Below are 113,070 nucleotides of genomic sequence, written 5' to 3'. Positions count from 1 at the left end.
TCAGCGGCACAGGGTGGGCAGCGCAGGCTGAAGCCTGGACCTCGCTGTCAACAGCAGTTCTTCAGGCCACAGCTTCCTCCTGTATGGCATGGAGGCAAAGCTGTCTGTGGGACTAGGGGCTCCAGCTACTCTCTCCTCCAGCCAGTCCTGGCTGCTCCAGCCCTGCAGCACAAAGCAGGGAGATCCTGGAGGGGGAGACTGTTTTCAAACACCCCTTTCCCCCCAGCTGTGTGGGTCTAGCCTTGTGAGCTTAGGCAGTCACCAAGCTGCTCTGAGCCTCGTTTGCCCATTTGGAAAATGGGGATTACACCACTCACCTCGTGGAGAGGTGAGGACGGAGAGGGAGAACAGGGGCAACACACCAACACACCGTTAACCTCCTGATGCAGCTAGTCCTCCTGGGTTGAGTCCACCTACCAAACCCCTTGTTCCTCACCTGGAGATACTGACGGGGAGGGATGACCTTCTCAAAGGGTACCCCATTTCTCAGTGTTCCGGGCTGCCTCAAGAGTAGGGTGGGGCGACAGGTCAACCGGGCTGATGGGAGATCCTGGTATTGACAGAGATGGAGCAAGGACGTGGAGGCCCTTCTGTGCTGCCCCGCTGGCCCCTGCCTAGGCGGCAGGTGAGTGGTTTTCCTAGTGATTCCCACCTGGTATTGAGGAAAAGTGGCTTGACTGGGGAGGGAGAGCAGGGTTTGCCCTGGGTAGGCATCAGAAGTGAAAAGGTCAGGGAGGGACCAGGAGTCTGGAGGAGGGTCAGTGCCCTCAGGTGACTTCTCCACTTGGCCCCCTTAGGCAGCAAACCCATTATCCTCCAACCTAAACCTTTCCTGAGCGCCCCCACCCAACTAGAAGCCATCCTCTCTGATCTCTGCTGCCCCTGCCCTCCCCTGGGCTCCCGCACCCGGAGACCACCGGGATGCCCTCTTCCTCCCTGAGGCTCCACTTTGTCTCTCTGCACAGCCTGCCCTGTGGCCAACCCTGGCTATTCTGGTTCTGCTGAGCAGTGTCGCTGAGGCCTCTCTGGGCCTCGCACCCCGCAGCCCTGCCACTCGTGAAGGCCCCGCACCAGCCCCGGCGCCCCCCGTGGGCCACCTGCCAGGTAAGTGAGAGGGCAAAGGGACTGGGTGTCACGAGGCTGGGCCGGGACCCAGCGTATACCTCCATCTCATTCTAGGTGGCCGCCCTTTCCGTTCCTGCAGCGGAAGGCGGCCGGCCCCTCAACCTCCCCGGCCAGCGCCCCCTCCATCTGCACCCGCTCCGGTTCCTTCCCGTGGGGGCCGCGCAGCGCGGGCTTGGGGCCGAAGTGGCAGTGCGCGGGCCGTGGGGGCGCGGAGCTGCCGCCTGCGCTCGCAGTTGGTTCCTGTGCACGCACTCGGCCTGGGCCACAGCTCCGACGAACTAGTGCATTTCCGCTTCTGCAGCGGCTCTTGCCGCAGGGAGCGCTCCGCGCACGACCTCAGCTTGGCCAAGCTGCTGGGTGCTGGGGCCTTACGGTTGCTCGCGGGCTCTCAGCCGGTCAGCCAGCCCTGCTGCCGACCCACGCGTTATGAGGCTGTCTCCTTTATGGATGTCAACAGCACCTGGAGGACTGTGGACCGGCTCTCAGCCACTGCCTGCGGCTGCCTGGGCTGAAAACTCTCTCCAAGGACTTGCAGATGGTACCCTTACTCGGGAATCTTCCTGACTGGAAGGGGCCAGGGGCCTCAACCAGAGATGGACATCACAGGCCTCAGCTGAGCAAGTGATGAGCATGAGCCCTGGAAAGATGGGGGATGACTGACCACAGTCCTCATCCTGCGAGTCCCAGCCCTGCAGACCCCAGAGACCTGGCTACAGAGACCTGGGACCCGGCTCACAGACGCTGGCAGGGGCTGGGCCCAAGACCCACGACTCCTCCTCTGGAGAAGCTAGCCATCTCTGAGGTCTACGCCTCAGCCCAGGCCCCGGGGACAGAATTGGAGGAGAAGCATTGCAATCACATTGCTGAAGTGAGCAGCCTGGTACTCACTCCTGGGAACTGGACCCCTATTTATTATTTCTAAGTTATTTATTTACTTCTGTGGTTTGTCAGATCCTTTCCTGGGCAGTGGGGACTGGATGGGGAGACTCACTGGCGAGAGATCACGCCCTGACCATCCTACTCACAACTGCAGGCTGACTCAGCAGTTGCAGGCCTGTCCTGGATTGCCAACTGCCTCCTCCACCTAGCAGCTCAGGGACTTTGGGTCAGTGGAGGGGGGCAGGCATGGAACACAGAGTGGGGGCAAAGGTTTGTTCACCAATCCTGGCAGGCCAGCTTACAGCCCCCTGCATAGTCTCCAGCACTTGGAGCTTGGGGTTTCTGGTGGAGAAAGCCCTGCCCTTGGGGCCTCGGGCATCCTGGGGATCTCGCTTAATGGGTGAAAAGCACAGACTGCTCCACGCCAGTCATCGATTGGCGTATTCACTGCCTCCGCTTGCAGATGGCCCAGTATGGGGAGCTCACTACCCACAGAGCATGAAGCAGCTCAGGACAAGAGAGCATCTGAAAAGGCCAGTGGGAGGTTGGCTTGGTGCAGGGGCGGGGGAGGCGGAACACAGAGCAGGAAAGGGCTGAGAAGGCAGGGAAAGGTTGAGGGCCCCGAGAGGGACCTGCTTCTGGGGTGATGACCAAGAATATGCATTTATGCATTCAACACTTATTTACTTAATACCTCTTATATGTCAGATAGTGGGTAGACCTCAGGAATACAGAAGTGAAGGGACATGGTCTCTGCCCTTAACATTAAACTAGGAGAAACGGACATTAAATAATTACATAAGTAACTTTAAATTCAACTTGGCACATGGTACAAAAAAGGACGAAAGGCCAACAGTCACACACACTCGTCTGGGAGGGAGAAGAGGCTGGTGCTGACCCTGGCTTCCCACACTGCCCGCGTCGCCTCCCGAAGGTCAGCGCTGGCTCTGCCAGCGTTTCCGCAGGGACCCTGAATGAAGCCTTATGTCCTGGGTCCTGTGAATGTGCCCTACACGCTTTTCTTCTGTGGATGTTCTTCCGTGTTTGGAAAGAATGCCGAGTCTGAAAACCACAAGGCACCCAGAGGGTCTCCCTGGAGGCAGTGGGACATGCTGGCCTGGAGCTGGGGAGGGCAGTTTGGGCTGGAGAAGCATTTGGCTTCTCCCCGCCTGGGCAGAGTCAGCAGCTGCAGCCGGGGTGCATGAGAGCACCGTGAGAGGGAGGTGGGGTCAGGAGGGGCCTTTCGGGCATGTGACACTGCTGCCCAGGGTTCCCCCAAAACCGCCAAAGTGCCTGCCTGCTTTGGCACATACGCCCCTTTGGCACAGGCCAGCGTGAGGGGCTGGCAAGAGTCCTCTGAGGGCTGTGTTCGCTCTGGGTCCAAGAGGAGAAACAAGCCTGTGCTTCCCCTCTTCAGGGTTCACTGCCTCGATTCTAGGTGCTCCCCAAACTCTGGTGCTCTCCTGCTCCCCTCGAACACCCCTTTGGCTCCTCTCTCTGCCTCCGAACTGATGCAGGGCCCCCGGTCTCCAATCACCCCCACCCTCCGCAAAGAAAACGGTACCAGTGCGGCACAGTTCGCACACACCTCAGAAAGGCCTGGCCTGGCCCTGGTCGAAGGTAAAAGGAGACAGAACCTGTTAATCCCAGGGCCTCTGGAGCCAGGGAGCCCCTGCTGGGAAGTCTTGGTAGCAGCCTAGTTCCTGAACCTTCCAACCCCCACCCCTCAGTGGTATTTCTGCTCTCAGAACCTCTCAAGGCACCAGAGGGAAGCCATGTCAGTGCTCACAGCCAGAGAGGCGGGTCGGGCCTCCAGTCAAAGGTTCTGGCTCTCAACCCCCCCCCCAAACTGCCAGTTTTTCAGGGGGTAGGTCCCTGCAACTCAAGGCCACATTCTGGGCCCTAGGGAGCCGGTGGCCAACATCTCACAGAGCCCCAGCTGCCTGGCAGTTTCTACAGGAACCAGTCCAGGCCACAGCTCACAAAAACCAAGTCCCTCTTAAAATAATAATAATAATAATAATAATAAAGCAATTTTCCCCAAAGGAAACAAGAGCTGAACTTCCCTGCCTACAACTTAGCAGAGATCACCCAGCCAGGACCTGGTCAGGCAGAGCGCCTTCACCTCTGGGGCCGCAGTGGCTCCGGAATCTGTACTGACGATTGCGGCCTCTGTTTCACATTTACAAGCCCACGCTGCCTACCCGAGTGCTCTTCCCCGAACAGTGGCCTGGTCTGCGCCAAAGGGGCGTCCAACCACCACCTTTTGTAAGCCAGAAAACTACAGGTGGCTTTGAATTGGCCGTTTTTCCACTTCAGAGAGTGCCCAAAACTTTCCTCCACGTTCGTTTCATCCAAGAATCAAGGCACAGGGTCCCATGGGCTCCTGCTGCCCTTCCGACCGCTTTCCTCCTCTCTCGTCCAGGGATTTCCACATTTCCCTTCACTGAGCCCCTGTGATGCCTCGTGTGCGGACAGGCCAAGTGAGGTCTCACCTCGAAAAGGATAGGATGGGTGGAGAGCGGGGAGACCAGAGAAGAGCTCTAGGGGGGTCGAGCCGTATGGGATCATCTTTCCCGCTCACGGGAGTGCTTCTGAACCTGTGTGGAGTTGGAGAGTTCTTAGAGAGCATGACGAAAGCCAGGGATACTTGCCGACAGCCCCCCTGCCCCTGCGCAAAAGAAAAGCTTGAAAACCACTGATATGTAAATGTGGTAAACAACTGTAGGGGGTTCACAGACACTGAAGCTTGTTCAGATTCCTTTGGAGTCCATGACCCCCAGGTACAGTGCCCCGTTTTAGATGCTATTATTCATGCCCACCTGTAGCTAGATTAACTCCGCTGTCTGTTCTCAGGACTCCATGGCAGGGCTCTGGGTCTCAGCTATTTACACGCCTCCCCATTCTTCAGCCTTTTTAAAAACTGAGTATCTCCCTTCCCTCTGCATTTACACTTGATCAAATATTTTGTTTACAGCATTAAACAAAATTGACACTGTGGATACAAATAGACGTGCGTGTGTGTGTGTGTGTGTGTGTGTGTGTATTTCCTCCCACCTCTTCTCCTTCACCAAAACAGCTCTTGCCGAGGTCACCAGCGACATCGTCATTACTAAACCCAAAGGCCACTTCTCAGCCTTGACCTTTGAACTCTCAGGAGCACTCAGACTTGTCAGCCCCCCTTGAAAGCCTGTCTTCCAGTCACTATCCTGACCCCACACTTTCTTGCGTTTCCTCCCCCAGCTGCCCATTCTCAGACTACTTCGTTTCCACTCCGCCTCTCCACTGTTCCTCAAGGCGCTGACACAGGCCTTCTCCCCCTCCCACTCTGCTCTCCTCCAGCGAGGCAGGCTATCCCACAGTTTCAGCTACCACTTCCGTGCCTGTGATGGTCACATTGTATCTCCAGACTGGAGCTTTCTCCTGAGCTGAAGCGCTCAGTGTATTTCCAGTACTTCTCTCTGAATACACTCTGCAACCTCAAACTCAACATATCCATCCTGGCGACCTTCTGTTTGCTCCTTCATCCAGTCTCCATGCCTCTTCGTCCTGCTCTGAGACTCATCAATCATCTTCCCTGATCTCTAGTTTCCAAACCTCCTCCCTCCAGTGCTCCCCCGTGTGAAGGGCGTCAACCTCCACCCAGGAACACAAGCCAGACACGTGGGCAACATCCTGGGCTCCTTGAGCTCGGTCACTTCCCTTATCCATTGGTCTTCAGAGCTTTAGCTCTTTCAAGTCCACCCCCTATTCCGTTGCAGCCTTTATGTTTTGGGGGATGGTTTATTGCTTATTCTCCTGGCCGCTCTCTTCGTCTCCGGTCTCAGCGCCCCCCAGTCCTTCTCAACCCTGCAGCCAGAGAAGTCACTATTCTCTCAACACCGACTGAGCGCCAACAGGAAGGCATCGGGCTAGTTATGGGAATTCGGAGCTCAGCTGGAAACACTTCCCACCATCAAGGAGACCAGAGTTGCCAGTGGAGGTGGGGGAAGGGTGCCAGGTTTAGCAAATAAAAAGATAGGACATCCAGTTAAACTTGGATTTTAGACAAACAATACATACTTTTTAAAGTAAGCGTGCCTCATGCAATAATTGGGCAGTGTTCAAGTTCAAACAGGACACCAATACCGGGTGTCCTGTGTTTTGTCGGGCAACCCTAGGTGGGGGTAAACAAGTAAACAGAAACGCAATTTGCCACCTGAGACCCCAGCGGAAGTATGACTGGGACACGGTGGTGTATGTCGGGGTCGGGGAGGGTTTTACACACAAAGGGAGAGGAATCCATCCCACCTGAGTGGAAGGCGAAGAAGAGCCACTTGAACGAAGCCTTGAAAAATGAAAAATTTGCACAGGGTGGATGAGGGGCAGTGGGCCCGTTCTGGTTTTCCTTTACCACCTTCGCCACCTTTCAGTTCTAAATTCACCCTTTTCACTGACCACCCCCTATCCGCCCAGGTCTGTGTCTCAGCCGCGGGCAGGGATGGTGGGCGAGGGCCTCTTCCTGGGCTTTTCCATCTCAGCCCTAGGTCGCTGCTGCTCCTCAATTCATTAGCATTCTCTTCACGTCTCACCAGCCAATCCGTCTTCACTTCAGCCCCCTAATTTGGAATTAGTTCCAAACTCTTGTGTCACACACCGTGTGACCCACAGTGACCCTGGTGTGCCCACTGTGCCGCTCCTCCTGAGGGGCCCCAGCTGGACACACAGTCTGCTCAGTAGTGGCAGTAACATGAACAAAGGCAGGGGGGGAAGTATGAAGCAGCCTGGGGTGTCCCAGGAGAGCCAGCAACTTTACAGAATCGGGGCAGGGGTCTCAGCAACACAAAGGCGAGATGATGAATGTCCTTGAATCCTATACAAAGGAGCTTGGACTTTGTCCTGGGAGAGCCTCAGGACAAAGAGCTTTAAGTGGGATTGGCTAGGGATGCATTTCAATGGGTCACTAGCTGCAGAGTCTGATTTGGACTAGAAGGGGCAAGGCAGCGGGCACAGTTAGGGCCGCTGCAATTAGGACTATTTAGGCAACAAATGCTCATCTCGACCCAGCGCAGAAGCGGTGTGTAAGGACAGAAACAGACGTGTGACAATAAACGGGACTCGGTGATGAGCTGGTTTTGAGGACTTAATGAAAGGGAGTGTTTCCGAGGCTCTGGCTTGGGCGACTGGTGAGGACTAGAGGGGTGTAACATGTGATGGAGGTCAAGTGTCGGGGAGTTGTGAGGTCTGCCCAGACATTCACGAGAAAACGTCCAGCCATTGTTAGTACAACGAGGATGGTTTGCATGATGTCGACGTAAGCTGGCAGCCAAGGGGAGCAGACTGGAATGTGCTTGTGGGAACAATGACAACCTTACTGTACTAGTCAGTGGGGGCAGTAGACACCACTGAGTGACATGTGTACTGTGTGGCCATCACATTCAAAATGACTGAGTAGAACAATGAATCTGCATCAAATGTTGCATTAAGCTTGAACATTCCCCCACAGAAATTACTCAGATGATTCAGAAGTCTTTCAGGGACGATGCAATGAGTGCAGGATAAATAAAAGTGCGGCACAAATGCTTCAAAGATGGTCGAGAATCTGTTGAAAGTGACCCACATTCTGGAAGGCCTGCACCAAGCAGAACACCTGAGAATGGTGAACGTGTACAGGCCGCAGCAGTCAACAAAGATCAGTGACTTTGACCAACAAAGATGGTGTGAGATCTAGAAGCTGATCTGGGGATTCCAAAAACCACTGTGTCCGAGACTTTGACAAGGATTATCGAGACTGTCGATGAGATTCAGGAAAATGTGACGGTGCAGCTGCTGGCGATCCCTGCAGGGCTTGCAGAGTGTTTGGAGCAGTGAAAGAGACATGGGGGGAAGCGTGTGAGGTCCCGAGGTGCCCACTTTGAAGAGGACTGAGGTGTCATTGTCCTGTGTACAATGTTTCTTATACCTTCTTCAATTAATGCCTCTATTTTTCATATTACTTTCTGGACAGTAATAGTACTTTCTGGCTGGATACTTTCTTGACAGACCTCGTACATTTCAACATGAGGTGCCTCTGAAACCTGCAGAGGGCAAGGAACCTGGTGGCAGCTGAATGGGAGGGTCTGGAACTCAGAACAGTCTGGGCATCGTAGCTCAAGGCCACAGGAGTGACGGGATGCTGAGGAATAAGAGGAGAAGCAGAGGATAAGACCTGCAGGCCAACATCTGAGGAACACGGAGAGGAAGAGGGCAAGCCTGCGAAGGAGACTGAAGCAGGTGGTCAGAGTAGCAGAGAAAAACAAAACAGAACAGGGGGAGGGAGTGGCCAGCAGGGCCAAATGCGGCAGAAAAATCAAGTCACATAAGGACTGAAACTGCCCATTGGGCTTTCTTGCAACATGGGGGCCTACAGACTTATGCTAACCTTCTTTCTGACAGCTATTAAAGATACTAGACAAAATATATAGTTTTAAAAAGTAGATGCATCCTTGAGCTGGCAAAGACCTAAGAGATATCCAGGCCCCCAAAAGTAAGTCAAAGCAGGAAGCTACAAAGGTAAGCTTAGTAGTTGGTGGCTTTCACCTTGGAGGGCATTTTTCTTGCCTGGCGAACCTGAGCACTGCGTTGTGACGGCTCCTGAGCTTGTGGTTTAGAGGCCATTCAGAAACTTCTTTGCAGGCTGGGACCCCAAAGGCCATGCCCATACTCAAGGATGAACTAGAATAAACCTGCTCTTCTTCTACCCAAACCGTCTCCCTCAAACCAGAGAACCATAGAGAACAGCGCCTGCATTTCACCTTGGTGCCAAGTGGAAGCGGGGGAACCTTCCCTGAGAATGTTTAACTTCAAGCAGCTGTCATTTGGTTTTGTGGACCAAATTCACACTATTTTGGAAGGCTGAAAAACTTCAAACTGAGAAGTTAATTTGTTGCAGATAGAGGTTGCTAGTGGTTGCGGGTGACCAATGGAAGTTCCCCATTCTGCTCTCCTGAATCCGAGGACCCATCCCAGGGCGGTCACAGGTTCTGGCCCTTACATGTCCTACTCTCGTCCCTCGGAGGAGGGAAGAGCCCCTCTGCAACTGGCTCCCAAAGATTCGTTCCCTACTTGGCTCTAAGTTTATCCTGGGTTTCTATCCACATCTTGGGTGTCCTTTTTGGTCTAGCACCAAAAAATGTCCCCAACCTCCCCAGGCCTATTTCACTCCATCGGTCCTGGGGGTGTTTGGGAAACACATTCTGGAGCCATTGTTGGTGAGACTTGGTTCTTTCTCTACCCGTGGAACTGCCAGTGGTGAAAAGCAGCCCTGGGTTAGAAGTGGGAAGAAAACTCACATTCACTAAGTTGTAGCCTCTGTGCACAGCCCTGTTCATAAATGATCTCAGTTTGCCCATCACTGAAGGAATTACTGTTCTCATTTTTTTTAAATGTTTTATTTATTTACTTTTAGAAAGAGGGGAAGGGAGGGAGAAGGAGAGAGAAACATCAATGTGCAAGAGATACATTGATGAGTTGCCTCTCGCATGCCCCCCCACATGCCCACCTGGCCCACAGCCCAGGCATGTGCTCTGACTGGCAATCGAACCAGGCTTGCACCCAATCCACTGAGCCACATCTGCCAGGGCTATTCTCATTTTTAAAAAGTGAGTTGCAGAACTCAAGGTCTTAAGGCTAGAAAGAGGCCAAGATGGGTTTTGAACACAGGCCCATTTCTTAACATTGCACCCCTGCCCCTGGTCCTTCCACAGTGAAATCTCCAGTCAGCACCAGAGCCAGGGCACATCACAGCCCTAGGCACAGACCTAGAACCGGTTACTTTATTTTAGCTTCCTGTTTCCTCTTTCCAAATCTCCCTTGCCTCTACTTGTTCCTCCTTCAATTTATCCCACGTGTTACAGGTAGACTTTTCTAAAATGCAAACCCAGTCATCGGCACCCACTGGAAACCCCATCACGGTTTCGTATTGCACTTAGAATAAAGTCTAAACTCTCCAAGAGTCTGCTGATCTCAACGTGTCTTTCCGGCCTCACCTGTTACTCATCTCTTCCCCCTTCCTCACACCACCTATATCCCCTTAGACTGAACACAGATTGCTAGCTGTACTTCAAACACTTTCTGAATAAAGATTTGTTGAGTGACTGGATTCCCACTGGACTTTGCTTACCAGCTAATCGAGTTTCCTCCCTCCCTCCCTTCCTTCCAGTCTTTCCATTCTTCAAGTTTTTCCTCCTCCAGGAAGCCTTCATCTGCCTTCTCAGGTCTCCAGTGGTTGTTGCCAACGCCCCTTTCGTCCACTGAACGCAAGGACACAGGTTCCGCCTCCCGCCCACCGCCCCGCTGGCTGGCGTAGCTGGCAAGAGTTAATAAAAGGATGAGTGGTAAGGGGAAGGGACTGCTGGGGTCTGCCGCCAGCGTATCTGCGATCTCTGCTACCCTAGCCGAGGGACAAGATAGTTCAACTTTCCCCAACTTGTTTCCTTGTCTGAAAATGATGAATAAAAGCCCCGCCTTAGAGTTGTTGAGAATTGATGCGTAATGTATGCAAAACACTGTTCGTAGTCACTTAGGTGTGAGCTAGTCCTACTCTAATTACACGTAAAGAGAAGTTGCTTCCAAGAACCTTATGAAATTCTCCGAGCACTGTCCATGGTATGAGGTTTCCTGGTTGCGCACAGGGTGGTTCCCACAGCCGTCCTTTCTCATTCCTGAGGCAGCCAAGCCCCCTTTCTCCTCAAAGTGGCGCCAACGCCTTACCAGGTCCCTTTCCTGGGACCCAGGATGCAGGCGAAGCGGAGCAGTAATGTGACCTGTCCCAACGCGCCCCGCCCCCCCCCACATACGCCCTCCAGCACACACACGCACGCACACACACACGCACACTCACCCCTTTTCCTCCAGCCTGGCACTCCCACCTCCATCCACCAACCCCTTGAGAGTCACAGTCTCAGGGAACTGCTCTGCAGCTCCCCTGCCGGTTTCACTGGCGGTACCTTTCGGCCCTAGTAAACCCGGGGCTCGCGGGGGTCCACAAGTCCCCAAGCGCACGTGTTCCCGGACCCGCCGCGAGGCACCGCCCTCCCGCTAGGCGCAATCGGACTACATTTCCCAGAGTGCCGAGCGGCGGGCCCTCGGCTCGGCGAGGTCCTCGCGCGGCACGCCGCTCCGTCGCCTGCTCGGTGGCGGGCGGACTGGCGCGAGGACAGGACTAAAGACCCGGAATGAGTTTCTACACGGTCCCGCTGACCGTGCTGGGCTGTGCCTGGCCGGGCCGAGTCAGGGCAGATGAGGGGAAGGGGCGAAGCCTGGGTTGATGGTGTCAGGAACTGGCGCTCAGGGCAGCCTGCGCCTCGCTAAGGTCCCCGCCCCGTCCAGGCCGGGCGGCTCGCCTGTCAGTCACTGGGGCGGAGGCAGTGGTGGTAGCGGGGCCACAGCCGGGCGTTGAGAAGAGCGCGGGCCAGGCCGAGCGGAGAGGACCTGCCACAGCCCCTCAACTTTACGGACTCTTCGCTCCAGACGGTCGAAGCTGCACCCTGCGCTTCGTTGAATCGCCTTCCGTAACCCGCGAAGGGCTCTCTCCCCCGTGACCTCCCACCCCAGTGACCTCCTCTTTGGACCCAGGAGTGCACGCAGTCGAGGGTGTTGTGGGTATAGGCCATCGCCCCTTTGACCCCTCACGGGCCAAGGGCTCGGTTTTCCCCACAGGCCTCCCTCCCCTATGACGCCCTCCTCACAGATTCTGGAAATAGAGCCGTGACCTGCCACTGGGACCCCGGCCTGAGAACTCGCAGACGGCTCCCTCCTCGGAGTCCCCCTCACCCCCAACCTAAGATTTCCTCCTAAGAGCACCCTTCTTGGGTTCTGGCAAGCCTCCCCCCACCCCCAGCAGAGGTGGGGAGGCCTCGGCAGCCATGCCAACCCTGGGTCCCCTGTCACCACATCACTTCCTGGGCACCCAAGCCAGGGTCTAGCAAGGGGGGCCAGCAGCCAAGGGGCTGGGGCAGGAGAAGGTCAGGGTCCCCCTCCCTGCCGGGGAGGGAGCAAAGATGGACCGGCGGGAGGAGCAGCCTGGGGCTGCAGGGGCTGGAGCAGCACCAGCCTTGGACTTCACTGTGGAGAACGTGGAGAAGGTATGAGGGCCCTGGGGTGGGCACTCCAGTGACAGAGCAGAAGTTCTGGGCGCTGACATTAATGCCAGAGCCCAGACCTGGGCTGGGTGCCCGCTGGGATGGTGCCCCCAGGACATCTGGCATTCGCTGTCTCTCGGGACAAGCAGGACAGCAGTGTTCCAGTGCCCTCATGGGCTATATTTGGCTTTCCTTAGACATGGGTTCTCTGTGCACAGATACTCTAGGGTCTTGGGATGGTCCCACCAGAGTGCTGACAGCTTATACCTCCAGCCAGATTGGCTGTTCTCCAGCTCCGTGGGAACTGCATGAGCAGTGCAGCAGGAACCCAGGAACCCAGTAGACTTGCAGCTCAGTCCCCAGCAGTCGTAGTTATGCCTTACCATCCTGGGCCCTTTTTGTTGAAACCAGGGGCTCAGAAAATAATCTGGGACTAAATTAATATGGGTTATATTTTCACTCTTTCTTGGTGAAGGGTCCTTTATTGTATGAAGCCAGGCAGGAGTATGGCTGGTCCCCTTTGTTTTGTGCTGGGTCCAAGGGGCCTGGTTTTGTTGGCAGCCTCAGGGTTCTTCTCTCCTCGTCTGCCCATATAGCTTTCTGCCACAGCCCTCCCAGACTCCCTCACTGCCCAGTCCGTCTTTTTTGAAAACTGCCTCTCTGGTTCTCTTCTGGGTTCTGCCCCCAGAGGCCTGGAATGCAGAAATGCATCCCTGCTCCCAGGATGAGTGAGGCTACCTTGATGGAAAATAGGGAAGAGTTGCAGATACTCATTTGTTATTCTTGAGCCCTGTTCGCCATACCAAATGGTGAGAATGTTTCCCTGCTGCTGCATTTTCCTGTTTGCCTCTGCATCCCTGAGCAGCCAAACAGGGACAGTGGCTGTAACTGGCTGTCAGAGGGACAGATACAGGCAAGCCTACTTGGATGGAGACTGCTTAGGGGGTCAGAGTCTTAGTCTCACTCTTCCATCCCCTGGGGCTTTGCAGTATTGGCATGGTGGCGCACTGTCCCATGTGCTACCAAGGAGATAAATCTGTTTTCTTACTGTGTGAAGTCCCAGTGGAATTGGGACCCTGAGGAATTCAGCCAGTTGAGAGCTCCAGGCTAGGCATTTGTCAGGGCTACAGGCTAAGCCTTCTCTGGACAAGCTTTTTGGACCCTCTCCTGCACTCTCTGAGGGGTTTTCTTACCCCCTTCTCCAGTATGGGCTGCTTGGCAAAGTCTTAGTCCTTCTCACATTTCACACTGGCTTTGGTACTAGCATCTGGAGTGACCTAGGGATGATCCTGGGGGAGCTGATGGAGCTTGCCTTTACCTCACATGCCTCCCCTTTGGTGAGCTCAGTCTCCTCTTTTGGGGCGTGTGTATGCTTTCTTGTGGAGGTTCACTCTTTGGACCCATAATGTTTTGCTGTAAGGAGAAGAGGATATGATAGAGCATGGACGAAGTTCAGGCTCTCAAGATACCGGCAGGACCCCAGGCCCAGGAAACTGCAGAGCCTTGAGCTCTTCCTTTCTGCTCAGCCCCTCAGTCAGAGAGAGCAGTCTTGCAGGACCAAGTCACGCCTTCTTTCCTGGGCTCTGGCAGGACCCAGAGTGGCCAGCACCTGTTCAATTCTGTGCTATCCTGCAGGCGCTGCACCAGCTCTACTATGACCCCAACATTGAGAATAAGAACCTGGCTCAGAAGTGGCTGATGCAGGCCCAGGTCTCTCCACAGGCCTGGCACTTCAGTTGGCAGCTATTGCAGCCGGACAAGGTACCTGAGATCCAGTACTTTGGGGCCAGTGCTCTGCACATCAAGATCTCTCGCTACTGGAGTGACATCCCTGCTGACCAGTATGAAAGTCTAAAGGCACAGCTCTTCACTCAGATCACCTGCTTTGCCAGTGGTTCGAAGATTGTGCTGACTCGGCTATGTGTGGCACTGGCCTCACTGGCTCTCAGCATGATGCCTGATGCTTGGCCCTGTGCTGTGGCAGATATGGTACGACTCTTCCAGGCTGAGGACTCACCAGTGGATGGCCAGGGTCGCTGTCTGGCTCTGCTAGAGCTACTGACAGTGCTGCCTGAGGAATTTCAGACCAGTCGCCTGCCCCAGTATCGCAAAGGCCTGGTGCGGACCAGCCTGGCAATGGAGTGTGGATCTGTCTTTCCATTGCTGGAGCAGCTGCTACAGCAGCCCAACTCACCCAGCTGTGTGCGTCAGAAGGTGCTCAAGTGCTTTTCCAGCTGGGTGCAGCTGGAGGTGCCGCTGCAGGACTGCGAGGCACTCATTCAAGCTGCCTTCACTGCTCTGCAGGACTCGGAGCTCTTCGATAGCAGTGTGGAGGCCATTGTCAATGCCATCTCACAGCCCGATGCCCAGAGGTGAGCTGGTCCCCACCTTTCCAGAGAGGGACAGTCTGCTCCACCAGCCACACATCCATCCATCCATCCATCCATCCATCCATCTGTTCAATAAACTCTAGTTTAGTGCCTACCGAGTGTGTGGTCCTATGCTGGAGGTACAGCAAGGAACCAATCAAGACATGGCCCCTGTCCTGTGGTTCAGAGAGGGAGACAGACATTAAATGACTAACCATCTAATGAATTATTCAGTTAACATAGTTGACTCTCCTCTTTCTCTTAGCCACATTCTGGCTATTCTGACCCTTACCATATTGCAAATCTGTCTGTTGCATTTCCACTGCCACCACTGTAGTCCAAGCTGTTGTCACCTCCCAGATTACTGTAGAATTTTCTCACCAGTCCCCTGATTTTGCCCCTTATACCCTTCATTGTCTACCCAGCTGCCAGAGTGATCTTTTGAGAATGAGTTTCTACTCTTCCCTTCTGAAGAACCCTTCAGTGGCTTCAGTGGCTACTCTTCCCTTCTGCTCAGAACCCTTCAGTGGCTTCACACTGCTCTTAGGATGAAGTTCAGAATCACTGTGATTCCCAGAGATGCTGCACAGTACAGCATCTCCAGCCTCATCTCATGCCACGCTCCTTGCTCTCCTCTCTCACAGTCTTTTCAATTCCTTGAGTGTCTCACGCTCCTCCTAGGCTCCGAACCATCACAGGTACTTGGCATATCACCTCTGCCTCAGCTGAAACTTCATGTCCTCAATGATTTTTAAGACTAAGTTTGGTCTTCTCTATTATTTTATCTCAGAGCTCCCAGTGTTTTTCCTTCTTAGCCTATAACACGGTTTCATTATAAATTAATGTATGTCCCCCATTAGTTTTTCAGCTTTGGGAGGATAAGCACTCTGTCATTTTATTTTGTCACACTGTGCCTGGCAGCACTTGGTGGCATTCAGTACTTTTTGAACGGATGAAAAGTAGGAGTTTCCTGAGTGATGAGGGGTAGGAACAGGGGTAGGAGTGGGGGTGGCAGCGGGGGTGGCGGAGGGAGCATTGCAGGCTTCAGAAACGACAGCGGGTACAAAGGCCTGTGGTGGGCAGCACCATGGTGCATTTAAGGACTCAAAAGAAGGTGAGCGAGTGTAGTAAGGTATTTGTTCAGCAAATGTCTATTTGCACCACCTGTTTCTGTGTTGGGCCCTGTGCTGAGCACTAGGAGCATGAAGATGAATGGGTTGATTTCTGCAAGTTAGGAGCTCATAACCTAGTAGATACACAAATGGGCAAGTATAGTCAATGTGATAAATACTCTAATGGAGAGAGCAGGGCTCTCCAGTAAGAGCCTAGAAGAGGCTCTTACCCACAGTCTGTGGGTTGTGAAAGGTTTCCCCGAGGAGGTGACAACTGAGCCGTGCTTTGAGGGCCGTGTAAGAGTTAGTCAGATGGAGGTGATGGATGTGGTGAGGACACTTCAGACAAATGAAAGAGCCCAGGCAAGGGTATGAGAGAGCCTGGTGAGCCGGTGTGATTAGACAGCAGGGTTTAAGGGCCAGTTGTAGGAGATCTGGGCCCAGATCATGTAGGACCTTGTCAGCCAGCTTAAGATTTCAGTCTTCATCCTGAGGATGATACAGAGATTTCAAGCGGAGAAAATGGCACGATGGAATTTTTGGAATAAGGTGGACTGGCCTGGGCAAGACTGGAGGCCTGACATTCACATTTCAGACGTGGGGCTTTGGGAGCCCTGGGCAGAGTCGGAGGGGAAAATGGCACTGAAAGAGAAAGCATAAGGAAGTGGTTAATGGCGCTAGCCTTGGCGTTACCCACATCTGAGTTGGAATCTTAAATGGTCCATTTATTAGATCCGAGACCTTGGGTGAGCCACTTTTAAGCCTCAGTTTCCTCATCAGTAAAATGGGTGTGATCATATCGACCTCACAGAGTTTTAGATTTAAATAGGGTAGTGTGCACAGGGCCTGTTTCTGGTATTTTATAAAGGCTATTTTGTAAGGGGGATAATCAAACCATGCCTGTGGAAGGTTTAGCATGGTTCCTGTGCACTCCATAAACTGCGGTTGCTAGTATTTTATATCATTATTACATTGGCAGTTAGTATGATGCTTTTCCCTGGTTTCCCAGGTTTTCCAACTTAATTGGGTACCAAGTCCCAGGTCAAGGCCTTTCTTGGCAGCCTGAAGCTCAAGTGCAGGTTTGGCTCAGACAGTTAGGTAAGAGGAATTGGCCAGGGCCAGTGTGGGGGTGATGTGGGATGTCCTTGGATACACCCAGGTTTACCCAGCCAGTCTTCAGGGCTTTGGCAGGTAATTGATGCCTCTTCTCTGAACGAATGAGCAAGCAAGAAGCCAGTGAGGGAACCCACAGCCTCCTGAGCGCCTATAGGCTGCAGCTCCCTTTGTTGCTTAGCAACTCTCCCCATTTTCAGCTCTGCTCCTGGATCTCTAATTGCAGGTCTGGGCTGAGCTCAATGTGAGTGGCAGCTAAGGAGTCCCAGCAGCCATGCCCCAGCAGTTCGAGCTTAGTGACTGGAATCAGCCCTCTCGAACTAGTCTCAGCCACAGCCCTAAAGACATTATCTCTTATCTCCTTCCCCCAAACATAGAAACTTCTGGGGACTTCAAGTTTTTTCCTGTCTACTCACAGGTCTCAGGCATAGGTGCCCAGGTGTAGAAAATCTATGCAAGAGTTTTCCCAGTGAGTGGGCTACACCCAGCCCAGAGTCAGATTTTGAACCTTGCTCTATTCTTGTCTAGTTCCCTAGCACTGGCTTGAGAACGTCACCCTCAGTGGTTTTGACTCCTGGGCCATCCAGCCACTGCCTTGCCCAGGCTTCCTGACATCGCCCTCCCCTTGGCTAAGGCTGCATGTGCTCCATTCACCCTGTTCCCTCTCCTCCACCTGCTGCTGCCTGCCTGGCTCTCTCTCCTTTGAAGTGTTTTCCCCCCTGTAATATGTTTTTAATTCTGGAAAAACTTTTCACTGCTGGCTGGGGGAGGAGAGAAGGTGAATTAGACAGGCTTGTGGATGCCCCAATCAGTTAGGACTTGAGGTGTGGGCTGAGATCCACACAGATCCTTTGGGGAAATTCCAGTTGGGCCCTGAAAGAGAAGCAGACCTGCAGCAGTGCAAGGGCCTTTTTCTGGAACCTATCTCTAAGTTTTTGTATGACTTTGAGTAATAATCTGAGTCTTTCTGAGCTATATTGTCCTTGACTTATTATCAGGCTCAGCTGAGACAATTAAGAACCTTCACTGAGGACCTACTGAGTACATAGATTTTGGCAGATGTGAGGGAGCTTTGAAATACAGTACTTTGAGGGTAGGGCACTACCTCCTGCTTTCCATCTCAGCTGCTGGGGAACTTACGGATCATGGCCTTGGCTGTTTCCCTGCTCTTTGTGCCCAGGGCTGGCCTGAAGGTGCCCATTGTCTGATGGTCCAGCCGGTGTCAGGATCATGAGACTAAAGCCTTCCCAGCTGTCTCTAGGCAGCGGTCTCTGGGGCCGTCTCTGGGCTGGCATGTGCTGGCATGGACGTCTTATCTCACCAGAACTGGGGTGTGGAGGGCAGCATACTGGACTGGTTGCCTCTGTCCACATCTTATGCCTAAAGTTTTGAGGCTACCTGCCTAGCAACCTGCTTGGGGTAAGTTCAGACAGACTTCTGGGACACTCAGTATTCCCTGCTCCCACCTCTGCACAGATTGGTATGGTGACACGGTGATTGACAGCAGAGGGGTCCTAAGCATCTGATCCCTCCTGAGAGTGTCACTTCCTCTGCTTAATCTGATCTCCATAGAGCAAGCTACTGGGAAGGAGTCCCGTGGACGGGCCAGCCTCCTCTCTGTCTCTGTCTCTTTCTCGCACCGCACCGTGCAGCCCCTGGGGATTACTGAGCCTCAGAGCTCTGAGCTGGGCTGTCTTCTTTTTTCTCATTCAGCACTGTCTTCCTGAGCAGTTCCCCAGCTGTTCTCTGATGACTCCAAAATCTGTCTCTTCCTCTAACCCTACTGTTGGGTTACATGGTTTTATGTCCAATTCTCTGCACACTTCTCCCTGCATATCTCACCAAGTACCTTGGACTAAACATGCATAACACTGAGCATGCCACTGTCCAGCCTCCCATTACATTTGCTGCTGTCCTCCTCCAGTCAGCCCTCCAGGTCTCAGTACACAGCCCCACCATCTACCTGGTTGGTTAGCCAGTAACCTGAGACTTGTCCCTGTCTCTTTCCCACCTTCACGTCAAGTCCTGTTCATTTTGCCTCTTAGCTCTGAGTTCATCATCTACTTTCCCTTCCTGCTGTCGCCAGAGTACATAGGATTTAGGGTTTGGTAGTGGGTGGGTGGAAGGCAGGATTGATGGTCTCAGGAGCTGTTGTGTTGCTGCCTTTTAAAGCCTTTAACAGGGTTCCCGAGCCTGTGTTAACTCTTCTCTCTCCCATCTTGTTCAGTCTCCTTGAACAGTGTCTGTATTAGTTTTCTGGTGCTGCTGACTTAAAGGACCAGACACTGGGCAGCTTCAAAGAGCAGAGATTCACTGTCTCTGTTGTGGAGGCTGGCAGTCTGACACCAAGGTGTCAGCTGCCCCTGAAATCTGGAGGAGAACCCTTCCTCGCCTCCTCCCAGCTTCTGGTGGTTTGCCAGCCCTCTTTGCTGTTCCTTGGCATGCGGCTGCATAACTCTGCTCTCTGCCTCTGTCACGTGTCATTCTCCCTGCAGGTGTCTGTCTTCACATGGATGTATTTTGGATGTATTTTTATACAGACACCAGTCATATTGCATTAGGGTTAGGGCCACCCCCCCCCCCGCCATGACCTTATCTGTAATGACCCTATTTCCAAATAACATCACATTCTGAGGTACTAGAAGTTAAGACTTCAACTTTTTTGGAGGAGGGAACAATTTTTAAAAAAATATTTTTAAAATTGTCTATTTATTTACTTCTAGAGAGAGGGGCAAGGAGGGAGAAAGAGAGGGAGAGAAATATCCACGTGTGACCACCTCCCATGTGGTCCCCACTGGGGACCTGGCCCACAACCCAGGCACGGGCCCTGACTAGGAACTGAACTGGTGACCCTCCGGTTCGCAGCCCACGCCCAATCCACTGAGCTACACCAGCCAGGGCTGGAGGAGGGAACAATTTAACCCCTAACAATCTGCCCTCTGGCCCCCTAAAATTTATGTCCTTCCCACATGCAAAATACATTGACCTCATCCTAAACTCCTCCAAACTCTTAATGCATCCAGCACCAATTCTAAGTCTACTAGGAAGCACAATCGAACCCATAATTCTGACCTTACACGTCCTTTCCAGCATTGCCCTGGAGGTCTCTGACCTAAGCTTCTTCCCGACAGAGGCAGCTTCAAAGCTGTCATGTGGGCTCTGACCTCTTTTCTCTTTGGATTTGGTATGGGGAGCAGGCTTTAATGGAAGGCAGGGAGAATGTACCTTTTTTCAAACTGGGTGAGGGCGAGGCAGACGGCTCTGATGGGTCTCCTGCGCTCGTGCCTCCAGGTATGTGAACACACTCCTGAAACTCATCCCACTGGTGCTGGGACTGCAGGACCAGCTGCGACAGGCCGTGCAGAATGGGGACATGGAGGCCTCCCATGGCATCTGCCGCATTGCTGTGGCCCTGGGCGAGAACCACTCTCGGTGAGGAGTGGGGCCACTGCACGGTGGAATTTAGGGTACCCTAAGGGGGGAGGGGGTCATGGAGGCCTCCTGGGGTCAGTGGAGTACCCTTACTCTATCTTCTCCCTCCCAGGGCTTTGCTGGACCAAGTGGACCACTGGCAGAGCTTCCTGGCCCTTGTCAACATGATCATGTTCTGCACGGGTATCCCTGGCCACTATCCTGTCAATGAGACCACCAGCTCCCTGACCCTCACCTTCTGGTATACACTGCAGGTTTGTCTGTGTGACCTCCAGTAGGAGGCGGTCATGATGAAAGAAAGTGGGCTTTGGTGGCTGCTGGTGAGGTGGCTAATGGTCTTCCCTGGCTCTCTCAGGATGACATTCTGTCTTTTGAGGCAGAGAAGCAGGCTGTGTACCAGCAGGTGTACCGGCCGGTCTACTTCCAGCTGGTGGACGTGCTTCTGCACAAGGCCCAGTTCCCTTCTGATGAGGAGTATGGATTTTGGTCCTCAGATGAGAAGGAGCAGTTCCGAATTTACAGGTGATGGTGGCAGGCCGATGCTAGCCCTAAATGGAGTCCTGAAATAATGAAGGCAATGAGGGGAGGGGTGCAAGGCCAGGCCTTCTGAACCCCGGGACCCCTTTCTCTATTCTCTAAGCACTTTTACAGGGTTTTGAGGGGACCAGGGTGGGCTCCTGGGCTTGGGGGCAGGATCCAGGCTGTATACAAGGCCTTCGTCTGCTTCTCAGGGTGGACATCTCAGACACGCTCATGTATGTTTATGAAATGCTGGGGGCCGAGCTGCTCAGCAACCTTTATGACAAGCTGGGTCGTTTGCTCACCAGCTCAGAGGAGCCCTACTCCTGGCAGGTACCCCCCAAGCCTGATTCCCTCAGCCCTCCCAGATCTGTCGCACCCTGCCCTTCAGCCAAGCCAGTGGCTCCCTCTTTCCCCAGCACACAGAGGCCCTGCTCTATGGCTTCCAATCCATCGCAGAGACCATCGACGTCAACTATTCTGACGTGGTGCCTGGGCTCATCGGCCTCATTCCGAGGATCAGCATCAGCAACGTGCAGCTGGCCGACACCGTCATGTTCACCATTGGTGAGACCTGGCACACACCCAGGAGCACATTCTCAAAGGCATAGTCATCCATCCCAGCTACAGCCGGCCTGCTGGGTCCTGTCCAAAATGGGGGAGACGCAGACGCTCACACGTGCAGTTGGCGTTGCAGCCAACTGACTGGCCTGGCACATCTCGGGGTCCTTCCTCCTGAGTGTGTTGAGCTGCAGTTCAGCGAGGCTAGTGCACTGTCAGTGGGGTAGCAGTGCTGGGCCTCTCCTGAGGAACTCCTTCCTGCTTCTCCGCTTTAAGGGTGTTTGGTCACGCACACACACATTCAGCCCTTTGAATGAGCACTGCTCTATACGGGGCTGCAGCTTGACCCTGTTTGGGAGCTCTGTCTGCCTCAGCTGCCCGGCCCCTCCCTTCTTCCTCCAGGAGCTCTGTCTGAATGGCTGGCTGACCACCCTGTCATGATCAACAGCGTTCTGCCCCTCGTGCTGCATGCCCTAGGCAACCCTGAGCTCTCTGTCTCTTCCGTGTCCACCCTCAAGAAGATCTGCCGAGAATGCAAGTATGACCTGCCACCCTATGCTGCCAACATTGTAGCTGTCTCCCAGGTATGCATGGGTCCTGGGTGGAGCTGGGCCTCGGGGCACACCACTGCTCTGATGCCATATTTCTTATTTTTACCCCCAGGATGTGCTAATGAAACAGATCCACAAGGTGAGCTGCAAAGTTTCTAGGGGGTTCCCCAGGGACATTGCCAGAACCCACAGAAATACTGTCCACTGCGTGGTTCCTTATTCTCTGTTCTTGGAAGCTTCCCCAGTCAGTTCATTCTTCCCACCCACAACCAGGTGTGTCCAGGACTGACCCTCCATGTTCTGTCCCACAGACGAGTCAGTGCATGTGGCTGATGCAGGCTCTGGGCTTCCTGCTGTCAGCCCTGCAGGTGGAGGAGATCCTTAAGAACCTGCACCTGCTCATCTCACCCTACATCCAGCAGCTGGAGAAGCTGGCAGAGGAGATAGTGAGTGAGCGTGGGTGGGGTATGTGTGGCAGGGAAGGGGCAGGGTGGGATTCTGGGGCTTCTGTGGGTGTGGGCTGTGCTGCAGAGGGGTGGGGTTGGAGCTGGCAGTCAGAACTGGGGTCAGGGCTCCAAGCTGGGCTGGGAGATCCAGAACTTGGCTTGCTTCTCTCCACAGCCCAATCCCTCCAACAAGCTGGCCATTGTCCACATCTTGGGGCTCCTCTCCAACCTCTTCACCACGCTGGACGTCAGTCATCATGAGGATGATCATGAAGGCTCTGAACTCCGGAAGTTGGCAGTGCCACAGGGACCCAACCCCGTGGGTGATGTTGTCATTGCCATTGCCCTCACCCCCCACCCCTGTGGGAAAGTCATTGTCACCTCCAACTCCATGGGTAATATTGTCATTGTTCCCCGGGGCATGATGCATTTGGTCTCCTGACCCTGTGAATGATCTTATCTTTGCCCCTATCTCCACAGGGAGTGAGGTCATTGTCCCACCCTGTGGGTGGTGTCTTTGTCTCCAACCCAACTCTGGTGTTGTCGTGGTTCCTCCACACCATAGGGGACACTGACATTGTCCTTCGTGATATAATTATAGACCCCTGTTTAGCCCCCAACTCTGGGACCTTCTACTGAAGTAGAAGCATTCACTGTCCCCTGTGGGCACCAAGGATGCTTATGTGTCCCACACGTAATCGTTCTTTCCTTTGAGTTGCTCCCAGTCAGAGGAAATACATGTGAACAGATGGTCCCAAAGCACTGGGACAAGTGCTGGAGTAAGCTCAAGCACAGGGCGTTGGGTGACCACTTATAAGCTGTTTGATCTGGGGCAAGCCTCAGCTTCCCACTCAAAACTATGACTCTCAGAATATTGGTTTGCTCATCTCATACAACTTCCAGGTAGCAGATGTGGTCTTGAGTGGAAGTACTTTGCATACTGTAAAGTTTTGTGCAGATGTGAGGGATTGCTTTGATCATTGTTCCCAGTACCCCCTTCACTTTTCTCCTGGGGCACCAAAAAGCAAGAAGAGGAAGAAAAGGAAGCCACAATATCCTGGCCACTCCACTCAACCCCCCACCCAAGTTTCAGTTAGCCTTTGGCCCCAGACTAAGTCTCTCCCACAGAGCCCCTTCTCCTGTGGTAGCGTCATCCTGCCTTCCCTCCCCTCCCAGGGTCTCCTCCTGCTCTGCTCCCGCACCTCTGCATCCCTTGGTGCTGTCTCACCTCGGCCTATCTGGGTGAAACTGTGTCTCCGAGTCAGGGGCTAGCCCACGGGCTTTTGACACTGAGTTTTACTGAGCAGAAGTGTATAGAAAGTGATTTCTGTAAAGTTACAATGTTTTAATAATCTTATGAAGCACTCGTAATATCCCTGCTGTGCAATTTGAGGCTTCTTCTAAGAGGACCCCTAGAATTCAAATAATCCTCTTTCATTCGCGGGGCTTTGAGCAAACACTGCTTCTGCCAGGGTTTCATGAGCTGTCTTCAGTATGCAGCCTAGGGGTGAAAGGTTTGAATTTGAACTCCTGGCCTACTTCCTACTACCCCGTCCTTCTCAGGGTGGTGACAGTGTTGATGGCGGCATCTGACTTCTTCCCGTGTCTCCAGGTGGTAGTGGTGCTGCAGCAGGTCTTCCAGCTTATCCAGAAGGTGCTGAGCAAATGGCTGAATGATGCGCAGGTGGTGGAGGTGAGCCCAGACCCTTGCTGTCTGTCCCAAGGTGACTTTTCTCAGAGGAAGAGCAGGAGGAACGTGTTGCTGCCCCACTTAAGCTTGTGATGGTCTTGAGGAAATAAAGGAGGTGAATCCTGTCCCATAGATATAAGGAATCTTTTGGGAAGACATTCAAAACTTTCTAATATCAGAAGAAGTGCTCAACCAAAGGACTGTGATGTTGTGGCCCAGTGACAGTCAAGGATCCACTTTAGCATCAGAGCCCAACCTTTGGTCGTTTTCAGTTGAGGATTTTGTTGCTGTTGCTGCTCCCAGAGAGGAAATGGTGGAGATGTAAGTAGGCAGGGTTGAGTTACAAAGTTCTGGCCTGTGTCCCTCTGAAAAGGGCCTTTCTGCCTCCTGCCTTTCAGGATGAGGGTCAGGCTTGTTTGCCTGGCTGGGTTCGAAAAGCCAGGCAGGGCTTGTGGGTAAGGGGCCCTTCTCAGGCCTCTGCTGTGCTGGACCTCCACTCTGTTCCAGGTGATGGGGACTTGCCGACCAGGGCTGCTTTCCCTTTTTCTTTCCAATTGAAATATATTTGGCATACAACAATGTATAAATTTAAGGTACACAACATGGTCGTTTGATACATTTGTATATTATAACAGGATACAATTACCACTTAGTGATAATTAACACCTCTATCAGGTCGCATACTCAGGATTTCTTTTCAGGGGTTAGAATAGTTAAGATCTAGTTTCTTAGCAAACTTGATGATTATAATACAATCATGTTTTCTGTTTCACGGGCCCCTTTGCTTCCTCCCAAGGCCGTGTGTGCAATTTTCGAGAAGTCCGTTAAGACGCTGTTGGATGACTTTGCCCCCATGGTGCCACAGCTGTGTGAGATGCTGGGTCGGATGTACAGCACCATCCCCCAGGCCTCTGCTCTTGACCTCACTCGACAGGTGGGCCTTCTAATTGGGACAGCCGTGTTCTAGATTTCATCCCAGTCAGAGATCTGTCTGACCCAGGATGGGGTCAGTGGGTAGAGGGGGTTGCACGGTTGCCGCGGCAGGGGCCCTCACCTGCACCCCAGGGAGGCTGGCCAGTCCTGCGAGGCAGGGCCTAGCTGACTGGCGTTCCCTGCTTTGTTGTAGCTGGTCCACATCTTTGCGCACGAGCCCGCCCACTTCCCCCCAATCGAGGCCCTCTTCCTGCTCGTCACCTCCGTCACGCTCACTCTCTTCCAGCAAGGTAGGTCCTGCCCAGGGTCCGTGCTGCTGCCGCCACTGCCACTGCCTCTGCTTCCCCGACTGGGGGGCCAAAGCTGCCTGCCCACTCTGTTCTCCTCTGTCCCCTGAGTTGCACTTGCAACTTGATGGGAAACTTATGGGATGAATAACTGTCACCTTACAAATAGCTGACACCTTAGGCCGAAGTGGATAAGAGAGTGAATGATGTCTTCTGGCATGCTGGGCTCAGGGCCAGTCTGGATGATGGGGAAGGTGGGGCCAGAAGCTCTGAGGGGTTTGGGGTGCCAGGCTGGCTCCTTTTCTTTGGGGTATAATTAAAAGTAGAAAGTGCATGGGCTTTGAAAGCAGGTAAACCTAGATTCTAAGTTCATCACCACCAACTAGTTGTGTGACCTTGGGCAAGTCACTTACCTTTGCGAAGCCTTTGTTTCCGTATCTGCAAAATGGAAACATCTTATACTTCATAGGATTGTTGTAGGCATTAAAGTAGCATCTTTTGGGCCCTTGGCATGAGGTTTTTGCACAAAACTACTCAGTGAATGTGGATTCCTTTTCCTGCATCAAGGCTTATTCCCTTCCAGGCCAAAAGCCTATGGCTGTGGTCCTACCCACCACCCCCATTCACTGTGGCCTTAGCCTGAGAAAGTTGGGAAAAGGGGACTCGAGGCTTCCCCTGGTGTCTAACCAGGCTTCTAACTTGGGAATGAAACAGCACTGCTTTCTGCCAGCCTCACAAATCTTACCTGGATGCATGCCCGCAGGTTTGAGGCTCACCAGGGGTCTCAGGTGGAGCCAGAGTGTTCTCTGCTTATGCCCCCAGTGTCTGGTCACACGATGCTGGCCTCTGCTCTGGTGGGCTGTGGGGAGGTCCAAGGTGGGGGCACAGCTGAGCCAGAAACCCAGATGTGGTCATCCTCAACCTTACTTCTCTCATTCCTCATACCCAGCTAGGGACAAGTCCCCGCGGTCCTGGCTCCTCATTACCCACAGTCTGCCCACTGCTCCCCACCTTCCTTGGTCAAAGTCTCAGCACAGTGTCTGCATCACCTCGACACCTTTCTAACTGGTTTTCCTGACATCTGCCCTTCTCTCCAGTCCATCCGGCATGTTGCAGCTGCCACGTTCTTTATAAAACACAATCTAAGCATTTTCCCCACCTGGCTTAAAACCCTCTCGTTGCTCCCCAGTGCCCTCAGGTTGCCATCCTGTCCCTGCCCACCTGGTGTAGCTCCTGCACGCCTCTCTGCGTCCTCTCCTGCCAGCCTCCCCATGACTCCAGCAGTCCAGCCACCTTGACTCTTCCCTTGCTGTGTCCCAGTTGGTCCCTGTGCCTTGCTCCTCTGACTGGAATGCCCAAAGCCCTTAATTGGGTGAACTCTCTCTCCTTCATGCCTTACCTGTGCATCATTCTTCAGAAGCTTCTGTGAGGCTGAATCAGGTGCCTCTGACTCTGTGCTGAGCCTGCATCATGTACACACTGCTGATAAAGCACCAGTTACACTCAGTAATCAGCCTTCACGTCTGTCTCTGTCCCTAGACTAAGCCCCTCAAGGGCAGGCTGGGTCTCCTCTCTCTGCATCCCATGTCGAGAATGAGGCCAGCACAGAGTGGACACCAGACACTGTTGGAGAAAGGAGGTTGAGGGCTCCCCGCCCTGGGACCTTTCTTCCTTGCTGTCTGGCTCACCACTGTCAGGGCGGCCTTTGCAGGTCAACCTATTGTCTGCCCTGGATCTGAGGAATGGGGCACATCGGGCCTCACCTTCCAGGACTTGAGTAACTCAGGGCTCAGATGTGACAGGGGGAGGTTTTATCAGTGACTCCTCATAGCCTAGGGAAGAAAGCAGGAAGAGATTGTTATCTGCTTTACAGTGAGGAAACCGAGTGTGGCTTGCGCAAGATCACACAGCTCCTTAGTGGTGTCGCAGGCCGGCATCCCTGCAATGCCTCCCCTGCAGAGCAGAGTGGCCCGGGCAGCAGCTCCGGGGGCACGCCTTGTCCTTGCCACAGATGTCATCAGAACTGGGGGCAGAATATTGTCCAGTCTCCTATTTGTTGGGCTTGTTGGTTGTCTGGAAGGAAGGGTGGTCCCCTTACCTGTATGCTGTCCCAGTCTTGCCATCCCTTCCTCGGGCTCTGCCCTTCCACTGCACCCGGAGGTGATACATTAGCTGGGTTCCCCCTTTCTTCATGGGGGACAATGGTGGGAGCTGGTCTGCAGCCCTGAGCCTGGCTCTCTGCTGAGTCCGTGTCCGTGTGGAGGGGCTTTGCTGAGTGGGACTTTCATTTTTGGCCTCAAGATGCAGTTTCCTTCCCTTAGCCCTGCCAGGGGCTTGCCTGGCCATCCCCGCAGCATATTGGGCACTGCCCTACCCAAGAAGGAGTCCTCTGGTTTAAGTGGACCCCATAGATTCCTTTCTGTGGCCACACCAAGAGCCCTAAGGCCATCAAAGTGAGAGGGTACCTGCTCAGGTCCAGACATCCTGGCCATTTCAGGGTCTTTACCCAGGCCCCCAAAGGAGGTACCAGGAACCAACCAGCCCTGCCCTCCAGTTCAATGGCTAGTGATGGGGAGGTATGTGCTAGGAAGCAGTGGAGGGCCGCCCCAGCCTGCCGGAGGCCGAAGCAAGAGTGCGGAGCTGTTCCTTCAGCCATGTGGAGGCCAGCATTGCCCGAGCACCGAAGAGTCACTTGGGGGCCCTGGGAGGCCGGCCTGGGAGGCACGGGAAGTAGGCGGAAGCCCCGGGAGGGAGCTGGGGCAGGCCCGTCCTTCACTTTGCCGTCTCTTTCTGTTGGGCTCTCCCAGTTCATGGTTTCGTGTGTTTTGTTTCTTTATCTTGCTTCCTGCTGCTCATGCGCCCCCACGCTGTCTCCCTGCAGGCTCTCAGTCCCACACAACTATATGAGGTTGAGTTGCTGTTTGTATAATTTTTTCTTAAGTTCCATCTTTATTATATTTTAGGGCCCAGGGATCATCCTGATATTGTTGATTCATTTATGCAACTCCTGGCACAGGTGTGTTTTAGTTTTATTCATTCACGTTCTGTTCTCTCTCTTTCTCTTTCTCTTATGTTGAAATTCAATTTAAGCCTATTTTTAGCTTTCTGTTGACAAATTTTTTTTCTGTTCAGTTGAATAGAGTTTCTTCATCTGTTTCCGTGGAAGTTGACAACCCAGCATTCCCCTTTAGTGCCCCTCTGCCTCAGCTAGCTCAGTCTCCTACACAGTCCAGGGCGAGGCCGACCCCAGAGGGAGGGAGTGGGCTGGCCTGGTCTGGGTGGGCACGGGAGGGGTGATACCTGTGCCCAGCAGCTCCTGTGCGGCCGGGGTGCCCAAGAAGTTCCGGGATAGGACTGGAGTTCAAGGGCCTGGGGCTCACTGTCCCCGTGCTCCTGCCGGGAACTGCCTGCCTCGGTGCCCCCAGCCTGCTCCTGAGAGGCAGCTGGGAGGAGCTCCGAAGGGAGGAGCGAGATGAGTGTGCTTCAGGGGAGTGGGGCTGTGGAGGGTCGTGCTGCTGCTGGGAGGTGGGCGCTGGCTCCACCGCGAGACCGTGTGGGCTGTGTTCGAATGCGGTGTGTGCCGGACCCTACCTCCTATGTCTGGAGTTTGGTTTGGCAGGAGCAGAAACTGCTGTAAGGAGTATGAGCGCTACGTTGGGCATGTAATTGGAGTGTGGACATGTGCATCAATGCCTGTTTCATGTTGACATGCTGTGGACATTGATGGGTTTTGAATGTTGATGTGTGTGGGAAGCACTGTGTACTATGGAGGATTGCATGTATGTTGTGGTGTTGGTATGTCTGTATTGGGTATGTGTGCGGAGAGAGTGTGTTAGGCCTGGGGAATGTGGGCTTAGCATACAGGAGTTCTGTGTTATTGGGTTCCTGCGGATTGGGGGAGTCCTGTGGGCTAATTTAAATAATGGGGTTTTTTGCTCAATCATTCCACAAACATTTCCTGAGGGTATATTACATGCTCAGTACTCTGCTAGGCGCTGAGGGTGTAATGGTGAGCAACAGTGGGTTTGGTTCTCACTCTCTTGTAACTCATCATTTATTGGGGGGCAGGTGAGGGGAGTGGGGAACAGGGAGTGTTTTCTGGGCCTGGATGAGCATGGGGGCAGCTTTGGGGCTGAGGGCGTGTGAGCGTATCTGTGGGCGGCTGTGTTAGGTGCGTGTCTGTGCCGGACGGAAGACTGGGTAGGTGAGGGTGTGGGTGTGGACGTGGTTGGGGATGTTGGGGACTGGGTGTGTGAGTATGTAGTGAGGGTGTGTTGCAAATGTGGAACTGTGGGAGAGTGTGTGCCTGTGTAAGGGATGTGACAGAAGTGTGTTTGAGGGTCTGCAGGGTGTTTCAGTGAGGGTGCTTGCGGGGGCGTCTGCATGTGCGTGAGTGCGGCAGACTGGAAGGCGTGTGGGGGCTGGAGGGGTCGGGTCTGTGTGCTATGCGTTGGGAGGCTTCGGGGACCAGCAGCGTCTGACGACCGCGGGAGCTGCGCAGAGCACCTCCTGTGACCTGAGGATGTGTCAGTCGTGTCCCAGTACCACTTGGGGTGGGCTATCTGCCCCCAGTGCTCCCTCCGCTGCCCGCCCCATGGCAACACGGCCCCCGGGCTGGCCATGGCTGAGAAGGGCCTGGACACAGGGCACCCTGGGGGAAAGGTGGGGCTGTGGCTCCAAGGCTCCTGCCCTCCTTTTCCTCTTCCTGATTTGAAGGGTGTCTGCTCAATGGCAGGACACAGGAGGGGGCTGTTGGGCTGTGTTCCCCATCCAGCTGTCATCTCTCCTTCCTGCTGTCCTGTTAAACAAAGGGGGCCTCAGCTACCTCTTTGAGTCAAAGCCACATCACTGCTGGCTACCTGGAGCCTGCAGGAACCTGGCCCTGATGGAGGGGAGAGGGGAAGGTGTTTGTTTAGGGAGTAACTTGGGACCCAAGCTATCTGCATTATGAACCCCACCCTCTCTGATATATGCCAGCGTATTCATGTACATGTACATGTACATGTACCTAGCACTCCTTGGCTGCTTCTCTCCTGGCCTACTGAACTCTGGGATGGTCTGGGTGCCCCAGAGATGGCTGGGTAGCTAGTGTCCGCAGCCTCTGCCTATGGTGTGTGACGTTGGGCCCTGGGGTGGCAGGTGAGTGGGGGGAGATGGTCCTTGGAGCTGGCTGGGGCTGGCCTTACCAGCTCCACCTCCTGCAGGCTCTGAAGCGGAAGCCGGATTTGTTCCTGTGCGAACGGTTGGATGTCAAAGCTGTGTTCCAGTGTGGTGAGTACGGCCAGGTGCACAGGTGGGCATGGGGCCCCCTTGAGAGGATCTGTAGGCCCCATCTGATCTGCCTCTGCCTCTCCCACAGCTGTGCTGGCCCTCAAGTTCCCTGAGGCACCTACTGTCAAGGCCTCCTGTGGCTTCTTTGTGAGTGCCAGGCTGACCCCTGAGCCCCCCACCCCTACACCCAGCCTACCCTGCCCAGGCCTCCAGAGGGTAGGGGTGTGGTGTACAGGTCTTGTCTCCAGGATGAGGGGCCAAGGAGCTGGGGCTGACAGTCCTCTCCATCCTCTGCAGACAGAGCTCCTGCCTCGATGTGGGGAAGTAGAACCCGTGGGAAAGGTGGTACAGGAGGACGGCCGCGTGCTGCTCATAGCAGTGCTGGAGGTGAGGTGGAGCAGGTGGGGGCCTCGCTGGGGGTGTGGTGGCCCTTGCTGCTGTGGCAGCTGCCCTTTTGGGAACCTTGAGCCTTGGGTCCTCTAAACTCTCTGATTCTGTTTCTTCCTTATTTGAATGCCTGAAAGTTGCAAGAGTTGCTGGGACGACCAGCTGGCTCTCAAAAAGCAGCATTCGCTTCTCATAAGCAGTGTGGCTGAGGAACTGTGTGAGGGGGTGGAGCATGGCGCGGCACCTCTGCTGAAGAGGGGGCAAGGCCTGGTATACTGAGAACCCGTCTTCCTCAGGCCATTGGGGGCCAGGCCTCCCGCAGCCTCATGGACTGCTTTGCTGACATCCTGTTTGCTCTGAACAAACACTGCTTCAGCCTCCTGAGCATGTGGATCAAGGAGGCCTTGCGACCGCCTGGTTTTCCCTCTGCCCGCCTCAGTCCTGAACAGAAGGACACCTTCAGCCAGCAGATCCTTCGGTGAGCAGAGCTGGTGGGGCCTGGGCTCAGGTCTGGAAGAGACAGTAGTGGTGGATGGTGCTAACCTGCTCTCCCTTCTCTCCTTTAGCGAGCGAGTGAACAAGAGGCGGGTGAAGGAGATGGTGAAGGAGTTCACACTGCTGTGCCGGGGCCTGCATGGCACAGATTACACAGCTGACTACTGAGGGGTGTTCCCGCCCCACCCACACCTGCTCACTCCTCCCTGTACCCAAAGAGTAAACCTGGACCCTCACTGCCCTGTCGTCTCTGCTTCCTTTCTCCTGCCACTGCTACCTAACGGTGGCCCCAGAAGGCCTAGGGGAAGGAGGGAAGGATGCTTGGACCCAGGCCTTGGTAGGGAGTGGTGGAGCCAACCTCTTGCTCCTGGGGTGGGAGGGGTACTGCCAGAGTCAGCTGCTCCTAGGCTGGAGCCATTCAGAGCACTGCCATCGCCCTTGGGGTGGGCTGGGGATCACAGCAGTATCAGCACCCACGCCCCTTTAAATTAGTTCCATTGTTCATGAACACATAATCGACAGTGTTGAGTGCTGGGTTCCTAGTTCTGCCTTGCCTTGTTCTGCTTAAACAAAGGCTGATCTAGTCCACAGCTGCCATGCCAAGCTAGGAGAATGGGACCAATGAGGGAAGGCTGCATGGAGGAAGCTTCATCTCTGATGGGAATGGGAGGCTTCTGAGATAGAGGACTTGGGACTCAGGCTAGAGGCCAGGGGAGGCTGGGTCCAATTGGGAGGGAAGAATGGAGAATGGCTTTGCGTTCCAGGATAGGTTTCTGGTGTGGGGTTATGGAGGCACTCAAATTTGCACATGGTTGGGGAGAGGTGTAGAAAGTGGAACTGAGCAAGCGTGAGAGGAGGTATTGCAGATCCCAGAGGAGGAGGAAGGCAGGAGCTGGTATTCTCTGTGTACCTGAAACTCCCCCACTCTGTGGTACTTGACCAGCCCGCCTTGGTCGGGCTTGGTCAGCACCAGGGACAGCTCCCGCCCTGTCTCTCTCCTCTCTGTGTAGGGTTCCTTCCCTTATTGTCAGTCACAGTGCCCCCGGGGCTGCCTCTCAGGCACCCAAGCCATCTCGGTAAGACCTGAGGAACACGTCTGGGCTCTCCCCACTCCTTTCCCTGAGCCTGAGTCTCCTTAGAAGTGATAGAGCTGGTTACTTTTAGATTCATCCCTTTCCCCTGCTCTTTTCTCAAACTTTACACAAATTCTGTGTCCATTCTTCATCTCGCTCAATCTCCTCCCATGCCAGCCTTTCATGTGCCATCCCCTGAGGCCACTCTGTCCCCCATACCCCATTCTTACCTCACTCTTGATTTCTAACTTAGTTCTCTTCCCCTACAACATGCTCTCTGGTGTCTTCTCCCTCCTCTTCTCCCCTCCCCCCTGACCAGTGGAGCATAGTAAGCTAGGAAAATGAGAAGTCAAAAAGCCTAGCTTCTGAAATCAGACCTAGGTTTGTACCACTGATTTGCTGTGTCTTATCGGACACGTGGTTAGCTTCTTTGAACCTTAGTTTTCTCACCTGTAAATTGGGACAGTTCTTACTCTGAAGACTGTAAACTCTAAGAATGTAGTGCCTGGTGAACAGTAAGTGCTCAATGTTTGTCTGATTGACCGACTGGGAGGATAATAGCAATGCTTTTAGTGCACGTAATATTCGAAGGACTACTTTGGAAGGTTTTATCTCTAAATTGTTTTGACTCAAAAATCCAATTAGGAATACTAATTGGATTCTACAAGCCCCATTCTGCAGGTAAGGAAACAGCGATGGAGACATTAGAGCTGCTGAAACCGAAGTAGTTATTTTCGGGGAGTGGGTATTTCAGAGGGCGCTCAGCGTCCTGAACCTGAAAACTCCCAGCTTCTGGGGAGGAGGGCCAAAGGAACTGCAACACCCATAAGGCTCTGCGCCTCATGAAGGACTTCCGATTAGCCCTGGGCTCTGAGGTCAGCCATTGGTTGTTGGGTGGTGGATTGAAGGGCGGGAGCCGTGCTGGTTGACGATTGGTACAATTACTATCAGGCCCGCCTTACAAACCCGGAAATAGTAGCTGTGGTTCAGTTCCCTCGTGAGGCTGGTCCACGGGTTGTGGTCTCACGGATCCTTAACTCCTCGCCCTCACCAAACGTCTCTGACCCATTATGGGCTGGTTTTGAGGACGCGGGGACCGAGGGAGCTCCCCGCTGCCTGCTGCCCTCTAAGCTGTGCCTCATGGAGTCCACATTCAGCAGCCCTGCAGAGGCTGCGCTGCAGCGGGAGGTGGGGGCCGCGGGGCTACTCACTCCTCTTTCGGACCTGGACCGAGTATACGAACTGCAGCGAGTTGTGGGATTTGTCCGCGACCTGGGGTGTCAACGGGTGAGGGCAGGTTAGGGAGGGGTGGCTCACTTCTCTGGGGGTGGATCTCCCAGAAGATCCCGATCTTGGAGTAATTTTGTGAGGGTGGCGGAGTGGGGACGGTGCTCCTCTGGGACGAGGGTCTTTGAAGGTTGGTTGGGTAGGGACTCCGGGAAGGTTTTCCCTGAAGAAACCGTGGGAAAGGAGATGCCGTTTCTGACTCCGTGATTTGTGCTTACAGGTGGCCTTGCAGTTCCCTGACCAGCTATTGGGAGATGCTGGGGTTGTGGCTGCACGACTGGAGGAGACCTCGGGGTCGAAGATGTTCATTCTGGGGGACACGGCCTATGGCAGGTGTGAACTTGAGCTTCAGGATGGAGTGTAGGGTAGACCTAGGGGCGCAGGGCTTGTGGTATTTCCCTTTTATGACAAGGCACATGCCCCTAATGGCTGTGTTTCTCTTAGATGATGATTGATGACCACCTTCCTGAGACTAGGTCCTCTCAGTGATGGTGTCTTTTTGTAAACATCACCTTCTTCACTGAGCACATCTCCCATTGATGATAGCAGCTCTTCCTGATGACACCCCTCTCACTAATGGCTTTCCCCCACAGCTGCTGTGTGGATGTGCTGGGTGCTGAGCAGGCTGGAGCTCAGGCCCTCGTACATTTTGGTCCTGCCTGCTTAAGCCCTCCAGCCCGCCTGCTGCCGGTGGCCTTTGTCTTTGGTCAGCGTTCTGTGGCCTTGGAGCTCTGCGCCAAAGCCTTCGAGGCTCAGAACCTAGACCCAACAGCTCCAGTGGTGCTGCTGAGTGAGCCAGCCTGCGCCCATGCCCTGGGTGAGGAGTTTAGCCTGTGCATGCAGGGAGGGCGGGTCAACTACATGGTGCCTTATTTCCCCATTACAGTACACTCCCACAGAGTTCCCATTATGGCCTTGACCCCAGCTTTTGTTTTTTTAATTGTATTTTGTTGCCTTTGGTGTGGGGTCCCACTTGGTCTTCTGAGGAGTAGGGGAGCTCTTGCCTTGCCAGGCCCCAACCCCGCACCACCTTCTTCTTCCAGAGGCATTGGCCACTCTGCTGCGCCCACGGTACCTGGACCTTCTCGTCTCCAGCCCAGCTCTCCCCCTGCCGGTGGGCTCCCTCAATTCAGAGCCTGAGCCCCTGGAGCGTTTTGGGCGTCGCTTTCCCCTTGCACCAGGGAGGTGTCTGGAAGAGTATGGTGCTTTCTATGTGGGAGGCTCTGAGGCCAGCTCTGACCCTGACCCTGACCTTGACCCTGACCTGAGCAGGCTGCTCTTGGGTTGGGCGCCAGAACAGCCCTTCTTCTCCTGCTGCCCAGACACTGGGAGGACTCGTGATGAAAGTGCCCGGGCTGGGCGGCTAAGGGCACGTAGACAATACCTGGTAGAGAGGGCCAGAGATGCTCACGTGGTGGGGCTGCTGGTGGGCACCCTGGGGGTGGCCCGACACCTGGAGGCACTGGCGCACTTGCGGAACCTGACACGGGCTGCCGGCAAGCGCAGCTACGTGTTAGCTCTGGGGCGGCCCACACCTCCCAAGCTTGCTAACTTCCCTGAGGTGGACGTCTTTGTGCTGTTGGCCTGTCCTCTTGGTCCCCTGGCTCCCCAGCCTTCTGGTTGTTTCTTCCGGCCTGTATTGTCACCATGTGAGCTGGAGGCCGCCTGCAACCCTGCCTGGCCATCTCCGAGACTGGCTCCCCACCTCACGCACTATGCAGACTTACTGCCTGGTGAGTGGTGGGGCACTGCCTGAGCTGGAAACACTTGGGGCATGGAATCAAGAGCCGGTATGAATCATCTTTCTCTCTCCTAGGCTCTCCCTTCCACGTGCCTCTCCCACCACCTGAATCGGAACTGTGGGACACCCCAGATGTGTCACTCATTACTGGGGAGCTCCGACCCCCACCTGTCTGGAAGTCATCAAATGATCCTGCATGCTCCACCCTGACCCCGCGACCTCAGCTGGAGCTGGTTGAGAGCAGCCCAGCAGGTAAGTGTGCTGAGTCTCCACTCCATCTGAACTCTGCCCCCAGATTCAGCCCACTCAGCTTCAGTCCTCTCCCTTTGCAGCCTCGTTCCTTTGTTCCCGGAGCTGGCAAGGGCTGCAGCCTCAACTGGGTCAGACACCAGTGACAGGAGCCGTGAGTGGAAGACGAGGTATTGCCATAGCCTATGAGGATGAGGGAAGCAGCTGATGATACCATGTCCATCAGAGACACAGATGGACTTAAGGACCATTGCTAACTGTTTCAGTCCTGGGCACTTAGGAGCTGTGGGCTGGGGTGCAAATATGGCCAAATCTAGGAACCACACCGTGTACAACCAGTCCCGAAAGCAGCACAGAAATGCCATCAAGAAACCCTGATCATAAAGCTAGGAATCTTTTTTTTTTTAATGTTTAAAGCTATTTTAATTTTGTTCTCTGTACACCACTTCCTAAACTTTTATTTTTTATTTTTTAATTAATTTATTTTTTATTGATTATGCCATTACAGTTGTTCTATTCCCCCCTTTATTCCCCTCCACCCTACCTCCCCATCCCCATTACCCCCCCTTTAGTTTATGACCATGTGTCTCAAGTCCTTTAGATTCTATATTTCCCATACTATTCTTGCCCCCCCATCTATTTTCTATCTACTGTCTATGCTACTTATTTTCTGTACCTTCTCCCCCCCTTCTCCTCCTCCCACTCTCCTGTTGCTAACCCTCCATGTGATCTTCATTTCTATGGTTCTGCTCCTGATCTAGCTGTCCTCTTAGTTTGCTTTTGTTTTAGGTGTGGTTGTTAATAACTGTGAGTTTGCTGTCCTTTCACTGTTCATGTTTTTTTAACTTCTTTCTCTTAGATAAGTCCCTTTAACATTTCATATAATAAGGGCTTGGTGATGATGAACTCCTTGAATTTGATCTTATCTGAGAAGCACTTTATCTGTCCTTCCATTCTAAATGAAAGTTTTGCTGGATAGAGCAGTCTTGGTTGTAGGTCCTTAGATTTCATGACTTGGAATACCTCTTTCCAGTCCCTTCTTGCCTGTAAGGTCTCTTTTGAGAAATCCGCTGACAGTCTGATGGGAACTCCTTTGTAGGTGACTGTCCCCTTAGCTCTTGCTGCTTCTAGGATTCTCTCCTTCATTTTAATCTTGGCTAATGTAATTACGATGTGCCTTGGTGTGTTTCTTCTTGAGTCCAACTTCTTTGGGATTCTCTGAGCTTCCTGGATTTCCTGGAAGTCTATTTCCTTTGCCAGATTGGGGAAATTCTCCTTTATTATTTGTTCAAATAAGTTTTCCACTGGTGGCTGTTCCTTTCCCCCTTCTGGTACCCCTATAATTCAGATGTTGGAGCATTTAAAGATGTCCTGGAGGTTCCTAAGACTCTCCTCATTTCTTTGAATTCTTGCTTCTTCACTCTTTTCTGTTTGGCCATTATTTGCTATCTTCTGGTCCACTCCATTGATTTGCGTCCCAGTTTCCTTTACATCGCTATTGGTTTCCTGTGCAATTCCATTCATTTCAATTAGTTTCGCCTTCATATGTTTGTCTAATTTGTGGCTATAATCAACCAGTTCTGTGAGGATCCTGGTCACCAGTGTTTTAAACTGTGCATCTGAGAGTTTTGCTATTTCTTTGTTGCTTAGATTTATAGGCTCTGGGGCTTTGAGATCTTCTTGAGCCATTTTTGGTCTGTTCACGCCCTTTAAGTGTGAGGAATGGAGCCTTGGACTCCCAGGTCACTGGGTTGTGACACTGTATGTGGGGGCGTGGTCAGAGCAGGGAAATGGCGACCCCCTCTGCTGTTTCGCACCGCTGGGTGAGGAGCAGAGCCTTAGGTGGTTCTCCAGGGCCGGGCCACTCAGAGTTGCTTGGTTATGACGCTGTATGTGGAGGTGGGATCAGAGTGGGGAAATGGCAGCGGAGGGCTCCGCTGCCGCTTGCCGCGGGGACCTGCTGGGGCCCGGTCCAATTGCCCACTCCCTCGCTTGTCTATCCACGCACCAATGCGCGACCACAGTCAACCCACAGCCCTGCTCCCTCACTGTTTCCCCATGGTCGCTTGCTCAGTCGCTTGCTCAGTCTCTCACTAGGTCCAACCCTGCGCCTGGATTCCGCGCCCCTGAGTCCGTCAGACCGAGTTTTCCTGTGCAACCCCGCTCCACCAGCTGCTGGTTTCGCCCCTTACCGGTCAGGCTGAAGAATTTGTTGTTAACAGACTTCCGAAAAGTTCAATTTTCTGTGTTCTGGTTGTGTTTTCTGTTGCTAATATTTAGTTGTCTCTAAACTTGGTTGTGTGAGAAGGCACCGCGTCTGCACCTATGCCTCCATCTTGGTGGAAGTCCAGCTATGAATCTCTTGGGAGTAAACCCCAAGTTCCGGATGAACATGCACTTTGCCAAGAAGCACAAGAAGAAGGGCCTGAAGATGGTGCAGGTCAACAGTGTCAACCTTGTAAAGCCCAAGGAGGTCAAGCCCACGATCCCCAAAAATGATAATCACACGCTAAGTCGACTTACCTATGTCGCTCACTCCAAGCATGGGAAACATGCTAGTGCCTCATTGCCAAGGGTCTCAGGCTCTGCTGGCCAACATCCAAGGCCAAGGCTCAAACCAAGCCTCAGGTTGTGGCTACAGCTGCAGCTCAGGCTCCTAAAGGTCCCCAAACCCCTACGGAGGCTCCAGTCACAGTAGAGGCCTCTGTCTGCCTATGTGAGGATGGAAAGGCCGGAGTGACCCCTTGGCTTTTGTCTGCGTGGAGCTGGTGTCCTTCCATGCTTTGTACAAATAAACCTGAGGCAGGATCTGTCCAAAAGAAGAATCATTGCTAAGACCTTTCAGTGCTCCCTGTAGCAAACCTTGCCCCTCTACCAGGATCTTTGAAAGAGCCTGGCTATGGGGAGGGCAGACAGCCCCTCACTGGGGATAGGATCTGGTTCTGTCTTGTCCTGGCATAAGGCTCAGCACATATTGGCTTAGTGAATGTCTGTTGGTTGAGGCTTTCCTGAAGCCTCTAGGCTGTAGATGGTCTAGACAAGGGTTTCTCAACCTTGGTACGACTGACATTTGGGGCCAGATAAATCTTTGTTGTGAGGGGCTGTTCGTACATTGTAACATCATCCCTGGTCTCTGCCCACTAGATGCCAGTGGCACACCAATTGTGATAACCAAAAATGTCTCCTGGCATTGACAGATATGCCTTGTGGGGGCATATCTGTCCCCCACGCTGAGAAGCACTGGTCCACACTTGTGCTGTCCTGTATGCCAGCCACTAGATACACGTGGCTAATAAATGTAATTTAACTAAGATTAAAAACTCATTTTCCCAATCACACTAGTCATATCTCACTGCTCAGATAGCCGTATGAGAGGACAGCACAGCTGTAGACATTTCTGTCATCACAGAAAGTCCTGTTAACCACTGCTGGTTGTGACCGACTCTGATTTGTTTCTCAGGGAGCCCACGGCAACTTGAATAAACCCGATGCTTCTGTTTCATTGTCTTCGCCAAACACTGCAGCTCCCACACAGGTCCTGTGACTGGAGATTTGAGTTGTTTTTGATTGGATTCCTGTCCTCACAATGTAATTTGAAGGAGAGGTGGTTAAATAGGCAATTACCACACAGTGAAACGTTACTCTCTGTGAGGAGGGAAGCCCAACAGGGGCAGCTGGAGCCCAAAAGAACCTTCCCAGAGGGGTGGTGCCTAAGCTGAACCTCTAGAGAGAGAAAAAAAAATACCAGATTGGGCTGGGGTTGGGGGGGGAAGGCAAAAAACTGTACTTGAACAGCAATAAAAAAAAACGATGAGGAGAGAAGGCGTGGCAAGGCCGTTGGGACAGAGGCAGCGTGCTGCTTGGACACTGGCGCGGACCAGCATGGTGGCTGCTTCAAGCAGAGTGAGAACTGAAGTAAAGCAACTCATTTCTTTTTCTTAAATTTTTTATTTATTGACTTTAAAGAGAGAAAGGAAGGGAGAGAGAAACAGCAATGTATTGTTCCCTTCTCTATGCATTCACTGGTTGCTTCTTTTACATGCCCTGACTGAAAATGAAACCTGCAACCTCGGCATATTGGGATGATGGTGCTCTAACCAACTGAGCTTTGACCAGGGCCTACAACTTCTTTGTTGTCCATCTTTTTTGAGAATCTTGGCATACTGGCATTGTTCAGGGTGTTGAAGGAGGAAATGGACAAGGGGTCATGGCCCCTACCCTCGGGGAGTGCCCCGTCTACTGGTAGAAAAAGACCTGTGAACCTGACCATGGTAGCCATGACAAGGTGGGCACCAGATAGATATTCTACAGACTTTTCTTACAACTGAAATAGGAAATCTTCATTAAAATGCAAGACACACGCACCATAAATACCTGAAGAAAACAAGATACAACTTTCAATATATTAAAATGTATATTACTCTATAGCAAACCCATACATCAAAATTGAAAGGGATGCCTCGGCTGATGTGGCACAGTGGATTGAGTGCCAGCCCAAAAACTGAAAGGTCACTGGTTCAATTCCCAGTCAGGGCACATGCCTGGGCTAGGGCCAGATCCCCAGTAGGGGGTGTGCCAGAGGCAAGGGGTAGCTGACCAATGCATCTGTCGCAGATCAATGTTTTTTGTTTTAAATATTTTATTTACTTATTTTTAGACAAAGGGGAAAGGAAAGAGAAAGAGGGAGAGAAACATCAATGTGTGGTTGCCTTTCATGTGTCCTCTACTGGGGACCTGGCTTGCAACCCAGGCATGTGCCCTGACTGGGACTTGAACCGGCGACCGTTTGCTTCACAGGCTCAATCCACTGAGCTACACCAGCCAGGGCTAGATCAATGTTTCTCTTCCTCTCTCTCTCCCTTCCCCTCTCTAAAAATAAATATAACCCTTTTAAAAAATTGAAAGGGATCAACCAATCGAGAAGATACATATTGCAAATAGTGTAAGCATCTTTAAAATATATGTATAGATGTTTATACATCTGAGAAAAGTTAAACATTGAGTGCAAAAAGCAACAGAGATGAACAAAGATATTTAGAAAATGGTAAATTGTGTAAATATATATTTGTAAATTCAAATATGCTAAATAAGATGTGTATAAGTAGTAAACATGTAGAATATACACACTTTGTAGATGAAAATTTTGTCAACTGGAAAGAATTTAAAAGAATAGAAATAATATTGCTGATGAGTATGTTATTTTGTGTAAATCTAATAACTTAAAACATCAAAAACATTTTAACATGTAATAATAAAACAACTTTTTTGCTTACAGCTTACACTCACTGTTTTGTGTCAGTTTCGGGTGTACCGCGTGGTAGTCAGACAATCACATGCTTTGCCAAATGGGCTGCCATACTTCCGGTACCCACTTGGCATCATACATAGTTATTACAGTCCTATTGACTGTAGTCCCTGTGCTGTATTTTATCTCCCGTTGACTACTTTGTAACTCAATTACAAACATGTATCGAACACCCACTGTGTGCCAGGCATTGGGAATACAACAGTGAGGTCAACAGAAATCTCATGGGTGGGGAAGAGATGGATAGCAGAAACATACAGCATGCCAAATGGCGGTAAGTGTTATGGAGAAATATAAAGCTGGGAAAGGAGTGTTAGGGAGGGGGGCTGCAACATTAAACAGGATGATCAGGGAAAGCCTTTTGAAGAAGGTGAAAGAGGACGGAAAGGAAGTTCCAGAGTGAGCCACGTGGATAATCAGGAGAAGCAGAGCCAATGCCGGGGCGGGGGTGGGGGGGTGGGGGTGGGTAGCATATCCTTGCTATGTTCGAGGATAGCAAGGACGCCAGCACAGCCAGGGGAGTTAGTAGGGGAATAATAGAGGTGAATTCCGGCCGTTGGTAGAGGCCTAGTTAAGCCATTAAAAGGACAATGGCTTTGAGGGTGAAATGGTAGCGACGAGTTCATTTCAAACACGAGAGTGACATGGTCTTGCAGAAGTTTCATGAGGATCACCAGGGCAGAGGGGGATCCTAGAGCAGGCACACTAGGTGGTCTCGGGGTTAAGGAAGGCATCCTGGGAGAATGGTTTCGGAGGATCGGTAAACGGTTAGCCAGGCCTTAGAGTAAGAGAAGCACTACGGAGCGTGCGTCCGCTTCGGGCAGAAGATTGAGTACTAGAGCCGACACCCCAGCGGAACCGGGAAGGAAGGCGAAGGCCTGTAGGGTCCCCGGTGGCTTGGGGGCTAAGCTGGGGAGGCTCACGCGCAGGCTGGGGTGTAAAACAGGGTGGAGTGTCGGGGATGAGAAGACTCGGCCTTGGAGACGCAAGGGGAACCGGGGAGAGGCCGCAGGACCCAGAAGGCCGCAGGAGCCTCTCCCGAAGCGCGAGACTACAATAACCACAAGCCTCTGCACCTGGACTTCCTGAGTCGCGGGTACCAGGGTCGCTGGGCCGGGCCCGGGGTCACGTGGTGCCGGCGCGTCACGTGGGCGAGTCAGGTGACGGTGCGGGGCGGACAGACCGACTGCGGGGCGGACGCAGGGACGTGATTTTTGCTCTGTCCCCACCGACCCGCGCCCCGCCGTCGTTGCCGCCATGACGGGGCTGGCGCTCCTCTACTCCGGGGTCTTCGTGGCCTTCTGGGCCTGCATGATCGTCGTGGGTGAGGCCGGGCCCTGGCGGGCGGGGCCGGCTTCGGGGCCGAGCTGGCCGGTCTGGAGCCCATCGGGGGGCGTGGGGTCCCGGCAATACTGAGCTCCATTGCGGGCTCTGTACCCCGGGTTCCGGGACTTGCCTCACGCCTCCTGGGGCCTCTGACCCCGACAGAGGAGACCCGGATCTCCAGCTGCTAGAGGAAGGGCGCGGGCGGGGGTAGGTGGGGGCCGCGGAAGCAGCCCTGGTCGCTTTCTGTCGTCCCGCCTCGCTCCCGTCTCGCGGCTGTCGTCCCTCTCTTGCTCCGTAGCCGGCCCCTCCAGTTCCTCTTTTTCCCCCTTGTCCTTCAGCTCCCCCCGGCCCCGCCCCCAACTTGTTGGGTAAACAGCGGCGCAGACTAGGCTGGCGGGATCCGGTGCAGTCCGGCCAGAGCTCCCCTCCTCGCCCTTCCTCCTGGGTGCTCAGTTCTGTGCGTGGTGCCTGGGAAACGCCCCAGTCCGGGAAGGGTGTCCCTGAGTGAGACGTTATCGAGGGAGTGGCAGGCCGTGGAGGCCTGAGCAGAGGCTTCTGTGTAGGCCGCGGTGCCTTCTTGGCGGGGAGCAGTAGCGGGCAGCCTGACAACTGCCTCAGGACTTAAGTACAGGCAGACCTTTGAGGAGGTAGCCCATCATCAGTTGGGCTGCAGCCTCACATCTCATTTGGGAGGTTCTCTCTAGAGAACAGCCCCTAACGCCTTTTTTTCTCACTGCTGCAGGGATCTGCTACACCATTTTTGGCTTGGGCTTCCGCTTTGATGTGGCATGGTAAGGGAGGGCAGGGAGAGGATTCCCAGGAGCTGCCTCTCTGCAGCCTTCCTTCTCTGATTTGAGCCCCCTCCTCCACCCACCCACCCCCAGCAGCCTGGGGTGTGGACCTTTGGAAGACATGAAGTCCCTTGTTTGAGCAACCAGCACCATTGGGGTCGCAGGTGTGGGGAGATGAGTCCATCAAAGGTTGAATTGCTTTTGTCCCTGTCTCCACGCCAGGTTCTTGACAGAGACTTCCCCCTTCATGTGGTCAAACCTGGGTATCGGCCTGGCTATCTCCCTGTCTGTGGTTGGGGCAGCGTGGTGAGTGTTGGGGTGGTGTGATTGGGGGGGGGGGGTGAGTCATGGAAGGCGGTGTCATCAGGCCCTTAGTCACCCTGAGGGCACTGACAAGGTTGGACTTTGCTCACTAGTTTTTTGTCCTTCCAGGGGCATCTATATTACTGGCTCTTCCATCATTGGGGGAGGGGTGAAGGCCCCCAGGATCAAGACCAAGAACTTGGTCAGGTAAGGTAGGGGCCCGCTGTCAGCACCCGCCACATTGGGAGCAGCCTGTTTGTTTGACCTGGCAGTCTCTTCCTGGCCAGCCTCCTGATGGGGTGGGGTGCTAGCTGGTGGGGTGCTATTCCTCTGAGGAGGAATGTTGGTTTCTTTCTCATCTCCTCTCCACCCCCTTTGCCACCTGCACCAGCATCATCTTCTGCGAGGCCGTGGCTATCTATGGCATCATCATGGCCATTGTCATCAGCAACATGGCCGAGGTACGGAGGAGGACCAGGGGCTGGGCGTCTTTTCCAGTGTGGTAGGACATTGCTGGGGGAAGGCGGTGGGTTCTCATTGCTTCTCTGCCTCCCTCAGCCTTTCAGTGCCACGGACCCCAAAGCCATTGGCCATCGAAACTATCATGCAGGTAGGTTGGTGTGTAAAGGCCAAAAGCTAGGGTGTCTGCTTTCCCCCTCCCGCCCCCAGTTTAGATGCCTGCTTTTGATGCATTTGTTGTCACCCTACTTTGGCCTGCTTTGCACCATTGGCTGGTATTGGCCTCAATGCTCCCTTTCCCTCCCCCCAGGCTACTCCATGTTTGGAGCCGGCCTCACAGTGGGCCTGTCGAACCTCTTCTGTGGAGTCTGTGTGGGCATTGTGGGCAGTGGAGCCGCCCTCGCTGATGCGCAGAACCCCAGCCTCTTCGTGAAGATCCTCATTGTGGAGATCTTTGGCAGTGCCATCGGGCTCTTTGGGGTCATCGTGGCCATCCTTCAGGTGCTGAATTCGGGGGGGGGGGCTCTGTCCACATCCCTCACCCAGCTTCCCCCCCCCCCCAGAGGAGTTGCTGCGGTGCTCCCTTCTCTGCCTGCAACCAAGGAGCCCCTGAATGGCCTCACCACCTCATTCCATGGCCTGGTTTCCCCCTTTCGAAGCTTTCGATTTAATTTTGTCTCTAATCTCGAAACACACTGTCCTGTTTTTCTTTGTTGCTTTGTGTCTATGTTTAATTTAGTTTCTCATTCTTTTACTTTGTCTCCTTGGGTTGGGATCTTGTCTGTTCACATCAGTTTGTCCTAGTGTGTTTGATGGTGGGCCTGCGTGTGCCCGTGAAGACGACAGCATGTCTGAGTTGTGTGTCTCATCTGTCTGACAGTGTGCGAGTTTGCGACCAAGGACCAGCCTGAGGGTCTGAGGGTGACTGTGGGTACCTGGCTGGGTTGACTCTTGGTGACTGGTACTGTCCATATGTCCATCTCTCTGTTCCACAGCCTAACTGTGGTTGTCTGGCTGTCCCTGCCCATCTGTGTGTCTGTCACAGCATACCCTTCTGGTTCAGTCACCCATCTGTTGTCATCTGTCCATCCCACCATGATTTGTTACTTCTGGTCCTCTGTCAGTTGTCACTGTTTTACCTGCTCCTCTGTCCCTGCCTGATATCTCCTGTTCTTTCTTTTGCAGACCTCCAGAGTGAAGATGGGTGACTAGACGATCTGCGTGGGTGGGGCCGTGCCCCACTCTTATTTATTTGTGGTTTTCCTGGGACAGCTGGGGCTGTGTCCCTTTAACAGGGCTTGGTGTTCTGAGCCCTCCCTTGCACTCACTTCTCGCTGCCTGTTGACTTGGAGGCACTGCCTGACTGGATCCTCAGTGTGGGGAGTGGGCTGCTGATGACCGTGCAGCTGCGCGCCCGTGCCCCACCTCCACTCCAACTTGTCTTTGCAGTGTTTGTGAAATAAATGTGGTATTTGTCTGGGATAGTGTCAGTTCTGTTGCCCTCCTTCACCACCTTTTGCCTAAGGGTAAACAGGCTTATAGGCCTCACCTGGTGCCAGCCTCTTGCCACTCATACATACTGTCTCTGCTCTGGACAGAGCTGGCTGGGGTGGGAAGGGTGCAGGGCTGAGGACTCTACCTCTGAATGTCTGTGTTGAAGGGCATGAGGGAGTGGGGGGCGTGTAGGTATGGCCCCAGGTGTTTATGTCCGGGGAGGGGGAGAGTGTTCTCCCAGTCCCGTGTCCTTGGAGCTCTGTCTGCAAAACCCAAACTGGCCACATCTCCTTATCTAGGCCTACCCTCGGGCTTCTGCCACTCGACCCTAGTGGGGCTTGAAGCTCATTTGCTTCTGCCTGTCTCAGAAACATCCCCCTCCAGTGACTAGGCCGTTGTCCCCAGGGCCTTCCTTGTCCATCCACTGCCGCTCCTGTCCATGGCCAATATAACCCAACCTCCTGTTACCCTATAAGCCCCAGCCACAAACTTGTCCACACCTTTGAGTGTCCTGTCCGACCAGCGCCCGTTCTGCTGGCTCCTGGCAGATCTTACGATAAGAGACGCCAAATCCCTAACCTCCCTGCCCTAGTCACCCGGCTCTTTGGCGGAGTTTGAGGTCCAGCCCAGACCCCGCTCCTCCGTGATGAGCTTGATCTGTCCATGCGCTCTCCGGTTCGGACCTCGAATCCAACCCTTTGGATAAGTCCGACCCATTGCTTCCGCCCCTCCCGGTTCTGTGCCATCTCCGTTCCCTTGCTCTGCCGCGCTCGGCCGCGGGCAGGGGCGGACGTCGGAGGCGCGCGGCGGATACGGGCGCGCAGGAGGCGGGGGCCCCGGGGGCGCGCGCGCGGGCGCGCCAGGCTGGCCTGCCTCTCCGAGGCACCGTAGAGCGGGAGGGAGGTGGCAGCACTGTGGTCCGTCGGCCCGCGGGTCCGTGGGTCTGCCCGGCCGCCCGGCCCCGCCCTGCCTCCCGGGGCGGCTCCGCACCATGGCCCGCCGCGGCGGCGAGAGGCGGCCCGGGGGCCGCGGGGGCCGCGGGGACCGCTGACCGGGTGGCGGGAGGCGGCGGGGCCGGGCCATGGGGGAAGGAGCCGTCTGCAGACGCCGGAGCCGGGAAGCCAGCCCCAGCTGGAGCGGCGCCCCGTGTTGAGCGCCGGGTGAGAGGAGGGCACGTGTGGCCCCCAGCCCAGAACCCCGAGATCCCAGAACCCGCCCGCGATCCCCGCCCAGCACCCGGTGAGAGGCGATAGCGGCCAGACCCTGGCCTGGCATTACCCCACCCCACCCCCATCCCTCGGCTCCCCCCGGGCTCCTCTGCCCGCCCCCGGCCGGCCTCCTTTATTGTTCCTGCTCGCCCGGGCCTCCAGGCGCGGGGAGGCGCTCCCTCACGTTTCTTCTGCCCTCGGCCCCTATCTCACATCCACTCCCCCAATCCACGCCCCCCACCCTCAGGCTCCACACCCTCCTGGTCTTTGCTGTCCCCCCTGATCTCGGGATGCCACGTGTCCAGGCGGCTCAGCCTTCCAGTCCTGCCCAAACCTACCTCACTGCCCGGGTGGTCAGCCCGACCCATAACCCCCAACCCGAGGAGGGGTGAGAGTGTTTGCACGTGCAGCGGGTGTTGTGAGATGCTTGGGAGACTGTAGGTATGGCTGTGTAAGTGCAGGTCCAGCGGCTTTGTTTGTGAGTCTGGAACTCGTGTGTGTTACTGTTATGGCTATCTGGGTGTGTCTGTAGGTAGTTCTCTGTTTCCGGGTACAGGTAACTATAGCTGGGCCCGAGAGTGTCTGTATGGCCCTGCGGTACTGTGCGTCTGGGAGACTCCCTCTGCTCCCTGAAGCTCTGCTGAAAGTGGCCGCAGAAGTGTTGCTGCTCCCTTGGACCCACAGCTGGAGCTGTGGCCCAGGCGGGACCCTTCCTTCCATCTGAGTGCCGCACCTCTGTCCCCAGTGCTCAGGCCTCTCTGCTCTGGGAGTCAGGACCAGCAGTGCTGGGCAGGCCCCAGAGAGTTCCTTGAGGTGTTTGGGGAGGGGCGTCTTGTGCCCCACCCCCTATTTTGACCTCTTGCTCCAGAGGAAAGGGATCCCATAAACACTTTGCCCATATTGGGCCACATGGGTGCTGAGGGCCACTTCCCAGCCTGGCTCTCACTGGCCTGGCCTGCTTGCCCCTGGGGCCCGTTTGACCAAACACTGCGCAGCAAGCTCCTGGGAGGACTGAGTGAGGTCCTGAGAACAGAGCTCCGTGGATGGTGCCCCTGCCCTGGACCACAAGTCCTGGGGTGAGGCTGCTGCCCTGTGTGGTATCTGTTCTCTGGGGCACAGGTACATATGTGGGTCTGTAGGTACATGTGTTTCCATGTTTAGTAGGCACCAGTGTGGTCAAAGGTCATGTGTCCATGTTCCTGGGAGTACATGATGTGTGTGTGCATAAAGTCATGCAATAAAGGCATGTACCTGAGTGTGAGGGTGTGTGTCAGTGAGGTAAGTACTCAGGTGTGTGAGTAGTTAGTTGCCAGAGACTGTGTGTGTGCGTCTATTTGCAGGTAGCATGTGAGTCCATGAGTATCAGAGGTGTGAGCAGGTAAGTGTGCGGAGGCAGGGCCATGGGCGTGTGCAGCGGGCAGGAGGCGGGTGGGTGGCCTTGCCCGTCTGGCCCTGACCTGCCGTGTCGGTTTCTTTCCTGCCTCCCTCAGGCCAGCAGCCGGATGCCCGGGCCCATTGGTTGGGCCAGAGGCCACCTGCGGGATGAGCAGACTGCTGGGGGGGACGCTGGAGCGCGTCTGCAAAGCCGTGCTCCTTCTCTGCCTGCTGCACTTTCTCGTGGCTGTCATCCTCTACTTTGACGTCTACGCCCAGCATCTGGCCTTCTTCAGCCGCTTCAGTGCCCGAGGCCCTGCCCGAGTCCTTCACCCAGCTGCCAGCAGCAGCACCAATTGCTCTCGGCCCAACACCACGGCCCCCAGCTCCGGGCTCCCCGAGGCCCCCAGTGTCCGGCCTGGCCCCACGGCTCCCATCCTGCCACCCTGTCCTGACTCGCCACCTGGTCTTGGTGAGCCTGCAGGGTAGGGTCTGCCTCTAGGGGTGGGCAGAGGACCTAACCATTTTGACTGGGGGAACAGAGTCTTGACCAGTGGGGGCACCAAGGGTGCAGGTCTGTCTTAGGAGGGCTGTTCCTCGGGTTCCCTCGCCCACCCCCCAAGGGGAGGACTGGTGACTCTGACTCCGATGAAGGCCTGATTCCTGCCACCGTCCTGCCTGCAGTGGGCCGACTGCTGATTGAGTTCACCTCGCCCATGCCCCTGGAGCGGGTGCAGAGGGAGAACCCCGGGGTGCTCCTGGGTGGCCGCTACGCGCCGCCCGACTGCGCCCCGGCCCAGACGGTGGCAGTCATCATCCCCTTCCGGCACCGGGAGCACCACCTGCGCTACTGGCTCCACTACCTGCACCCCATCCTGAGGCGACAGCGACTGCGCTACGGCATCTACGTCATCAACCAGGTGTGCAGTCTCTGACCCCCAGGCCAGGCACTGGCCGCCGGGGGACCCACAAGCGTGTGTGGGTGTGGGTGTGGGTGCTGTGGCCTGTGGGTGCACGTGGGGGTTTGGGTGTTCATGGGTGCTTGTCTGCCTGTGTTCGTGTGGGCGTGTGCATTACCTGTGGGGGTGTGAATATGTATGCCAGTGTGCACATAGGACGGTTTGTGAGTGTTTGGAGGAGAGCACGTGTGTGTGTTGGCACGCACTCTGGCAGGGGTGTGCATGGCCCTAGTCTGTGTTCGGTGGGTGCCACCCGTGATGCTAGAGGCCTGGGGTTTGCTGGTGCTGAGGCGATGTGGGGGCCCGAGGAGGGGAAGAGGTGTCCCTGGGGAGAGGGGTGAAGGCTGCCTCCGGGCCTGGCGCTGGCCACAGCTGAAGGCCAGGAACCCAGCTCACTGTCCAAGCTCTGCCACGGGCCTGGCCAGGGCTGGCTGCTGGGCCCCAGGGGCGATCGGGTTCGGGCCCACGTCCCCACAGAGAACTCCCAGACTTGGGTGTGGGCCACTGTAGACTCCGGGGGGGATGGCGGGGGGGATGGCGTGTGACTGGAGTTAGAACAGGGGGCTGTGGGAGCACTAACAGACCTGGTCCGGCCCTGGGCTTGGAAGTGACGGTTGAGATGGGTACTGAGGGATGGATAGGCATCAGCTGGTGGAGGGCCTGCAGGCCGCGGGCCCCAGCAAGAGAGTGTCTTCAGGAATTGCTGGCGGAGGTGTGGGGTCCAAAATGAACAGTGGGTGACAGAGAGGAAGCTGGGGGAGCTGATGGGGCCAATCCAGAAGGGTCTTAGGAGGCATGCTAGGCACTTGAAATTTAGTGCGAAGGTGGGGGGCACACTGTAAAGTTCTAAGGGGGCAATAGAGTGCATGTTTGCTTATAGAAAGGTTGTTCTGATTGCCCGTGGATAATGCAATGGGAGGAGGAGGCCAGAGGCAAGGTGACCAATGGGGCGGGTCTGGGATGCTGAGGAAGAAATGGTGAGCGTGCGTGTGAGTTGGACGGTGGCTGTGGGTTTCAGGGAAGGATGTGGCACGGGCCCTGGGGAGTCAGGAGAGGGAGACGCTGGGGCGGCGCGAGGGCTCCTCTCTTGGCCTTTCGCTGTGCCGATGGCTGCGCCTGTGAGCAAGATGGAGACAGGAGCTGGACCGGACTCTGAGTCCCTTTCTGCAAGTGATGAGTCTGAGTGCCTGGGGGAAGTGTGAGAGGAACGATTAGCTGGCAGCTGGACCAACGAGTCAACTGAGGAGTGAGGTGCGAGCTGGAGAGAGGGGTCTGGCAGCCACAGGTGTGCAGACAGTCGCTAAACCGACACCTGCCAACCTGCCGGGGAGCGTGGGCCCTGAGGGGGGAAAGCCAGCGTGCAAGGGATGGGTGGAGAAGGAGAGGGCTTGCCACGGAGGCTGCCAGGGTTGGCGAGAGAGGTTTGAGGAGACCCAGGAGAGTGCGGTGCCCTGGAAGCCCAGGAATAAGTGTCGGGAGGAGGCGTGGCAAGCATGTGAGCGCTGCTGGGGGAGTAAGGGAGGATGTGGCCCAAGAAGCGTCCAGTGGATTTAGCAACAAGGTGGGCCCAGCAAGAGCCATTTCAGGGGCATAGTGGGGGCGGGAGCAGATTGCAGTGGGTTGAAGAAGGAATCAGATTTGAGAAATGGAAATAGGCAGTTGGAGACGACTCCTAAAAAAAAAGCAAAGCTCGTTTACAAGGGGTGGTGAAAGGTAGGGTGGTGGCTGGAGGGAGGTCCAGAGGGGAGAAGACTGAGCTGCTTATGGGCCATGGGGAGAGCCCTGGGCTCCTGGCTGGTCAGAGGTTCTGACGAGCCAGGAATTAATGGGCAATCGCTCCAAGGGCTGGTGGGAGAGAAGATGCAGGGGAAGGAGGAAAGAGAACGGGGAGGGCTGGGCAGCGCAGGTTCCAGGGGAGCAGCTGCCGCCCTGTCCGGCCCAGGCTGGCTGGTGGAGGGGAAGGGTCTTGTTCCTTCTCTCCTCCTGGAAGGGCCACTTGAAGGCGCCCTCTACAGCAGCCTCTCTGGCTTCAGCCCGGGACCATAGGTTGAGGCCCCAGGCTCCCTGGACCATTGCTGTCTGTAGTACCTGTGGCTGTCATTTTGTTGGGGACAAGTAAGCCTAGCTTGGTCATAACCCCTTGCCCCGGTCTCAGAGGCCCCACCGGGAGTCGGATATAGATCCAAATGAGCCAGAGGGGACAGATGGCTGGGGCTCGGTAGCTCAGTCCCCATGGTGTCTGCATCTCAGACACCGACCTTTTGGGGCCTTCACTGTTCGTCTGACTTTGGAACCGTGCTCGGCAGGGAGGCGGTGCTTGGGGCTGCTCATCCCCAGGATTCCCAGTGGCACAGAGGAGACACCTGGCACAAAGGACAGGGATGCGGGGCACACTTGAGCAATGAGTGATGGAAGAGGGAGCTCTAAATCAGTTTCAGTGGGCGCTGTGTGCAGGAAACCACGGGTGGAGTGGGTAATGGCTCTGTGGCAGGAGGTTTGGTCCAGGAGGCCTTCCGGACATGGGTTTGACAAGTGAAGGGGAGCATCCCGAGCAGGGTCAACTGCGGACAGCAAGGCCAAGGCAAGAAAGAGCCTGGCGCGTGCTGGGGCCGCTGAGGAGTGCAGTGGAGCCGGGCCTCGGTGTGGAGGGCAGCGGCCAGAGAGGAGGCTAGAGCCAGGTCGTGGAAGGACTTGGAAGGCCTGGTCCAGCGTGAGGAGCTGGACTTGATCCCAGGGACTGGCAGGAGCCACGCAGGGGCCGGGGGATGGGCAGTGCTTGCCGGCGGGAGCTGCTCTGGGCAGTGGTAAAGTGGCAGATGCGTGCCGGTCACAGGCCCAGAGCTGACCTGTCCTCCCCACCCACCCCAGCATGGTGAGGACACCTTCAACCGGGCCAAGCTGCTCAACGTGGGCTTCCTGGAGGCACTGAAGGAGGACGCCACCTACGACTGCTTCATTTTCAGTGACGTGGACCTGGTCCCCATGGATGACCGCAACCTGTACCGCTGCGGCGACCAGCCCCGCCACTTCGCCATTGCCATGGACAAGTTCGGCTTCCGGTGAGAGTTTCCTTTTCAGCCGGACCCCTGCCCCCACCTTCCCCACCCACCCAGGCCCTGACTCCCAGCCCCAGTGGCCCCTGCTCCTGGCCCTGGGCACACTCCCCCCACCCCACCTCCGTCTCTGTCCGGAGCCCCCTCCAGCCCCTCACTGACGCTTGTCCTCCTGCCCAACAGACTGCCCTATGCCGGCTACTTTGGAGGCGTGTCGGGCCTGAGCAAAGCCCAGTTTCTGAGAATCAATGGCTTCCCCAACGAGTACTGGGGCTGGGGAGGTGAGGATGACGACATCTTCAACCGGTGAGTGGGGACAGGTAGGGAGTAGACCGGGTACACGAGAGGGGACAGCGCAGACAGGGTGGGGCACCTGGCCCTTCCTGGTGCCTGCTCCAGGCCGTCTGTCCCCATCCCCAGGATCTCCCTGACTGGGATGAAGATCTCCCGGCCGGACGTCCGCATAGGCCGCTACCGCATGATCAAACACGACCGGGACAAGCATAACGAGCCCAACCCTCAGAGGTGACTGCGAGGGCCCCTAACCCCTCACTCCCTCGAGTGACCCCCAGTGCTGTGGGTCCCCAGAGGTGACCATGACCACAAGACCCCTGACCCTAGACTTGTAGAGATGAATCAGCAGCCGTGATCCCCGTTCCCCACCCGCCGGCTCAGCCCCACACCAAAGAGCGCTCACCCCGGCCTGGTTCCTAGAGGTGACGAAAATAAGTCACCTCTAAAGGGCTCACGTCGTCACCAAGTAGGTTGCATTCCCATCGGTGTCCTTGCAGGTCTCACTTGTGCCAGGGCAGATAGGTTGAGAGACAGCAGGCACTGGGCTCAGCTCTTGGACCCGAGCCCAGGAAAGGTGGCCTGAGCCCTGGGCATGTAGGCGGGGATTGGACGGACAGTGTCAACCCCTCTGAGACTGGAGTAGGCAGCTCCATTCCCAAGGATGTTCCAGTGTCTGGTGCTGGCAGAAGCGCCCGTGGGCGTGTGCATTGGGGCGAAGAGCATTCCTGGCATTTACAGGGGCTGGAGGGTGCAGGCCTTGTGGGTGAGGAGGGCCCAGAGCTGGATGTCCCACATGAAGGATGTCCCATCCTTAGGAGGGAGTTAAGCCATTGCAGTACAGGGGGTCTGGGCAAGGTGCTGTCCTGGTGGAGGACAGTGGGAAGCTTCCTGGAGGGTGCAATAGTCAACTGGAGTTTGACAAGAGTTGTTCATTCAACAAATATTTGTCACACACCTACCTTGGGCATAGTGCTGTATTCACCAGGCCAATGGAGGTGGTCCGTTGGATAAAAGGAAATAATATATGCAGGAGTTGGGGAAATGAACATGCATGGGTTATGCTGAGAGTCCAGAACTTGTGGGTATTGAAACCTCTGAGGGCTGAGACTGACAGGAGAGAGGGTCAGTGCTGGGCATTCAGGGCCTCACATCCCGGCGTGGGACTGTCCCAGGGCACTGGAGAGTCATGGAAGGGCTTTAAGCAGGGATGGGGCAAGATCAGAATTGGTCTTGGAAGGATCCCCTTGGAGCTTGAAGAAGGTGAAGGGCTGGCAGAGCTGCTGGGTGGAGCTGGAGGGGGGCGGGAAGGAAGCTGACCGGCACGAAGGAATCGGCGGGGCCCAGGGCCATGCTGGGTGTGAGGCTGCTGCATCCTAGCTGGAACAGCAGGGTGCCCTGAACCCAGGGTGTGAGAGTGGGAGAGAGCCGCGCTGACAGGGTGGGGCAGGGTGGGGGGGTTGCTCTGAAGCAGGAGCACAAAGCACCGTGTGTCCAGGGAGCTGATGAAAAAGCATTCAGATAAAAATTGTGGTGAGCAGGGAAGGGACAAAAGACTGGTACAAGAAGCCTCAGGGCATCTGAGAGAGAGTGCTCGGTTGGGTGGCCGCAGAGAGGGATCTGAGCCAGCTCAGAAGGACCGGGAGGATCAAACAGTTGGGATGCACGTGGGGTGGGGCCCCGCTAGAAGCACTGGCCAGAAGCTTGGTTCTGTTTCAGGAAGAGCCGTCATCAATTAGTGATGTCTGCTTTGGGTGGGGAAACGGCAAGACAGCGAGACATTCTGATTAAAGGTACTCTGTGGGTGGTGGTTTCATCCGCTTGGCTGCTTTTGCCTCAGATCTAGTTCTGCTTTCCTCTTCCCCTCAGCCCATACATCCCAACCACCAGCAAGTCGTATCAGTGCCAGCCCCCAAACGTATCTGAGCCCACCCACTTTCCCCTTTACTACCCCTTCCTGTGCTCGGACTCCTGAAGTGACTTCTCAGCAGTCTCCCTGCCCCCCTCACCCTTCTGTAGTTCATGTCTCATGTCCTTCCCGCCCCCCAAACTGGGCTAAACATCCCTCGGTATCTTCTTGCTCACAGAATCGAAAAAACCGCTGCCTCTGACTTACAGAGCCCTGCCTGTACGTGCTGTAACCTGCAAGCCAATCTTACCTGTTTCTTTCCTTGGCCTGTTAGCCGCTAGCCACTCAGCTGTGCAAATGCTCGTTCCCAGTTTGGATCAGCAGGTGCTGTCACCTCTGCCTGGAGTGCTCTCCCTCCTGCTCGCAGCTTGTCGCATACTCACCCCTTCCCTGTGTCTTCTTGGTCTCCCTCTCCTATGTCTCTTAGCATTCTCATGTGTTCTTTGTGAGTTACCTGTCTCCCCTAGTGGCATAGACTTGCCATGAGAGGAAGGACCTTGTGTCCTGGTCATGGCTGTGTCCCTGCTGCTCAGACTAGAGCCTGGCACGTGGGGACTGCTCAATCAATAGGCGGTGTAGGAGCGGTGGCAGGATGAGCAGAGACCATGGGTTTGGGGAGTAAAGGTGGTACAGCCGATGCATGGCACAGTGCGTTTCGGGTGCCTCCGAGATGCCCTATGCCTGGGTCCAAAGCTTAGAAGGAAGGTCTGAGATGAAGATTGGTGAGGATGTCGCAATTCTGGACTCAAGGGGGTGAGATCTCTGTTTTGAGGGCAGATGCAAGCTCAAAAGGGCTCTGGGCTGGTGGAGGGGTGGCAAGGAGAACCGAGTCACCCCCAGCAGAAGCCAGAATAGCTTGATCCTTGGCCCCAGAGACACTGGGCTTGGTGGTCAGCCCTGATCTGGACTGCCTCCCATCCTCTCTAGGTTTACCAAGATTCAAAATACAAAGCTGACCATGAAGCGGGACGGCATTGGGTCAGTGCGGTATCAGGTCCTGGAGGTGTCTCGGCAGCCGCTCTTCACCAACATCACAGTGGACATTGGGCGGCCTCCATCGTGGCCCCCTCGGGGCTGACACTAAAGGACAAAGTCTCCTGTGCTGAGGATTGCTGGCCAGAGGACTGACCTACAGCCTGGCTGGTGGCTGTCCGCGGGGGATGCCCCAGGACTGAGACTCTGGGCTCTGTTTTCTGAGGGTCTTCAATAGGCCCCCCCCAGCTGCACCTGGAAGTTTCAGAACCCATTCTGGGGGCCTTCCCTCCTGAGCAGGCCCCTCAAGTGTGGCCCCCTGGGGTCAGCCCTCTTTGTCCCCCCTCCCCAGCCCCTCCCACTGTCAGGGTTGGGCCAGCCCCTGCACTGCCTCACCGAGTGGCCTGGGCTAGGTCACTCCACCTCTCTGTGCCTCAGTTTCCCCTCCCTTGAGTCCTCTCGGGCCTGGAAGAATGGGAGGTATGACTAGGGGGCAGTGCCATTTCCAGGGGGACTTCTCAGACCGGGGGAACCCCCTTGCTCCCAGGGGAGGGGAAACCTTTTTCATTCAACATTGTAGGGGGCAAACTCTCATGGCCCCCTGCTGAGGAGCAGCCCTAGGAGGGGACCAGAGGGAGTGCTGTGTTACTGCCTGGGATCTTGGGGTTGGGCTTTGCATGGGTGGCAGGTGGGGCTTGGGTCAGTCAGTCTGCTCCCCACCTCCCTGTCTCAGAAGGCAGTAGTCCCAGGGCCAGCTTGTGTTTGTATATTGCACAGAAACTTGTGTGGGTGCTTTAGTAAAAAACGTGAATGGAGCAGCCCCTCTGTCTGTTTGGGGGTGGGAACTGAGTCCGTGGATGTAGATCCTGGGTGTGTTGTGGGAGGGCGCATGGCCCAACCTGTCGGTCTAGCCCGGGTTGTCTGCCCCGACCCCATCCAAGCCCCTCAAAGCAGTGCTCACTAGACTCACGCCAGCTCTAAGGAGAAGCGTTTACTCTGCCCTGCCTCTGACCCAGAAGAGGCAACGAAGTGATACATCCAGTGGGTTCAAATTTCCCAATTCTTCCACCTGTCCCGAAGCTGAAAATGGCCAGGGATGAGCTCAAAGTATCTGGGGTCAGGACCTTGTGGATGGTTCGGACTCCAAAACCACCTACCAGCTGCGGGTCGGACTCGCGGCGAGCTGGGTGCCGCCTTCTAGACCGGAGTGGAGGGGGCGGGGCCTGGGGTCGCGGCTCAGTTTCCCGGGTGACGGCCTCGCGGAAGAGGCGGGGCTAAGGCCCTGGTCGCCACTGCCCGACTCCTGCGGGCCGTGGTCAGACGCCGCGGCGCCCCCGAGAGTCAGCCAGAAACGGGCGACTGCAGGTCGGGTAACTCGATTGTGGGTCCTGGCGGGAGAACAACGGTGTTTTGGGGAAAAGGCCGGCAAGCGCGGCAGCGTCGGGGCGTGGCCTGTGAAGTCGGGAGGGGCGGTGGGCGTGGCCTGGCTCAGACGCCCAGCCCAGGTGTCCCGCAGGGCCAAGCTCGCCACTGTCGGGCCATGCCTGGGGACTCCCCATCGATTTGGGATCTGGTAGAGGAGCACGTTCCGCTCCCGGAGCTGCCCGAAGTGAAGAGGATTCTGGGGGAGACGACGGTGGACCTGAGCCTGGAGCTGCGGGCAGAGGTGGGGCGAGTGGGAAGGTGGGTCACACCCAGGTCCGAGCCACCTCTCCAGTGATTTCCCCGGCTCCTCCGGCAATTCGAGATCCTGCCGGCTCTCACAGTCCGCCAGTCCTCTCCCGTTCGGCTCTCCCTTTGCCCCCATTCCTCTCAGCCAGAACATCACCTCCACCACTTCCCTTCGCAGTCGCAAGGTGTCTTAGTTCTCCTTGCAGGTGGTGATGTTAAGGTCCCTGCTCGATGAGGCTCGATCCTCCCAAGCCCCTGGCTCCCGCTGTACCTCTGACGCCTCCTCCCTTCTGGCACCATCGCCCGTGCTAAGAGACCTCGTGCGCCAGGAACTACGGCAGCTGCTCCAAGGTCTCCGCCAGAAAGCCATCTATGAGGGCAGGTGGGAGCCTCAGATCTGGGGTTGGGCCCGGGTGCCCAACACTCAGATGAACTAGCCCTGCACCTGACAAGGGGACAGGGTTGCCTTTCCTGTGGCTTCCCAGAAGGAGCCCCTGAGTTTCCTTCGTGTGCACCTTCTGCAGGGACCTGACCCAAGCTTGGGTCCAGTACAGCCCCAGGGTCCTGTGCTTTGCCTTGGAGGAGTCCAGGTGTGATTTTCCAGCACAGGAGACATTCCAGATGAGAGCTGGTGAACCCAGGTAAAGCAGTCATAGGAGAGGAGGGCCCCAGCTAATTGGTGGGTCCCATCTGGCTCCATGCAGGAGTCCGGTCTGGGGCCGTACACTCCTACAGCCACTTACTTGTGGTGGGCATGAGCACGTGAGGGCTGCAGAAGCCCTGGAGACACCCACCAAGCCTGGGGGGGCAGGCAAAGCGTCCTGAAGAAGGTGACTGTCCAGTAATCATGTGTTCTTCAGGCTTACAGACGGGGGGGTGGGGCTGGACTAGAGAGGGCTGGGGAGTGAATGAGGTAAATGAGCTGGGATGTGTTCATAAGATGTGAATGGCAGTAACTTACTTTTAATTCTCACACAAGCTGGTGAGGTGAGTGATGTTCCCATGTTGCAGACGAGGAAACTAAAGCTCAGAAAGAATCATCAATTTGCCCAGGGGTGGCAGAGTCCATTTGCAAACCCAGACTCCAGGACTCCTCCTCTTGACACAATACAATATTGCTTTCGTAAGAAAAGACACAAATCATCTGGGAGAAGTGGTATTTGTGTCTGAAGGCCTCAGGTGAGGCAATATGGAGAGCGTGATATTGACTTCATCTCCCAGCAGCTGTCACAGAGACCTCAGTGTCATCAAGGACCAACTGAACATGTCCAACATCGATCAGGTTGCCGGACACCTGCGGTGAGGCCCCCAAGTGGGTAGTGGGGGTGGGGACAGGGAGCTGGGCAGATGAAGTGCTGGGATGGTGAGAGAGGAAAGGGAGGCAGCATACCTGGGCGGGGGAGGGGAGCCATGCAAACAGGCTGAAAGGTGGGAGGGCAGGTTGCTGCAGGGCTGGTGAGGTGACTGCCAGGAAGCAGGTAAGCAGGAATGCCAGCCTGGGGCATGGCCCAAAGATCGTTATCCTGAGTTGGGGTGGTAGAAGACCACAGAAGAGTTTTAAGCAAGGGAAGGACCATGATGTGGGGAGAATGGAGGCCAGAGGGGTTGCAGGCCCAGTGTGGTGGCACAGAGGAAATACTGGTGCCTGTTGGGGTGGGTGCTGGGAGGCTTGCAAGGAGAGGACACATTCTGCCCAGGAGGAGGCTTGGCAGGGGCTGGAAGGCTGCTGGGCAGCAGAGGGCAAGATGGGCTGAGAAGGGAGGGCCTGGAGGTTGGGGCTGTCTGGAGGGTTTGCTGAGACCTGGCCCTTTGGCACTGCTTCTGGCTGCTACACTCCCACGCGTCCCAGGGGCCTCCTGGAGGAGGAGTGTCGCACCTTGGAGAGGGAGATCCCTATCCTGCAGGTGAGCCGAAGCTCTGGGTCCCCCGAGCCCCCAGCCTTTCTACTTAGTGTAGGTCCAGCCACCCGTCACCTGGTGTGTGAGCCCATGTGCGTGTGTATCTGTGTGTGTATGTGCATATGAAGGCTATGTGAGTCCCGAGACCATGTCTTGTGGGTGCGTTTTTTGTGTGTGTGAATACAGAAGTCCAAGATTCTGGCAGAGCCCTAGAGTAACCTGCTTGGTTTGCTCCCCAGTCTTTCGTCTTCTTCCCTTCCCTAAGTCTGGGTCTAGGCCAGCCACCACCTTGCTAAGCTGGGCTTTTCAGACGGGCTCTGTTCCCTGGGGCTGTCCTCAGGTGGTGCCTGGACCCTGCCAAGGAGGCGTGGCTTCTGCGTTCTCCCCTGCCCTCTCCCACCCCTGCCACGGGGCTAGAGCACTGAGCCAGCTCTCCCTACAGCGCTGCCTGGAAGAGGAGCACACAGGGGCATCCCAGCCCTCTAGAGCAGCCCTGGAGCCCACCCTGGCAGGTGAGGAACCTGAGCAGACCCCTGAGAACCCAGCCTCCTCCCTGCCCCGCTCCTAGGCATACCTTAGGAGAGCTGGGCACCATGTCTGAGACGGGCCTCTCCTCCAGAACTAAAGGAACAGAAGGCGGCCATGCAACAGGAGCTGCAGGCACCTCTGAGGCCTTCCTGCGTCGCCCTGAGCCACAGGTAAACCAGAGCAGCTGGGCTGCTGGACAGGGTGGGCTGAGGGTCTGGCTATGACCCTTAATGCTACTCCTCATTCAGGCAGCAGCCCTTGGAGTCCTCCAGCCAGGGCCTCAGACCCTTGCCTTACCTCCGTGGAGCTGCTGGAGTTTGGGCCAGGCCTCTCCAGCGATACCTACCTGCTCCTCCTCTGGAACGCAGGCCTCAAGGCCTGGCTGCCACCCACCGCTGGGGACGGAAGCTTCAGTGCTGCCCCAGAAGACCGGCTTCCACCTCAATGTCCAGTGCAGCACCCCAGGCCCCCACCTGATGGGCTGGGCACGAAGGCGGCTTTGGCTTCTACTGGAACTCAGCCCATCTGCTACTGCCACTTCTGAGTTGCCATGGCCCAACCTGCTTCAGATCCAGTCTTGGATAAGACCCCAAGGCTGTCCATCTGTCTGACCCTTGCCCCACCCCCTTTCCAAGGCCCTGATATTAGGTCCTGGCCATCACAGCCTTTGGCCTTTCTTCTCCGAGGCCTCCGGACTGGCCTGATGAGTGCAGACCGTGTAGAGGTCTCATCCCAGCCCCCACTCTTGTCTCTTGGGGGCACCCAGACAAAGCACAGTGGCAGCTCGGAGACAGGAATAGAAATTTCATTAAAATCTATGGACTTTAAAATCCTAGTGGTGCGTGGATGGGCAGGGGTGGGTGGTGCACCGTTATTGCTACAGAAAATTAGGGGCAGCTCTGCCGGGGCTATCACTGCACAGAGGGGCACAGAGGATGGACAAATGGACACTCCAGGCTTGGGAGGAGGAGCTCTGGCTCCTCTTGGAGGAGCTCTTGGAAGGAGGGGATGGTACATGTGGGCTGGAGCCATTTGGCACGTGAACGAGGGCAGCCTGATTTGGGAAGACTGGGCCGTTAGCCCGGTGGAAGGAGGGCAAGGGGCTGTCGTGTAGGGTCCCTTCCCCAAGGCTCTGGGCTCGAACCTCCTGCTGAGCAGCACTCCGCCCCGACCCCCAGGAACTAGTGCTTTGGGCAGGCTGCTGAGTCACGGGCCTCTGCTGGCCGGGCCTGGCAGCAGGGCCGGGAAGAGGCTGGGAAGCCCCAGAGCAGCCGAGTGAGGTGCAGGCAGGCCTGGGAGACAGACTGGGCCTGAGGCTGGGGGCGAGGGAGTGGCAACCACAGATAAGACAATTTTTACAAAAATAATTGCACAGACGAACAGGGCTGGGTGGCACAGCCTGACAAGTAATGCTGCACAGCCCCCACCCCTCACCCTGCCCTCAGCAGGAAGACCCCAATTTGCCTGGGCAGGGTCTGAGGTCTGCTCTGAGGGCAGGAACACTGGACAGGGGGCTGGAAGCCCAAGGACAGGGACAGGTGAGGGGTCCACCCAGAACCTCAGCTCAGGGCAGAGTGTGGGGGCATCAGAGGCCACATAAAGCGCAGTAGGCCTCTGGGGACCTGGCCTGAGACCCCTTCAAAGTGCTTTGGCCCCCCCAACCCAGCAACCCTGCCTCCTCCTTTTCCCATCCCCCAGCTTCTATCTTGGCATCCAGAGGACCTGTAAACACTGGGGACACGAGCACAAATGACCGCACTAGCAGTGGTGGCCAAGGTGACAGCAGCCGCCCTGGTCTGGGCGCGGTGGGGGCAGGCAGTGACACCTGCTGGCTGCCCCCAGTCTTTGTGGCGGGAGCACAGGGCAGGGCGGGGCACTCCCCGGCAGCGGTGCTCATATCCGGGAGTCCTGCAGACCGCTGGAGCCATTGCTGCCCACGAAGGGGATCTGGGCCTTGTCTGGGTGCAGCGGCTGGGCCTCCAGACCATCTTCAGGGGAGGGCAGTATTGGGGGGGCATAGCGCCCAGTCCGGTGCTCCAGGAGGGCAGGGCCCCAGTCTCTGCTTGGCTTTGTGGCATTTTTCAAACGCTGCAGGAGAGGTGGGGGTGGAGGGTGAGCAAGGCATGTCCGAGGGAGCCCTTCAGCCCCAACCATCCTCCCCTTCCCGTGTCATCTGGCTGCCCCTTCTCCCCACCCCTCACCTGGAGGAGGGTGTCCCCATCTGTGCGGCAGAGCTGGAACAGGGCGTAGAGTGGGATGCAAATGACGGAGGACAGCGCCATGAGGAAGCCGATGGCCACTGCCCAGCCTGGATACTGGTAGTGGTTATAGGTGATTGGCCGGTACTGGATCACCGTGAAGATGAGAATGAACTGCAGAGAGTGGGAGATGGGCGTGCGCATGAGGCCCACCCAGCCTCGGGCCTCCTGTCAGCACCCCTCCCTTCTCAATTTTCCCAAAATAACAAGAGGCATTGGGGGGAGAGCGGAGCTAAGGCCAATGTTTGGGTAGTGGAAGAAGCAGACAGAACCAGGGGCTCAGGACATGATGGGCAAGTTGGCATCACGGGAGGGGGAGGCTGGCTTCACCATGGTTCTGACCCAGCCAGCGAACAATGAAGCTGCTGTCACTTCTGGAAGTTAGCTCCGCCTGAGGACTTGTGAAGCTCCCTATGGAAATAAGGCCACGTTTCTGGTCTTTGGGGCTTTTCCTTCCTCACATGGAGACTTCAGCTGATCTTCCTGACCACATACCCCCATCTCAGGGTCTCAGCTACACCTGGCGTTTTCCACCCTTTTCATTTACTCTGGAGAATCCTCCTCTACGCCTTCCTCTGGCTAACCCTAGGCAAATGCCACCTCCTTCAAGAAGCCTCCCGGATTTCCTGTCTCCTCCTCCTGAAAGGCATTTTCCATCTGTTAAGCATTTGTTCAATGGTCGCCGCAGACCCAGGGTTGCATCAGCTCTGGGTCTGCAGGGCCGGCACATTTCCTGGCACAATCTCACCTGCTGACTTGAACTGACTTGTGCAGAGAGGTGGGAGGAATGGGGTAGGGGGAAGGGCAAAGCCCTGCCAGTCTACGGCTGTGGGCGGCCAGGAGGGGCTCCAGAGGCTAGAAACAGCGAGTGCTGGGCTGGAGCTGTGCTCGGGGGATGCCCTGGAAAGGAGTGAGGTGAGAAACAAAGGCTGGCCTGGTGCCCCAGCAACAGGAAAACTAAAGGAAGTAATAACTGTGTCTGGTGGTTACTAGGCTTATGGGGGGGGGGGGGGGGGGGGCCGCTCCGCAGCAGGTTTCAGCATCCCCGCCTCAGCACTCGGCCGTGTCCCAAACCGAGGCTCCTCCAGGACTCCCGGTGACCAGGTGCTGGAGGTCAGGGCCCACCTTCATCGGTGGGGGGGCCCCTCCTGGGACCCGAGTGTAGTAGGAACTCCTAACAAGTTTTCGGAATGAACCCAGATCCTGACCTAGGTGTGGACAAACCTCTTCCTGGAGCTGACAAAAGGATGGAGTTTGTCTGAAAGAGCTTTTCAGAGACAGAAAGAAGTAAAGCCCACAGAGGAGACCGGGCAGCCCAGAAACGTGAGTCCGGAGCCCCCAACCTGTACTTTAAGGTGAGCTTCAGCCTGCCTTTCTGTGCACAGAGAGGGCACTGCCCACTTTGCCTCGTGCTCTCAGAGATCCTGGGCCAGGCCGGGGCTGCCCCGCCTTGTGCCCACCTGCTTTCTGCCACCTGCCCTGTCGAAGCTGGTATCCCAGGTGGGGATGAGCTCCTGCCAGGCCGGTCCGGCCAGGCTGTGAGGCCCACAACCAGCCCCAGAGAGCGCTTGGCGGCAGTGCCTTCCCTCCTGGCCTCTCACCGCTTACAGGAGACTTCCGCTCCTCCCGTTTCAAAGCTGGGCCAGGGGCCAGAGCTGGCTGCCGGGGCCAGGCTCGGGAAAATCCCACACCCCATGAGGTGGAGGCCTCGGGCCTCGGGGCCTTTCGTTCAGAAACTTGAGCCAAAGCGGAAACCCGATGCTGAGCTCCCTGTGGCACAGAGGAGCTGGGTGTGACAGAGGCACAGCTCTGGACATTGCCCCCGACACTGGGCTGGCCGCTCCGTCACTCAGGGATGGCCCTGCCTCTTCTCTGCAGAGTGACCTTTACTCTATGAAACCCCTGGTGTCCCTGCTTCCCACCCTGAGCGGTAAAGGACTGAAATCTGAAGGAAGCAACAGCGCCCCCCTGTGGAGGTTTCCAGGGTGGCCTTGGCTCAGCCCGCAGGCTCCAGACCGCACTAACTGCTTTGAATAGTGGCACTGCCTCTTATTAGCGGGGTAACCTTAGGTCAGCCAGTTACTTAACACCTCTGTGCCTCCCTTTCCTCATCTGTAAAGTGGGGATAATAACGATACCTTGGAGAGCTGTAGTACATGAGTTAATATACAAACAGTGTGCGCAGAAAGTGCCCAGCGCCTGGCCATGTGAGTTCTCACCACCAATTCAGCTCCCAGAGGGTGTCCCAGGCGTTGAATGTTGGTGGAAACCATGACCTCCCCCTCCCAAGCCAGCCCACTTCAGTGCCCGAAGGTCTGCAGGTGGCCCCTGACGCTGAGCTGACACCCGCCTCGCCCGGCCTGCCTCTGGAACACACATCCTCTCCACCGAGCCCCGGCACCTGGGAGCACCTCGGCTCTGGCGGACTGGAGACAGACGGTCAGCGAGGCTAACAGAGGCTGACAGCAATATCCTTAATGGTTCCCGAGGCCCCTCTGGGGGTGCCGGGCAGGAAGGCGCCTCAGGGAGGGAGGGAGGGCCGGCTCTTCAGTGCTGCCCGCCTGCTTTCCCTTCCTTCAGTCACATTCGGGGCTCTGTGCTCCCTCCCTAACCCAAGGCCAGGGTCAGGGTGGTTCTGAGTCTGCACACACCATCCCCCCTCCCTCCCTGTCTCTGCCAGGTTGCCCTTCACGTCCGTCCGCCTTGGCCTCCTGGGTCTTGTCTGACTGTGCAGCCTCCCTCAGACTGCGATGGCCAGAATCGGGCACTCCGGTGGGAGCGCTGGCCAGGCAGACGGCTCCTGCTCTCCCTCCGCTGGTTCCCAAGAGAAGGATATTTGCCAAGAGGCAGAGACCAGCCCAGGGACTTACGAAGATGATAACCGGAGAGATGAAGCGCCAGCAGATCTGGAAGAAGAAGGGCGGCGGGAATCCCAACATCATCTCGATGTCCTGAAAGTAGTTCCGGTGCCCTGGAGAGAGAGGGGTGTCAGTGGGCTGGGCAGCCCAGGGCTGGGGCTCGCGAGGCCATGCACGTCGGGCACTTACCGTAGATGTACATGATGGACACGCACATGATGCAGGAGATGATGACCAGGGAGAAGCTGGCCGCATAGTTGTCCATGAGCAGCAGCCAGTAGATGCCTGCCTGCGGGCCAGCAGGCAGCTGAGTCAGGGGCGCTGTGGCTAAGCTCCCAGACCTGCCATTCCCTCGTTCCCTGGCACCTCCAGCCCAGCCTTCCCCTCAGTTCTTACTTGGCTGGTGAGGGGGATGCCCAGCAGGAAGCCAGCCACAGCCACACCCAAGGTCACATAGGTCTTTTTCTGCAGGATCCACTCATTCCCCACCTCGTCCACAATGGCTGTCACCAGTGTCTCTAGGAGGCAGAACTGCAGGACGCGGCTGTCAGAGCAGGGGCCTGACCTCTGCGCCCTCCTCCCGTCCCAGCCCCACACCTTGTACCTGGGTGCCCAGCCCCAGCAAGATGAGCATGAAGAAGAAGAGCAGGGACCAAAGCGGGGAGATGGGCAGCAGCGTGAGGGCCTCTGGGTACGCCACGAAGGCCAGGCCAGGGCCGTGGTCCGCCACGCGGGAAATGTCCACACCCAGGTGGTTGGCCATGAAGCCCAGGATGGAGAAGATGACAAAGCCAGCATAGACGCTGGTGGCACAGTTAGTAATGCTGATGATGACGCTGTCCCTGGTGGGGAGGAAAACAGGCCAAGTTCAGAGTGTGCGCCTTGCTTCCCTCTGCCCGGTTCGGGCCAGGAGAAGACGTGAGAGAGGGAAATTTCTAGGAACGAAGGTGTTCTCAACCTCTTTTCTGATCTGCAATGGCCTGTTTTAAGTGGGCAGGAGGCTCCTGAGTCCTCACAGATACCTGGGACATCACTGTCCCCACCCTCTCTTCTCTCTCCTGCCAAGGCTCCGCCTCCACCCTCAGATGACCCCATCCAGACCTGAGGTTCCCAGGACTTCATGACTGTTGGGGGGGTGCCCTGGGGGGCCAGGAACTGGCCTGGCCTGGTGGTCTGAGGGGCCGGGCCAGGCTGCGGGGAGGGCAGGGCTGGCGGGGGGCCGCACCGGTAGCAGTTGTTGTGGAACTTGTTGTAGGAAGCCATAGTGATGAGGCCTCCCCACGCACAGCCCAGGGAGTAGAAGATCTGGGAGGCCGCGTCCCCCCACACCTGTGAAATGGGGGGGCCAGCGAGGAGCTGTGGTCAGAGGCAGGCGCCTCTCTGTCCCTCCCCATCCCTCCCCTGTCCCTTCCAGGCTGCCCTCCCCATCCCACCTTGGCCTCCAGGATCTTGTCCCACTGTGGGGTCAGGTAGTACATGATGCCCGTGAACGCTCCTTCCAGGGTTACGCCGCGGACGAAGAGGATGGTCAGCACCACGTAGGGAAACGTGGCCGTGAAGTACACCACCTGCACGAGACAGGCCCCTGGACGCCTCTGCACTCCTCCTGCCCCGAGCGCCCCCTCCCTGGCCCCCAGCCACCATTCGTCCCCTCCCGTGGCCATTCGTCACCCCTCCACACACACCCCCCAGCTGGGGAGGCAGGCCCTTCCTGGGTGGGCAGACCCTGTGCGGGGAGGGTGCTTACTTTCCCTGAAGACTTGACCCCGCGGATGAGGCAGAGGAATACGACCACCCAAGAGACACCGAGGCAGCCGAGGAGGGGCAGTCTCACTTCCCCAAAGTCCCCGATGTCATCTGACAGCTTCAGCACGTAGAGCCTGGGGAAGGGGATGCTCTGTCATTGAGTGCCAGCCCCCACGCCCAGCAACAAATCCCCAAGGCCCAGGGCCCAGCCCGGCATCTCCCTCGTTTCTCATAAGGTACCAGGAGCCCCTTCGTGGGATGGGAGCCACTGTGGGGCCCCAGCTCTCTCTGTCCGCTGCCCCCAGGGGGTCCACTGCTTGCAGCCTCTCGCAGGACTCCCAAAGGCTCCTGGGGGCCACACCCCAGGCCTGAGCCAGACCTCCCGAGCCCCTGGAGTGTGGAGGTCTCTCTGCCCCCACTCAGGCCCACCACTGACCCTTGCTTGTGCATTTCCCCATTCACTCTCCTCCAGACTACACACATCCAATCAGGTGTCACCTCCTCCAGGAAGCCTTCTGGGACCTTTTCATCCACATTAGTCTCCTCCATCTTTGATGAGCCGAGGCAGGCAGCAGAGTGCCAAGTAAACACCAGAGGCCCAGCGCACCCTGCCCCCCCCCCACCCCGCCACACATGTACAGCTCTGTCTGGTGCACTGAGCCACGCCGGCTGTGCCCTTTCAGTCCCCTGGACATTTCTGTGCACATGTGGATGTACGAGCTGTGAAGGAAGAGAGGGCCCCGAGTTTGGAAAGGCCGAGTGCTCAGTTCAGTGCTCTGCCCCTGCCGTCTTGAAATTCTTAATGCGTTTGAACACGGGGGCTTCATGCTTTCATTTTGCCCGGGGCCCACAAATGATGCAGCGGGGCCTGTCAGCACGGCTCCCTCCTTCCTCGCTTCCTTCAGGTCTTTACTCAGGTGTCCTCTTTGCCAAGCGGCCTTTTCTAAATATGCTGCTTAAAATTGCAGCCCTGGCCTAGGCCCAGCACTTCTCACTCCCTTCTTCGTTGTATTCTACTCCACAGCCCGCGTCTCCATCCATCACACCGAATTTTACCCATCGATGTCATTTGTCATCTGTCCACTGTGAAGGCAGGGCTTTTTGTCTTTGTTCACTGACATGTCCCCTGGTACCTAGCACGGCGCCTGGCACGGAGCGTGCTCAGTAAATGTTTGTGGAATGAATGGACGAACATTGTAGTAAAAGAACAGGGTGGTAAAAAGGGGAAACCCGGAGGGAGACTGCTGTGGTTGGTACAGTTGTCCAGGCTAAAAATGATGAGCAAAGACAAGCTCTTGAGCCTCAGTTTCCTCATCTGAACAATGGGTACAATGTTAACACCCGCCCAGAATAATTTGTAGATAAATTTAGGTAAATACGGGCTTCTTTTTTCTCTCCCCCTGCAATTACGTCTCAGCATAGTTTATTCTTAGGTATTCTCACCTTTTTTCTCCCCCAAATCAGTTCTCAAACCTCATGGCAGCATTTTTAATACCTTGTGATGAGAAGTCACTCCCGTACTTCATGGACCAATGTTGCCGGGCCCGGGATTTGATGCTTGGTTGGCCAGTCTGCCTGTTACACTTATAGGCACTTTGGCTGACTTCCTCTCTGCCTCATCTTCCCCCAGGTCTCCCTCCACACAGGGACCTGCAGAGGGCGCTGCCCAACACTTCCCTTTTCTGCCCAAAGCCTACCACAGCCCTGGTTCATTAAACCGGCAGCAATGCCAGGCCTGGGCCGCGGCCCCTCCAGGCTCTCCGCTGATCGAGGAACCAAAGACAAAGGGGTGAGAGAGGTTCAGGAGCTGTGGGACCACCAAGCTCCTGAACCCACCAAGCTGTGGGTTCCTAAAAAATATTTTTGGCTTACTGGAATGAACAGACAAGTCACTCAAACTTGAAGGCAACTAGGCTGGGGAGTCCCGGCTGCCTCAACCCTGCCTGACAAAGAGCGCATCTGGATGAAGGGCTCTGCCCGCCACAAGAGCCAGGGGGCCCTTCTCTCCTGCTGTTAGTACTCGGAGCCACTTCAAACCCCAGCATGCAAAGTAAAGAACTGATTTCTTGTTTGAAAGATTTTTTAACCTTAATTATATATGTTAAACTGATAGTGCTTTATACTACCTTTTATTACAATACTCGGGATTAAAGAGATTAGAAGGTTAACTTGGAAACCAAATAATGGACTTGATTTTCCACTTTTTGGCACCATATTTAGCTTGGGTTTTTTTGTTTGTTTCTTTGTTTTGCTTTAGTGCTCTTGCAATCAAACAGTTAATCTAAAAACTCTTGGCATCCAGCATAGGCACACATTGTTTCTTAACACAGAAACTCTCTGGAATAATCCTGTGTTAGTTTTAGATTTCCCGAACCACCTGGGAAGCACCTTGAGAACAGGACATCCTAATTCATGCCTGTGCATCCCCAGCAGAGGTGGCCACTGTGCCTGCCGAGCTCCTGTCACTGCCCTTTGTGGTTCACGCTGCGTCATCTCGGTCAGCTTCATAGCAACACACTGGGTGCTGCGAGTGTCCCCAATTAGTGAATGGACAGCTGAGGCTCAGAGTGGTTTGGCAACTTCCCAAGGCCACACATCTGGTCAATGGCAGAGCCACAGGGTTTGAATGAGGCCCATGGGACCCTAGGGCTGCCATGAAGACACTGGGACCGGACACTGGGGTCCGAGTCCCACTGGGTGTTGGGTATCTGCGCTGGTCAGTGCAGGGACCTGTGGGCAGGGAGGAGTCAGGCCGGCGCACAGAGGACTGCAAAACAGGACTAAGTAGTTGGTGAGGGAGGGAGCCCCGTGGACCAGAGGGTGAGCAGGAGGCTGACAGGGGCCCAGAAATCTGTCCTTGGGGCTTCTCTCACTTTAGAGGAGTTGTTTAATCTTTCTTTGGACTTGCTTTTCCCCTTTGTAAACTGGGACTATTTTCTAGCTTCTGCACAAGCTGGTTCACAGTGTTGTTGTGGGCCTCCAATGAGATCATGCAGCTTCCCAAGGGGTGTTGGAGAGGGTGGACCAAGAACACCTGCCCAGAGCAATGGCCTAATTCCTGCCAGGCGCCAGGCACCGAGCACAGAGGAGGAGCCTGATGGGGCTCCTGACACAGCAGGGCTGCCTAGTTAGTTCCTTAACCTCTGACCTTTGGTCTCTGAGTCTGAAAAATTGGGATGGTGATATTATGAGATAATATGCCTGGCACATAGTAGATGCCCAAGAAATGGGGGGTGCTCACTCCTCTCCTCCTTTCCAAGCCAGCCTGGGCAGCCCTCCCAAGGGTCATTTTCCCAGGCTCTCCAGAAGGGGGCAGCAGAGAGACACCTTGCAGTTCGGGACTCCAGCCTGCTGGGCAGCTGCGTGAGCAGGCCAGGCTCCAGCCCTGGCTGAGAAGTAGAGTTCAACCTGCCACCCTGTGGGCCCGCCACCCATGACCAATTCTCTTCTTCCTCCCTGATTGCACTGGATAAAGTCCCCAGAGCTTTGTCCTGGGTGGCCTTATCAGGCTGGGAATCCCTGGCAGACAGCCCCATGGCAAGCTCTTCTGGAACATCCCGGGAGTTATGGGTGGGGCTTTGTGCATCTGGGAGCTTCTGGCGAGGTTCACCCCCAGTCTAGGACCGGTTGCCCAGTCCCCGCCATGCCTCAAATGTGGCAGAATACATAAGTGGGTACTTCTTTGCTTAGTTCCCCTATCAGATGTGAGCTCCTTGAGGGTGATGTCTGTGTGTCTTGCTGCTCTCTCTGTCTTCCCTCCAAGTGCAGTGCCTGGTTCCTGGAAGGTGCTCAGGAAATGACCGGCCCAGTGACTGAGTCTGCCTGCTGTCCACGCAGTGAGCCCTCCACCCTCCAGTGAACCTCTTAGCCTCTCTGAATGTCTGTGGCCCAGCATGGAGGCAGGCGCAGGGAATGGGCTCCGGCACTGGGCTTAGAGGATATCAACCTGCTAGGACTTCAAGTGTCCCTGGGGTCTGGGCCATCTGTCCAGGGCTCTCATCACCTAGTGCAGAAAGCCTCGAGCCTCAGCCTGGTCTGCGCAGCCCTGCACATGTGACACCTACTGGCTTCCTCTAACACTCAGTGCGCCCCCTTCCCCACCCCTGCCTCCAGTTTGCTGTGTCTCCGGGCCTCTGCGTCTCACCTGTTCCTGTCTCTTGCAATCCCTTCTCTCCCTCCCTCTTCTGAGAAGCCTTCTTAGCCACCTCCTTTTGCCTCCAGCCTCTTAGGACTGACTGCTACCCCTTGGGCGCCCACCATAGCCCAGCGCCTACCTGAGCTGAAGCACCTGCCCCTGCTGTGATTGGCTACCGGTCTCCCTGCTGGACGGGGAACTTCTCAGGGCAGGAGCCCTAGGCCATTCACATCCATGGGCACACAGGGCCTGGCGGAGCCACGCAGTGAATGTTTGTGGAGTGAATGAACGAGGCTTACCCACCAGCCCCCAAAGCCTTCTGCCCGGGTGCTCCCCAACAGGACATGGGGATTTCCTCCAGGATGTCCTGCTGCACCCTCGCCCGCACCCGGTGGGACTAGGTATTCCAGGACCTCCAGCAGCAGCTGCTCTTCAGCCAGCTCTGAGACTCTGGTCTCGGTGGCCACAGAGCACAGCGGCAACGGGCTGTCTTTCCTAAGCACAGCTGGAAGATGACGGCCCCAGGCTCGGGAACTTCCATGGCCCCTGTGTTCTGAATTAAGCATTAAATCTAAGTTTAATTCTCGTAAGTTCTCTGGGAAGGCCAGTGCTCCCTCCGAGGCCACCTTAAGGCTCACATCCTTGGTACTCCCACCAGAAGGGTTCCTCTCGGTCTCAAGACTGGCCGTTGGTCCTCCGGACCACAGGGCCTCTGCTCATACTGTTCTCACCAGGAAGCCACCCCCTTTCCCCTGACACTCCTCCGCAGACTTGCCTGACTGCTACGTCACAAGGACACCCCAAGTCACCTGTCTCCCACCATTCTCCTGTGTGTCAGCCTGTTCTGAACAGGCTGCGAACTCCTCACGCCTCGTGCATTTCCGCCACACTTGGGGCCCGGCAGAGGGCTGAATGCAGCGCAGGCACCTGCCCAGGGTCTGCAGACTGTCGCCTGATGGCGAAGGGGGGTTAGGGTTGGCACCAGCTGTGCCCCCCAGCCCAGGTCCGACGGGGCCTCACCTCCAGTACTCCTCGCTGGGGCTGGTCCTCTGCAGGGTGCGGTTGAGCAGGTGGGAGGCGTTGCCGGGCAGGGCGGCAGACTGCGAGCGGTTGGTGAGGTTGGAGGCGTCCAGCACGCCGGCACAGTCCGGGGAGTTCCAGGGGTTGTCGCAGTAGGCCCAGGGCAGCACGTGCGTCATGGAGGAGAAGAAGTAGTAGAAGGCGATGCAGATGACCACGTTGTAGTAGATGCCGATGTACGTAGACACCACCATCATGCCGTAGCCCACACCTGGGGGGGGGGGGCAAGGACAGCAGCAGCCTCACACATCTCACCGAAGGGGGCAAGCTTAATTTTAAAGGGCCCAAGGGGCAGGCTTTCGTGGAAGGCCACAGAAGGGACAGGTCAAGGCCTTGGCAAGGGCAGGCAGCAGGTGAAGAGGTTTTGTGTGTCCATGTGGTAGGAGGGAAGGGTGGAGGCCAAGCAAACCCGGATCGCAGCATGTGTCCATGGTCTTGGCCATTGGTGTGAGGCATGGGTCAGCACCAGGGCTCCAACGGGGTTGGCAGTGTTTGCACAGATGGGTGAGCCTGCACAGCCCCCAAAGGCCCCGCGTGTGTGTGTGCGTGTTCGTGTGTGTACTTCGCCCAGTCCTCCTCACCTTTGAACATGGGGCTGATCCTCCAGACCCCCAGGCAGCCCTGACTTGCAAACTGGCCAAAGGAGAGCTCCATGAAGAAGAGAGGGATCCCGCAGAATATCAGCATGATGAAGTAGGGGAACATGAAGGCACCTGGCGGGCAGGGAGAGGCGGGCTCAGGGGCGGCCAGGTGGGGATCCCTCCCTCTTCCTGCTCCGAATGGAACAGCTGGACTTTGATTGACTGGGACCCAAGGAGGGTGAGCACACACGGAGCGGGGGCCTGGGTCTGAGGCACGCTGCCAGTCTTCGATCTTGACAGAGGTCCCAGAAAGTCTGCTCTGAGCAGAACCCAAGCCCCAGAGCCACCATGTTTCGGTGGGATTCGATGGATTAGTTACTGGGACCCTCAAATGTCCCTGAACTATTTGGGGGGGGCTATTGAAACACAGAGGATAGAAGACAGTTACTGGTAACTGGGGAGGTTGAGGTGCCTTTTTCCACCTCTCCTCACTGTGAGGGAGCAGGGTGGCAGGGCCAGGGGTGGCCTGTGCCTTAGGCGAAGGGCATCTAAGCTAGGGATGGGGCCAAAGGAGGTCAGGACCGGAGGCCAGCCTGTCTGGAGTGAAGTCTGTGCCAGGGAGGGGCTGGCTCGGGCCCTGGTGGGTGGGCTCTATCCCAGTGGGTAGTCCCTGCCCTGTGCCCACTGGGTACCTCCCCCGTTGCGGTAGCAGAGGTATGGGAAGCGCCAGACATTGCCCAGGCCCACGGCATAGCCCACGCTCGTCAGTACAAACTCGATCTGGTTGCCCCAGTTGCCCCGTTTCAGGTTCTGGTCCCTCTTGGTGGCCTCACCGGGCACAGCACCGTTCTGTGGGGACAGGAGAGAAGCTACCATCAGCAAGGCATTTGTGCTTCCATGCCTGATCCTCTGTTCCTCCCCCAGCAGGGACGCCATGGACCCTGCAAGCTCCCACCCCCACACTGGGCTTCCCCTCTGCTGGCAAGAGCCACAGGCAGGCCTGGCAGAAGAAGGGAGTGGGTGGAGCGGATGCCAGAGGGCATCAAGTGGGGCCACCCTTACCAGCCCCTGAGCACCCCATGCTGGGGTCACCAGTCCGCCTGAGGAGCTACTTCCGACCTCTGACAGGTGAGACCCTGAGACGGAGCTAGAGTCCAGAGCACCGCAGCCCCAGACGCTCCAAAACTGCCCCTTTCCCCTCTGGGTGAGGATCTGGGAATAGCTGAGCTTCATACCAAGCAGCCAAGTCAGGCTGGGCACAAAGGGGCCTGTGTCCAGACAGCACCCCCCAGCCCGTCGCCACGGCATTGCCAGGCTGAGCACGCTGCCCAGGACAGGCGGCTGCGGAGGAAGGGATGCTGGGCCCCTCCCGCAGCTGAAGTCGTTTTCCTGGGTGGGCAGGGCTGGAGGGTGAGGACAGAGGGGAGCAACTGGGCTGGGCCAGACCTGGGGAGGGCATTCCGGGACTCGGGATGGGAGGGCCGGTGGAGCCCTCTGTGCTGCCTGTGGCTGGGCAGGGGCCCTGGGGAAGCTGACCTGGCCGTGTGCTGGGGGAGGAGACCAGAGTCGTAGGCACCACGCCAGACTTGGAGGACAGACTCTGCTAGGGGAGACAGAGGGCGTGACTCCGGGAAGGGTCTCTCAGCTGAGAGGGGGGAGCCGCGGAGACAAGGGCGGTCGGGGGCAGCTGATGAGGGGATCTGCCCCAAGGAAAGGACGCCACACCTGCCCGGGAAGCTAGCGGCAGGCCTGGGCTGGGTGGCCAGAGGCCTCACTGAGGGTGGGCCGTTGTGTGTGTGTGGGGGGCCGGCCGCCACAGCTGGAACTGGCTGAGCAAGACCCTTTCTAATGTGAATGTGCTCTCCCTACGCCAGGCCCCTCCCACTGCCCAGGTGAGCAGGAGATCAAGCCGCCTTGAGCCAGAGCCTGAGGAGTTAGAGGAGTCTCAGTGACAGATGTAGGGACCCCGGGAGTCACCAGCAGAGAAGCACAGAGAGTCCCTGAGTGACAGAGACAGCCTTGCAGGGCTGGGCTGTTCTGAGAGAAACAGGGAGGAGTGACTGGAGAACACCCAGGATCAGGAGCAGCTTGGCCTCTGAGGAAAACCAGCAGTGACACTGACCCTCAGCTTGAAAGAGACATGTTCAAGGACAACTGTCATGCTGGCCAATAAACAACGAGGGCCGGTGCTCTGAACTGCTGTCAGACCCTGACACCGACTGACAAAGGCAGAGAGAGGGTGGGCTTCGTGCAGGCCGGGGCCTTCCGGAAGGGCACCGGGCGGGGGCCCCAGCTGGGCGTCCCTTGCTCCCGCACTGGGCACATCTGGTCCCTCTAGGCTTGCACACCATGGGCACTAGAGCGCAGGCCCGCTTGTGGAGCGACTGCCCTACGTGGGGATCCAGCACTGTCCCCAGCAGAGACGCTGACCCTCACACCCTTTTGGGAGGCTTGGAGCACAGCCCTAGGAACTGGGGGTCTCCTTCAAGAAGTAGCCAGAGCAACTGGCAGGCCGACGGGGCCGGTGTTCATTCATGCATCGATTCATTCATGCAGCCAGGGAGGTGCACTGGCTTCTGCTGGGTGCCAGGCCTGGACCAGGCCCTAGGGACTCACAGGAAACAGATACACCACCCACTCCGAGCTAGAATCTAGTGAGGAATGAGCCACCCATGAAATACGAAAATACGTAATTTTTATATGCAACTCCAACCTGGCCACAGTGGGAAGTTTCCCAAGTTACAGGAGTATGGAGGACAGGGGGTGAGGTGGGGGCGGGGTGAGGCCAGGGACGGCCACCCTGAGGCCGTGGCTCGAAGGCCCGCTTGGCTGTGGGAGAAGGTGGCTCGAAGCCCAAGTGTGCCCTCTGTGACAGACAGGCCCCTAAGCCTGTCACCACCTCCAAGGGCCTCCTTTGGGACAGGCCTGGCAATAATACCACAGGGTCAGGGAGGCATTTTTTCAGAGGGTGTGAGGCCTGCTTCGGGTAGTTTGTCCACCCCCAAAACAAATCCCAGCCAAACAGGGCTCCTATATACTGACGTACAATAACAGCTTCTTCTGTAGGAGGCCTGTTTACTCAGGGGCACAATGGGGGATTGTGGCAGCTGCAGGGTGCACGGGTGGGGTCACCCAGCAGCGGTCACAGCTGTAAGAGAGACAACCGAGGGCTCAGGATGGCCTCTCACGGGCCGGGCAAGGGCAAGGCCCCCGCAGACTGCGAGTTACCCAAGGCTTGAAGCCTGAGGCCTCTGCCAGCCCCAGCCGCCACAGCCAAGTGCAGCAGGAGCAGACTTGAATCTCTGTGGCCTGTTCCTCCCCTGGCATGGAGGGGACTGCGAGGGCGATGATCCCCCCCAGCCACGCGCCTCAGGCAGTCGCCCGATGGAGCCCTCATGAGCCAGTGCACCCAGTTAATGAGCAGCCCAGCGCTGAGCATGCACTGACCAGTTGAGCTGTGCCAGGTGGCCCTCGGGGAGGCCGGAGCCCCTCGGACAGGGGCCTGGGTCTAGGGGTGGGGGTGGCACTCTGGTGGGGAGTGTCCCACAGTAGGGGTCTGCTGTGCAGAAGGAGCTGGAGGTCTGTGAAACGACACATGATGAGTGGTCCAAGAAGCTCCCAGCAGAAGCAGCCCCAAGTCTGTCCTCCTGCCCTGGGCCTTGGCACCGCTGTGGCTGCGATGGCTGGCCACGGCAGCCTCGCCCACAGCGAGGCCGCTGACTTCAGTTCCAGCGCAAGCCACGTGGAGTGCTCAGGTGTCTCGGCTGGTGAGGGCTTAGTCCTCAGGGGAGGACAGAGCAAGTCTACCTTTCTCTGAGAACACAGGAGGAACGGATCTCTAAAATGCACTGGGCTTGGGGGCGGGGCGTGGTTCCCAGAACTGCCCTTCCTTCTCCGGACCCTGCTCTGGGGGCTTCCTGCCACTTCCTTCCCTGGTAGCAAGTGCTTGGCTGGTGAGCCTTTTTCATTTTTATCTCCTTGTATAATCTTCCCAATCTAAACCTCTCATTTTTTCTTCTGCTGGGTAGACGGCGGTGTCGCTGCTATTGACTGTCACTGAAGTGGCTGCCGTCTCTGAAGTGGCCCACGAAAGGACACCTCTGTGCTCATGGTCTGGCCCAGACTGGGGGCCTGGCTGCCTGACCTGGCTCTGCGCCACCCACTGGCTGGGCTCCAGGCCGCTCCTGCCCCATCACCTGGCTCCCCCTGCCTGTCCATCACTGCTCTCCCTTCCTCTCTTGCTTATACCTTGGTGGTAAATTAAACCCTAGTTGTTTGGGGGACCTCTGAGTGAGCACTTTCCCCCCACCTTCACACCTGACTCCCCCAGCATTGGCCTGGTGGGTGGTCTCCAGAATAGGGACTACCTGGCCTTAGAACTGAGCTCCCCCAAGCCAGGCAGAATGTAGGCTTTGGCGCTCTTTCTAAGGTGACCCCCACCACACACACACACACACACACACACACAGTCAGACCCTCAGATGCCTCTTCCCCAGAGAAACAGTCCCGGAGGCAGAAGTGTCCTTCCCCGCACAGGACTTGTGACCTGTCGGGCTAACAGCCGCCCACCCCGCCCAGGCACTTACATAAGTCTTCCCCTTAGCCCTCTGCCCCGCATAATCACTGCTCCGGATGAACTTCTGGGATTCAGCCTGTTCAGCTTAGAGGGCAGAATCCGGATCTCCCACTGTGTCCTGGCTTGGCAGGGCGAGGCCCTGCACCAGGGGTTAGAACCCCGGCGTTCTGCAGTCTGCTCCCCCAGTGACCCTGGGCAAGCCACGTCCACACCCAGCATCTCGGCATCCTTATCTATGGAACTGGGGGGGGGACTAGGCAACCTCGGTAGACCTCGTATTGTGCGGCTCTGACTTGCCTGGAATTTTGCTATTTCTGACTCTCTCCTGTGTTTCCCATTAGTTCCCACTAGCTTTCTTGACGACTTTAAAAAATGTTATTGCTTTTCTTTCCAATTATAAAAGCATTATAAGCTTATCGCACACACATACGAACTGGACACTACAGAAAAGCTTGAAAGAGGAAACCGTTGCAAAGCCTGGTCTCAGAGGGGACCACCACCTCCACAGGATGGACCCCTGCTCTCCCCATGTACGAGTCGGAGAGAACCCCAGTTTCCACCCTGGGCTCCACCTCGGCTCGGGCTCCTGACTCCTGCCCTGCTAGATGAGTGTCCCCTGGATATTTTTGTGAATTGTGAGCTCCCTCCTCCTGCTCTCGGCGGACACTGAGGAATCCTGGAGCTGCCTGGCTGGGCGGGCCCCCTGGGACCCAGCAGGCTGCTTGTTTGGGATTCTGCAGCCCCAGTATTTGCTCATGGGGTGAAGTCCATCCAAGACAAACTTTATGGAGGAGAAGGGCAAGACCCTACATCCCAGACTGACCTTGAGCCAAATCCAGATCACTGGCAACCTTCTCTGAGCCCCAGGGGGAAGTTTAAGTGGAACAGACATTACGGTAATTTGCTGCTGCCTCAGAAGAACCCTTGACCTCCTCACACCCCTCAGTTCTTATTCCCCAAGTTCTCTCCCATCAGTCCAGGGGCCCGGCTTGCCTGTGGGTAGTACCTGTCCTGCAATGACGGGACCTACCATCCTTCACCTGGCCTCTCTTATTCAGACATGGGAAGGACTCAGGGTCATAGCCGGAGGGGCAGGACTGTGGAAAAATGTACCTCTGGCCCGGTCGGCGCACAGGGGCGATGAGTGCCTCCTGCCTCAAGGAAAGCCTCTGAGTAACCTCTGGGCACCTACCAGGGGTGCAGGCCCTCATGTAACAGGTGAGAGAGGCAAGGCCATGCCTTGTGCTATTTCACCCAGAGTCACGACCAGCAGAGAGAGACCTGCCCGTTTTGCGAAGAGTAGACAGAAGACACTCCCCCCTCCCCCGCCGGCATGCCAGGCTCCACTCCAGGCCTTGGGGAGCAGGAATGGGGGACACTGGGTGGGCCCTGCCTCTGCCTTTGAGAACCGCGGCAGCTGTGGGCAGTCCCCACCATTTGTTTGGCAGTGGCCTGGCACTCTGGACAGTGGCTTTGGTTTTTGACCCTGGCAGTCCTGGGACCTTTGGGCAGCTCTGCATAATGCTTCTCCCCAAACTAACCCACATGTCTCCGGAGAACATCCCTTCTCTTGCCTCCTGAAGGTCAAGTTAGGGTGCCCTACAGGTGGAGGGTGGCTTTCCTGGTCCTCTCATCCTTGTTGTCAGCAGCCCCTTGGTGCCTGACAGCCCTGCCCATCCCTAGCTTCCAGGGACAACGGCACAGCGGCACCCGCCCCACCCGGGCACTTGCCCTGGACACTAGTGAGCGTTCCATGGGGTCTCTCTCCTTCCAGCTGAGAGTCTCGCTGCGTCCCCTTCCCCCACCCTCACCGCCGAGTCCATGTACCATGTCCCCCTGCTCCCTCACCCACTCTCCCCATAGGAGTAAGTGCCGTGGCAGACAATAGGGCTGTATTGATTAGTACAATTCCTGGGCACCTCCGGTCTGTCTCCCCGGGAGCTAGGACAATGCAGCTTTGATACACAGAGCAGATTCTCAGCAGGTCCTTGGGCTGGGGGAGCCCTCACACCCCCACCCTCCTCCCCCATGCCCCCACCACACAGCTAACTCTTCCTGCGCTCCTTTGCACAGTCGCAACTTTCTGGGTCACTTTGGCTGGTGTCTGTCTCACTCGCTGGCTGTGCCTGCCCCTCCCTGGCACAGATCACTCGGCCCCTCTCCCCACCCCCAGCCCAGCCTCCCAGACTGCCTGGCACCAGGGAGAGGGCTCAACCTTCTGGAAGGTGACTGACCTGCTCTGGGGAGGAGGGGGCCGCAGGTCCACCAGCTGCAGCCATCCCAGGTGAGCACTCAGAGAGGAGAACCTCCACCGCTCATTCACACCTCTGCCAGCTCCAGACGACACTGACGCATCCCCTGCCTCTCCCACTGCCGGCTGGGCAATTACTTTCACCTCATCTCCTCCCGAAGCTCTGCCTACCCCCTTCCCGGGCCCTCCCCCTCCGGCCAGTCCCCATGCAGCCCAGCGAGGGTGCTCCAGAGCTAGAGTGAGGCATGGGGTTTGCTGTGTTTTTCCCTTGTTCCCAGCAAGTTACTGGGACAACAACAACACACACACAGGCATAGAATGAGGCGGAGTGAGCTCAGGAGGGAGGGAGAGGACGGTTCACTTCTCTCCCCGAGCTGGGCCTTGGGGGCCTGGCAGTTGGTGGGCTCCTGGTAGGGCGGTCGGGTGCCACTGGGTGCTACAGATGGTAAAGGGACGAGAAGAAGTGGGGTGCAGCCCGCAGGGCATTACCAAAGCATCCAGACTTCTTAGAATGGGCTGGGGGATGCTGGGCCCTGGGGCTGTCTCCCCGCCCCAGACTTAGGGGTCCCCAACCAGGCAAGAGGACGGGGCACCCCACTAGGAGAACGTGATGACAGTGTGAGGAAGCTGTGCTTTCTCGGGAGAAAGAGAGCATTAGCCAAGAGGATGGCCACACAGACGAAGAGGGCCTCAGGAGAAGGACCCGTGGGGATTTGTCCTGGTCCTGCCTTGCCCGGAACCTGGGGCACCATCCTGCAGGAGCGACCTTGACTGGTGCAGGATGGTCCCTCTCCTCTGAGGCCACACTCACCAGGTCAGTCCCCAGCTGATGGTGAGACGCCATGAGCCCGCGGCCAGGAAGTGGGTGTGAGTGCCCTGGTCCTGGGAGGGCACGGCCCTTTCTGGAAACCGAGGGGCCGGCCAAGGGCCTGACCCACGGCAGGATCTTAAGAAACATCCATCAGGTGGACGAGTGTCAGAGTTCCCATGTAAAGAACAGCTTTCCTGCGAGTTTGGTTAGGGTGCTGACTCCAAAGGGCACACGGCAGGACGCCATTGAAGTCAAAAGAGCAAACCTCTGCAGTCAGATAGGCTTGGCTTCAAACCCCGGCTCTGCCATAGATAACCTTGGGAAAGCCACCTAACGCGCCTGGTCTCAGTGTCTTCATCTCTGTAATGGGAATAATAAAGCCCTGGCCGGGTAGCTCGGCAGCAGTCCCCAACCTTGGGGGCAGCAGGGACCGTTTTCGTGGAAGACGGTTTTTCCAGGGATGGAGCAGGGGCAGGAAGGAGGTGGGGTTCAGGAGGTAACTTGAGTGAAGTTCTGCTCACTCGGCCGCCGCTCACCTCCTGCTGTGCGGCGCGGTTCCTAAGTGGCTGTGGTTTGATCCCCGGCAGGGCACAGACGAGCAGCAACCAAGGCACAGATAAGTGGAACAACAAATCGATATTTCTCTCTTCCTTTCTCTCTCTCTCTCAAATCAAACCATTAAAAAACTAAATAAATCAATGCAATGGGGAAAATGCCCACTTTCTGTTGAAGACAGTGAGCATCCGTGATAACGGCAGCAGACAACACGCGTTAAGTGCTTCTGTGAGCCGGACGCCGTCCTAACACTCTGCACACACAGCGTCCAGCAGAGGCGAGGCCTGCGTGGGTGCGACTGGGAGGGGAATATGTGGGTGTGATCATTTATTGTTTTAATTTGAACATCTCACCTAAAATGTCATAGGGTGTGCTTGAGTGTGAAAGTGTTATGTTACAGAATGACCTGCTTATGCTTTTGTAACAAAAGATGGTGAAATAAAACGGGGGCATTATTTGTGCCGCACCCTGTGTATCAACCCATTTATTTAGTCCTCCCAACAACCCGTCGAGATAGGTACGCTTTTACCCCTGTTTGGGGGAGAAGATGGACACTGGCCTAGGCCCAGGTGAGCACTCTAAGAACGGTCCCGGACCCCACTGACTCGGCCACTCACTGGGCTGGCCTCGCACAGCTGGGTCCGCAGACACGCCCCGCTGACTTCCTGCAGACCCAGACTGAGGGCCAAAGCCCTGGCTGGGCCACTGGCTTCAGGAAGGCCCAGTCACCCATGATGCCCAAATGCTCACTTCCACCCAGGGTGGGCTCTGGGCTCTGGCTGCCCTGGCCTGGGCCGGGTGCCCAGAACAGGCAGCCCTGGCTGGATGGCTTTCTCTGGCTCTGGCCATGGGACAGGAGGCATCGGCAGCCCAGCTGGGCCCTGGCCGTAATGAGGCCTCATTAGTGGGATCCAGCTGCTCCAGCCCCACTTAGGGAGGCCAGCCCCCCAGCCCCCACCTCTGACTTTTCTTAATAAGAGCAGGCACGTGTCCAGAGGGGTGAGGAGTCTAGGGGCTTTGTTACGCCCTGTGACTCTGAGGGACGGTCCTGCTGAGCTGAGACTGGGGCATGTTGGGGATGGGAGGGGGGCTTCGGGGAAGCTGCCTGAGGGGGAGCGTGGGCACAGGACGGAGCAGGTGGTTTCCGGGCAGGGTGGCGAGGGGAAGGAGACCAAGGGGAAGGGATGGCAGGGTCCTAGGTCCAGAGAGGGACGTTGGGCTGTATTCTTTGGATCTAGATATTATCCATGTCATTGGGGAGGCGGGAGCTGCACATCTAGGATCATCTAGTTGATCACCTACGCTGTCCTGGCTGGGAGAGCACCTCCTTGGTGCTAGGCCTCATGTAAAGAAAGCACCCACTACCTGCCATGACCTGTGTTAGCCAAATGCCCACCATGAGCCAAGTCCAATGCTGGAAAAATACACAGTGTGCCAGGTCTGTGCTAGGAAAGCACTCACTGTGTGCCAGGACCTGCGTTGAGAGAGTACCCACTGTGTGCCAGGACCTGTGTTGAGAGAGTATGCACTGTGTGTCATCCCCATGCCAGTGAGCCCTGTGGCTTGCTAATTCCTGCACTAGATGAGTGCCCCACGTGTGCCAAATTCTGTGAGGTGAGGACCTGACGTATGCCCGGCCCTGAGCAAGGTGAGTGCCCACTGTATGCCTGGTACTGTGCTAGATGAGTGCCCACTGTGTGACAGGCTCTGTACAAAGGGAGTGGCCAATGGGTACCAAATCAGTACCAGCTGAGTGCTTGCCGCATGCTGGGACTCATGCTAGATGCATGCCCAGAAGGCGACAGGCCTTTTACCAAGGGAGTGGCAATGTGTGCCAAGCCTATGCTACTTGAGGACTCACCACATGCCAGGACTTGGGCTGAGTGAGAACATGTTGTGTGCCAGGCCCTGGGACGGATGCTGCGGACAAGAGGTATCCAAACCCTCATGTCTAGGCAGAACAGAACAGGTTGGGTGGGGCAGCCCCAGGTAATCTGAGGTGCTTGCAAAGCCTTGTGGGATAATTTAGATGCTCTGGCACCCAGGGCCCTAGCCCAGGTGACTCTGATTTTATTCACCACAAATCTTCCCAATGAGAAGCAACCAGTGAGTTCTGGGGAGGGAACAATGAAGCTGACCAAGGCCTAAGACACCGCATGAGTGAGGAACGGACATGGGGTGGGGATGGAGACTGAGTCAGCTTATGAACTTGGTGTGAGGCCACAGGGTTACGGCTGACCCTGTGAGGTTCTCCTGTTTTGGCCTCCTCTCCTCTAGCTCCCTGTTCTCTAAGCCCCAGGCAGCACCCCCACATGTGCACAGAGGTATGAGGTATCCATGGAAGGACCACCCCACCCCACCCCAATGCCCCTAAGCATCCCAGCTGCTCCCAGGCTTGGAGGCACCCTGGCCAGCTGGGGTTTTGCACGGCCCTGTCCTAGGAGCTGCTGAGGCGTGAGGGAGGCAGCTGAGCTGGCCTGGCAGAAACCATCTGGGCTGGGAGTGGGGGGAGGGACACGTGCAGCAGGCATGTGGGCCTGGGCACGTGCTGAGAAGTGGCTTGCTCCTCCGTGGGGCACCTGCCACATGAAGAGCCGGGCAGAAGCTACAAGGATGACATAGGATGTCTGTGGATGCTGAAGAGACCCAGGGGCCCCGTGTCCTCACACCCAAACCTAGAGCAAAGGGGGAAGGAAGTGAAGACACTGTCCTCACAGTGAGGCCCACTCCCTGCATAGCGGGGCACAACTGGCAACAGAACCCACCAACCTGGGATGGTCCATGTGCCCCTGGCTTACATGCATGGCCCTCAGCATCCTGTGTCTTGCCCCATCATGGCATCCAGAGAAGGGGCATGTCTGAAAGGAGCATTCTTAGCCATGTGTCCTTAGGGTAACATAGTACATAATAAAGTGCCAGCTCAGCTACCTAGGTTAGCTAGGACAGATGGCACTCCTCAAAGGCTGTATCCCAGAGACAAGCACTGAATGGAGGAGGCTTGAGTTCCAAAGTGGGGCCCGAAAATAGCAGAATAGTGTAGCCCAAGGTCATCAGCAAAACTGAAAAAGAGTCAGGAATAGATTCTCAGCAACCATGGGGATGCCCAGGGGACAGATGCTATGAGCCTAAAATGAAGCAGCAGCAGGCAGAAGCCAAAGGGCAGAGGGCACGAGGAAACCAAGCCCCAGCTATCTTTAGGCACATCACGGTGCTGGGAACAGAGTCCCAAAGCAGCATTCTCTTCCACGGACAAGCTAGCCCGCAGCTCCGGGACACTCTGCTCTGGCAGGGACTCTGGGAGATTCAGATTCATGCTCCCTACGGCCCATGTGGGGCCCCGTCTCTCCTGCCTGATTGCCTCAGTCCTTTCAGGGTCACCCCGGGAAAGAAGGGCAGCCAGGGAGTACACAGAAGGTTTCTTAAATTTTATGGGGTTCAGAATCTTCAAGCAGGAGAGGGCAGAGCCACACCCCACTTCCTAGACAAGCCCATGGCAATTCCAAGACTTCTCTAGGAAAGCAGAGGCCTTTTTTGGTTCTATCACAACATTCACTCCTAGTAAATGTTCAGGTCATGACACTTCTACCTCTGCCTTATTCTGAGCACCCAGAGTTCAGGAGGGCTCAGAAATACCTTCAAAAGCTTGGTTCATTCAGACTTGTTCCAAGCAGGAGGGGGCCAGACCTGAGTAGGCCTGAGGGACACAGTGGAGGGCCCCTGAGCCTGTGGACAAAAAAGGGACCACACAGGAAACCTGACAAGTTCAGGGGAGGCCTGCATGGAGGGCTCTGTCACAGGGGAAAAACTCAGTTCTTCTTGCCGACATGGTAAAGAATTACAGATCAGAAAGTCCATGAACATAGGCAGGGTTTCTTGGTGATATCTCCTCATGGAAGAGAATGGGCCTTGCTGAGATGTGGTAAAAGGCAAGAGCGCTGGGCCCTCTGTCTTGAGGACTTATGTAATTGGCGGGAAGGGGGTGAAGAAGTTCCATATTGATTGATGGATAAAGGTTGTTCAGCTTCCCCCGGGGCACACGACTACCCAAACATAGGTATGTGTGGGGGTCTCTGTTAGCCCGAATCCTTATCTTGCCCCGCACCTCACTTGTTCGTCTTGTCATAAAACAGATCCATGACAGAAGGCAGTTAAAGTTGAGGCAGTTACCTAAAATTATTTATGGGCTCTTTCTGCAAACCTTAAGGAGCCCCTCAAAAAGGAGACAGTACCAGAGATAAGCAATTAACCAAAGTTGTTTATGGGCTTCTTCGCTGGGCACTGCGGACCCTTCCTCTTCCCCCTTCTAGACTTTGGGACGAGTACAGTTTCACAGGCTCCCTATCACAGATAGTGAAGGATGTGTAGAATTTCAAGGTGTTAACACAGCATTTCTTGCAGTGTTTGGAATACCCGGCAATCTCTTTGGGCCAGGCTGAGGACTGCCGCGTTAGTGGGTAAGACAGGTCTCCTTCCTCCTCCCTGCCTCCTCAGTTTACCATCTATCCCACCTAGCAGCTTGAAATACACCAAGATCGCAGCCCTGGCTGGTATAGCTCAGTGGATTGAGTGCGGGCCTGTGAACCAGAGGATCAAGGTTTGATTCCCAGTCAGGGCACATGCCTGGGTTTCAGGCCTGTTCCCAGGAGGGGATACACAAGAGGCAACCATACATTGATATTTCTCTCCCTCTCTCCTCCCCTTGCCCTCTAAAGATAAATAGATCTTTAAAAAAAAGAAAGAAAATGGTCTGAACGTAAAAATTCCTAACTGAAAGTGGGTCACAGTGGGTGGTCACTTCCTGGGTGTGTAGCTTCCTGGACAAAGGTCAATCTTGACCTTAAGTGAGCTTATCTATTGTCATTTTGCAGCTAAGCTAACACACCTTTGAAATGCTAATCTCCTTTCCCGGAGGACTCAGGGCACCACCATCATACCACAGTGCACCACTGACTGACCGCAGGTCGTCGGACCGACGGCTCCCGGTGAGCTCCTTCCCAGAACACATTTCTCTGTGCTGTGACTGTGACTGACCCTGTACCCGCCAACCCCAGCTCACTCTGCAGTCTCAGAGATGGCCCCGCTTTGTGTTCCTCCAGCCTCCCTCACCCACCGCCAGCGAATTTCACGTCGCCTCCCCCTTACATCTCTTCCGTTGGCTGTAATGAACAAAAGAAGCTGCAAAACTGCCATTCTCCACAAAGCATCTCTCCATCCATTGAGATTTTGCTTCCCGGCAATTGTCGTCAATTTGGTTCAAATAAACTCAGAAAATTTCCCTACAGGTTTGGACATTTCTTGTGACGACACCACCTGGCTAACCTGCAAACTGTTTCTTTGAACCAAGTCGTTTGAGCCCTAGAAATCCTTGTTTTGGGAGGGTTCTGCAGAGACCCTGGGCCAACTGGTGCTTAAGTGAATGAGAAAAGGTAGCGCAAGGAATCGATGTGGGAAAAGGAGGCACCAAGGGAGGGCCTCGCTTGGAAACCAGCTTCCTCCCCTGATGTGCCCCAGTCTAGCTCTTCCCTGAGGCAAGACCCCAGGAGAGAAGATACAAGCACTGCCCTTGGGGTAGGATCTAGCACCTGTTCCCTGCTTCCTGGTGCCTGGGCCACCCTACGTGGTCGGGCAGTGTGAGCTGAAGCCGCCCCCAGGCCCTGCTCTGACCCCTGCTTTTCAAAGCACCCACCACCTCTCCCGTGCTCTGAGGCACTGGGCAAAGGAAGGGCCCTGGCTCGGGGAAGGGGCAGAGGCAGGTTTTCTGAGAGGCCTCAGGAGAGGATTTAAACAAAATGTGCTTTGTTACTTTTTGGATAGCAAGTACAGGAAAAACAGCCGGGGTCAGAGGACCCCTTGATGAGCTCCTACTGAGCTCCCTGTGGCAGGCAGAGTTCTCAGGGGCGAGGGGTGGGAAACAGGGTGGGGTGTCTTGGCCCCAGGACAGCCCCAGGGGTTCTGCTGTCCTCCGGACAGGAGGAGCTGTAGCCTTCTCTCCAGGGTGTCTCTTGTGATGGGGGTGGGGGGTGGTCTCCTGCCTCCTGACTCCTGCCTCCAGCGGGCTCTGTGGCAGAATTTGCCCTGCCATGGGTCCAGAGCTGTAGCGCCGTCGAACCAGCCAGATGAGGGCCTGGGCCTGGAATAACCCTAGCACTCGGGAGCCCGGGCAGTGCCAGACTCAGGGACCCATGGAACCTCCTCCGCTCTCCTGTCGTAGGGCAAGCAGCTGGCTGAAGGCCCAGAGGGGCAGTGCTCATGCCCCCCCCCCCACCCCCGCAGTCTGGTCCCTGTACTCACCAGCATCCCTTTGGCACCTTTTCCCACCATGGTGGCAGTGGGCCGGGGGCTCTGGAGTCCCAGGCCACAGTCACAGGCTCTGCTTCCAGCACCTTTCAGGCCACAGACCTCAAGAGCTGCGGAGAGAGTGGAGAGTAGGGTGAGGATCCAGCCCGGGCAGGCAGAGGTAAGGCATGTGCGGCCCTCGGGCTCTCCGGAACAGGCAGTGCAGGGCCCGGGACACCGGCTGGCAGCCGTCACTTCCCTCCCACCCTGGCACCCCTCTGCCAGGCCACTCGTCATCTTGCCCCTTTCCCAATGACCCTGGATCAGCTCCTCACTAGCTCTTCTGCTGACCCTTCCCCTGCAGTCCTGAGTCTCCAGCCTTCGTGTCCCAGGGGACAAAGATCTATTTTTGACTCTCTAGATGCCCAATTTTATAAAAGATTTTAAAAAAAGAATACAAAACTGGACATGGTCCAATTGTTTCATCGTCTGTGTGAATGGCTTCAACCTTTCCCCTGAAGAGCGGTTGGCTTGGATCCACCACCCACTCCACCCAAGCAGCCAGGATGGTCCTTCCTCATCCTGGTGCCACTCAGCTCGGGTCCCAGGGCAGCTGGGCTTGTCGTTATGTCACTAACTGGGACCACAAGCTCTGGACATGCCAGACACACCATGTGCAGGCATGTTTCCTTGCCCTTGTTCAGGCTGTCTCCTGCCCACAACACCTTCCCAACACCAGGTGGAATTCTATGAGTCCTTTAAGATCGTGCATAAATGTCACTTCTTCTCTGTAGCCTCTCCCTCACCAGAGTGAACAAATTGCTTCCTCCTTTTTGTTTTGTACAGATGTCTACTAGTGTCCTTACTGACTCATATTAGACTAATTTGCCTTTAAGTCTGTCAACCATGAGTCCGTTGGTCCCCCAAGGGCTCGGATCTGTGTTTTGTTTACCCCTCTGTTCCCAACACGCAGCACAGTGCTCAGCTTGCAGGCAGCGTAGGCTGCATTGAAGGGAAGTGGGTAAGGCTGAGGCCCTGGAATGAGGGTCAGCCGAGATCCTATAGGATGCACATGAGAGGCAACGTGGGGCTGGCGGGCTGGAGGGGCAGCAGGCAAGGCCAGGGAGGTGTATACCGGTGTGATGTCAGATGCAGACGGTAGAGGGCCGTTTCTGACAGGCCATAGCAGAGGAATCAACCTTTGGGGAGACTCAAAGAATTTTCTCACAGGAGGAAAAGCCTGGGTCAGACGAACAAGGACGTTCGACCTCCACGAGGCCTGGTCTCAGGAAGGAATGGGCTCAGCCTCTGGGGACTTTTCCACCCTCCCTCATAGCAGACTCTGCTCCAAAGGCTGTTCTGTGCCATTCTGCCCCACCCACAGCCACCTGGCAATGGCACCTCTCACCCACAGGCCCAGGAAGTCTTTGGAAGGCTTAAGAGTGGGGGGGGGGGGGGAGAAACTCTTTGCCTATGCAAATCGGCCTTGGCCCTGCCCACCAGGTCTCCTGCATAGCCTGCTGCAGGTGGGGATGTGACTTACCACCATTTCCCTTTTGTTAGTCAGCCATGCTGGTCCCTCTGCCTCTCACTGTGTCCACCTGAAGAGGCCCCTGCTCACAGCTTTGGTTTTCTGGGGGCAGTCGGGAGAGGGGTGCCATGCTCCCTTAAAATCACACCCTTGCCCTCCTTACTCACCACACCCTTCCCTCCAAGCTGCAAGCTCTAGATTTGACTTCCCCCAAAGCTGTCTCTCTTCGGCTAACAAATAATGACAGTGGTGACAGCAATAACAGCAGATGGCAATAAGAACCACCCCATGGATTAGGAATTATGCCTTCTGGTCAGGTGAGTAAATTGAGGGCACTGTGCACTGGAATTTAAGTCTGTTCTCACTCAGGATGTCCCAGAGCACTGAATGCAAACACAGCCCATGCCCTTGGCGTGCTCGCAGACTCCTGTGGAGAAGGTGGCTTGCTGGTTGCTCTACGAGTTCGGTGTACAGATCTGCTGCTTCTCCAGCCTCTGCCATTTGTGTTACATGGCCCCAGCCATCCATGCAAAAAGAACCGAGGACCACGACCTGCCAGGCCCTCTTCTAGGTGTTGGAGATGCACGTTATGCAGGCACCAGGCGGCCCCTGACCCACCCCTGACAACAAGTTCAGCACGTGATGAAGAGCCTGGGCTCTAGCACCTGGTGGCCCTGGGCTGGAATTCTGGCTCTGCCGTTCACTAGGTTATGTGACGTCAAGCAAGTTACTTAGCCCTTCTGAGCCTCAGTGTTGTCTGTCTGGAAGGTGGGGCTAATAATCCTTTGTAAATTCGGAAGTTTCTGCTTTGTTTTTCACTGGACTACAAGGCCTCCATACTCTCCTCCCCTCCAATCCATTAATCTTCCCAAAGTCCCAAAGCTCTGATTTCCTCCAGTAGTTCTCCACAGCCAGCAGGATAGGGCCTAAACTGTTTATCAGGCATTTGAGGTTGGCCACAATTCATTTACTCCACAAATATTTATTTTAGGCTTCCTCTGGGCTAGACCTGTGCTAGCACCAAGAACTCATGGGTCTCCGCCTTCCTGCAGCTTACGGGATAAGGGGAATGAGTAAAGCTGGTGTCTCAAATGTATACAATTATACACTGAGACAAAGGGTGTGAAGGAGAAAGATGCTTAAAGGGTGGGGGGCTGACCTCCTGTCTGAGTCTCAGAGGGCTTCCCTGAGAGAATGACATTTGAGAGTCAGAGGGAGTTAAGTCAGCAAAGTGGCAATAGTGAAGGAGGAAGAGGAAGGAAGATTTAAGCAAATGAAATAACGTAGGAAAGACCATAAGGTTGTGGCTCAAGAGCCAGCGAGAAAGTGACCAAAGGTGGATGTAGACAGAGGAGCAGAGCCGGGGCTTCTGGGGCTTGGGTTTTGGTCTTTATCCTGAAGCTGATGCCACGTATTGAAGGCTTTAAAGCAGAGTTGTCATTGATGAGGAGCAATTGGTAGAATGTGCATTTGGAAAACATCACCCCAAATGCAGTGTGGAGAAAGAGAAGAGAGGAAATCAATTAGGAACAGGCCAGGCCAGACATGAGGGGGCTTGGTTAGGAAGGTGACGATGAGGCGGGGAAAGGGGTACAGATTTGAGAAAAATATGTAAGATAACATTGGTAGGAGTTAGTGATGCATTGGACTTTGGGAGTGAGGAATAAGGAAGGGTTTTTGGCTTCTGCTGGTGCACCAGGAGAAAGCCAACGCCAGCCTGAGAGACAGGAATGCTGCCGGTTTGGAATGGGGAGAGGATGGGCTGAGTTGGGCAAGTTGGGTTTGAGTTGCCTGTGAGCCACCCAAGGGTGGGTGGTGAGATGTAGTCACAGGACCCGCCCACCTTTAGTCTCAGTCTTTCCTCTCCCCCAAAGGGGGACTGTCAGGTCAGTCAATTTTAAGGGTCCACCTGGACCAAGCCCCTGGAGTCCTCCCTGGGGATGAACAGGAGTCAGGCTCTTCCCCCGTCTTCAAGGACCTCACGTTTAAGAAGAAGACGGAGGAAGTGTAATCGCCATTCAGTGTGATGGAGGGAGTGCAGGGGCTGTGGGCCCGGGGAGGAGACCTTGGTCTGCCTTGAGCCCAGACTGGTCACCCAGGGCCTCCTGAGGCCACGTGGGACTACTCGTCATTCCGAGGGTTCTTGGTTCCATGCTTTTGCTCATGTGGTTCCCTCTTCCTTGAGTGTCCGTGACTCCATTTCCATCTGTATATGTCCTATCCATCTTCAAAATGTCCCAGTGCCTTTATCTTCAAGGAGCCTTTTTCTCTCCCTCTCAATTGCAATCTTTCCACTCTACCTCCAAAGCACACTGTGTATATCTGACACTCTGATCACACAGTGTTGAGGCACAGTTGTGAGTGTCCAAACCTGGTGCCCCAGCAGCCACAGAGACCTCCGAGGCAGCGGTGGATTCTTCCGTGTCCCTAGGGCTGGGCACTGATTGGTATCGCCGCGGTCGCAGTATAGGCCAAGTAAGGGGCGTTTTCTCTGCAGTCCTTGTAAATATTTGGGCATGCTCAGTGTCGCCTATTATTCCCTGTCTAGAACCAGTCCCCTCACCCACTGCACTCTCCAACCTTCTGTTGGTCCCTCACTTCGGGAGTCTTTGATCTCCCACTCCTTTACTCCCAACCTTTACCCCCTAACAGCCGCAGCAGCATCAGGCTGGTTTCAGCAAAGAAACAGACTCAGGCTTTGTGTGGGAGCTGTCAGAGAGCCGGGGATTTGGTGACCAACCAGGAGGTGTGGCCTGCAGAGAGCAGGCCCGAAAGCAGGAGCGGCTCCTTTAAGAAGCGGCCCATCGACTGAGCAGAGGTCCCCAGCCTGCCGGCTGGGGTGCGGTCGCTTTTGGGGCTGCGGCAACACCCGGAGCACCCCTATTCCTCGAAGCGTGGCGCTTCTGCTTTAATCGGGGTGAGAGGTTGGGGTGGGGGACGTTACATCAGCTACTACGTGTGCGCCGCTCAGCTGCTGTGGACGCGGCGGTCCCGCCCCCGCCCCCTGCGGTGGAAAAGTACCGGGGTGCCCAGGTACCCGCCCCCTCGCCCCGCCCCCGGGCGGGCTCCAGCACCCTCCCGGCCCTCCGGGTAAAACCCCCTCCCGTCTGGCCCGGGCCCCTGGCCCCGTCTCTTCTCCCTCCTGGCCTTGGCTTCGGGGTGCGGGGTGCGGGGTGCGGGGTGCCGGTTGGGGTGGGAGCCTGGCTGCTAGGCCTCTGCCCTCACCTGTGGCCGCCCGGGCGCGCCCTACAAGCACCCAGAATGAAGGTTGGAACGGGGAAGGCACAGATTCTTCCCAGGGTGGCAGCCCGCAAAGAACTCCACGGCTGTAGTCTTTTCTCCAAAGCCATGGTCGAGAGTCCCGGACAAAGAGCCAGAGGGCGCCGGACTCTCTGGCGTGTCTTTCTGGGACTGGCGAGCGCGCGGGAACCAGCACCGGGCCAGCGTTTGGGCAGGCAGATAGGGAGACGAGCGGGCTGGAGAGGCCAGATAGGCAGCCAGAGTGGCCGGCAGTGCGAAGAGAAGAAGCGGGAGCTACCACGCTGGGCGCAAACACTGTCCGACGGTTCCCGGCCCCGGTAGACCCCCCGGCACACAGATCTACTGGCGCCCAGACAAACCGCGACACACTCTGGTTCCAGCGTTCCCCGCACAACCCTGCGCCCGCCACCCCCGATCAAACGGGCGTCCGCACGCAGCGCCCCCACTCCGGGAGCGGCCCCCCTCCTTTCCTGCCTGCTGCGGCTCCTTGGTGACAGCGGTGACACCCAGACGCGCACACCTACCCCGACCTTAGCGGCGAGACAGACATTCCTGTGCGTGCACCCACACTCTTAGCCACAGATGCCTGCATGCATGCGCGATCTCTCCCTCTCCCTCTCTTTCTCTCTCTCTCACTCACACACGCACACACACATACACGCGCGCGCACACTGGTCCTGGGGTTCACTCCCGAGGAGCCATCAAACACCCAGACCGACAGCAGGACCAGCAAAGGTGCGGGCTGCAGCGCCCCCTTCCCCCAGCCCCCTTACCATGCTGCAGCCCCTGGCCCAGGCGTGCTGGGTCCGCACCGCGGTGCGCCCAGGTGGCTTTCTTAAAGGGAAAGTTGCATCAGCTTCCCGAGGCTTAGTGCCGCCCAGAGTCCGCCCGCCCCGCGGCGCTGCTCTCGGATCCTCTAGAGCTTGTTGTGTTTTGGTTTCGGGGAGGCGGGGACCAAGAGTTTGGTGAAAGTTTGGAGAGTGGGGAAGGCTTGGGAGACCTAGCCAAGTCCCTCCCCTCCCTGAACAGCTCCCCTGGCTGCCCAACTCTCCCTCCCCCCCCCCCGCCCCCTGCATCCCCACCCTTCCTGGCCGACTTCTCAGGCTCCTCCTCCCAGGGAATAAAATTACAAGTCGCTCCAGCTTTCAAATGATTGATCCCCTCTAACCCCTGGGAGGGGGCCCCACGAAGGAGCCCCCTTCTCCGTCCCTGCCTCTCTGCCCTCCAGCTGGGGCCCTTGGAGAAAGCAGATGTCGTCTCCTCCGGGCTAGGCTGGAATGAAGCCAGAAGGCCTGGAGCACTTCGGGGGGCTGGGGCTGGAGGTAGCCTGCCAGGCCCCCAGCCTTCTGCGCCTGCGTTCCCCCTAGAGAGAAGTGAGAGCAAATTCCATTCCCTTTGGAGCAGCGCCGCTAGGGACTGTGGGCACAGCTGGGTAAGGCCTGGGTCCTACTAGGTTTGGGAGTAGTCGTTTCTCCAGGGACCCTCCTTTGACCACCGGCTTGGTCAACCCTACTCTGGCTATTGTGTTACATGGGCTGCAGACACAAACCTGGGCCCCTTCCTCCCTCCCTGGGAGACAGACCAGCTAAGGAAGACTTTGCCAAAAGGAGGTTTGGTGAGCCTCAGTTTCCTCCCCGGAGAAATGGAGAGGACGAGCTAAGGAAATACAGATACTTACATGTGATACTTACGTTGCTGCAGGCTGCCTCTGGGAGAAATGGTTGGCAGCTATAAAAAGGGGCTTCCCAGTATGCTTACCCCCCAGTTTTCGGGGAGGGTAAGGGCCAGTCAGAACAAACACTGTTGTCCCTTCCTGAGGGGCGCCTGCTTGGGAAGGGGCCACCTGGAGAGATAAGCTCCCCTCTGCACCTTGAGCCTGTTCCTCAGTTATCTGGCCAGAAAACACATTTTATTTGTTCCCTGGGGACAACCAGCCTTCAGGAAGATGTGGCGCACCCTGCCTGGGCGTCCTGCAAACCCAAACATCGCTGGTTCAATTCCCTGTCAGGGCACGTGCCTGGGTTTTGGGCCACGTCCACAGGCTCCGGGTGTGTGAGAGGCAGCAGGTCCCTGTTTTGTCTCGCACTGAATGTTTCTCTTTCCTTCTTTCTCTTTCCCTTTCTCTCTCTCTAGAAATAAATTAATAAAGTAGTAAAGAAGAAGAAGAAGCCGCCAAGACTTGCATGAGATCAGTTGACGAGGGAGATCCCCTTTATTAATTTACAGTCTGAGACACTGAGGACGATAGCTGGCGTCAGGCACAGACCATACTTTGTGCACAACACCGACGTCCCCAGGGCCCTACTATTTAGAATTGACAGCCTATTCATGTCGGAGCCTTAATCAGATCTGGGAAGACAGGCTGGTCCCATCAGCAAGATTTCCATTTTTACTTTGTCCCCAAATCTAGTATGCATGGTGTGTTTGGGATTTATCATCTCCTATGAATGAATTGTAGGTGCTGTGTCTATGTGTGTGCACTTCTGCCCGAGCAGCTTTCTGTGTCTGTGGGTCTGTGTGGGTGGATCTTACGGCAGAGTGACTGTGTGTGCACCGCAGCAGTTGTGTGTGGTGGTGTGTGGCTGTGCCCAGCTCTGGGGACTGGGCAGATTTGATCAGAGTCCTCCTTGCCTCTCCTGCCAGGACATAAATTCAGCTTCTGATCTTTCCCTCCCTCCTGAGGCTTGACAAAAAGGGCCACCACACAGGAAGGCAGGGAAGAAGCTCCCACTTAGTGGAGTGGGGACAAGGGAGAATGCGAGAGGGGGGATGATGGCTTCCTTCCCCCTTGACTGGGGTTAGGAGGGGTGGTGGTGAGACCAGGGCGTGTCAGTGAAGGTTCTAAAAATTGTCATAGCCCAGGGAAAGTGGGGCTTCCCACCTTATACCTCAAGACACTGTACAAGGGAGGCTGGGGGTACTCAGAGCAGGACCCCAGTAGTCCCTCAGGCCAGGCTGGGGGCGGGGTGCTCAGGATCCAGCCGTCTGAGGCCTTCCCGGGAAGAGAGGAAGACAGAGTTTGGAATTACTCTGAGGTCAGGGAGGCAGCCTAGCACTTTAGCCCATGGGGTGGGGAGAAGAGATTATCCCTGTGATGTTTAGGGAAGTTAGAGATACTGCCCATGAGGGTTCTGCTAGACAAACAGATGACATAACACAAAGTATATTTATGGATGTTGTATTTTGCCCATCGTGATCCAGAAAGGGTTTCAGGAAACCGCACGGTGAGTTAAATCCCAAGAGGCTTGTGAGAAAAGATTCTAGTTTGAAAAGCCATCTCTACAAACCAGGGACTGGAGCAGCTGTTTTTTTCCCTGACCAGAACGAGGCCCCAAGGGAGGCAGGTCTGGGCTGAGCCCAGATCAGAGCTGGCTGTGAGCCAGCTGGCTCAGGGGGTGAGAAGGGCATGTATGTATAGTAGGGAGGATCAAGTCTGGGGACAGACGGGAGGACTACTGGGGTCAGATATCTGGCCTGCTCTGGTCTGAGGCAGGGCGGCAGGAGAACCGGCAGCTGGCTGGGCCCTGCCCACTGTGGGCCGAGAGTCCCAGGGCCTCAGTTCCAGTGCTGCTTCCTTGGAGGATGGCACCCAACCTCAGCTCCCCAGCGCTGGCTGGTTTCCTCATTTGTCTTCTACCTGCAGGGGGTCAAGGCCTCTGCTGGAACTCAGAATCAGTGCAGGCGTGCGTCTGGTGCCAATAGGGATGAGGCCAGATGTGGGCCCCTTCTGGGGGGCACTGCAGGAGCTGGTAGTATTGGGAACCTGGGAGAAGGGTTGCTGGGGGCCCTGCTGAGAAGTGGGGGGAGGGTGGACACTGAGTCGCAGCCTAGTTTCACCAGTGGTCTTCATCTCGTTGGAGCCCCAGAAGCTGGAAAACATGGTTGGCAGTGGCCTGTCTGGGCTTGGCTGTCAGGTTCTTCCTCTCTTGAACTTGGAGCACAGTGGTCAGTGCCTGGCACCTTCCCTCCCCTGTCCCAGTGCAAACGAGCAAGTTAGATTGGTTCTAGATCCAAGAGCTGCCCCAGGGTTCCATGTGCCCCTCAGGACACCCTGTTGTGCTTTCCCTGGCCCTGCCACCCGGGGGAAGCAGCACAGGTCAACCACCAGGCCCGCAGCAGGGGTCCAGCTGGACTTCAGTGACTGTGGGTAAAATCAGGCACACAGGTGGAAACGCTGACTTTGGCCCTGCCTGAGGGGACAGCCCTGACATCCAAGCATCCAATGGCCATATACCTAAATACCTTAGAGATCCCAAAGTCCAGAAGTCCCAATGTTAAGGGTGCCAGAGCTCCCCACGTTGTCAAAAACCCAAACGCAGAGTTCCCAGTACCCAGTGCCCATCACCCAGGGGCCTTCATGCTGAGGGTGCCCAATGTCTAGGCCACTCACGGTTCCTAACACCCAACTTGCAGAGGCCCAGTGTCCCAATTCACAGGAAAAGAAGCTAGAGGGGAAGAAGCGGTGCCCTGACAGGACCGAGTGCCTCCAGCGACTGGTGTTATTTGGGCAGTGGCCGTCACTAAAGCTGGGGCTGGCACTAATGTTGCCAGCTGCGCCACTTCCTTGAAACTCTCTTTCTGGGTCTGGAGAGGTCAAGAGGGGCTGTGAGAGGGATGGCTTTTCCTCCAGCTCCTGCCCCACCCAGGGTTGCAGGAGCTGTGAAGTGGGAGCCAGTTTACTCCCCACCTGTGAGTGTGCTGGAGTTGGGCTCATCTCTAGGAAGACAGTCATAAAAGAAAAGGGGCTCCTGCTCTTCTGTGTGGGTCCCGTGGCAATGGGACTGCTGCTCTCTCACTGGGGGTCAACATGTTTCTGTCTGTGGCTGCTGTGTGGCCAAGGGCATGGCTGCGAGAATGAGTGGCTGTTGGCATGTGATAGTGTTGGTACACGGCTGTGAGCATAGACTGTGTCAGCAAGCTGACATGCATGACTGTCACAGTGGGTCTGATTACGTCCATCTGTCCGGACATCCTTATAAACCCTCCCTGCCTCACCGCTTTTCCAAGGGGTGGCATGTAAAGCCCCTCTTCTCTCAGACCCCCAGGTTCTGAGCTCAGGCTTCCCTGTGGGGAGCGAGGGGCTGGTCCCCATAGTCGCTGGCAGCAGGCCTAGAGCTTCCTCCCGCAGGCCCTGTCCCTGTCAGACCCAAAGCCTTTTTGGGTTGGGAAGACAGGAAGCGTGGTGGCTGTAAGTGGGGCAGCAGACACCCAAAATAGCTGTCTACCCTGGGGGGAATCCCGTGACACCCCCTCTGCCCCGTCTACCCAACCTGGTCTGCTGGCCTGGAGCCTGAGTGGGGCTCCTGTCTGACTTGACTTCCCCAAATCTCACCTAAGTAAGCCCTTCAGACTTGAAGGAGGGACAGAAGAATTCTGTCACTACAAATTATGATATCACAGGGAATTTTGACATCACAGGCACTGACACCAAGCTTTGGCGTGGGTGGTGCAGGGCTAGGTGGGTGGGTGGATGGGGCTGCATCTGTTGATACCTCCACACAACTCCCAGCAGCTGGGGATGGCAGGGTTGGATAAGGCCTTGTGCAAGGGCCCTGACTTATCTGTCCCCCCCACATGCTTGATAAGCCTCTTACCATGGGCTGGCTCAGGGTGCAGGCAGGGAGCTGGCTGGAAGAAGGGACAGGGTCAGCTGGAGCTGGCTGAGCCCCAGCGCAGACAGCTGGGATCAGAGTCCTGGCAGAGCCCCAGGAGGAGGGAGGGGAAGGGTCCCCAGGAGAGCAATGTAGAGCAGGGGTTAGGAACATGGTTCTGAAGCCAGGCTGCCTACCCTCATGTCCTAGGTCTTCCACTTAATAGGGGGTAAGCTGGGATCTTCGTTTCTGTAATATCCTGCAATGAGAACACTATTAGCAGGGACTCGACCATAATATTGTTGTGAGAATTAAATATGTGTGAAAGAAGCACAGAGGAGGGCTGGAATACAGGAAACACTCGTCTTCCTTCCTAGGAGACGGGATCAGGATGCTCACCAGGAGGTCCCCACCTTACCCAGAGCCCGTTCGGATGGCCTGGGCCTCGCCGGGGCTTCCAGAAGCTGCACAGCGGCACACACAGTCCCATCCCTTCCCAGTCCGCGCTTGCCTCCGGGATCCTCTCCAAGAATCCTGGCCTTTCTGGCTTGATTTCTTCTAGTGACCCCCAAAGAAACCGTGGAGACCTGAGATTCTCTGGTGACAAAAGCCACACGTGGCAGTTACAACTGGATCCCTGGGGCACATCTGTCCAGACGAGATGCTGTCACCTGTCTGGTTATTTTATGTCATCCTCACATGAAGTTTACAAGGCAGGGATTATCTCCCATTTCCTAGAACGAAGCCCGAGACAGGTGAAATAATTTTCCCGAGATTACAGAACCGGCGAGTGGGAGAACTGGAAGTCGAACCCGGGCTGGCTGGCCAGTCTCTGGAACCCATGCCCTCACCCCGTGAACATCACACACACGTGGCCGCGTGGCGACCCAGCAGAGGTTTCATGTGCCGTACTGATAGTTTGAGTGAAACTGTGACTGGCTGTATGGCCACTGAATCTCTCCGACTCACAGTTATACGAGAGTGTGAATTGGTCTTGAGCACAGTGAGGTGGAGTGATCGACTGCTGGGATTTCCATGTTGCCCCGGTGTGGCTGCGTGTACTGCACAAGCATAACCATGGTTGGGCTTGCCACTGATGTTGTATGAAATTAGTCTGCCTGTGTGGTGTGTGTGTGCTGTGCAGGCGTGTGGTGTGGCTGGTGGGACTGCGTGGGGGAGGTGACAGAGGGCCCTGAGTTCCCAGCACCCCTTGCATTTGCAGTCCCAGGACTGCGTCTGCGCCCCAGGACACTCACGATGGATGACTGCAAATGCCTGCTGCTCTCCCGTGGGCCTGCCCCATTCTTATTTCTCCCCTCTCCCCTGCCTTTTTTTTTGGGGGGGGGAAGTAAAAGTAAATAGTACCACAAATGGAGTTGGCTTTCATTTTTTTCCATGGGATATTTGTTGAAAGCATATTACAAACCTTTGCATGATATCTCAGAAAAGTCATTAAAAAGGAAAGTAAACGTGGCTATTTTAATTCTTTAATTTGAGTGGGTCAGTTCTCATTTTTTCTCTAGATGGTAGTCACAGATTCTGGGGATCTCCAAGATCTTTACAGGGGATCCACATGGCAAAAAATCATTGTCATATTAATACTAAACTGTTACTTGCCATTTTCACTTTGCTGATACTTGTGCTGATGATTCAAGAGCAGCAGTGGGTAAGGCTGCTGGCACCCAGGGGGGATCAGGGCGTGGCTCCCAACTGTACTGGCAGTTCTTGCATTGTTTCTGCCAGGATTCCTCCACAGGGAAGGAGGGAAGGAGGGAAGGAAGGGGAAAAAGGGCCAGTTCACTTAGAAATTTCCTTGGTGAAGCAGTAAAATTATTAATTTTATTAGCTTTTAACCCTTGAGTACATCTCTTTATACTTTGCGTGACAGATGGGAAGTGTGTATAAAGCATGTCTTCTGCTGACTGAAGAGTGATCGTTATCTCAAGGAAAAGCACTTACGAGGCTGAGTTGTGAGCCAAAAGTCACTTTTGTACTGAACACTAGTTTTACTTAAAACAACAAGTGACAAAAAAAATTCAGACTTGGATGTTTGGCATACATTTTCTGGAAAGTGGATGGAGTGAGCCTGTCACTTCAAGGGGGGAAAAAAACTATTCATGTTTGTTGCCAATGATAAAATTAAAACTTTAAAATGAAAGAATTTGGAAAACTTCTATCTGCTACTGTAAGTTTGAAAGCTTCTCAATTTTAGTGAGATTGGTAATGACATTAACAAATGCATGTGGGGTTTTTTTGCATTGTAACATGAAATATGTCAATATTTGGAAGATCTTCATAACTTAGTGATTCAATATTTATCCCTGAACCAAATGGCTAGTACTAGAATTAAATCATGCATAGATAAAATATTTATTCAAAGGGCAAGACCACCCAATGGAACTTCCAGTCAAGATGGCAGTGTAGGTGGACATAGTCACCTCTTAATGCAACCGCATCAAAATTACAACGAAAAGAGATGACAACCGTCATGAAGAACCTTCAGAGATCAAGTTTAATAGAAGCCTGACAACTACGGATTAAAGAAACCACATCCATGCACGCCGGTAGGAGGAGTGCAGATACGGAATGGGCTGGTCCCTCACCTGTATGGCGGATAAAAATTTGGGAGGGATATCTCGGGAGTGAGGAGTCCCAACCCCACACCAGGCCCAACAGCCCAGGGTTCCAGTGTCAGGAAGGTAAATCTGCACAGTTTCTGGCTACAAAAACCAGCAGGCATTGAGTTGGTGGAGAAACTGCTGGACCCTCAAGCAGTTCCTCTTACAGAATTCACAAATGAACTCGCCTACTCAGACTCACTTTCTCTGAGCTCCAACACTGGGGCAGCAGCTTGAAAGACTCTAGTGGCGTCTACGGAGGAACTGAAGTGGCTGGCATCAAGGTGAGCAGAGACCACTGTCATTTTTCTGAGCCTTCCCCCGACAGAGCCAGCAAGCTGGTGCCATATCTGTGACTCCATCAACCTAACACCGTGTGACTCACCTTGGAGATCCCCAGAGATTCCACCCCACCCAATTTACGGGTCCATCCAAGCTGCTTTCCTACATGTTTGTCTGGTCTTAGCTCACAAGTGGCAATCACAAGGCCCACAGTCCAAATCTGGCCCTCCACCTTGTTTTATCCTGCCTGGTACCTTGTTTCTACCTGGCGGCAGTGCCAAGCTCTCGCTTAACTGTTAAGGAGTAATTACACTTATATAGTCTTAAAATTACATTTGGCCCTTTGAAGGCAACTGTGAGATTGATATGGTCCCTGGTAACAAAGAGTTTGATACCCCTGTCTTAGCTTATGCTTCACAACTTTCTAATTCCTATTAAATAAGCAACAACTGGCCTCAGTGAGCTCCAGGCCAGACACTAGCGGCAGCCAGACTAGATTCACAGCTTGGCTTCACCTGGGAATCTTCAAGCCCAGCACAAGTAGCAACCATCTCAGATTGCTTTATAGCTCAGGCAGGGAGACCAAGGCAAAACACAGGTAGGGGCTGGCCTTGGCCTGCATCACCGGGGAAACCCCAGGACCAGCACACCCAGTGGACAGCTACGGACCAGGTCAAAGCACCACCACTCTGCCCCTGCACAGCTGATCCTCCATGGAGGATGGTGGTTGGTGGTCATAGCCAGTCCTGGCAGCTGACTGGCCTGGGTAAAGCCTTCCCATTGATCTGCCAACAGCAACCAAAGCTCAACAACAAGAGGAGGGTGTACTCAGCCCACATGAAGGGTGCACAATGAGTACCCAGCTTGGGTGATAGGGGAGGCTGTGCCACTGGACCCTACAGGACATCTGCTACATTGGGCCACACTATCAAGACAGGAAGTCAAAGGAGGTCTACTTAATATATAGAGACACACACAGGGAAGCTGCCAAAATATAGGCAAACAAACATGGCCCAAATGAAAGGACAGATCAAAACTCCAGAAAAAGAGCTAAATGAAATGGAGATAGCAAGCTATCAGATGCAGAGTCCAAAACATTAGTTATAAGGATGTTCAAGGAACTTAGTGCAGACCTCAGCAGTATAAAAAAGATCCAGTCAGAAACAAAGGATGCACTTATCGAAATAAAGAACAATTTACAGGGAAACAACAGTAGAGTGGGTGAAGCTGAGAATCAAATCAATAACTTGGAATATAAGGAAGCAAAAAGCAACTATGCAGAATGACAAGAAGAAAAAAGAATAAAAAAAAATGAGCATAGTATATCAACTTTCGACCAAGATGGAGGCATAGGTGAAAATACTATGCCTCGCACACAACCAAAATTAAGGAGAACAAAGATTTAGAAACAAAAACACAACCAGAACAGACAGGAAATTGAACTGTATAGAAGTTCAACAATCAGTCAACCAGACCGGTAAGAGGGGCGGAGTCGGTGGCCAGTGGAGAGGGACTGCAGCAGGAAAAGTCTGTGGCTGCCAGACCCAGGAGCACAGGCAGCGTGGGACCAACAATGGTCCCACATTCGCATGCAGATAAACTAGGGAAAAACAGGCAGCAGGACAGACTGTGCAACCCAGGGCCCCGGCGACAGAAAATAAAGCCTAAAACCATAGGGAGATATTCCCAGCCTCACGGGAGAGTTCATTAGAGAGATCCACAGGGTCCTAGAATGTACACAAGGAACCAGCACCAGAAGAGCCCAATCTGCTCGTGGGAAGCGGCACAGGGGACTGAAATCCGAGAGAGAGTGGAGCAAGTGCCATTGTTTCCTCTCTGACTCCGCCCCCACATGCAGCTTCACAACCTAGCAACTGGGTTGCCCCCCCCAGCACCTAAGGCTCCACCCCTCATACATAATAGGCGTGGTCAGAGGCAGGGGTGGGGTGGAGGATCAAACAGAAGACCAGATCAAAGCCCCAGAGCCAATATATCTAGGTAACGAAGATATAGGCAACCTATCAGATGCACAGTTGAAAACAATGGTGATCAGGGTGCTTACAGAATTGGTTGAATTTTGTCACAAATTAGAGGAAAAAATGAAGGCTACACTAAGTGAAATGAAGGGAAATGTACAGGGAACCAATAGTGATGGGAAGAAAACTGGGACTCAGATCAATGGAGTGGACCAGAAAGAAGAAACAACCAAACAGAAAAGAATGAAGAAACAAGAATTCAAAAAATGAGGAGAGGCTTAGGAACCTCCAGGACATCTTTAAACTTTCCAACATCTGAATTATAGGGGTACCAGAAGAAGAAGAAGAGGAAGAGTAACAAGTGGAAAAGTTATTTGAACAAATAATAAAGGAGAACTTCCCCAGTACGGCAAAGGAAACAGAATTCTAGGAAGTCCAGGAAGCTCAGAGAGTCCCAAAGAAGTTGTACCCTAGGAGGAACACACCAAGGCATATCATAATTACATTAGCTAAGATTAAAATGAAGGAGAGAATCCTAGAAGCAGCAAGAGATAAGGGGACAGTCACCTACAAAGGAGTTTCCATCAGACTGTCAGCGGATTTCTCAAAAGAGACCTTACAGGCAAGAAGGGGCTGGAAAGAAGTATTCCAAGTCATGAAAGGCAAGGACCTACATCCAAGATTGCTTTATTTAGCAAAGCTTTCATTTAGAATGGAAGGGCAGATAAAGTGCTTCTTAGATAAGGTCAAGTTCAAGGAATTTATCACCACCAAGCCCTTATTATATGAAATGTTAAAGGGACTTATCTAAGAAAAAGAAGATAAGAAAGATGAACAGTGAAAGGACAGCAAACTCACAGTTATTAACAACCACACCTAAAACAAAAGCAAACTAAGCAGACAGCTAGATCAGGAGTGGAACCACAGAAATGGAGATCACATGGAGGGTTAGCAACAGGGGAGTGGGAGGAGGAGAGGTGGGGGAAAGGTACAGAGAATAAGTAGCATAGACGGTGGGGAGAAAATAGACAGGGGGAGGGCAAGAATAGTGTGGGAAACATAGAAGCTAAAGAACTTAAGAAACATGGACATAAACTGAATTGGGGGGATGTGGGTGGGAGGGGGTGTGCAGGGTGGAGGGGAATGAAGGGGGAGAAATGGGACAACTGTAATGGCATAATCAATAAAATATATTTTAAAAAAATGAGCATAGTATAAGCAGACTCTGGGACAACTTCAAGAGGTCCAACATTCTCATCTAAGTTTGCCAGAAGGGGAAGAGAAAGAGCAAAAAATTGGAAATCTATTTGAAGAAATAATGAAAGAAAACTTCCCTAATTTGGTGAAGGAAATAGACATGCAAATCCAGTATGCACGGTGAGTCCCAAACAAGATGGATGCAAAGAGGCCCACTCCAAGACACAGCATAATTGAAATGCTAAGAGTTAAAGATAAAGAGAGAATCTTTTTTTAAAAAATATTTTATTATTTATTTATCTTTAGAGGGGAAGGGGGGAAGGAGAGAGGGAGAGAAACATCAATGTATGGTTGCCTTTTGTGCGTCCCCTGCTGGGAACTGGCCTGCAGGGAACCGGCCTGCAACCCAGGCATGTGCCCTGACTGGGAATCGAACCGAGATCGTGTGGTTCGCAGGCCCGCGCTCAATCCAAGGATAAAGAGAGAATCTTAAAAGCAGCCAGAGGAAAGAAGTTAGTTACCTTCAGGGGAGATCCCATAAGACTGTCAGGTGCTTTCTCCAAAGAAACTTTGCTGGCTAGGAAGGAATGGCAAGATATATTCAAAGCCATGAAAAGCAGAGACCTATAGCTAGGATTGCTCTACCCAGCAAAGCTATCATTCAGAATCGAAGGGCAGATAAAGAGCTTTCCAGACAAGAAAAATCTAAAGGAGTTCATTATCACCAATCCATTATAACATGAATGTTAAAGGGACTTATTTAAGAAAAAGAAGAAGATCAAAACTATGAACAACAAAATGGCAAAAAATACATTTCTAACAGCAACTGAAGCTAAAAAACTAAGCAAACAAGAATAACATAAACAGAATCATGGAAACAGAGAACATTTTGATGGTTGCCATATGTGAGACGGGTGTAGGGGAATGGGTGAAGAGGTGAGGGGATTAAGAAGTACAAATAGGTAGTTACAGAATTAGCCATGGGGATGTAAAGTACAGTATAGGACATGGAGCAGCCAAAGAACTTACACTCATGATCGATGGACATGAACAATGGTGGGGGAGATTGCCCGAGGGATTGGAGGGTGCTGCATGGAGGAGGGCAAAGGGGGGACAACTAGGACTACTGTAACAGTATAATCAATAAAATATAATTTAAAAATTCCTGTCAAGATACCAATAACATATTTCACAGAACTAGAACAAATATTTCAAAAACTTATATGGAACTACAAAAGGCCTTAAATAGCAACAAAGATCTTGGGAAAGAAAACAAAGTATATCAAACTATACTATAAGGCTATAGTAATCAAAACATCATGGTACTGGCATAGATCAATAAAAACAGAAAATATAAATTCATGGAACAGAATAGAGAGAGAGGCCAGAAACAAACCCACACCTTTATAGTCAATTAATATTTGACAGAGGAAGCAAACACATACAATGGGCTAAAGATAGTTTATTCAATAAATGGTGTTGGGAAAATTGAACAGATACATGCAGAAAAATTAAACTGGACCACCTTCCTACACCACACACAAGAATAAGCTGAAAATTGATTAAAGACTCAAATGTTAGAACCGACACCACAAAAATCCTAGAAGAAAACATAGGCAGTAAATGGGACTACAACAAACTAAAAAGTTTTCGCACAGCAAAGGAAACCATTAGCCAAATAAAAAGACAGCGTACTGAAAGGGAGAATGTAATTGCTGATACATCTAATAAGAAGTTAATAACCAAAATTTATAAAGAATTTATAAAAACACCAAAAAAATCCCCAATCCAATTAAAAAATAGGCAAAGGGACTTAATAGACACATTTCTAAAGAGGACATACAGATGGCCAATAGACATGAACAGATGCTCAACATTACTAATCATCTCAGAAATGTAAATTAAAACCACAGTGAGATAACATCTCACACTGGTCAGAATGGCCATCATCAATAAATCAACAAACAACAAGTGCTGGTGAGGATGTGGAGAAAAGGGAGCCCTAATGCACTGTTGGTGGGAATGCAGATTAGTTCAGCCACTGTGGAAAGCAGTATAGTTTCCTCAAAAAATTAAAAATGGAAGTACCTTATAACTGAGTGATCCCACTTCTGGGAATTTATCAGAAGAAACCCAAAATCTTAATTCAAAAGAACATAAGCACCCCTATGTTCATTGCAGCGTTATTTACAATAGCCGAGGTTTGGAAGCAGCCCAAGTCTATCAGTAGATGAGTGGATAAAACAACTGTGGGACATTTACACAATGGAACTCTACTCAGCTGCAAAGAAAAAGAAAATTTTACCTTTTGCCACAGTATGGATGGACCTGGGGAATATTATGCTAAGTGAAATAAGCCAGTTAGAGGAAGACAAATATCAATGATTTACTCACGTGTGGAATCCAATGAACAAACTGAACTAACAAGCAAAGCAGAGACAGACTCCTGGATGGAGAGCAGATGACACAGCTCTGACAGGGGCTGGGGGTGGAGAGATGGAGCAAAAAGAAAAAGGACTCGTGGACCCGGACACTCGTGTGGCGACTGCAGAGGGGAAGTGGGTGGCTGGGAGTGGGAAAGGGTATAAGCGGTAATAGAAAAATAGAATAAAAATATAAAGAGCAAAAAATTTTAATAAACATATCCTTGGGTGAGGGTTTTAAAAAAATAATAAAAATAGCATCTTGTTCACCTCAAACTCACACAATGTTATACGTTCATTATATTTCAATTTAAGAAAAGAGTCCTTATTTGTTTTTGTCCTAGATCCTTGTTATTATTAATGTACTACAGAAAATAAGCTTATTTTACTGCTTACATTGCAGTGCATGAAACTACAGATTTTCCACCTGTTCCCCGTGTGGCTGGTGACGTGCTCGCTCCCTCGGGGAACGTGTATGTTGCTGGCTGCCCCCTGTACAGCCTCGTCTTCCTCAATGAGAAGCGTTGCTCACGACTGCTTCCAGGGCAGAACAGGCCCGCGGGCTGGCCCGCCTCGGCCCAGTCCCTGGTGTCCGACCTTCGTCTCTAGGCACACTTTCTTTTAAAAAGCTCCTATTTATTGAGCACATCCGGTGTTAGCTTTAACTCATTTTCTCATTGAATCCTCCCAACGGCCCTACAAGCGAGATGCTCTTTTATAAACAAGAAAACACAACCTCAGAGGGGTTAAGAGAAACCTCCAGGAATGGCAGTGACCTTCAATTCCTTTAAATGTCTATATTCAAAAGCTACCCACCTCAAGTTGGGCACTTCAACAACTGCTTTCAGTGACGCAGCTGCTCCGCCCGGAGAGACCAGCACCCATCCTTACCCATCCCCCACCGGGTCCTCACATGGGGTCCTTGCCTCTGAGCCTCCATGTCAGGTTTAGGGCTTGTCTGTCCCAAGCCTGTGAGACAGCCGCTCTCGGGGGCGGCAGCGGGCGTGGAGCCTGGAGGTGAAGGGAGCAGGAAGAGCCGGGCCTGCACTGACAGAAGCAGGAGTGGAGACAAACCACGGGCTTTCAGCTCCTGCCATGGTCAAGAATGTTCCCAGACAACACTGACCTCTCACCCCAACCCGCCTCAGCTCAAAAATCCACTGTCCCCACCACCCCCACTTCAAGAACCAGCTGCCGCCTCTGGAGGAACTGGGGCATCACCATGGCAACCAGGCCAGACCAGGATGGTGTGGGGTGGGGCTGCTTTAAAGTCTTTTAGAGACCCCAAACACAGGCCTGATTCTCTCATATTGGTGGCGCCCAGGGGCCCTGCAGATTAGAGGGTCCAGAAAAGGAGGGATCATCCACTCCCCACCACATCTCTCAACTCAGAGGAAGATGTTTCTCTGGTCTCAGCCCGGTCCTTTCTGAGACAGTCAAGTGGGAAACTCGAGCTCACTGTCCAGACCCCGTCCCCCAGCCCTCACCAGCGCTCCTGATGCTGTTGGGTGTCTCTTGCCTCCTCCTGGCATTCTGGTGGCAGAACTAGAGGGGAAGCTGGGAGGGTCTGACCTCTTGCCTCTCCCTGTGGCATGTTGGGGATGAAATCTTGTCAGTGGAGCGAGCACCTGATGGAGGAGCAGAAGAGTAAACGTGGTGAATAGGGCTGCCCAGGGCTTGGTGACCTAGACGGAGGCCTTGTGTGGGCGATTAGCTGTCACGCTGGGTCTAAGCTCCTTACTCTTAGAATCCAGGTCTAATCCAGAGGTGGGGGAGGGACCTCAGTGGGTCCCTAGTGACCCATTTGGCATAACCAGCTGTGGCCTTGTAGGGGTCCGGCCTCTTACTGTCTGTCTCCGTGAGTCTCTCTGTTTCTCTGGGTTTCTCCGCCCCTCCCTGCCTTGTGTTGTGCATCTGTGTCTCTGTCTTCCTGCCTCCACTCGTATTCTGTGCCTCATGTCTGTCGGGAGCTCTGTGGCCCTGACTCCATGAAACTGTGGTCGATGGCGGAGGGCAGGGACCACTGGGTGCTGGTTTACACAGATCTCAGTGACAGGACAGTGGATGACAGGAAGTCTTAAGACACAGACTGGTAGGTGACATGAGGTTTTAGACAACACAGGGTCTAGGTAGCAGTGCACTGTAGGTGACCCCGGGTGCGAGAAATACCGTGTTATTTGTAGTTGACACACAGATGCGGTGACCCTGAGTTGTGGTTAGCACAGGAACTGAGTGACTCAACAATAGCAATTCAGAGAGAACGTGGGAGGCAGTAGCGTGGCCACAGTGGTTTTCGACTGGGGGCAACCCTCCCTCCCTGGGGACATTCCGGTGTGCTGCAGACACGTTTGGTTGTCACGACTAGGGGAAAGGTGTGCCACTAGCATCTCTGGAGAGAGGCCAGGATCCTGCTCAACATCCCACGAAGCACAAGACAGCCCCCCCCCACACACCACACACACACACACACACACACACACACACACACACACACACACACACACAAGAATGAACCGGCCCAGTCTGAAATCCCAGTGCTTACACTCAGACCCTGGGCAAACTTCCTCATCTCTAACCCAAGCAGTGCCTTCCTAAGGTTGTTGGGATTACTGAGTCGATACTTGCATGGTGTTTATCATAGAGCCGGCACATAGTAAGTGCTGTTTATTGACTCCTCTTTGGAGAGAAGAACAGTAGATCTAGCTAGATTCAGGGAGTCAAATATTCTCTCCCTTTCTACCTACAGCTTCTACGTCAGACAGGCCTCCTCCATTGCTGGAACCCATATGGCCACCAGCAGCCAACGTCGGGCCGGCTTATGGATATCAGAGGCCAGGACACAAGTTTTCTCTGCTTGGGTACTTCTAAGTCCCGAAGACCCGCCTGATTGGCTTGGCTTGGTCCTGTGATCGCCCATGTTCTGCAGGAAGCCCTCACTGAGACTAGAACCACCTGACTGGGGAGGGAGCGTTGCTTCCCACAGAATGGGGAAGCTGTTACCAGGGTAGGGAAGGGCACCTGAGCAGGCCAAGGTGACGGATGCCCCTTCACAGGGGTTGTGGGTGAACCTGGGTTGATGCCTTGTCTGATCCATTAGGGCTCTAAGTGGCACTGTGGTGCACAATGGCTTCTGTGAGCGAATCTGTTTAAATGTCTCAACAACAGTCAACTCTGTTGACCACTCTCCTTCTTCTAACACTTTCTTTCCCTAGGTTTTTCGACAACAGAGTGTCTTGATTTCCCTCCTTTCTCTCTAGTGGCAGCTTCTCTGTCTCCTTTCTGGTTTTACCAAGCCTAGAAATGGTGGAGGTGCTCAAACTCAACCCCAGACTCTTCGTCCTCAGCCCTTTCTAAGGGGCTTATGATGCTATCTTGCTGGTCGTTTGAAGCTGCCATTACGGGAGCATTGACACCACAGCAAATGAAATGCTACAAGTCAGAGTTCCTTGTTTTTGTTGGAGAAACAATGGTCAAACGGTTGTCAGCACGCCGCTGTCCATCGGCACGAAAACTCGGTTTTATCTAGACCTTGTCTTGCCCACAATGCTATGCCACTCAAACCCTTTCTTTCTCAGCCATAATCCCATTTCACACGCAGCCCAATGCCACACTGAAACTCTTTCAACCCCGCTGTAAATAACCCTAAACCCATTTTCAAATGGAGTGTGCGCACCCTGCGGTCATTTACTGTTCCGCGTTCTCTGGACGCTGCGACCAGCAACACAGCATCGCTCTTACCAAGGTGCAGGCAACCCAGGGTCATTACCAGCTGATGCAGCTCACATTTGTGCCACCCAGACACTCCTCACATGGTTCATCATCACCTAGGCATGTAAAAAAGTATCAATATTCCCTTTAGGAGGAGCTCACTTGGCCACATAAGAAAAATAAAACACATGTCAGCCTGTGTTTGAGAAATTTTCCACAAGGTTTGGTGAAGGGTAGTAATAATAGTCAACATGTATGGAGCACTTACTAGTATTGTGTCATTTTGAAGCACTTTCTATAGTAACTCATTGTGTAAATATATATTAACTCTTCTAATCTTCACAACAAGCCGGGGGAGTAGATACTCTTACTTTCCTCCTCAAACAGCTGAGGACACCAGTGCGCACAGCTTACGCGACTTGCCGGAGTCCACGTCGTTAGAAAATAGCAAGTCCAGGATTCACTCCCAGGCAGTCTGGCTTTAAAACACGCACTTTCCATAGCCACCAGCTAGAGTATGTTTATGTTCAGTTATGCTGGCTTTGATTTTTAAATGTACAACAAGAAGCCATGTGGTATCGTTAGCAAGGCTTGGTCATAGAAGTGTTTTCATTGTGAAAGTTTGCTCATTTGTGTTTTTCTAAGATAAAGCAGTTGTGCTGATAGCATGAAGCCACCCAGTCCTCTGAGTAGGTTAATGAGATATTAGCCATGACTTTTAATATAAAAACCTTGGGGAGAGAAAACAGTAAGAGCCATCCTCAGGGTGAAGGGCGAGGGAGGAGGAGGAGGAGGAGGAAGAGGAGGGAAGAGATGGTGATAACCAGAAGAACCAAACTAGTCAGGCTAGATAGGGTCCAGCCTGGTAAGAAGAGGGGACTGCCATTTAGTTTTGGATGACGACCCAAGACTCAATTTTACCCTTCGACTTACTTCCCTGGAGCTTTGACAAAGATCCAGCACAGTCAAATCAACTTCACTAATAACACATCCGCCATCAGTCACGTACATCTTGAGGGAAAGCAGGCCTGCATGGGGAGACTATCTGGCCCTGGAGCCAGGGGCGCAAGAATAGGGGCATGCTGCTACTTCCTCCTTACTCAGGTCACCGATTTCCTTCCTCTGTACTTTCCTAGTAGGAGGAATAATCAGATAGAAAAACGCGGATGGGTTAGACAGAAAGAGGAGTGTGCCCCTGGGAGTTCACAGAAGCTGAGCCGCAGTAAATTAGCGCCAGAGGCAGGGTTACAACGCTCTCTGGTGGATATTTTAGAAATTTACACGCTATCAGATTTTGGAGTTGGCAAATCAAGGCGGGCTAAATCCATCAAGGGCAAGGTTATTTAGCAGGAGGTTGGCTTCCAGAGTGTTTGGAAAGCAGGCCCATAGGACATCCCTGGGGGGGGGGGGGGGGGGCGGGGGGGCGGGGGAAGCAGCGCGGGGGAGCGCTGCGGCCTCCCCTAACTTCACCATGCAAAAGTCGGGGAAATGGTTATGGAGGCAAAACGTGGGAGTAGCTGAAGGCAATGACCCAAAGATTTCCTTTTAAAAAGTGAGAAAACAAAAGCCCGCAGAGGTAGGAACTTTCCCCATCTCCTGAAGCAGTCTGAATAAGGTGATTTCAGTAAGAAGGCACAGACAGTAACTCTCTAAGCAGAACTGGACGCATGCCGGGCAGCTCCGAATGTCCAGTGAAGCTGAGAAACGCTCTGATTCCACTGGCTCACCCAGAGCGGAGGAGGACGCGTGGTAGGACAGGCGCAGTGACCCGAACGGCCGTGCTCATCAGAACGGGGAGATGGAAGGGCTTGGTGGGAGGGGGAAGATGGAAGCAGCTAAGAGAGGTTTCTTCTCAACAGTGTCTGTTTTTGTCTTCAGATGTGTGTTCAATATCTTCTCCTCTTACGAAGGCACCACGCTCTTGTGTTTTGAGCCTGAAGCTTTTTTGATATGGCTGGATATAAAGCTAATTGATTGAAAGTTTGTGTTTGGGAATTTAGAAAACATTCTTTTGCCCTGGCCAGGTAGCTCAGTTGGTAAGAGCATTATTCTGATATGCCGAGGTTGTGGGTTCAATCCCCAGTCTGGGCACATAGAAGAATTAACCAATGAATGTATAAATAAGTGGAACAACAATTCAATGTCTCTCTCTCCGCCCTCCTTTCCTCATTCTCTTAAATCAATGAGTAAAAAAAAAATTAGGTACATATTGGTGGTTACAAAACATTCACAGGGATTTCAAGTACAGCATAGAGAATATAGTCAATAATACTGTGATAACTGTGTGTGGTGTCAGATGGGTGCCAGGTTCATCGGGGAGATCACTCCTTAAATACATAAGTGTCTAATAATTGTGTTGTACACCTGAAACTAACGTAATATTGTATGCCAACTAGAACGGAAAATAAAATAAAGTACTTTAAAAAATAGAATACTATAAAAACCAATGCCAAAAAAGAACTGTTTATAACTATTTAAATAATACAAATCAGAAAGAATACCAGTAAATAGATTTGATCATAATTCCAATTTTAGAGGATCATTTGATGTAATAGTATTCATAACATTAATCAAAATAAACTTTAATAGCTGTATTACTTCTGTTTATTTTTAAAAAACACCTCAGAAGAAATAAAAATTCAAGCCACAAGCAAGGGGAAGATATCTGTGACTCATATAACCAACAAGGGATTAATATTTAATAGATGTAAATAACTCCTATAAAACAATAAGAAAAAGAGAAGCAGTTTAGTAAAAAAAAAATTGACAGAAAGCATTCTCAGAAAAGGAAACTTGTATGGTCACTAAACTGAGGAAAATGCTTGACTTTATTAATAATCAGGGGAATGTAAATCAAGACCAGAATGAGATACTATTTTACACGCACTCAACTGGCAGAAACGAGGGATGGCAGTGCCTCTGACGAGGCCTTTGGTCCGTGAGGTTTCCTGCACGTGAACAGTGGGCGCAGATGGAGCGGCTGCACTGGAAAACAGTGCGGTATTATCTTATGTCATTGAACGTCCACGCACCAAGAAATTCGACTCTTAGATATATGCCCAAGATAAAATTTCACCATGTATTAAGAATGTTGCCAGCAGCACTGTCGGTAAGAGGAAACAAACACTCCTGGAACACTTCAAATACCCACAGACCGCAGAATGTATGGACAGTGTTATATTCACACACACAATAAAAACAGACGTTGTTCCTTAGGGGCCACAACATGGATAAGTCTTAGGAGCATAATTGTGAGTGAAAAAGGATCTCAAAAGACTACTCCTTGCATAAAGGTGGAAAACAAAACAGAACACTATCTCAGGCACCTGCACCTGTTGTAAAGCCCCCAGGCAGTGCGCACACCCCCTCCTGGGGACGCGAGCAACCTGGGTACTGGGGGAGCGAGTGGGCAGACCCAAGTTACTGATGTTTCAGCCGTTGGGATGAGTGTCGGACTCACAGGTACCCGCTGTGCTATTAAAAAAACAGAAACAAGAACTAAATCAATGGTCCTCACTGTCTCATCCTCTGATACTATAAGGTCTTCACGGCCTTCAAGCCCAACCTGGGCGGATGGCCAACTCCGCTCCTGGGCCAGACTCTTGTGCCCTTGAGGTTAGTTAGCAGCCATTTCTAGTGGCCACGGTTCTTTGCTGCAGCCCATGGAATCTGCAGTACCCGGTTTAAACAGAAAGGGATTTATTGTAAGGCGTTACCTCCTGGGTAGAGCCAGATTTTAAGAGAGGATGGGTTGTGGCTGACGGGGTCTCGGATGATGCTGGTTGTGAGTGACACCAAGCTTTTGTAGGCTGAGGCTCCTAGACAGAGTCTGCCGTGGAGCTTGTGGTTTGAGTGATGTGTTGTAGGAGTCCTCTCAGGAGAATGGGGGTGAGGGAGGCAGGAGAGGACAGCGAAAGAAAGTTAAGCAAGAATGAGGGTGTGGTTTCGCCTGGAGACTGTCCTCAGCCTGGTTTTGCAGGGAGCCTCGGAGCGTGAACTGCACCACAGAATCAGCTATTTTAGGCCAGTGAGATAGGACACGTCTTTGTACCACAGGGATAATGTGTACTCCCTGGGGGAGTTGGTTCTGAAGTGGCCGAGGGCTGTTATTCAGAGAAGGAGCAACCGGCTCTCACAGCCACTCGGGTAGGGCACACTGACCAAGGCAGAGCACCGGCAGTGACCCAATGCCAGG

At 54.7% G+C, this 113,070-nt stretch overlaps 7 protein-coding genes and 1 long non-coding RNA gene across 23 annotated transcripts; 6 read left to right on the top strand and 2 right to left on the bottom strand.

Moving 5' to 3' along the window:
- Window positions 1-565: 565 nt before the first annotated feature.
- Window positions 566-2,059, top strand: ARTN (artemin). 2 transcript variants are annotated; one of them, XM_037149690.2, is made up of 3 exons: window positions 566-625; window positions 966-1,104; window positions 1,180-2,059. In XM_037149690.2, exons 1-3 carry the CDS (start codon window positions 566-568, stop codon window positions 1,635-1,637), a joined length of 657 nt encoding a protein of 218 aa, XP_037005585.2. In that variant the 3' UTR covers window positions 1,638-2,059. The 2 variants fall into 2 exon arrangements, with proteins under 2 accessions (XP_037005585.2, XP_053516536.1); XM_053660561.1 differs by having other exon boundaries at window positions 942-1,104.
- Window positions 2,060-11,197: 9,138 nt separating this feature from the next.
- Window positions 11,198-31,506, top strand: IPO13 (importin 13). The gene is made up of 20 exons (XM_037149477.2): window positions 11,198-12,107; window positions 13,740-14,476; window positions 19,990-20,130; window positions 20,243-20,384; window positions 20,486-20,652; window positions 20,862-20,982; window positions 21,069-21,216; window positions 21,613-21,794; window positions 21,874-21,900; window positions 22,073-22,207; window positions 22,383-22,526; window positions 23,820-23,900; window positions 24,694-24,831; window positions 25,024-25,120; window positions 28,081-28,133; window positions 30,322-30,388; window positions 30,477-30,535; window positions 30,686-30,775; window positions 31,072-31,253; window positions 31,342-31,506. The coding sequence occupies exons 1-20, from the start codon at window positions 12,024-12,026 to the stop codon at window positions 31,436-31,438; spliced, it is 2,892 nt and encodes a 963-aa protein (XP_037005372.2). The 5' UTR covers window positions 11,198-12,023; the 3' UTR covers window positions 31,439-31,506.
- Window positions 31,507-33,195: 1,689 nt separating this feature from the next.
- On the top strand, window positions 33,196-40,836 carry DPH2 (diphthamide biosynthesis 2). Of its 3 annotated transcripts, none has more exons than XM_053660472.1 (6): window positions 33,196-33,218; window positions 33,851-33,963; window positions 34,224-34,447; window positions 34,674-35,363; window positions 35,447-35,623; window positions 35,704-40,835. In XM_053660472.1, exons 2-6 carry the CDS (start codon window positions 33,932-33,934, stop codon window positions 35,826-35,828), a joined length of 1,248 nt encoding a protein of 415 aa, XP_053516447.1. In that variant the 5' UTR covers window positions 33,196-33,218; window positions 33,851-33,931; the 3' UTR covers window positions 35,829-40,835. The 3 variants fall into 3 exon arrangements, with proteins under 3 accessions (XP_053516447.1, XP_037005555.2, XP_037005556.1); XM_037149660.2 differs by lacking the exon at window positions 33,196-33,218 and adding an exon at window positions 33,325-33,630; XM_037149661.2 differs by lacking the exons at window positions 33,196-33,218; window positions 34,224-34,447 and having other exon boundaries at window positions 33,885-33,963; window positions 35,704-40,836.
- A 1,229-nt stretch (window positions 40,837-42,065) lies between these two features.
- Window positions 42,066-45,286, top strand: ATP6V0B (ATPase H+ transporting V0 subunit b). Of its 3 annotated transcripts, none has more exons than XM_037149708.2 (8): window positions 42,066-42,249; window positions 42,994-43,042; window positions 43,265-43,348; window positions 43,475-43,552; window positions 43,737-43,806; window positions 43,904-43,955; window positions 44,115-44,305; window positions 44,990-45,286. In XM_037149708.2, exons 1-8 carry the CDS (start codon window positions 42,183-42,185, stop codon window positions 45,014-45,016), a joined length of 618 nt encoding a protein of 205 aa, XP_037005603.1. In that variant the 5' UTR covers window positions 42,066-42,182; the 3' UTR covers window positions 45,017-45,286. The 3 variants fall into 3 exon arrangements, with proteins under 3 accessions (XP_037005603.1, XP_037005605.1, XP_037005604.1); XM_037149709.2 differs by lacking the exon at window positions 42,066-42,249 and adding an exon at window positions 42,741-42,898; XM_037149710.2 differs by lacking the exon at window positions 42,994-43,042 and having other exon boundaries at window positions 42,168-42,249.
- Window positions 45,287-46,189: 903 nt separating this feature from the next.
- Window positions 46,190-55,879, top strand: B4GALT2 (beta-1,4-galactosyltransferase 2). 5 transcript variants are annotated; one of them, XM_037149727.2, is made up of 8 exons: window positions 46,365-46,537; window positions 47,847-47,884; window positions 47,997-48,352; window positions 48,565-48,800; window positions 51,708-51,898; window positions 52,076-52,198; window positions 52,313-52,417; window positions 55,020-55,879. In XM_037149727.2, exons 2-8 carry the CDS (start codon window positions 47,862-47,864, stop codon window positions 55,168-55,170), a joined length of 1,185 nt encoding a protein of 394 aa, XP_037005622.2. In that variant the 5' UTR covers window positions 46,365-46,537; window positions 47,847-47,861; the 3' UTR covers window positions 55,171-55,879. The 5 variants fall into 5 exon arrangements, with proteins under 5 accessions (XP_037005626.2, XP_037005622.2, XP_037005625.2 ...); XM_037149728.2 differs by having other exon boundaries at window positions 46,398-46,458; XM_037149731.2 differs by lacking the exon at window positions 47,847-47,884 and having other exon boundaries at window positions 46,190-46,458.
- A 466-nt stretch (window positions 55,880-56,345) lies between these two features.
- CCDC24 (coiled-coil domain containing 24) lies at window positions 56,346-59,856 on the top strand. Of its 2 annotated transcripts, none has more exons than XM_053660638.1 (8): window positions 56,346-56,730; window positions 56,942-57,117; window positions 57,260-57,376; window positions 57,957-58,034; window positions 58,585-58,639; window positions 59,076-59,145; window positions 59,253-59,331; window positions 59,414-59,856. In XM_053660638.1, the coding sequence occupies exons 1-8, from the start codon at window positions 56,605-56,607 to the stop codon at window positions 59,703-59,705; spliced, it is 993 nt and encodes a 330-aa protein (XP_053516613.1). In that variant the 5' UTR covers window positions 56,346-56,604; the 3' UTR covers window positions 59,706-59,856. The 2 variants fall into 2 exon arrangements, with proteins under 2 accessions (XP_053516613.1, XP_053516612.1); XM_053660637.1 differs by having other exon boundaries at window positions 59,410-59,856.
- Window positions 59,857-59,947: 91 nt separating this feature from the next.
- On the bottom strand, window positions 59,948-92,032 carry SLC6A9 (solute carrier family 6 member 9). 6 transcript variants are annotated; one of them, XM_037149580.2, is made up of 14 exons: window positions 91,854-92,032; window positions 86,304-86,419; window positions 72,512-72,668; window positions 71,820-71,951; window positions 71,179-71,449; window positions 66,025-66,157; window positions 65,711-65,845; window positions 65,503-65,606; window positions 64,882-65,119; window positions 64,674-64,808; window positions 64,467-64,566; window positions 64,290-64,390; window positions 61,363-61,533; window positions 59,948-61,249 (listed from the first exon to the last, which is right to left on the bottom strand). In XM_037149580.2, the coding sequence occupies exons 2-14, from the start codon at window positions 86,331-86,333 to the stop codon at window positions 61,055-61,057; spliced, it is 1,902 nt and encodes a 633-aa protein (XP_037005475.2). In that variant the 5' UTR covers window positions 86,334-86,419; window positions 91,854-92,032; the 3' UTR covers window positions 59,948-61,054. The 6 variants fall into 6 exon arrangements, with proteins under 6 accessions (XP_037005475.2, XP_053516608.1, XP_053516609.1 ...); XM_053660633.1 differs by lacking the exon at window positions 91,854-92,032 and adding an exon at window positions 91,605-91,675; XM_053660634.1 differs by lacking the exon at window positions 91,854-92,032 and adding an exon at window positions 87,832-87,849.
- A 2,736-nt stretch (window positions 92,033-94,768) lies between these two features.
- LOC119052188 (uncharacterized) lies at window positions 94,769-106,852 on the bottom strand. The gene is made up of 3 exons (XR_008390641.1): window positions 105,984-106,852; window positions 96,869-96,930; window positions 94,769-95,050 (listed from the first exon to the last, which is right to left on the bottom strand). It is a non-coding gene; the product is annotated as an uncharacterized LOC119052188 (long non-coding RNA).
- Between the last annotated feature and the right edge of the window lie 6,218 nt (window positions 106,853-113,070).

The sequence above is a fragment of the Artibeus jamaicensis genome, unplaced genomic scaffold (genome assembly GCF_021234435.1).
Source record: "Artibeus jamaicensis isolate MK-2021 breed Jamaican fruit bat unplaced genomic scaffold, CSHL_Jam_final scaffold_847, whole genome shotgun sequence".
NCBI classification, from domain to species: domain Eukaryota; kingdom Metazoa; phylum Chordata; class Mammalia; order Chiroptera; family Phyllostomidae; genus Artibeus; species Artibeus jamaicensis.
This window is presented reverse-complemented; position numbering and strand designations above follow the sequence as displayed.

Bases quoted from the DNA above. Each gene is read 5' to 3' on its own strand.
- ARTN (XM_053660561.1), top strand. From the start codon at position 566: ATGGAGCAAGGACGTGGAGGCCCTTCTGTGCTGCCCCGCTGGCCCCTG. The intron at 626-941 runs GTGAGTGGTTTT...TTCCTCCCTGAG, and splicing joins GGCCCCTGCCTAGGCGGCAG to GCTCCACTTTGTCTCTCTGC. The intron at 1,105-1,179 runs GTAAGTGAGAGG...ATCTCATTCTAG, and splicing joins CCCCGTGGGCCACCTGCCAG to GTGGCCGCCCTTTCCGTTCC.
- IPO13 (XM_037149477.2), top strand. From the start codon at position 12,024: ATGGACCGGCGGGAGGAGCAGCCTGGGGCTGCAGGGGCTGGAGCAGCA. The intron at 20,653-20,861 runs GTGATGGTGGCA...TCTGCTTCTCAG, and splicing joins GAGCAGTTCCGAATTTACAG to GGTGGACATCTCAGACACGC. The intron at 25,121-28,080 runs GTAGGTCCTGCC...ATTATATTTTAG, and splicing joins GCTCACTCTCTTCCAGCAAG to GGCCCAGGGATCATCCTGAT.
- DPH2 (XM_037149660.2), top strand. From the start codon at position 33,484: ATGGAGTCCACATTCAGCAGCCCTGCAGAGGCTGCGCTGCAGCGGGAG. The intron at 33,964-34,223 runs GTGTGAACTTGA...TTTCCCCCACAG, and splicing joins GGGGACACGGCCTATGGCAG to CTGCTGTGTGGATGTGCTGG. The intron at 34,448-34,673 runs GTGAGGAGTTTA...TTCTTCTTCCAG, and splicing joins AGCCTGCGCCCATGCCCTGG to AGGCATTGGCCACTCTGCTG.
- ATP6V0B (XM_037149708.2), top strand. From the start codon at position 42,183: ATGACGGGGCTGGCGCTCCTCTACTCCGGGGTCTTCGTGGCCTTCTGG. The intron at 43,349-43,474 runs GTGAGTGTTGGG...TTGTCCTTCCAG, and splicing joins TCTGTGGTTGGGGCAGCGTG to GGGCATCTATATTACTGGCT. The intron at 44,306-44,989 runs GTGCTGAATTCG...TTTCTTTTGCAG, and splicing joins TCATCGTGGCCATCCTTCAG to ACCTCCAGAGTGAAGATGGG.
- B4GALT2 (XM_037149727.2), top strand. From the start codon at position 47,862: ATGAGTATCAGAGGTGTGAGCAG. The intron at 52,199-52,312 runs GTGAGTGGGGAC...CCCCATCCCCAG, and splicing joins GATGACGACATCTTCAACCG to GATCTCCCTGACTGGGATGA. The intron at 52,418-55,019 runs GTGACTGCGAGG...CATCCTCTCTAG, and splicing joins AACGAGCCCAACCCTCAGAG to GTTTACCAAGATTCAAAATA.
- CCDC24 (XM_053660638.1), top strand. From the start codon at position 56,605: ATGCCTGGGGACTCCCCATCGATTTGGGATCTGGTAGAGGAGCACGTT. The intron at 56,731-56,941 runs GTGGGGCGAGTG...TTCTCCTTGCAG, and splicing joins GCCTGGAGCTGCGGGCAGAG to GTGGTGATGTTAAGGTCCCT. The intron at 57,118-57,259 runs GTGGGAGCCTCA...CACCTTCTGCAG, and splicing joins AAAGCCATCTATGAGGGCAG to GGACCTGACCCAAGCTTGGG.
- SLC6A9 (XM_037149581.2), bottom strand. From the start codon at position 78,674: ATGGCTGCAGCTGGTGGACCTGCGGCCCCCTCCTCCCCAGAGCAG. The intron at 71,952-72,511 runs GTACCCAGTGGG...CCTGCCCGCCAG, and splicing joins CTGCTACCGCAACGGGGGAG to GTGCCTTCATGTTCCCCTAC. The intron at 71,450-71,819 runs GTGAGGAGGACT...CCCCCCCCCCAG, and splicing joins GATCAGCCCCATGTTCAAAG to GTGTGGGCTACGGCATGATG.